The 144,179-nt window shown below is 37.8% G+C and overlaps 6 protein-coding genes and 1 long non-coding RNA gene across 23 annotated transcripts; 1 reads left to right on the top strand and 6 right to left on the bottom strand.

Moving 5' to 3' along the window:
• Positions 1-15,866: 15,866 nt before the first annotated feature.
• On the bottom strand, positions 15,867-18,776 carry LOC141351603 (uncharacterized). Its single transcript, XR_012359902.1, has 2 exons — positions 17,174-18,776; positions 15,867-17,009 (listed from the first exon to the last, which is right to left on the bottom strand). It is a non-coding gene; the product is annotated as an uncharacterized lncRNA (long non-coding RNA).
• Positions 18,777-54,935: 36,159 nt separating this feature from the next.
• Positions 54,936-99,854, bottom strand: LOC129455073 (poly(rC)-binding protein 3-like). Of its 15 annotated transcripts, XR_012359891.1 has the most exons (14): positions 95,461-95,503; positions 92,766-92,847; positions 84,960-85,057; positions 84,688-84,826; positions 82,538-82,859; positions 82,244-82,280; positions 79,413-79,456; positions 74,318-74,350; positions 74,108-74,221; positions 68,106-68,180; positions 55,745-55,778; positions 55,420-55,479; positions 55,117-55,260; positions 54,936-54,991 (listed from the first exon to the last, which is right to left on the bottom strand). XR_012359891.1 is itself a non-coding variant. In XM_073858701.1 (12 exons), the coding sequence occupies exons 3-12, from the start codon at positions 85,026-85,028 to the stop codon at positions 55,187-55,189; spliced, it is 573 nt and encodes a 190-aa protein (XP_073714802.1). In that variant the 5' UTR covers positions 85,029-85,057; positions 92,766-92,847; positions 95,461-95,515; the 3' UTR covers positions 54,936-55,186. The 15 variants fall into 15 exon arrangements, 1 of the variants encoding a protein (XP_073714802.1); XR_012359892.1 differs by lacking the exons at positions 92,766-92,847; positions 95,461-95,503 and adding an exon at positions 99,392-99,854; XR_012359888.1 differs by lacking the exon at positions 82,538-82,859 and having other exon boundaries at positions 84,688-84,720; positions 95,461-95,515.
• A 58-nt stretch (positions 99,855-99,912) lies between these two features.
• On the top strand, positions 99,913-102,851 carry mycbp (MYC binding protein). 2 transcript variants are annotated; one of them, XM_055219729.2, is made up of 5 exons: positions 99,913-100,059; positions 100,504-100,576; positions 100,667-100,715; positions 101,061-101,190; positions 102,669-102,851. In XM_055219729.2, the coding sequence occupies exons 1-5, from the start codon at positions 99,988-99,990 to the stop codon at positions 102,708-102,710; spliced, it is 366 nt and encodes a 121-aa protein (XP_055075704.2). In that variant the 5' UTR covers positions 99,913-99,987; the 3' UTR covers positions 102,711-102,851. The 2 variants fall into 2 exon arrangements, with proteins under 2 accessions (XP_055075704.2, XP_055075705.1); XM_055219730.2 differs by lacking the exon at positions 99,913-100,059 and adding an exon at positions 100,349-100,375.
• An 838-nt stretch (positions 102,852-103,689) lies between these two features.
• gja9b (gap junction protein alpha 9b) lies at positions 103,690-106,961 on the bottom strand. The gene is made up of 2 exons (XM_055219708.2): positions 106,395-106,961; positions 103,690-105,918 (listed from the first exon to the last, which is right to left on the bottom strand). The coding sequence occupies exon 2, from the start codon at positions 105,897-105,899 to the stop codon at positions 104,445-104,447; it is 1,455 nt and encodes a 484-aa protein (XP_055075683.2). The 5' UTR covers positions 105,900-105,918; positions 106,395-106,961; the 3' UTR covers positions 103,690-104,444.
• A 137-nt stretch (positions 106,962-107,098) lies between these two features.
• Positions 107,099-118,951, bottom strand: srsf10b (serine and arginine rich splicing factor 10b). The gene is made up of 6 exons (XM_055219709.2): positions 118,736-118,951; positions 116,008-116,112; positions 115,296-115,399; positions 115,042-115,213; positions 114,828-114,878; positions 107,099-107,794 (listed from the first exon to the last, which is right to left on the bottom strand). Exons 1-6 carry the CDS (start codon positions 118,798-118,800, stop codon positions 107,569-107,571), a joined length of 723 nt encoding a protein of 240 aa, XP_055075684.1. The 5' UTR covers positions 118,801-118,951; the 3' UTR covers positions 107,099-107,568.
• Positions 118,952-127,358: 8,407 nt separating this feature from the next.
• Positions 127,359-128,624, bottom strand: fabp10b (fatty acid binding protein 10b, liver basic). Its single transcript, XM_055220784.2, has 4 exons — positions 128,483-128,624; positions 128,221-128,393; positions 127,675-127,764; positions 127,359-127,574 (listed from the first exon to the last, which is right to left on the bottom strand). The coding sequence occupies exons 1-4, from the start codon at positions 128,553-128,555 to the stop codon at positions 127,524-127,526; spliced, it is 387 nt and encodes a 128-aa protein (XP_055076759.2). The 5' UTR covers positions 128,556-128,624; the 3' UTR covers positions 127,359-127,523.
• A 316-nt stretch (positions 128,625-128,940) lies between these two features.
• slc9a1b (solute carrier family 9 member A1b) lies at positions 128,941-142,683 on the bottom strand. 2 transcript variants are annotated; one of them, XM_055220782.2, is made up of 12 exons: positions 142,279-142,681; positions 140,207-140,667; positions 139,403-139,653; positions 139,042-139,259; positions 138,566-138,768; positions 134,386-134,475; positions 134,179-134,249; positions 133,697-133,870; positions 130,344-130,440; positions 129,731-129,829; positions 129,356-129,407; positions 128,941-129,278 (listed from the first exon to the last, which is right to left on the bottom strand). In XM_055220782.2, exons 1-12 carry the CDS (start codon positions 142,478-142,480, stop codon positions 128,992-128,994), a joined length of 2,205 nt encoding a protein of 734 aa, XP_055076757.2. In that variant the 5' UTR covers positions 142,481-142,681; the 3' UTR covers positions 128,941-128,991. The 2 variants fall into 2 exon arrangements, with proteins under 2 accessions (XP_055076757.2, XP_055076758.1); XM_055220783.2 differs by having other exon boundaries at positions 129,190-129,278; positions 129,731-129,786; positions 142,279-142,683.
• Positions 142,684-144,179: the final 1,496 nt, after the last annotated feature.

Raw genomic sequence — 144,179 nt, 5'->3', positions numbered from 1 at the left:
CGAGTCAAACGGTCCAACCCCCGTGTCTCTACGATGTTCTGATGCGGAGATATAAGGCTTTGTTTACTCTGTTGCTAGGGTACTGTATTTGGTTGCTAGGGAAAAAATTGGCATCCCATAATGATTACAATCTGAGTCACTAGTCAAACGGTCCAACCCCCGTGTCTCTACGATGTTCTGATGCGGAGATATAAGGCTTTGTTTATTCTGTTGCTAGGGTACTGTATTTGGTTGCTAGGGAAAAAATTGGCATCCCATAATGATTACACTCCGAGTCACGAGTCAAACGGTCCAACCCCCGTGTCTCTACGATGTTCTGATGCGGAGATATAAGGCTTTGTTTACTCTGTTGCTAGGGTACTGTATTTGGTTGCTAGGGAAAAAATTGGCATCCCATAATGATTACACTCCGAGTCACGAGTCAAACGGTCCAACCCCCGTGTCTCTACGATGTTCTGATGCGGAGATATAAGGCTTTGTTTACTCTGTTGCTAGGGTACTGTATTTGGTTGCTAGGGAAAAAATTTGCATCCCATAATGATTACACTCTGAGTCACTAGTCAAACGGTCCAACCCCCGTGTCTCTATGATGTTCTGATGCAGAGATATAACTGTTTGAATTTTATGTTGCTAGGGTGCTCAAAAGTGGTTGCTAGGGGCGTGGCTTAAAAGCTTTGGGAATATCCTGATAGACTGATTGGATGTCTGAGTAAAATGAGCCCACCCCCTTGTCTTTACGACATTGTAAAGCAAAGATATCCCATCTGGAACTTTTTTATTCCCTTATATGGGCATGTTTCCTGCCCCATTATAAGTCAATGGGAAAATTCGGGTGCCTCTTACACCCCAGGGGTACAACTTACACCCCATTGTGATCCATGTTCTTACAGAGTCTACCACCCTCTTCAAATAATGTAACCCACATGTTTTTACAAAATCCTCACCTGTACCTATGACCCGTCAAAGTTTTTGCAATGTTAAGTCTATGGGATTTTCCCCCATTGACTTTTCATTGGGGCACTTTTGGGCGCCTCTTACACCCCAGGGGTACAACTTACACCCCAATGTGATGTATGTTCTTACAGAGTCTACCACCCTCTTCAAATGTTGTAACTCACATGTTTCTACAAAATCCTCGAGCGGAGCTATGAGTCGTCAAAGTTGGGCGCAATGTTAAGTCAATGGGATTTTTCGGGTGGTTTTTCGCCCCCCTTTCGGAAATCCTGCACCCGATCGCTTATAAAAGTCATAGCACACCTCTCCTCAATAAGCCGGTCGATTTGAGCCCTCTTTCATGGGTCTACGACAAACCGTGCGGGACGAGTTAGGTGCCGAAAAAACGTGCAGATGTAAGAATAAAATATAACTAGATAGAAAAGTTTGTTGACAAACTTTATGTTGGCTTGACAAAGCCTGGCCTGAACGTTTAAAACGGTTTGACAGAAGTTTAGTTTAGTAGGCTATCTGGCTGTTAGTATGTTTAAGTATGAAGCTAGCCTGATTTAGAATGAAGCTAGCATGATTAGCCTGAAGCTAGCAGGAAGCTAACATGATTAGCATGAAGCTAGCATCAAGTTAGCATGATTAGCATGAAGCTAGCATGATGCTAACATGAATTAGCATGAAGCTAGCATGATGCTAGCATAATTTAACATGAAGCTAGCATGATGCTAACATGAATTAGCATGAAGCTAGCATGATACTAACATGAATTAGCATGAAACTAGCATGATGCTAACATGAGTTAGCATTAAGCTAACATGATGCTAACATGAATTAGCATGAAGCTAACATGATGCTAACATGAATTAGAATGAAGTTAGCATGACGCTAGCATGATGCTAACATGAATTAGCATGAAGCTAGCATGATGCTAATATGAATTAGCATGAAGTTAGCATGATGCTAACATGAATTAGCATTAAGTTAGCATGAAGTTAGCATGATGCTAACATGAATTAGCATGAAGCTAGCATGATGCAAACATGAATTAGCATGAAACTAGCATGATGCTAACATGAATTAGCATGAAGCTAGCATGATGCTAACATGAATTAGCATGAAGTTAGCATGATGCTAACATGAATTAGCATGAAGCTAACATGAATAAGCATGAAGCTAGCATGATGCTAACATGAATTAGCATGAAGCTAGCATGATGCTAACATGAATTAACATGATGCTAACATCAATTAACATGAAGCTAGCATGATGCTAACATGAATTAGCATGAAGCTAGCATGATGCTAACATGAATTAGCATGAAGCTAGCATGATGCTAACATGAATTAGCATGAAGCTAGCATGATGCTAACATGAATTAGCATGAAGCTAGCATGATGCTAACATGAATTAGCATGAAGATATCATGATGCTAACATGAATTAGCATGAAGCTAGCATGATGCTAACATGAATTAGCATGAAGCTAGCATGATGCTAACATGAATTAGCATGAAGCTAACATGATGCTAACATGAATAAGCATGAAGTTAGCAAGATTTATTATGAAATTAGCATAAAGCTAGCATGAAACTAGCATGAAGCTAGTATGACTTAGCATGAAGCTAGCATGAAGCTAACATGACCAAAAGACCCAACCCCCATGTCTCTATGATGTTCGGATCCAGAGATATAAGGCTTTGTTTATTATGTTGCTAGGGTGCTCATATTTGGTTGCTAGGGGCGTGGCTTAATACCTCAATAAAATCCTTAGAGACTAATTGGATGCCTGAGTAAAATGAGCCCACCCCCATGTCTCTGTGACACTGTGCTGCAAAGATATCCATCTGGGCATTTTATAATGGCAGTCTATGGGAGATGTTGCTAGGGTGCACACAAATGGTTGCTAGGGGCGTGGCTTAATAGCTATGGGATGATCCAGAGAGACTGATTGGATGCCTGAGTAAAATGAGCCCACCCACATATCTCTACGACACTCTAAAGTAAAGATATTCCATCTGGGACGCTTTTATTCCCTTATATGGGCATGTTTCCTGCCCCATTATAAGTCAATGGGGAAATTTGGGTGCCTCTTACACCCCAGGGGTGAAACTTACACCCCAATGTGATGTATGTTCTTACAGAGCCTGCCAGCCTCTTCAACTGTGATAACCCACAAGTTTCTACAAATTTCTCGCTTGCAGCTATGAACCGTCAAAGTTTGTCGCAATGTTAAGTCAATGGAAAATTTGGGGTGTTTGAGCGCCCCGTTTAGGAATTCGGTAGGTCCCATCAGTTAGAAAAGTCATAGCACCAATCTACGTACCAGTCTAAAAAGTTTTGTAAAGTTTTGTGGGTGTAGCTTGAAAGCTCTAGGAGGAGTTACTGTGAGAAAAAGTGTGGACCAGAATAATAATAATAATAATAATAATAATAAGCTTAGATCGAAGAACAGTATGTTGGCTTTGTCAAGCCAACATAATAATATCCCTGAGGAATAGTAATAGTGATGCTTTGCATAAATGCAAGCACCACTAACTAGATAGGTACATTTCCTGAAGAAAATGTGAAGTGGTACTTGCCGTGGCAAATTTCGGGGGACAGTATATGTTTATACTCCATACCACAAGTAAAACAATCCAACCCCCGTGTCTCTACGATGTTCTGATGCGGAGTTATAAGGCTTTGTTTACTCTGTTGCTAGGGAAAAAAATGTCATCCACTAGTGATTACCCTCCGAGTCACTAGTCAAACGGTCCAACCCCGTGTCTTTACGATGTTCTGATGAAGAGATATAAGGCTTTGTTTACTCTGTTGCTAGGGTACTGTATTTGGTTGCTAGGGAAAAATTGGCATCCACTTGTGATTACACTTCAAGGCACAAGTCAAACGGTCCAACCCCTGTGTCTCTACGATGTTCTGATGCGGAGATATAAGGGTTTGTTTACTCTGTTGCTAGGGTACTGTATTTGGTTGCTAGGGAAAAAATTGGCATCCACTAGTGATTACATGCCGAGTCACGAGTAAAACGGTCCAACCCCCGTGTCTCTACGATGTTCTGATGCGGAGATATAAGGCTTTGTTTACACTGTTGCTAGGGTACTGTATTTGGTTGCTAGGGAAAAAAATGGCATCCACTAGTGATTACACGCCGAGTCACGAGTAAAACTGTCCAACCCCTGTGTCTCTACGATGTTCTGATGCGGAGATATAAGGCTTTGTTTACACTGTTGCTAGGGTACTGTATTTGGTTGCTAGGGAAAAAATTGGCATCCACTAGTGATTACATGCCGAGTCACGAGTAAAACGGTCCAACCCCCGTGTTTCTACGATGTTCTGATGCGGAGATATAAGGCTTTGTTTACACTGTTGCTAGGGTACTGTATTTGGTTGCTAGGGAAAAAATTGGCATCCACTAGTGATTACATGCCGAGTCACGAGTAAAGCGGTCCAACCCCTGTGTCTCTACGATGTTCTGATGCGGAGATATAAGGCTTTGTTTACACTGTTGCTAGGGTACTGTATTTGGTTGCTAGGGGCGTGGCTTGGGAGTGGCCATTGATGTGCCCAGTGATTACACTCCGAGTCGCAAGTAAAACTGTCCAACCCCTGTGTCTCTACGATGTTCTAATGCGGAGATATAAGGCTTTGTTTACACTGTTGCTAGGGTACTGTATTTGGTTGCTAGGGAAAAAATTGGCATCCACTAGTGATTACATGCCGAGTCACGAGTAAAACGGTCCAACCCCCGTGTCTCTACAATGTTCTGATGCGGAGATATAAGGCTTTGTTTACTCTGTTGCTAGGGTACTGTATTTGGTTGCTAGGGAAAAAATTGGCATCCCATAGTGATTACACTCTGAGTCACGAGTCAAACGGTCCAACTCCCGTGTCTCTACGATGTTCTGATGCGGAGATATAAGGCTTTGTTTACTCTGTTGCTAGGGTACTGTATTTGGTTGCTAGGGAAAAAATTGGCATCCCATAGTGATTACACTCTGAGTCACAAGTCAAACGGTCCAACCCCCGTGTCTCTACGATGTTCTGATGCGGAGATATAAGGGTTTGTTTACTCTGTTGCTAGGGTACTGTATTTGGTTGCTAGGGAAAAAATTGGCATCCACTAGTGATTACATGCCGAGTCACGAGTAAAACGGTCCAACCCCCGTGTCTCTACGATGTTCTGATGCGGAGATATAAGGCTTTGTTTACACTGTTGCTAGGGTACTGTATTTGGTTGCTAGGGAAAAAAATGGCATCCACTAGTGATTACACACCGAGTCACGAGTAAAACTGTCCAACGCCTATGTGTCTCTACGATGTTCTGATGCGGAGATATAAGGCTTTGTTTACACTGTTGTTAGGGTACTGTATTTGGTTGCTAGGGAAAAAATTGGCATCCACTAGTGATTACATGCCGAGTCACGAGTAAAACGGTCCAACCCCCGTGTCTCTACGATGTTCTGATGCGGAGATATAAGGCTTTGTTTACACTGTTGCTAGGGTACTGTATTTGGTTGCTAGGGAAAAAATTGGCATCCACTAGTGATTACATGCCGAGTCACGAGTAAAGCGGTCCAACCCCCTTGTCTCTACGATGTTCTGATGCGGAGATATAAGGCTTTGTTTATTCGGTTGCTAGGGTACTGTATTTGGTTGCTAGGGACAAATTTGACATCCAATAGTGATTACACTCCGGGTCACGAGTCAAACGGTCCAACCCCCATGTCTCTACAATGTTCTGATGCGGAGATATAAGGCTTTGTTTATTCTGTTGCTAGGGTACTGTATGTGGTTGCTAGGGAAAAAATTGGCATCCCATAGTGATTACACTCTGAGTCACGAGTCAAACGGTCCAACCCCCGTGTCTCTACGATGTTCTGATGCAGAGATTTAAGGCTTTGTTTACTCTGTTGCTAGGGTACTGTATTTGGTTGCTAGGGAAAAAAATGGCATCCCATAATGATTACACTCCGAGTCACGAGTCAAACGGTCCAACCCCCGTATCTCTACGATGTTCTGATGCGGAGATATAAGGCTTTGTTTACTCTGTTGCTAGGGTACTGTATTTGGTTGCTAGGGAAAAAATTGGCATCCCATAATGATCATACTCCAAGCCACAAGTAAAACGGTCCAACCCCCGTGTCTCTACAATGTTCTGATGCGGAGATATAAGGCTTTGTTTACTCTGTTGCTAGGGTACTGTATTTGGTTGCTAGGGAAAAAATTGGCATCCCAAAATGATTACACTCTGAGTCACGAGTCAAACGGTCCAACCCCCGTGTCTTTATGATGTTCTGATGCCGAGATATAACCGTTTGAATTTTATGTTGCTAGCGTGCTCAAAAGTGGTTGCTAGGGGCGTGGCTTAAAACCTATGTAAGGATCCTGAGAGACTGATTGGATGTCTGAGTAAAATGAGCCCACCCACTTATCTCTACGACACTGTAAAGCAAAGATATCCCATCTGGAACTGTTTTTTTTCCCTTATATGGGCATGTTTCCTGCCCCATTATAAGTCAATGGGAATTTTCGGGTGCCTCTTACACCCCAGGGGTACAACTTACACCCCATTGTGATCTATGTTCTTACTGAGCCTACCACCCTCTTCAAATGTTATAACCCACATGTTTCTACAAAATCCTCGAGCCGAGCTATGACCCGTCAAAGTTGGGCGCAATGTTAAGTCAATGGGATTTTTCGGGTGGTTTTTCGCCCCCCTTTCGGAAATCCTGCACCCGATCGCTTATAAAAGTCATAGCAGACGTGTCCTCAATAAGCCGGACGTTTTGAGCCCTGTTTCATTAGTCTACGACAAACCGTGCGGGACGAGTTACGCGCCGAAAAAGTGTCCAGATATAAGAATAAATAATAAGTATGAGCAATAATAATAGTGATGCCTTGCATAAATGCAAGCACCACTAATAAGCTTAAATACAATAACAGTATGTTGGCTTTTTCAAAGCCAACATAATAAGTATGAGCAATAGTAATAGTGATGCCTTGCATAAATGCAAGCACCACTAATAAACAAAAATTTGCGCTGCAATGCCTTAATGCCAGTGTGCTTAATTGCTCATATCAAATTTTCTATTGTAATGATATTAATATTTTTAATAGTAAATGGTAAACAATTATTGCTTTTATTGTTTTACTGTGTGCTTATTTTACTGTAAAGCACTTTGGTAGGACACTGACTATTTTTTAAATTTGCTATATAAATAAAGCTGACATTGACATATGGGCTCGCATGAAAACCAGGTAGTTGACTATATAGGGATGCAACTGAAGGAAGAATCGCCGGGTAGTCAGGGATCCAAGAAGAGGGAGCTAACTGGTAGGGATCTGCACCGCCTATAAATTGTAATTTCTCGAATTTTTTTCTTTTCTTATGGTCCAAGTCCTTCCCTATATGTCTTTGCATCTTTGATGCGTTTTGTGTTGTTTAGACATGTCTACATTCACTTAAAGTATCCAAAGCGCACAAAACTACATTGTACTCCGTTCAGATTTTTACACAGAGTGCCTCCACAACGGCCGTGCATCCGGGTTACCGCCCAGAACGTGACGTCGGTGAAAACCCTCTATTGCTAGTAGTCACGTTTTAGAAGATGTGAAGCCATTTCGCGGTTTCTTGTGCTTTTGCATATTTTGAACTTAATTACAGCTGTTAATGCTGGTTATTTAAACAAATGTATAAACAGCAAATTTTCTGGTGTTAAAACCGGAGTACATTTTTATCTGCATGTGTAAAACTGCATCTAGAAAAGGAGTTCCTTTTCAGTGTTAAACTTTTAACTCTATAAGCAGTGCAATTCACAGAACCCTTAATGGCTTTTTCAGTTTTGAAGCTACGAGGAGATGAGCGCGCTGTGCAACAGTGCGTGTTGTCTTTTAAAGGCAGAGTCCATGATGTTTGAAAGCCAATGTTGATATTTGAAATCACCTAAACAAACACGCCCCTACCCCAATAGAATCTGGACCTTCTGTTGATAGACCCGCCCCACACATACGCAACCCGGCATTTGATTTGATTTGATTGGCTATAAGTGTGTTTTAGTAGTCGGCCCGTCTCCTTTTCCAAACCGTTTTTCAAACATCGTGGACTCCGCCTTTAATGAGTTGTGTGGTTAAAAATTAAATAATTTTTAACATATAATTGTTTATATATGATTATATGCAAACAATCTGAATTTGTTTTACATATTTTAATAAAGTGGCTGCTGATTCAGAGTTCGCTTTAGGGTTGCCACCTGTCCCGGTTTTACCGGGATTGTCCTTCTTTTTAATAACCTGTCCCGGGAAATTTATCAACTCTCGAAAAGCTATGTTAATATGTAATTTTGCGCATGCACGGCAGAGAGTGAGAGCTTGCGTCTGACGTCTGTGTTTGTGTTTGGCTCATTTAGCGCATGTAAGACAGAGAGCATCCTGATTGGCCTGTTTCAGTACATCAACCAATCAATTGTCAGTGTGGGCGGGCTTATATCTCTTCTCCCGAACCGAATTAATCAGTGTATCTAGAAACAGGAGCCCCATGGCAGAGGGAGAGTGCCCCAAAAGCGAAAATATAAGACACATTTTACACCAGACTTCACGACACACAGTTAACTAATAATAAACTGCACTTCTAGCCTAAAGCAATTTTTTATCTTTGTTAATGTTATATTATACATTTATTTAAATCTTGTTAACGTTAATTAATGCACTGTGAACTAACATAAATAAACCATGAACAGAATTGTAAAGTGTTGCCAATAATTGCATAGGCCTATAGACATATTATGCTCTGGGGTGGGGGGTGTTAGGGGGCTTGTGAGCAAACCAATTGGTCGGGTCATCGATATGTCCAGGTTTTTTATCAGACATGTGTGGCAACCCTAGTTGGCTTAAGCACCACGTGCATCTCAGGTAAGCCTAATTTGCACGTGAATTAGCTTCAAACATTACATTATACATATATAAGTCATTATCTTTTAAATGATGTTGTGGATGTATTAGCACTTATTTGTGATATGTTACACATTGGTTGCAAGCATTTGGGGAAGATCGTTTTTGTAAATCACTGTGTATTTGTTTAATCCAGCAGTATTTTACCTCGATAGTTTTAATTTGATAGTTTCAGTCTCTTGGTGGGAGTTTTGTAAATGTGTTTAAACGTATTTTCGTGGGTGACATGGCAGAGTTTTGCCCGAAAAGACGAGACTTCTCGAACAAACCGCATGTGCGAAGTGACGTTGTTCAAACAGAAAATCATTAACTTAACTTGTAAGTTAACTATGTTTAAAAGTCTGTCAAATGGCGTTATTGGCACAACAGACTTTGTTTGTATTTGCCGTGATGTTTATCCGCAGAAGTTACCTTTTCGTGCATATAACACACACTGTTAACCTCTTGAGTTTAGTGGTAGTGAACTCATATCATAATGCACACCACAACTGCGTAACATGTGCACTCCACAACTGCGTATCGTGTGCACGTAAAAGGAGAGCTCTTCATATCGGTTCTCCGCACTAATCCTGAGGAAAACGCGTATTATTAATGTATTTATATACATGAGCTTTTTTTTTAAGCCACAGTGGAATCCGCAGAAAGTTTAATAGACGACTATTACTACAGATTGATCAGCATGCCACAACCACAAAAGAAACAACCACGTCGGGAGTACTCCGCAGAATCGGAGGAGAACGCAACAACAACAACCATAGAGGTGGGTCTCCTGGAATCGATCAATAATAAACTGGCAATCCTTGAAATACTTCACCAGGACATTAAAAGACTTAAAATCCAGCCTTGAGTTTAGTCAATCTCAAATAGAATCGTTGCAAAAAGAAAATAACGTGATGCATACAAAGTTATCAGAACTCACAACAACAATCAATCGCCTTCAAAATGAAAATAAGCTACTGAAAGAATCCATACTGGACATTCAATGCCGTAGTATGCGGGATAATTTGGTCTTTTCAGGAATACCAGAACAAACCGAAGACAACCCGGAACACGCGATCAAAGACTTCATGCATTCTACACTCAAACTCCCCAAAGATATTCTCAGCAATATAACTTTACACCGCGTTCATCGCCTCGGATCCAACAATAAAAAAAACATTGACGCCAAACGTCCACGTCCCATCGTTGTGAAATTCGAACATTACAAACAGAAAGAACTGGTCAAAAGCAAAGGTAAGGAACTGCGAGGAACTACATTCGGACATAACGATCAATTCCCGCGAGTCATTCAGGACAGACGGAGAATATTAATTCCAATTATGAAACAGTTTCGGCAGAACGGAAAGAAAGCGGTCATCACAGTTGACCGATTATATGTTGATGGCAAGCTTTACAGAAATGACACTATATCTTGGCTATAATCATACACTGTAGGGAACAGAAGGGGAAAAACGCCAATGAATGCAATAAGAAATATTAAGAAATAACCACCTGTTGTTTGTTGTCAAAATATGTTATTTGTATTCACATTCATAATTAAGTGCACAAAAGCAACAAACTATCCTTAACATAAAATGTCCAATTTAAAATTAGTAAGCTGGAATGTGCGGGGCATCAACTCACCAGCTAAAAGATCAAAAATTTTAAACCACCTTAAAAAACTCAAGACAGACATATGTTTATTACAAGAAACACACCTTTTGGAATCAGAGCATAAAAAACTAACAAACACACATTTAACGCAAATATACTCTGCTTCTTATAACTCAAAAAAAGAGGGGTAGCTATATTAATCAGTAAAAACATTACAGTTACTAACCATTCAGCTATATGTGACCCAGAAGGACGATACGTTATCATCAACATATGCTTTAACAACCAAATAATGACTATTGCTAATATATATGGACCAAACACAGACAATCCCCAATTTTTTCATGATTTCTTCTCATCAATATCGAACCTTGCTCAATCAGTTATCATAATTGGAGGCGACTTCAATACAAATATGCCACCACAATTTAAACCATGGCAGTCTACAGAAATTATTAAACAATATTTGACTGATTTGGGTCTTGGCGACAGTTGGAGACTGAGAAACCCGAAATCCAGAGAATACACTTACTTTTCAGCAGTTCATAAATCATATTCACGTATTGATTATTTCTTAACCAGCAACTCTCTCATTCCAGACATATTAAATATAACAATTAATCCTATTATCATATCAGACCACGCTCCAGTCACTTTAACTATTAATAGCAAAGATATCACAAAAAATCATTTAGATGGAGGATGAATACATCATTTTTTTAAAGACAAAGATTTTAATGAATACTTTAAAAAAGAATGGGCATTCTTCATGGAAACAAATAATATACCAGGCACCTCTGCAATAACCCTCTGGGAGACCGCTAAAGTTGTATTAAGAGGAAAAATTATATCATACTCTACACATAAACACAAAAAAGAACAAGAATTACAAAAAGAATTAGAAAATAAAATACATATATTACATAAGAGATACTCTCAATATCCGGATGAACAGACTTTGAAGGAGATTAATAAAACTAAAGATGAATATGAAGCAATACTAAATAAAAAGATAGAATTTCAAAAACAATGTCTAAAACACACATATTTTGAACATAATAACAAATCAGGTAAATACCTAGCTAATCAACTCAAACGTAATAGAGAAAAAACACTAATCCCTGTAATTAAGAACACAGAAGGGAAGACACTTCACACCACACACTGTAAAAAATAAAAAGTTGACTTAACTTACATTTTCGAGGCAACTTGCTGCACAGCTTTTTTGAGTTTACTCAACTCTTGGATGATGAAGTTCACCTAACTCAATTTACTGAGTAATGTCAACTTACACCAACAAGTTGAACCAACTTAAACTGATTAGGCTATTAGCAAATTTCTAAGCTTACTCAACTAGTGACTTAAGTCCTCTCAACTATTACAACTGTATAAACACCATTCCAGCATCTATCCCTAAACACCAGAGACAAGTTGGTTAACACACAATCTCTTGTGTTTCTATATAGCTCAGTGGTAGAACATTGTGTTTGCAACGCAAAAGGTCATGGGTTCAAACCTAACAAGTACTGATAAAATGTCTAGCTTTTAATGCAGTGTAAGTCGCTTTGGATAAAAGCATCTGCATGTTTTGGACCGTGGGAGTGAACCCACAATGTCACAGAGAAAACATTCAAACTCCACAAAGAAAGGTCTCCTAAACAAAGTCTTTGTCTGACTTAGCCCTTGCTTAAACCAGAGACCTTTTTGCTTTGAGGCAACAATGATGCGCGCTAACTCATTGTGCTGCCCTCTACACTGAACACACACTTCTCAATCATGGTAACTATGTACAAACATAATTCTTTAAAAAATACTCTAAATACAACATATAACTAACATTAACAACATAACAACATAAATAAAGCCATTTATGTAGCTTAAATAAATTGATTGCAACCACTTACCTTAAAAAATTGATTAAATTCAATGAATCATTTTTTTCAGTGCATAACAATGTACATACAAACTAAAAACATACGGTCATCCATTGGGATCATAACCAGACTAGGGGAACCTGATCTGGAGATACCGGGTGTGATGTCCCAGTACCCTTTTTTGGCTTATATATATATATATATATATATATACACATATATACACTGCAACCACTTACCTTAAAAAAATGATTAAATTCAATGAATAATTTTTTTCAATCAATTTATTTAAGCTACATTTAAACAAAAAAGATTAGTAACGTAAAATGAAATATAAAACTTTTGTTTAAATGTAGCTTAAATAAATTGATTGCAACCACTTACCTTAAAAAATTGATTAAATTCAATGAATCATTTTTTTCAATATATATATATATATATATATCTAATTGCACAGGAGTCAGGACAAGGCAGACCAGGGGTGTGATGGGATGTGTGCCGGCGGGGATGAGTGGCTGTAGTACCTTGAGGGACAAGACTACTTCAGTTAGTATTATTATATTATTATCTTCATTATTACTTTAAATAACTACTGTTTATTTTCATTATAACCACCACTGTTCCCACTACTCCCACCACTACAGCAACTATTGTTATTATACTTACTACTATACAATATTATACACTAAGTTCCTATCGATTTTATGTATCGATTTATATATACTACAAAGATGATCATACAGAAATACTCTATATAATAATAATTTATACTATGACCCCTCTCAGAAATTGTATGTTGATGTACTCTAACTGATGTAGCGATAACTTATTTTTCTTCACCAAAAAACACAAAAATTGGATGAACAATAATCATTATTCAAACTCATGAAATTATGGACTTAAGAATCCTCTGTACCAATAGTATAAGTATTGTCACGTTTTTTATCTCTGTCAACTTATCACATTTGTCTATATGTGTGTTTGTATCTGTATGTGTATCTGTTACCGCAAAAAAATAAAAATAAAAATAAAATAAAAATAAAAAAATAAAGGGTTACACATATATTCAAAAAGACCGCATAAGCATTATTAACATCCTCTACAAAAACTTTACTCCAATCTTGATTAATCAAGTATTTCCTAAATGAGCCTATTTCCTTCTTCGTCCGACTTCCAGTATATATAACTTTATCCACATCTCCAGTTTTTTTTACCAGTTTTTAAATAATTTGCCAGTTTTCATCATTTGTGATCACTGATATCACATAATAGCAGACCACTATAAAAAGTTGCGTCAATGTTGTTAATAAAAATATTTTTAATCAGTGTTGAAGTTGTCCGTGTCACTCTACTAGGTTTTGATATTACTGAAAACATTCCTTTACTGTACATTTCATTTAAAAAAATCATAAGTTGCTGTTTGGCCTTGTGGATTCATTAAATCAACATTAACATCACCACATAACCACATGGTCTTATTGGACATTGAGTAATCCACAAGTGCAGTAAGTTTTTCTTTAAATACCTCTACATTTGAGCCTTGTGCTCTATACACACAAACTATAATTATTTTTTGCTTTGTTTCTAACTCAATCTCCACCACCACACATTCAAGAAGACCTTCTATAACCACAGACATTCTTTCAACAATCTTACTTATATATTTCCTTGACAAACAATGGCAGACCTCCTCCTCATTTTCCCGGTCTATCAACATGATACAAACTATATCCAGCAATCCCCAATTCATAACCTTTAGCTGCATTTAACCATGTTTCTGATAAAGCAATTATACAAACCTTAATAAAATTATGGATTATTTAAATACATTGAAAAGCCAGTTTCCTATAAAGAATTCTGCAATTAAAATGGATAAAATAGTCAATAGTTTTCACTTAACATTTAAGTTGAATTCATCCTCACTATAGTTCTTGCACGGGATTAAATTATGGGTATGCCTTTCTGAATCCAATTCTACATCCAAATCATATATTTTATATTCCCCATTTTCTCTCATTTCTAATGGGTTAATTTGTTCAGCCATTCGGCTTTAATTAAATATTCTAACATAAACAACCAAGAACAAAACTCATTGCTCAACAGTTCCAATTTTTTTGATGAACCTGCACCTTTAAAATAAAACTTAAAGTCAGTACCTTGAGCACGCAGTCCCTTCTTAATATCATTATCCCATCCATAATCTTGGTCCGTTGAGGCACGCTTGTTGTTTTGATTATATTGTTAACTTCTTAATAAACCACAAACAAACATGTATATATTTATTTTGTCCTCACTTTCTTTACTGTAGTTCCCTCTCACAATTCTGCAAAAAGGCTCATTATGCAAGTCTTTTGTTTGCTGAGCTGTCAATCAATCCTTCTCACATACGGCCCATCTAAACAAAAAAGTGTTTTACAATTTCTAAATCAATGTTTTATGTGAATGAGTATGCAGAATGATTTTCACATCGTTTTAAAGAACTCAATACTTTTCTAAACACAATCTAGTAGTCTAGTTAAAACATGTTTAGTATGGGATTTGTGGACTTGTATTTACATGTTTGTATTTTTGAAAGAAAAATGTTTATGCATGGTTTTTAAAAAACAACATTTTTAACTCACTGATACATGTTGATCATATAATATTGTAGCCCAGTTTGTGCTGAACGCAGTGTTATGAGACACTTGCCATTAATACGTTTAAAGCATCTGAAAAAAAGACCAAATGTACGATCATGTCAGAACCTCTGCCAGTGTCCTAAAATGCTCCGACCCCAGAAGGTTAAAGGGATAGTTCACCAAAAACTGAAAATTCTGTCATCATTTACTTACTCTCATTTTGTTAGAAACATGTATAAATTTCTTTGTTCTGATTAACAGAAAGGAAGATATTTTGAGAAATGTTTGTAACCAAACCGTTCATGGACCCCACTGACTTCCATAGTAGGGAAAAAGAATACTATGGAAGTAAATGGGGTCTACGAATGGTTTGGTTACAAACATTTCTCAAAATATCTTGCTTTGTTCACCAGAAGAAAGAAATGTATACAGGTTTGTAACATGAGATTGAGTAAATGACAGAATTTTCATTTTTGGGTGAACTTACTCTTTAAGCAAAGAACATTGTATAGAAGAAGTGTAAGGTTTTCAAAAGTGTAGGGAAAAAATAGGTAGTAGACCTTTGTCTAGCAACGCCCCTGCTCAGTCCCTTAATTCTAACTTTATCTAAAATTTCCCTTTTTCAGTGACGGACCTGCAGTTCTTTAAAAGTTAAAATTCTCTGTTTTTTGTTTTATGTACAACAACAAAAAAGTTGCTGAAATTGTTAATATTATAAAAATGTATCTGAAATTTAAATACGTTTTTATTTGCTTTAAAAATGTGATGTGAATTATATAGTGAACCCAGCATCGAGATACAGATCAAACTGTGAGCTTAATGTATTGTTACACCCCTACAACACAATATTATAAATTCATGTTTTATAACAGAAAAAAAACTCGTTAACATGCATAAATGTTATGTTTATTTGTTGAACTGAAGGTTGGATTAAACATGAAACGCACGTGATCGTTGTCATCAGTGAGGCAACCAATCACGAAGAGCTGTGTCGTCATCAGAAGCTAGCCGGCTACTTTCAAAACGCTCTTGCATTACTTGAAAACCATATGACAGTGTCACGTGCCTTCAGCGCCAGCTCAAATCGGAGAAAATTACTAACCGGCATGCACTGCTTCAAAAGGAAAATCACTTTTATAAAAAGATCAATTATATTAATTTATATAATAAAAAACAGGTAGAGAAACAGTATCAAGTTAATATAAAACTAATCAATACTGCTACTTTGTTCTTTTCGATTTTATATGCTTGTAATTTCTTGATTTGTTCTTATTTTCCCACGTCACCTTTTTGCTTATCTGAAAATTATTCAACCCATGACTCAAAAACCATAATTTTACAATATAGTACTGGTTAAATTACACTAAGTCATTTTAAATTAGATGTAGGCCTTCAGGTCCACAACTTAAAATTGTATGGCCTTGCGACTGATGGTCTGATTATGGCAAAATAAAATTATTGCAGATGTAAAAAATTAAGGGAATGCTACTTATTACAGCTTTCCACATTTATCAACCCATTTAATTAAACATGGTTTTGGTTACTAGTCAAATGTTTACAGAGGCCACAACGCCCCTCGAGCACCCTTCTCACCTTTTTCACCCCTGACCCGTTTTCATGCCTGTTAAAAACATGTTACATTTCATATATAAATCACACCTGAATAAATGTCGCAGGGCCAGCCAAACAAATGAAAACAATGTGAGACTTATAGTCTAGGAAATATGGTTTATTTTTTTTTCATGTGGAGCCTCGGAGTTTCATCTGAAATCACAAAAGATTTCACAGTTAATATCTGCCATTCATATAAACACGCTTCAGAAATGTCAACGCATAACACAAAACTTAATTTGTTATGTACTTGACAAAGATGAGAGGAGGAGCATTACCTCTGTCTTTATAATGTGATTGGCCATACTGATGCTGGCAGGTGAACCATTTATGGTCACCCGCCGGGACTCAGTCGACCCCTTGACCTGGTCCGAAACGCCAATTTCTGCCCCCCGAGGCCTGCCGGATTTCTTTAATTTTTGCTATGAATTGGGGGGGGGGGACAAAACACTCAATATAGCCAATAAAGCAAAAAAGTCGTGCCTTCTATTAAGAGCAACCAATCAGCAATCACTAAAGAAGAATGACACTCTATGTGTAAGTCAAGTCTGATGTCATCTCAAAACAATTATATGCATTTACTTACCCAGGAGCCAGCCATCACGAACGGCACCTGCTCCAAGTCTATTTCCTACACTGCTGTGCACTAGAATTAAAAAGAGTCATGTGTAGAACCAGGCCATCGTGCCGCGACATTATATATATAATTTGCACATTTATTGAATGCACATGTTTGCGATTCACATAAATGAATTCATCTACATATGGAGCCCTTATAGCAATATGAGTGCAGTCAATTGCACCGATTACATTGAGGAAACCGGACATTGCTGCAAATTGCCTTTTTAATATTGGCCTGTTCTCCAACAGTGTAAGGAATTATGGCAGTAGAATTGGCTGTAAAATCCCAGACCTATGACAAATGAATAGGAATGTCAAAATCAATAAGGTTTGCCTTACAAAAAGTACAGTTAGTTACAGTGTTGTTTTCGTCAACGATGACGATAACGAAATGATTTCGTTGACGCACATATTTTTTATGACGCTAACGCGACGATGACTAGCTAAAAATGTCTCTAAAGTGACGAAAACATGACGAGACGCTTTCGAGTTTTCGTTGACGAAACGAGACGGAGCGAAAATGATTATAAGTCTGACGTTCATAATGCATGTCATTTCTGCCCATTTTGCGTGAAATCTGTCTGTTTTTAGCTCAAAAGTATAAGCAATGCTGCCGCTTTCTATCCTTGTTTTGGGTCAACACAGTCTCACTCCGGCTGCCACCATGCCACGCACAAGATTTCAAACAACAACAACAACACATCTGCGGCTGTGGCAAGTTCGAAGGACTGTAGCGGCAGGCGCACAGCTGGCCCGCCCAATCAGAAATGTAAAAAATAGTACTCTGTATAGTTAGACATGTATACTACTTTATGTGGTGTATTTTATCTATTGCATGTTGTGTTAAAAACAGTAAAATTATAAGTAAGCCTGATAACTAAAAACTATTATAAAGCAGTTGAAGTGGAAAACGTATTTTGAATAACAACACGTTATAAATATGTGCTGCGCGCTTTCCTCTCAATAACATAAACACACAACAAATATGACAGCGGGGTAAAAAATAGAAAGAAAACATCTGACCACAGTGATGTTGTTTGATAGCCTATACCGAGATATAGCCTATTGCTTTTAAGCAACAAATAGCCTATCATAACAACCTATAAGCCTACTGTGTAATTGAGACATTAATTTAAGAAATGCATTAAAGCAGAAAGACGTGTAGGCTGCAGAAATATAGTGGGTTCACTTCAATCCACACCACAGACGTTCTTGGTTTGCTTCTTATTTATTAAATCGAGGCAATTGTTTGATTAAACATTGATTAATATTAAGATACAATTTATACAAAACGAAATTCACTATAAAGAAAGTTTTTCAACAAAACAAACCTATGCAGGACTCGCAAAATTGCTAACCCGAAGTCCCGGGGCTATGGCGAATTCCTGTCGGGCTAAAAAAAATGTATGCGCCATGCCCGTCGGGCGGAGGAAAAAATATTGTAATGTGTTTGCATTCTCTCAGATTTAGTTAGGTAATTATATTGTATGTAATTCGGCGTCATCTTGTTAGCCATATCCTCACTAACAAGTGAAACTGTCAGGAAATTAAGTGAACGCATAATTAAACCCATTATTCCGTTCGTTCACGTCTGATATGCGCGCTCCTCGGCTCCGCTCTTCAAGAGTAGATTGCTCTTGTGCTCATCAAAAAGTATATTAAATGTTTATTTATTTGTCATTTCGTTTAACCTAAGAGTCTAACATTATTCTAGCAATTCCCTTTTTCTTTCTTTATTTAGTAAGTTAACTTAAATATGTGAGAACGAAAATATATTTTCAGTGATTTGCATGAAGAGAATATGATGTTAGAAGTTCATTTTAAGCATTTAGTAGCCGTATTTATTTAAACACTTTAATAGGCTATTTAAAAAAGTATAAGGTTTTTTGGGGTTCATTTATCTTTCTTGTCATTGCGTGCAGGTTCTTTTTTGTAGGCTTTTTACCAAAAAGGCTTAATTAATGTCACGTTGCATTACAATTTAAAATATCAATAATGTCAAAAATGATGCAAAAATGCCAATAAACAAAAACGATGAGATGATTTATGGACATACTTTCAGTATAATCCATCAGACAGAAAAACGGAATGCATATTGGGAGACGACAGTTAATGTGGCCACCAGGGCCGGAGTGGGACTCATTTTCAGCCCTGGAGTTTCATGCCTTAGACCGGCCCACTTTAGTTCACGACTGACTATTAAAATAATATCTTTAAACCCTCAGTAGTATAAGTCTGCAGTAGTGCACTGTTCTCTGCAGCCTTGCAATTCACTGTATTTTTCAAATATATAATTTCATATTCTGTGCAAATGCAGTAAACAATTATAATTTTTGCCATAATTATGCAGCCCTACCATAAGACCATAATATTATTAAAGTAAACTTATTCAAAAACTAAAGGAAACAAATGTGTTTGTATTTTCCTCTATATTTCTATTTCTAAAAAATGGTGAGTCTTGAGATTAACTGTTGGGTTGATAACGTTTGGAAACCCCTGATATACAATACACAAGCAAGATTTATCAAGTAGGCCTATGCATTGGAAACAAATGGAAATAATCTGTATCTTTGGCTAAATAACGTAGGCCTACATTGTGTTAAAAAAAAGAAAACATCATGGATATACTTTTGAAACTAATGAGTTTTGCATCAAATAGATTTTTGTTCCTCTTGCAATAAACGATGAATAATGACTATTCATAGGGAATTCATCTATGACTTGGATAAAAAAAATAAGTTTAGAGGCCAGCCCGTTTGTATTAAGACGCGCTCAAGTTTATTTAAAATATAATAGACGCGCGGCCGGCAAGCGCACTCAAAAGACGCGCTCAAGTTTATTTTAAATATAGACGCGCGGCCGGCAAGCGCAATCAATATAGACGCGTCTGAAACAAAACTCGTGTTCAAGTAAGCGCTTTGAAAACCAGAAGACAGCGGCACGTCCTGCGTTTCCCATGCGTTTTAGATGTCAATGAACCCTAATGCAAGAATTCTTCCAATAAGTGGTCGGGACTCGGGACACAATCAACTTGTGCATAAAGCGGCGGGGACATCTCTCACCCGCAAATACGCGTCATCCCGGTGGCATGACAACACCGGCCCTCGTGGCCAAAAAGAAACAGACCGGCCCACCGGGAATCCTCCCGGTTCTCCCTATGGCCAATCCGGGCCTGGTGGCCACAAACTAGGTGGGGAGAATACCACCTAGTCAAGCGGCACCTGAAGGCTCATCACGCTAATATTTTTTAAAGGTAACTAACAAGTCACGCTGTTAACATATCATATCCATTCAATTTTACTCGACAATCGGCTTGTGACACATTTCATGGTAAGCTTAAGGTTTTACGTACATGTATCTGCTTGTCAAACCTAAGCCCATTCCAATACTTTTTGTGGTGTATTTAAATAAGGCAAGGCACGCGTTTCTCAACTTTATAAGCGAGGTCTCAGCGTAACACACAAACTCAACATGATGGTATATTAGGCTAAACTTTTTTCTTCATAACTTTTTGTTATGACATGCGCAGAAGGCACACCGACTAAAACAACGGCAAGCCCTCAGGGACAACCTTAATGCACATTTTAATTGTATTAAATACATAACACTTTTTAACCTAAATTCATTGGTTAAAAAATACTTTTTTACTAAAATTGACTTAAACTTGACTAAAACCTCTTTGCGTTTTCGTCGACTAAAACTTGACTAAAACTATACATTTTACAAGTGACTAAAATGTGACTAAAACTAAAATCATTTTCGTCCAAAAGACTAAGACTGAAACGAAAACTAAAAGGGCTGCCAAAAACAACACTGGTTAGTTACTTGTCGCCTATTTACTGCTGGTATGTCCCGGTTGCAAAAAATCCTAAAACTGAAAGGACTTGGGTTGGTACCGGGATGGCACGGTTCCGTCTTGTTGGCCTTTAATTGATTTATTACTAGTAAAAATACACATTAAAGATATGTGTAATTGCAGAGCTCTGTAACTTAGAGAGCTCTGTAATTCAATTGTTACTAGTAAAAATTCAATTGTAGAGCTCTTTAATTTCATTCTTACTAGTAAAAATATAATTACGATGAGTAATGTGCTGGCTACATTAAAAGATAATTTGGCTTCCCATATCGTGTGTAAATCAGCACCCCCACAAGCGCAGGAGCAATGAAGACGAAGTCCATAGGCAACAAAAAACAAAAGTCAATTTCAAATCGTTCAACCGTTACTCTGAAGAGGGTTTTAGTCTCCATTTCTCTCAATATTGAGTAAAAGCTCAGCATTCAAGTAATTTATTCCCCAAATTTCTCTGTAATCCCTTATCTACATCTGCTCTCTTTCTGTCACACGTGCAGACTACCCGACTCTCACGTGTCTGAGAGGAACCCGGAAGTAAGCGATGAGTCTTGAATGCTGTTTGGCGCATCATTGGTCGAACGCAACTTTCTTCTCATTGGCTGATTCATTGACCATTAAATAACTATATAATTCTTTTTCATACTGAAGCCCTAAATAATTTAATAACTTTTGTAACTGGAGTTACAAAAGTCTGAAAAAAAACAAGAGACTTCCTAGAGAACTATCATGTTCCTCCATGACCACACAAATCTGTTGGAAACACGCGTGGATGGCCGGTGAAGTCCCAGCAATGGTTACGGCTCTCTCAGCCACCTCAATGTGAGCTCCAGATAACTACACACACAGACAGAAGAGCGCAATGAAACTTGAACTTTCACTTCTTACATTAAGTGTTGAGGCTAAGACTATATGCACGCTTACCTTCATGATCTCTTTAATTTTACAACCCCCCTTGCCGATTATATAGCCACACTGACTGGATGGCACCACAATCCGCAGTGTGGCCGGGTGTCTCCATTTTGCTGTACTTGATTCCATGACCCTGTAGATGTTCTGATGAAAAACAGATGTGTCATAAAACCGTGTATTCACACTAGACAAATCATGTCAAATCTTGAACCGTATCTGAGTGTGACTCTCAAGCGCCCTGAATCCTCTGCACTTAAGCTGAACGTTATACTCCAGACCTGAGCACAATTATCCAAAGTAAAAACTAGAAATGCTCCGATCGGTCGGCCGTCGATGTGACTGTAACGGTACCTTCTCAATCTGATCAATAATTATTCCCACAGCTTCAAAGACTGCGTCATTGCGGCCACTTATTGTCACGACGCGCTCCGGGCAGCCAACCGAAATATTAAAAGGAGCACCGCTCTGCAAGAAAGAAGTGCATTAAAATAAGCTGGACACATGAACTCATCACTAACACAACACTGCTGAATGCTTCATTCTGATTGGCTGAGAGACTTTGTGCAAGTGGACGAGAATGATTTTATAATTATGCAATTTTATACACAAAGTCATTAAATAGTGAGGCTGACACTGCAAAACATTCAAACTCAATGCTACGAGTGAGCGAGCTGCCTGTGGTAAGATGGCCACCAAATGCTGACATTTGACTCCGTTGGCCAGCAACACAGACGAGACATCTAACCATTCTATCTATATCTATATCAAATGTTCTACGAGGTGCCCAGTGGAAAATACCGGATGAGGGGGTGTTCATGTGCATTTTCCGCGTTGGCTTTTGGTCATAATTACCATAGCACGTGAAGGCTCCATGTGTGTCTAATAAACTGACTACACAGACAACATGTTGGGCACTACAGAGAAACCCTGTCTATAGGGCTTTAGGAACAGTGAGTGCGAGTCCTTCCATGTTCACGTGCAGTATCTAACATACACACACGTAAAAAACACACAGAACTACTGACATTGTTTAAATATTCAAACCCACCTTCCTAATGATGCTGCCCACTTCTTTCCCATGCATCAGTAATTTAAGAGAGTCCCTCCATGTAGCCTACAAACACATAAAACACACAGAACTACTGACAGTGTTTAAATATTCAAACCCACCCTCCCAATGATGCTGCCCACTTCTTTTCCATGCACGAGCAATTTAATAGTAATTGTGAGTCCTTCCATGTTCTCATGCAGTATCTAACATACAAACACTTGAAACACACAGAATTACTAACATTTATTTTTTGCATTGGCATTTATTACCAAAATTACAAATCTGCTTTACAAGACCCTGGTATTCCCCAGCTTTGTTACACACACACACACACCACATCTCATATTTAAATGGTAAAATAAGCTATTGACCATTCACACAAGTTTAACACTGTAAAGTCTCATCGTGTAAGGGGACATTTCATGAAAATCAGACTTTTTCCATGTTTAAGTGCTATAATCGGGTTCCCAGTGCTTCTACCAACCCAGAAAACATGAAAAATAGCAACCCTGTAACTTTGTTTCGGTAAGGCGCTCTCTGCAAGCATGTGAATAAATAGGTCATTCAGATTTCGCTCCCCTCATGACGTAGGTAAGGGATCTTATTACAAATATAGCTGCAAGCAGCAATACCGGGGTCAAGCCGAAAAGGGCACAAAAGGATGCAAAATTGAGATTGGATAAGCAGATTGAAGAACCTAGATAAACAGTTATATATTCAGATAATTCAGCACTCATACATATGCATATGAAATTAATCCACATCAATCCTTTCTATATTTTTAAACCGCAGGTAAGGCAATGGTGAATGAAGTCGTAACTTGTGTTATTTTTGGACCAAGATGTATTTTCTATGTTTCAACACGTTCTAACTGACCCACTGATGTCACATGGACTACTTTAATGATGTTTTCATGACCTTTTTGGACATGGACAGTAAACTGTACATACATTTTCAATGGAGGGTCAGAAAACTCTTGGACTAAATCTAAAACATCTTAAACTGTGTTACGAATATGAACAGAGGTCATGAACGACATGAGGGCTAGGCCTGGGGCGGTAACCGGATTACCGCCATACCGCGGTCACGTGACCCATGCCGCCGGTCTGAGCTCCTCACCGTCATAACCGCAAAAAAAAAAAAAACTTGAAACATTGGCCTGCACTTGTGTGTATATGTGGGGATGTTATACACGCAGCTTTCAAACAACCGCAGCTTATTATCAGTTAACATTTAATGTTCATATGATTTTAATATTAAATTGTCATTGAGTAGAAATACAGGTGACGTTGTCTGTGACTCGGTAAAAGCAATACAAACATTTTATTTAATTTGAACTTGCAAACAGCTGCAACAGATCAACAACAGAATCAGGTTTCATACATTATTAAATTGTCACGCAACATAAAGAGCACGCGATCAGTCCGAGGATTAATATCCAAAGAGGTTAGATTGTCTCTTTTTCATCTAGCCTACCACAGTGGCCATTTCTACAGCAGTACACATTTCAAAAAGTTTTGCTTTTGCCTCTTCTTTCTCCGTTTGTGGAAAAAGACAGATGTTTATGGTAAGTGTCTAGGACAGAAGCGGTCCCGAGCACGCGAGACAGACGCAGACCGCCCGGACGCACGCGAGACAGACCGTGTCATTTTGGGCACACACAGGCGTCTCCGTGCAGCTTCCCAGCTATACTCAAGCACAGACACATATGCAGTACAAGTGATTTCTCATACAAATAGTTATTTTACCAGACCATCAGGGCAGCAATAATTTGCGTCATTTACAGGCCATTCATAAATTAAGGATAGAAAAGTGGAGAAATGTCTGTAGGCACGTACGTGTGGACACGCACAATGCGTTAACATTTTTTTTTACGGATAATATTATTTGTTCAAGTTGTTGAATGTTGAAATTGAAGAAATGTGAAAGGAAATAATATTCACTTTACATGTTCCTAAAGTAATTTGCACATGTTGTTTATTGAACATAAGTAAGTCATGCATGTTATTTAACTCGTTGCATTGCCAATAAAGCACAAAACCGCGGGAATTTGTTGATTACCGACCGCAGTAAGAAAAAATCCAAACCGGCCCAGCCCTAATGAGGGCGAGTCATTAAAGGGACACTTTCTCCATTTGCATTAAGCTTTGTATAGTTAGAACCCCAGTCATGTTTTTGAATGGTCGTGCATCATTTCCTCAGTTTCTGCTGAGACAGGAGAAATACAGATTTCAGTGTTGCACCTCCTTCTTTCAATGATGTAAAAATCATCATCTTGCATCATTGAAAGGAGGAAGTCCATTCTTTGTTGAGGGGGTGAGACTACAAACACCCCTTTTCTCGGTCAAATAGGTACCAAAATCTAAATGTTACATGTTTCATTTCGACTACAAATATGACACACTTTCAATAAAGATTAATGTTTCAATGGGTGAAATGCTCCTTTAATGACTTTTTTCATTTTTGGGTAAACTAACCCTTTAATACTGCGTTAGCGTAATACAGTGATAATAGTAACAGCAGACCCCACTTTAAACTAATGGATGTTTGGTTCTTGAACGAATTGTTCTTTTGAGCCGGTTCTCAGGAAGTAATTGGTCGAGCCTGTTCACAAATCAAACTGAATCGAACTTTAGTTCCGGGTTGATGACGCAGTGTCAAAATAGCACGTCGGACTCAAAAAGAACAGGATAAACCTAATTTTAGAATGACTAGTGAAACTGGCAGGGGCAGAGCTACATGGCGGCCTGCCGGCCCCCCAACCTCATGGCCCACCCCAGTCTGAGGAGGGGGACAAAGTTGGTAGCCTACACCGCTCTCACGCAATAAATTAATCGCAGCGCAGAGAGGAGACTGACAACACGCCGACAGACAGGACAGATCAGCATGGGCGGAGCGTGTCTAAGGCTGGGGAAGCGATAGCCTTCCTCTGGCCACAGACTAAGTGATTAAGATTTGAATTTTTTCCACTTACATCACTATCTGAAAGCAGGGCTCTACAGTGCAAGTATTTCACTCGCCTAAAAATAGTTATGTGCAAACTTGTAAAATAATTTAGGAGCACAGTGCACGAGTGACGGATTGTTCTCAATACACTGAACAGCAGCATGATGAAGCGAACATAACATCCATTTCACATGAAAAGCATGCAAAAGGACGGGGTCGCAATGTTTCATATGGAAAGCAAGGAAAAGGGTCACGATGTGAACATAACAAAGTTACTTCATTTAAATGAGAGCGACGATATGCAATTAATGAGCCAATCACTGAAATAGTGTGGGAATGTGCGGGAGCTGCTGCTGGATTTTAAGTAAGAGAGTAGGCCTGCACGATTAATCGTTTTAAACCGAAATCACGATTTGATTGGATGCGACTTTTGAATCGCAAGAGCTGCGATTATTTCGATGCAGAACTATCAAATATGACAATCATCTAGTATGCAGTTTTTGACAGCTCACTTCATCCGCATTTTACGTTTGATGCAGTTTAAACCAATAGAGGGCATTAACACTGAGGTGCTGACTGAACATCAAATAACGCCATTTGGAAAACATGAGCGCGAGCAGCAGTTCAACTCCCCAACAAAGTGTACGGCCATATGATTTCCGCGATGCGGAAAACACGGACGGAATCACGAAATCCAAGCATATAAATGGAATTAACTGCACAGCGCGGAATGTCATTAAAACACAGCAGACGAAAGAGGTACAGTATACTTGCATGCGCACATCCACACCGGCACCGCTTTAAAAGTATATTTGCAGGCAGGAGGGTTCATGAAGCGCGCACACAGCGAGTAGTCAGCACACGCGTGATCACTAAACTAAGTTTCTTTCTTATCTAAGTGAACATAAGCAGCTGGATGTTTATCATTATATTGAAGCAGAGCAGTTTTAAAGCTCTCGTGGGTCTTAAACTGGCAGTAACCTGGTGCTTTCTCTGTTAGAAATGTTCATTACACACCAAAAATTAAAATCACTCCTTACTCTTAACTGAACAAACTTCTGCAGCTCCACATTTAAAATCGTACAGTGAGGAATGTGCAGTGTTTTATTTGTATTTTTGCTCATGTTAAATCATAGATTCTAATAACTAATATATTTATATTTATTACAGATGCCTGAAAAGTAAAACAAGGTGAGTATAGTCTTGTGATTAAAAGAAAAAAACTAAACATTTGCTTGTCAGAAGCATTGTTGTAGTGACAGCCAAAATACATTGGCCTATAGCCTTATATGTTATTTTAAATAAAACCTTCAATAAATTGTTGTTAAATTGGATTCTTTTAATGTTCTTTGATTAAAAAAGTGTGTCTGCAGAAGAGCAAAGTCCATCAGACACCTTGGTACAATGTTTAAGAGGTTTTAAATAAACAGTAGAACAGCATCTTTCTTTGGTGCTGTTAAAACCACCACAACAAACCTGGATTTAGCTCTTTTATTATATACTAATAAATCACACTTTAAATCATGAATCGCAATTTGGATCAGAAAAATCACAATTAGATTTTTTTCTCCAAATTGTGCAGCCCTAGTGACAGTGCTAAAAATGTTATAGCCAGATATGATGACGCTACTCCAACACGCCTCAAGACAGATGAGTGATCTATTTATCAAGCCAACGCGCAAAACTGGCGCATATGAAAGTGAAAGTAATAGTGCTGTGACAGATTGCAGTTGATCCGTGATCGGTACGCATCATGACCCACAGTTCGGTTCGCATGCGATTCGCGAATTAATATGCTAATTTAACTCATTCACCGCCATTGACGAGTTATCTCGTCAATTATGAGTTAATATTTAACTAATAAATATGCCTTTCTGGACGAATTTCAAAGTGAAAGTGTAATACCGCTTTTATCCACTAGACTATTTTTGAAGAGAAATATCCATATTTCAGTGGTTAAATTAAGTGGAAAAAGTAAATATATAATATATAAAGTTTTTCCCCATTTTGTTTGTTTGTTTATTTGTTTATTGTTTGTTTGAAAGCAAAGGGTGTGTTCTTTAATTTGAAATAATTTGTATGTTTATATATTTATAGAAGATAATTTTTCCTGCAAGGAATTTTGTGAAACTTTTGTTAAAATCACAAAAATGCAGGTGGGCAACTTTTCTCAAAAAGGCTGGCGGTGAATGAGTTAAATAGGGAAAGTTGATCTTTTGCACGCATTTCAAAGGCTTGAAAATGTTAACATTCAAGTGATTTTAAACAATATAACTGCAAAAAAGGGTTACAGTGAGCAGCTTTCTGTACACACAGACACGCATTCTGCTGAATATGTCCGGTCAAGCTTCAGTCAGACGTGATGTGATCAACCCTAACTGCCCTTCAAAGATCAGAACTCCTAATGTGTAAACTATAGCGAGAGTTGCGCTACTGTGTCTCATACTGTAGTCGATTAAGATACATTTGGCGAATAGAACACTGAAAAACAACATAGAGTTGATGATTTTTCCCACAATCGAGCAGCCCTAATGCAAACAGAGAAAGTGAAAATTTTTTTACCTCAATAAGGTCATTCCTATTGTATTTGTGTACATTTTAATCATTAACGGCACACTCTTTATGACTAAAATAACAGTAAAGGGTAAAAAAGTAATTGCCAAAACTGAAAACAGAATTTGGGAAAAAATCTAAATGGATTTTATAGGGCTCTACTTATTTTTAATCAGAAATTTGATTGATTGTGTAGGGCTATGTACTCTTTTATTGTTCATGGGCAACACATATACCTTCTCAATTAAATCTTTGTACAATGAAAGGTATGAAATGAAAAGTATGAAAACAATTTAAACCAGTAAAATTTCACAAAAATAAGATGATACTTTGAAACATTTCGTACAGCTTTAAACACATTAACTAAACATTAGGTTGTTTCAACCCAACCAAAAAGTTATTTCTACCTAATAGATGGGTTAAAAAAAATCTACCCAAAGAGTTAAAAACCCAGCGTTGGGCTGGTCCATATTTAACCCAACGTTGGGTTAATTTTAACCCAACGTTTTTTAGCGTGTCATCGCTTACCTATAACCCATTTTTGTACAATATATTTCATAGAATAACAACCTGAAAAACTGTAAAAAGAATATGCAGAGTTTAACATTAGCCTCTTTCACACAGTAATTCTGTTTAATTACCATGAATTTACCAGAATGAATTTACCAGTAAATACAAAAATGTGCTGTTCACACATGCAGTGACGTTCCGTCTTTTTACCAGTAAGACATCATTCACACATCAGTATCAAAATACCGGTAAACTCGGAGAGAAAGCGGAAGTTACCTGTGGCGCGTGGCCGGCGAGCTCTGTGTCGTATTTGTAAACAACTGCGGGTTATGACTTAATATCCACGGTACGCATTTTGTTGTTTTCACATCTGTGGCAAACGGTCGTGAAGTTGCTCATGACCAAACAAATTGCGTGAGGTGGCGTCAACCTGCGTTTGCACATTAGGCTTCACAGATGGTGTGCTAAGGACGTCGGTAATATGGCATATAGACGGTAAGCTGTTTTAAACAACTTTGGTGAAGAAATTTGGATGTTAACTTCAGTTGTGCTCGACTTTTAAGCAGCATCTGTGTGGAATAGTGATGAGGAGTCACTCGAAACTCGGATCATTTAACCCGATCCCTAAAATGACTCGAGAACCATGAGTCCTTAGTGACCATTAACCCGAGTCAGTTGAGTCCTCTCAGATTTTGCTTTAAAAATGAGAAATTGGATCAAACACAAAACTCTTCAAATGTTTACAACAGAATTACAACACATAACTCTACATAAGCTGCCATATGTTCTATAACTTGCAACAACGAGTTAATTTACATCACAAATGTCGACTGGGGGTACCGAGTGAGCCAAAAGCACACTCGTAATTTTCTGCAGCTCTGAGTCCGAGTACAAAGGGATGCGTGCGCGCGACAATGAGTTGGTCGGCGGCTCGGGGACTCACACAGAGAGTGACTCAACTCAAAGAGCTTGAATCCAACGAGCCTTGTTCGTGTTATTAACCCACTGACTCATGTAGGCTAATCTGTTGCAATATTTGACTGGCACAATGTTTTGGGTAGAAGCTGCAAATGTTTAAACATTTTAAATACGAGGACTGTTGCAGCAGTGCTGCTGTAAAGATCCGCCACCGACGGACGTACACGGCTCCTCTTGTTGACTGAGTCACTCAGAGTGACGTGAGTGGTTCACTCACAGGACCCGTGCAGGAGCGGGCGAGCGGCTCTGTCTGGGACTTACTCACAAGATCATGTTCTTGCGCGGATGAGTGACTGTGTGGCTGCATTAACGGAAGCCTATCGTGGATCTTGAAAGTCAATCTGAAACAGGACATGTTCCTCTCATGTCCCAATTCAACAAAGCCTCACATCTTTTAACGTGGTGTTGATATATTTGTCATTATGAAATGAAACTAAACACACACACCGAACTTTTACAATTATGTTATTGATAATGTTACCACGGACATGGATGTTTTTTTACAAGTTTCTCAGGTCACATGAGCCCTTTTTTGTAAGCAGAGGAGTCGTAGACTTGTGGCTGCATGCGTGATCTGAGTTGCTTGGTTGCATTAGTATTAGCGATTTTGACCAAGTGATTCAAGTGACTCAAGTGACTCGCACAACCCGGATCATATTAGTGAGTGACTCAGATTAACCCGAATCCTTAAAAAGATCCGGGTTGACCATCACTAGTGTGGAAACGTCAGTAAACAGTTCGGGGGTAAACGCATCACCTGTATAAAAAAAACTTTGTGATTGGCCCGATTTGACGTCGTCCGTTCTAAATGCCGGTAATCCTATATTTTTCGTTCACACATAGCGCTTACCGGTAAATTACTGGTAATCTTACAACCTGTCTGGTAAATTGGGAGCACTGATTTACCGGAAAGGTTCTGTTCACACATGACATGTTAACTGCAATTTACCAGTAAATGACCAGTAAAGACTATGTGTGAAAGGGACTTGTCTAAAGAAATAGGAAGGTTTTGCACAACTCACCAGAAACATTGTTTTCCGTGGATAGAAATGCACTTCTCCAAATGCAACTTGTTGAAACGTTGAATAATTTATTGTTACTACAGAACACATGCACGGGCATATTGCATCATAGGTAGGGAGAGAGCTCGGACACAGACTCGCACCAGAACGGGTATGTGTGGTTATGCTAACCTTTTGTTAAGTCACTCATGATGCACTCGACCAGCCGCCTTCTGTCAGTAACATCCGTGACTGTTGACATTTACGCGAAAAACAAAGTACATGGAGGACCGCAGAGTTAAAATACTTTTCACTGTTATGTGAGAGAGGCGCGCAGCATGCAACATGAGAGAGAGGGGAGGCAACGCACGTTGCTGAGGCGCTGCAGATAGAAACACTGCACTTGCTGGTGGCAAGCTTCTCATTTCTCCGATGAGTCAGCGACAACCGGAAGTGAACTTCACCTAGTTATATTACACAGAAATCTTGTCAAAGAACAGAATATATAACGTTATTAACCGGTTACCATTATCTTCAATAAACGTTTCTGTTCGGGAACATATTTTTTGAAAGTTTCTGGTTTCGTTTCTGTTCCTTGCAAAACATCAAAAGTTTCTGTTTATCGTTTTCGTTCCGTGAACCGGTTCAAAGCTCGATTGGCAAAGGCGGATTATCGGCAGTGGGGCTGGAGTGTTTATTATTCAAGCTCTCAGCGGAAGAATGTACGAGTGTGAGGCGTTTGAAAAAATAGGTCCAAACTTTACAACGAATGCTAAAACACCTGTTGGAAAGCATCTTTGCAGTGATTTTTGTGTGAGCATATCAGTGAACAGCCCTGACCACTCGGTTTCACGTCTTTGTAAACGAAAGTTTAATACATTTTAGGAAGGATTGTTCCAGTGCACCTATACACCCATTAAGAGGTGTGAGGTGATACAAGAAACAACCAAAAATTCTCGGGACAGCATCATGTCCAAATTTCAGTCAAAACCGTTCTATTTCATCATAAACAATCTGAAAACAGGGCTTTAAGTGTAAAATATTGAACTTGTCCTTTAATAAAATGCCTCTTTATCACATTTGCCTTTTAATTTTAATATTGTCAGTCTTACCTCAAGATTGTATTGAAAATTAAATGTCAAATCATCAATTGCATTTTATTTTTCAATTTGGCATGAATGATGCTTCATCACACTGAAAATAAAAATGAAAAAAATTATATTAGCATTTAATTTTCAAAGAAAAAAAAAGCCAAAAATACCTTTCAGAGGGTACTACTTACAGGCAGGCAGCTTTTTAAGCATTTACAAATACGCACATATTTCAAGACCAAAGGGCTGTTCTTAAAACAAGATTACGAAATAAGCCAGGCTTATTTGTGAAGTCAGACTTATTGTCAGTCGATTTGGTTCCATTAAACAAACTTGAAAAAGTTGGAAATCAGGAACTATGGCAACATATACTTGGAAACTAGCCTGGTCCAGGGCAGGCTAACTGCCAGGCTAAGCCTCAGATTTTGCTTAACTAGACTTTCAATAAAACTGAACTGTAAATGCCATGATATTACCGCTGACTCTCATTTTATTTGACTTTATAAATCACTATCAGTGTAAAAATAAACGTATAAACTAAATTTAACATAATTTGTTACAATAATAATGAATACAATATAGACAGTGTTTAATTATATGGTATGTGATTGGTCTAAACATTTCAGAGGCCTATGAACTATACACATTATTATAAATTAGTTTTCGTACATTGCATTTTATTTTCTCCTTAGGGCTATTGGAAAGGTGCTATATAAATAAACTGACCTTGACCTATGATAAAACAAATTACAATCTTAAAAACCCCTTTTTAAATCTGCCTCAGATTAAAAAACAACTGTTAAATGTAAATTCATTCCTCAGCTAAATATTTATTATATTAGGTTACACAGTATATTTTAAACATATACAGGGCTGTACTGGCTTGTTTTTATTATTTATAATGTATACATGGTATTCTAATAACTTACAGATTGTCTTTTTAACATTTGTGTTATATTAGTACAGTATATAAAGAATAAAAGAAATTCGAAGCAAAATGGAAGAAAACCATGAGACGGGTATCGAACTCGGGTCGCTGAATGCGCTGTTGAGTTATTTGAAAGCACTGACTACTAGGCTATCATTTCCGACGAGGTCCCAACAGTTTCATATTTGATCGTAAATCGTAGATGTGAATTTAACTGCTGCATGAAAGCATTTAATCCATTTAAAGGACTTTCCAGGCTTTTATTAATATGGTTTTGTTTATCGCAGCAGTAGTATTATCACTTTTATATTTTATATTTATTTTTTAATGTAGATTTGAATGTAGATTTGAATGTAATTCTGAATGTTCAGTCAGCTCTAATCTTCTTAATGACATAACTCCTCTTGAACCACCTTTTCTGATAGAAGAAAAAGAGGTCAGATCTTTTTTGAGGAAACAAAACTGTAGGAAGCAGCAGGCCCCTACCAGGTCTCTGCTGCCACTATTAAATGGTGTGCCAATGAGCTGTCGCATGTTTTTATTGATATTTTTAATTGGTCTCTTAGATTATGTAAAGTCCCAGCATGTTTTAAATCAGCTATTATCATTCCTGTACCTAAAAAGTCGAATGCGAGTTGTCTGAATGATTACAGACCGGTGGCCCTAACCTCTGTTATTATGGAGGTTTTTGAGCGACTAGTGGCTAATCATCTTTCAGCTATGCCACTTGATTCTTACCAGTTTGCATATAGGGAGAACAGATCTATTGAAGATGCTGTTTCTCTCTGCACCCATAACACTCTTCAACATTTGGAGGGGACAGCCACATATGCACGGGTTTTATTTATTGATTTTAGTTCTGCTTTTAACAATATTATACCAAAGAGATTGTGTGACAAACTCCTGGGGTTGGGGGTTAAGGAGTCCATATGTAAGTGGATACTTGACTTCTCAACTGACAGATCTCAAGTGGGTCAGGGTTAATAACATCTTGTCAAAATCAATGTCGATCAGCATTGGCGCCCCCCAAGGGTGGGTTTTGTCTCCCCTTTTATACTCTCTTTATAACAATGACTGTTTGTCTCATCATGATTCAGTAAAGATATTTAAATTTGCAGACGATACCACTGTGGTAGGCCTCATCACTAATGATGATGAATCAGCTTACAGAATGTCCTTGCTGGCTGAGTGGTGCTTAACTAACAATTTGTCTCTCAACATCTCCAAAACAAAAGAGATGGTTGTTGATTTTAGGAGCAAAAATATTAGGTCGCTCCAGCCTCTGGCCATCAATGACAAAATTATAGAGTGGGTGGATAGTTTTAAGTTCCTTGGGACCATTATATCCTCAAATCTCAAATGGAGCCTCAATGTCAGCCAGATTGTTAAAAAAGCACCTCAGCAACTTTACTTTTTGAGACAGCTTAGGAAATTTAAAGTGTCCAAGGCTGGTATGCTACACTTCTATAGGGCTGTAATAGAGAGCACTCTCACCTTCTCCATTACTGTATGGTGGGGTAGTTGTTCGGCTGACGATAAGTCTGCACTGAATAGGGTAGTTAGTGTTGCATCAAGAATAATTGGGCTGGAGCTCCCTAAGATCTGTGACATTTATAACACCCGTTTGATTAAAACTGGTATGAAAATACTTAAAGATTCATCACATCCTGCTAACTCCCTTTTTATTCCTTTACCATCAGGTAGGTGGTTAAAAAGTATAAGAACTAGAACCACTCGTTTTGCCAACAGTACTTACCCACAGGCTGTGAGGGCCCTCAACTCACAACAGCACTAACTTTATTTATTCAGACATAGTAATAAAACAAATTTAAGAACAAAGCTATTTATTGGTAAGAATTTAAGTATTCGTTTTCTTTTTAAATTGTATGTTTTTTACTGTATACGTTATGTTGTATTGTCTTGTGTGAGCCAATTCACCAAAATGAACTCCAGGCGATGTAGGTCGCTCTGGCAAAAATAAAGAAACTTGAACTTGAAACTTGAACTTGAATCCTGGATGACACTTGCATTACATGTGAACGTCCCCTACGCTAATAGGATTCTGTATCTCTCTCCCTGTCTCGTCCTCGACTCTGAGGACAATGAGACAAACAGACCCAGTTCCTGCTGTGTGAAGGTCATCACACAACTGATCTTCTGACTGTCCTTCACAGTGATGCCCAGCCGATACGCGACCAACAACCAACGGCTGAACCAGTATAATCCGCTTACCTGCTTCCTATCCCTACCGTGTTTATATATTTAAATATATATGTATCTCTCTCAGGGTTTTTTCTCCTCCTAAAAAGTAATACCTAGATCTAACTTATAAAAAGTGAGGCAAGTGACTGCATGGGAAGTTTTAGGTTGAGTCAACTTTCAACCTTTTTTAAGTATATTGAACACACTAACATTACTTAATATGAATGCAATAAAATTGAGTTGAGTTAACTAATTGTGCTAGTATTACTCAGTTAGATAAACCTTCTTTTCTTGATACAGGTAGCGAAGCGTATTTATGGTTAGTTGTTGTTTTTTATGCCGTCAGATGAGAGCTAGAAACGTTTATTCAAACAACACACCCACTCAGTTTTGTTTTGGGCAGCTGTAAAGCGCGACATACTTCAGTATGCAGTCTATGCACAAGCACCAGTCTTCTGAACAATGGTAACTACAAAACTCAAAGAAGAAACAGAAACTCTTCCAAATATCGAAGATAAATGAACATTAAACACTAACAAGTCTTTCTTTTTAGTTAAAAACAAAACAAAAAAAGTTTCAATTCAAATTTCACTCTCCAAATGCAGTCCCATGCAAAGCATGCTGGGAACTGCAAGTCCACTGCCTAGTTAGTTGTGTTTACTCAAATAATTCATGTAGTTTTAACACAAAATTAATAAGTTAATTTCTTTCTTACAAATTTAAATCGATTATAGATAATAAAATTAAGTTGAATTTACTCAATAATGTGCTCATTTAGAATTAATCAATTTATTCCAATTTTTATTTTATTTTAACTCATATTTTGATTAAAAAAACAAGAATTAAATTTTTTTAATACAGTTTACTCAATTTATTTTTTTAAAATCTACTAAGGCACAGAAACACTTTTTACAGTGTAGGAGTTTTCCCCCTGGACTAGCCAGGAGGGTTTTTCTCCTAGGTGTTTTTTTCAACCCCTGGAGAGTCCGCCACCAATGGCTTAACTTAACACCCTGGGGTCGACGGCGGCGTGGGCGCCGCAAATTCTTTATTTTTCAATCACTCCGCAAAGAGAGTTAGATAACTCTGCTGATTTTGGACATACAGATATGATTTATACATCATTTAAAACGTTAAAGTGTCTAGTTTTTTTCTTTCCACTCCCAATAAAAACAGAATGTTGTGCTTTTCGCAAAATTAAGAAAATAAACATGATGCGTGTTTTGTCCCTCAGTGAAGTCCTTTCAGAAACACGTCAGAAAAATTAACTGTAACTTAATGAATACTTGTCATATAAACAAAAGATACATGTCTACATAATGCTTGGAATGTCTGCTTTTGGAAGATGTAAGTGAAATCGAAAACAAATATTGTAATTCGTTGTTAACTCTGTTAGAAGAGGGAGATGTACCGTCTTTCTCGTGTTACTGCATTATCTATAATGAGCCACGCCCCGCTCCATTGAAGAGAAGAGCAAAGATCATCCATATTCATTAGTCAACCCCAGTCAATGGAGACTCCGTCTCTGTAGCCATTCAGTGATGTGTTGAGTTTTAATCCGAGTGTTGGAAACATGACATCTACTTGTTTACTGACTCAGACTGTCAAGGTCAAGGTATTCTTTATTATCCCCGAGGGGCAACTTTTTATGCAGCCAGCAGATAGAGTAAAAAAACAATACATAGACATAACAAACACCATAAAAGCACACCAAACAATAATAGTAAGTCAATCAAACATTCAAGTAGAAGTGTTTAAAAAACTGGTCACAACAGGTATAAAAGAGCTCTTGTATCTATTTGTCTTACATCTTATGGACACAAATCTACGGCCAGATGGAAGCAGTGCAAACTCTGAATACAAGGGATAACTAGAATCATCTAGGATCGTCTGGGCTTTTTTAATTGCTCTATTCCTGTGCAGGGAAGGAATGTTAGCTAGAGTAGCCCCAGCAATCTTACTGCATTCATTAACTAGGGCCATTCTACCGAATTCGTGCAAATTGCTGTCCCGGAACCAAAAAACTAATTTAAAAAGCATTAATGTAGGAAAATGTTTGATAATAAAAAAATATAAGCAAATACCAATCAAAACCCAAAGTAATATTTGAGGTAGCGGCAGGCTTTATATATAAAATATCATCATTTATATGGTGCTCTCAATTGAGAGGTGGTTTTCCCAAACCCCAAGGTCTGAATTTCACCATAGGAAAAAAAAATGAAATCATTTTTGTAATTTTTTTATCATTGTTTTAAGAAGTATCACTTTGAATACTTTTGTTAATTAAAACCAAAAATATATTTATTGAATATTTTCAGTAAAAAATCATGTAAAAAAACACTGTCCCGCATTTTCACGTCACTACCGAAACATTGCATAGTTTGGTCAATAATATAATAATGCTTTAAGCCACTCCCTTCCATTTTGAACCAGAAACTTTGTCTGTGTCTCTCTCCCTTGTGGTGACATGGTGATTAGATCAGTCCCATGGTTTTGAAGTAAATGTGATCAAAAGTTTGGAAATCAGTGTGTGACATTTATGAATGTCACTACCGATCACACGTTTTCAATGATTAATTAAGTTTTTTTTATTTTTTCTACTGGTCATTTAGGTTTTACTCACGTTTCAATGTTGAGAACTGTGCTAGTTAACTACGTACTGATTAGCATCTTAGCAGTAGGATCAAAGTTAGCTTAAATCGTCACTACCGAAACAGTCACAACCGAAACAGTCACAACCGAAACATTTGTTGACATTTCGGTTGTGACGTGATTGTTTCGGTAGTGACAAAATGACATTTATTTCTTTATTTTAATAAATAAATAGAAACTTTCAAGTGCACATATATTATTTTTCAGTACAAATAATTTGTTAGTCATATTTCTGTAATGTTGTACGTGATTTGACTAGGACTACAAACTAAGATAAAATGAACTAGGCCAGATTAATTTAATTAATTCATACAGTAGTAGCTTGACTCATTATTGATATAAATGAAGGCTATATGATTCTACCTCTGGTCTCTAGGAAAACTTTCTGCGCTAATTTAGCGGGACTTTGACTGATTGCTTTATATAAATGACATAACAGATAGCACTTATCAGTATCATTGTAAATTGACATGTTATTGTTAAGTGTAGACAGGGCAGGCTCACACTAATAATGTAAATGTAAATATCTTTGGTTAATTTGTAGAGATAGCTACAGAGAGAGAGGAATCACCAACATGCATAGACGGAAAGTAAAGCGGACAGACTGAGAGAGCAGATTTACTTGAGCCGATACTTATTTTGCTCACTTAGTTTACTTGTAACATTTGGCATGATCGTGTCATTTTTATAAGTCTCAATTTAAAAAAAGTAACATTTATTGAACTTAAAAAACTATATTTCTGTGTGAAAATAATGCCGAAAAAACTCTGTGAACACAGCAGCCACAAATCGGCCAATGCCAATACACATAAAACTCGCAAAAACCGGCCGATATATCGGTCTATCACTAGTTTTTTTATATGAAAATGTATTCAACCTACCTCAAATCAAATAAATAATTAAGTTTACTTCAAACTCAAAAAAGTCAAACTCAGCAACAAGAGAATCAGTTAAGGAGGTTTAGAGAAGTTAGAATGTGTAATGGAAAATCAGGCACACATGTGTACACCAACATTACAGATGGAGATGGGTGCACACACACCAAATTCTGTAGTTTATACTGTGGGCTTGAAGTTTTATATGGACATACATTGTCATCTTTTTCTCAAGAGATGTGAAAATCAACACAGCATCTTGCATCCCTTCAAGGTCTGAACTATCCGCCATCTCTTCAGCGTAATTTCAGTGCAAAGTGCTTTTATGTGGTGTTGCGTTAGATATTCTTTGTGCTGTATGTTTTGACTGCATAATGCCAACCATTTTTGACTAACTAATTACTTTTTTTTTTACACAAAATATGGACAATCCAATATGGTCGTCACTACCGAACATTTGATGTCACGACCGAAACAAATAATGTTCTGGAAAAATAAAATAGGTTTTGTTATCAGAAAAGATGACATAATTTTATTTAGTTAGATAAAAATTTAAACTAATGAATCCTTGAATTTGAAAACTGTATCAGTGCATGTATGGCAATTACAGAGAAATATTGCTTTCAAAATGCATTTAATTTGATGAACCACTCTTATAGTTTTGTTAAAATAATATTTCTAACCAATATACCCATGACACTGTCTTTAAAAAAATGTAAAAAATATATTTAGAAGGTTAATGTAAAGAAAATCAGAATAGGCTATTAAAAACCTAATTTTTATATCAAATGTTGTTGTGTTTCGGTAGTGACAAATTCTGGGAGAGAGAAAACATTTCGAAACTGTATAAAAACATGCTAGGAAACTAAAGTGTCCAATCAGTAGATTAATGTTCCTTAGATGTTCTACTATGTTTATGACTACAAAGCTTGCAGGAAAAAACACACTTTTTTCAAGAAGTTTTGAAGTGTCAATTTGCACCAATTCGGTAGAATGGCCCAACTATGCGTTGTTCTTCAGAGATAAAGACCCATACCAGCAAATAAAAGAAAAAGTAACAACAGATTCAATAAAACAACTATAAAACATCTTCATAAAAGTGCTGTCCACATTAAAATGTCTAAGTTTACGAAAAAAAAATACATACATTGGTGGGCTTTCTTACACACATTATCAACCTGAAGCTCAAATGTAAGTTTGTTGTCAATCACATTCCCAAGATATTTGTAATTCTGAACAGTCTCCACAGCCTGACCATTTATAAAAACAGGGGAAATAACATCATGTCCCTTCCTAAAATCAATAATCATCTCTTTGGTCTTACCAACATTGATATCTAAAAAAGATGAATTGCACCAGCTAATAAAATCTGACACCACAGGGCCATGGTCCTGATCATCTGAATAGACACAATGACGGAGTCGTCAGCAAACTTTACCACATGTCGTCTTGGATGTTTACTTTGGCACATATTTGTATATAAAACAAATGAAAGAGGTGAAAGGACACAGCCCTGTGGTGAGTCAGTGGAAGAGATAAGAGCATCAGATAAAACATCATTGACCTTTACACGTTGGGATCTGACAGTTAAAAAGTCCATCAACCAACATAAAATTCCTGGGTCAATGTTATGTGTTTCTTTTAACCTTTCCGCTAAGATGTGTGGCTGGATACAATTAAAAGCAGAAGAGAAGTCAATAAAAACAAGACGTACAAACGTCTTAGCTCCCTCTAAATGGGCATATACCATATTTAATAAAGTGCAAAGTGCATCATCAACCCCTCTGCCTGACGTATACGCAAACTGGAGTGGGTCCAGATCTGCTTTTACAGTATTTAACAGAGCGTTTTTCATAATCCTTTCAAAAGACTTCATAACTAGCGAAGTAAGTGCAACAGGGAGCATTTACCTTTGGTACTGGTACAATTATGGATTCTTTCCATAGGCACGGGACCTTGTGGAGATTAAGTGAACAATTAAAAATTGTAACTGAAGTTATCTCCAGATGCGAGTGTGTGTGCTTCATCAAACAGACGGTTAGGGTTAGGGTTAGGGTGGTCGACGTCCAAACGCACACACAAACACACGATACCTCATATTTGACGCGATTTGGGTTATCATTATAAAATATGCGATTGTAAACATCACGTCTACTTGTTTACTCGCGCCTAAAGTTATCTCCAAACAGACGCGAGTGTGTGCTTCGTCAGTGTGACGGGATCGATGTCCAAACGCACACAAAAACACACGATGCCTCATATTTGACGCACTTTGTGGTAAAATTATAAAAGATGCTCTCTTGCCTGTAAATACAAGTTATCTCCAGGCGCTTATGTTTTCTTTGTGCTTCCGTCAGACGCGGTCGACGGCCAAACGCGCACACAAACACACAATGTCTCATATTTGACGCACTTTTGTATTAAAACGCATCTAAACACATCTAAAACCCTGTTTGTTCGCGTTGTATTATGGTACGAAAATTTGTACCTTTTGCCTATTCTTTCTATTCAGGGTAGGCAAGGACAGTCAAAACTAATAATTACTTCCCTAGTATACCAATCATACATTACCTTAAATAAGATAGAAACTGAAAATTGGATTATACTCACATAATTATTAGAAGACTTCCCCGTGGTTGATTATTTGAGCTAAGTTCACGCAAGCACACTTCTTCTTGTCTTTTAAAAAATGTATTAATACAATTTAGCTAGTTGCGATTACAAGTTTTGCCGAATTAAAAAGAAAAAGAAATAAAAAATTCCAAGTTAACTAAAAGTAATAAGACATTAATACAAAGTCTAAAAAGTACTAAGTCTAGAGCACACAAGCTTTCAGGCTGTCAGACAACGGAGATGCTGGATGCTGCGCGGTCTCCAGATCTGCCTTAGTTCTGCACCACCATCAATTTATAGGCACGGCCTCAGGTCCGAATTCCAGGAATCATATTCAGGGCCTCATGGCACGCCTTTGATCCTTACGTCTACTGGGAAAGTCCCCTAATATCTTAAATATACGACGACATCTCTTTGTCGTTCTTCTCCGAACTCCTCTGCGCTTTCTCCCACGAAGACAGGTCTTTAAATCATGCTTTAAACTGTAATGTATCCCTTATGCTTTGTTCTATCTAATGCATGCATCAATCTCTCTGCTCTTAATAAACTAGTAAATACATAACCATATATGTGTCACTTTGTTAAACATGCAATTTAAGAGCAGTCATGCATATACTCCCAACTCAATGATTATAATACTTTACATCAAAGCAACCCTAGGCGTATTAAATAACTTAAAGAGTTTAACATAGTAAAATGAGTATAAAATAACAAACCACAGGTTTATATTGCTCAAAAGAAATACATATAAAATTAGGTGTATTATTTGGTTTATAAAGGTTGGATAATTTGCATCTTACACAACAGCGTATATCTCTGCACAGTAAGTTTATTTAATGCATGATCACGCATGGGAAGGCATTTCTTTTGTGTTGCTTTCACAAACAAACACGTAACAAGGCGTCGTCTTACTGCCTAAAGGCTCATTATGCAGCTCATTATGCAAGTGTTTTGTTCTTCACCTGTCAATCACAGATTATTCAAGAGCTTCCAGCCTCCTTGCATATTGCCTTCCTATCCAAAAAGTGACTTTGAAATTGTAAATCAATATATTGTCTTATGTTAATGAGTAAGCAGAATGATTTTCACATCTTTTTTAAAGAAAAAACTCTAGACTACTAGGTCCTGTTTTGAAAAGTCTTGGGAAAACATATTTAGTATGTTTTTTTTTTTGGACATATATCAGTCACTTAAAAATGTAGCTTTTTCAAAAACCATGCATAAAAAATTTTCTCTCAAAAATACAAACATGTACATACATGTAGATCATATAATATGGTAGCCCAGTTTGTGCTGAACACAGAGTTATAAGGCTTTTGCCATTATTATGTTTTTAAGCAACTGAAACACGCACAAATGTCAGTGCATCTCCAAACTTCTCCAGGGCCCTAAAAACCCCTTAGACCCCAGAGGTTAAAGGAAAAGTCTACCCTTTTGCCATATTAAACTATGTTATTACCTCAACTTAGACGAATGATTACATTTCTATCTTTTTTCAATGCGTGCACTGTACAGCGCGTTGTGAATTTGTTAGCATTTAGCCTAGCAAGTTTTATTTTGTGGCACCATACTTAATGGTATAACTCCTCATGTAACAGTCTTTAAATAGGGAAAACACAGAAGTGTTTGGTGGCTTCCCTGTTTGGTAACATAGGAATGAATGGGTCTAGGCTAAATGCTAACACATTCACGACGCGCTGTACAGTGCACGCATTGAAAAAAGATAGAAATGTAATCATTCGTCTAAGTTGAGGTAATAACATAGTTTAATATGGCAAAAGGGTAGACTATTCCTTTAATACTTTACTGCATAAATTGCATTATTACTACGCTCGCTTTTCTTTGCTTTTCCTACATCTATTAATGTAAAGCTGCTTTGAAACAATTCACAATTGTGTAGTCATTTATTCCCATACATGGGAAGACCATCTTAAAAGCCTAGAGCAGTTTTTTAGCAAGTTGGCTGAAGCCTCTTTAACTCTTAACCTTTAGAAATGTGAATTTGCTAAGGCTGTTGTTATATACCTAGGTAAAAAGGTGGTCAGAGTCACATGAGACCTGTTGAAGCTAAAGTGACCGCCTTTCTAGATTTCCCGACTCCCTGCAATAAGAGAGAGTTACGGAGATTTCTAGGTATGGTTGGCAATTATAGAGGATTTTGCAGAAATTTTGCTACCATAGCAAAATTACCATAGGTGTAAAACATCCAGTATGTTACTTTTCCAAGAAATGTACTCTTCCACAACAGAAGTACAGTACCATAGAAAAAGAAGCACTAGCTCTGCTGCTGGCACTACAGCATTTTGAAGTTTATATAGGAGGTAGCAATGTCCCTGTAACGTCCTCGACCCCGAGGACAATGAGACAAACAGACCCAGTTCCGGTAGATGTGAAAGACTGCACACCTCTGATCTACTGGCCGTCCTTCATCGTGATGCCCAGCTGATGCCTGACCAACGATCACCAGCAGAACCCGTTTAATCTTCGCTTAATATCTGCTTAATCTCCTCATTTGTTTATATGTTAGGGTTAGGTTATATATTTAATATATATATTATATCTCCCAAAGGTTTTTCCCTCCTAGGACTTTTTTATTTCCTCGGCTAAAGCCAGGTTTTTTTTTCTCCTAGCGTTTTTTTTTTTACCCCGGGGAGGCAGCCTTCTCGGGCTTAAAGGAACAGTATGTAGGATTGTGGCCAAAACTGGTATTGCAATCACACTGCTTGTGGCCAATACAAAACATGACAACATAAACATCAGTTGAGGGCTGCAACTCCACTTTTTAAATAAGAATATCCTGGCCAGACCGCTGTTGTGAGTGAAATAAGTATTTGAAATGAAAATGATTTCTTAATGCCTAGTGACATATCAGGGCCATTTTATGAATAGTTTAGATACATTTCTTACATACTGTTCCTTTAACTTAGCTTCCTCTTCTAGACGTTACATTAGTAATACGCTCGCTTATTTATTTATTTATTTATTTGACATTTATTAGAGGATCAACCCCATGAGATGCAACATCTCGTTTTCATGGGGGTCCTCAGGATCATGAACAAACAACAAGTACAAGCGAAGTATACTTGACAGTAAATACAATTATAATAGATTCAAAGTAAAAAAAAAAAAAAATAGAATACAAAACACACACACACACACATACACACACACACACGCGCTCTCAATATCCCCACCCCCATCCCCATCACATGGAATATGTCTCCAAACAGCCAAAGAAAAATTTTACATAACACAATAATCCCAGATATTTCTAAGAAGTTCCCATCGCTATAAATGTGCATACATACACAGATACATAACATGACACATATCAATGCTAAATCTAAGAAACTAGAAACATTGACAGGAATTCTGGAAGTATGTTAACAAAGCAGTGCGGAACCGAGAAAGAGACGTAAGCGAGCGAATGAATTCAGGAAGTGTGTTCCAATCATGAGGAGCTCTAACACAGAATGCATATTTACCAATTTCTCTCTTAATTCTAGGGACAATAAAAAAGAGCTGTTCATTATGACGAAGGTCATATTGTGAACTGTAAGGCACTAAATATTGCGATAAATAATATGGATATTGAAAGTAGATACATTTTCACATTATAATGTTGAGTCATAGCCTCAGCAAATTTAACTGCTTGTGCTATCGTGTATTTTGTTGTGCTATCTGTCGTTTTTCTGTGCTTTTCACTGCTTCTATTAATGTAAAGCTGCTTTGAAACAATTATCTATTGTGAAAAGCACTATATAAATAAAATTGAATTGAATTGAATTAATTTTATACACAGACCATAATCCTCTAGTTTTCTTGAAAAGAATGCGTAAAACTCAAATCAGCGGCTGATGAGGTGGTTGTTAATCATAAAGGAGTACAATCTGATTGTTCACTACTGTAAAGGCTCCAATAACACTGTGGCTGATGCCCTCTCTAGAGTGTATTATGTTGAAGAATAAAGGGTATGTAATGTTCTTTTTATTCATTTTTCTTTCAATACATCAATGATGTTGGTGGGGGTGTTATGTTCCCATGAATCTTTTAGTGTAATCGTGTTTATTGATTTTATCGATGTTTTGTGCATTGTGTTGTACCTTTTTGTTATTTGCCTGTCCTTATTTCCTATGACTCCCTTTAGGAGGGAGAAAAGAAAGAGAGGGCAAGAGAGAATGCATGCTCCTACGGCCTGATTGCTCACACCACCTGCAGCTAATTACAACACTACAAGCTGCCTTTAAAAGACTGTGCTTGTGACCAGAGGCGAGTTTGAGTTTGTTGGAGAGAGACCTGTGTTGCTACTAGTTGTTATACACTGTTGATTTTTAATATACTTGTTGATGAGTTTTAAGCAACTAACATTGTTTAGAGTTGCTGAGAGTCTAGTTGAAGCTTATTGAAACTTTATTTTGGGTGCCTGCTTTTTACTTTTCTATTATATTTTCTCCTGTTTTTAACTAGTTAGGGAGGCAGTGTATTTTGTTTCCTTTTTGAAAAGGACAATGCACATCAATCAAAATGTTTTTGTTTACACTCAATGTAAATGCGGCAGAGTTAGCTAAAGAGCTATTTTTATCTGAAGTCCCTTGGCAGGTCAACACTGTATCATAGTAAAAAAATAAAATGCATGAAAAGCACAAGACAAATTAAAAAACTAGATTGATGACGATGATGATGACTTATAAGAATAATAATAATTACAATACAAAGATGGGCTGTACCTAAGATAAATTAACTATTGATGATTGCAGTTTTGGGTGTTTTTAATCCATTTTTTTTAGTTTAAATTTAAATAATGAATAGCTGGTACTCTAAGTTCAGTAGGGAGACAATTCCAATAATTTGAGGCCCGCACTGAGAAGACTGTTTGACCAAACTTACTTCGCTTGTCCTGTATAAGACGGTCTCCCCTGGTAGCTGCCCTATTTGCCCTACCGTTGTTTTTCTTTCGGTTTTTATAAATTCACCAAGTGGTGGAGGTGCAAGTCCATGTAAAATTGTTAAAATGGGGCAGGCATCTAGATAATATAAGAAAAATTGAATGAGTTATATTTAGTAATAATTACTGTGATGGCTGATAGGTTTTTGATCTAATATTTTTAAGTTTGCTAATGAAGGGTTTCTTATGGTTTGAGAGTTGTCTCATTTGCTTGGGACCAGCTTGTGAAAACTGTATGATATGAGAAAAAAATCAATGCATGCATAAAGATTTTGGCTGCCTTTGTTGTTAAATATTAGCCTGGCTCCGCCCTCCTATGTGCTTCCGCTTAATTTTCATTTCACTTCAGTACTACGTCTGGGACTGCTGTGTAGAGTTTCGTTTTCTCCTGCAAAAATCTGCAGGTCCAATCAGCGAACAGAGAGGGGTGGCTAAAAACGATGACGTTGAGATTGTGTGTCAGTTTGAGTTGTAGTTCAGTAATGGCAGCGGAGAAAGGCGTGAGAAAAGCTATTCGGTCCGTTGTTGCAAAACTGCCGAATATACAGAAGTTAAAGCTGGAGCAAGAACAATGTTTGCAAAGTTTTGTTGGTCTGATCATTCGGACTTGTTGTTTCCGGACGGTTTCGGCTCATGATATACGTCACAACCACACGCTAGTTATGGCAGATCCTGAGTGACTCTGGGGCAGATCCAATAGTTTTAAACTTCAATAGAGGACCCTCCTTAACGGAAGTAACGCTTTGCAATGGAGAGTGGCCAGACTCTCTGTACAAATGAAATGAATGTACGAGAGTCTGGTTGGACCAGGCTAGTTAAATATGGCCTAATGTGTCTGAAGTTTGCCATATTATATCTGATTGTTTTAGCCACTTTTTTTAACATGCTTTTAAAAGTAGTCTAAAATAATATCAAGGTATTTAAAATGTGACACTTCCGTGATTTTTTTTTTCTTCCATAAAACATCAGCCTTTTGAAGACCGTTTAGCAGATTTAATATTCCTAGGTAGAGGGCTTTATGTTTATTATTATTATTTTGGGCTAAACCCATCCTGATGCCTTTTTGTTTGCTTCCACTGTTTTCATTACCTCTTTTTGACATGAAATGAGTGGAGTCTGAACTCGTAATAAAACGCTCCTTTTGTTTTCCAAATGGTTGTTCGTCTTAATTATTTTACTTTAGCTTTTTAATTTTCTAAACTCAACTGTTACATAAAATATCCCCTGGATAAGGCAAATACCATCTAAGAACGTAACACACGTGACCATGATTTTCACACACACCTGATTCTTGATTTTTCCAAACCCAAATGTGACTATGATTTTAACACACACGTGACCTTTGATTTTTCTGCATACAATTGTGACCATGATTTGTCCGCACACAAATTTTATTCATATTTTTCTCTCAATTGTGACCGTGATTTTTCCGCACACAAATGTGACCGTGATTTTTCCGCACACAAATGTGACCGTGATTTTTCCGCACACAAATGTGACCGTGATTTTTCCGCACACAAATGTGACCGTGATTTTTCCGCACACACACGTGACCATGATTTTCTCTCAATTGTGACCACGATTTTCCACACATAAATGTGACCACGATTCCCCCCCCACACACAAATGTGACCACGATTTCCCCCCCCACACAAATGTGGCCACGATTTTCTCTCAATTGTGACCACGCTTTTCACACACGTGACCACGGATTTCCGCACACGAATGTGACCATTTGGCACTGCCAGAGCCGGCCCAAGGCATAAGCGACTTAGCAATTGCTTATGGCCCCCAAGCCACCAGGGTGCCCCCGACAGCACACAAAATGACAGTTTAATATTTAATTATTAGTTTTTATATGTATTATGTCAGCTGTGAACAACTATGGTAATTATCCAAAAACAATATTAAACACAAAAAACACAAATATTATGTTAACTGGCTGGCTATAGGATGCTGGATGCAGGTGGGCAGGAATTCGAGTCAAGTGGTTTGGCAGAAGAAATAGCGCTGCTTAGTTGAGATGCACCCAGTCCCAGAACTGTTATTTACAACATTTAGCCTAATAAATGTCACAAAAAAGATATATCCCTTCGGTGCAGAAAAAAGAAATCTAAATCAGGGGTTTTCAAACTTTTTGGGTGTGTGGACCACTATTTGTAATCAAGAATTTTCGCGGACCACCTCATAATACTTATTATAAAATATGTCTACACAAAGTCCTGAATTAATCTGCACATCTAAATTTTCTTACTAGCACTAAAACTATAACTGGTCATCACATCAGTACAACAGGTTTCTTAAAACAAAGTTTACCTCACAAAACGGCTGCCACATATTCATACACCAATCCATTTTGTACGGCACTCAACTTGAATGTCACCGGCCGAGCGCCACTGGCTTATTTCAGTAATTACACAATAACTTGACAATTTAGATTTAAAATTTATATCGATATTTTTATGTCAATATTATTTATGTACATATTCTCAGTGTTGGGAAAGTTCACTTTCTACATGAACTAGTAGTTCACAAATCACAAATTTTAAAAATATAGCTGCAAGCAGCGATGGCGGGCCCTCGCACGTATTTTTACCGCTACACGGTGCCTCCGAGAAAACGATGCACGGTGGGCAAGTGCATCAAGTGGGTAAATATCGGTGGAGTATTTATGTTGTTACTGACCCAATTGGGGACTGTAGGTAAAAGAAACCTCACATTTTGGACAAATGGGGGCGCTAGTGAGCGACTTAAGAGGCACACCTATGTCTGACCTGTTTGTCAACACTTAACAGTTGACAACTCTGATGTGTGTGCCAAATTTGAAGTTAATCTAAGCATGCCAAGAGGCTTAAATATTCCTGAAATAATAGTAAACTTTGATGCGTTGCCATGGCAACAGCGTTCGAGATGTCAAAAATCCCTTCGCATTTTATCATCTCCAATGTCTCAGCATCATGTTGACCACGTTTGGTGTCAATCGCATGAATATCCTAGAAGGAGTATTTAAAAGTCCACTGCATGCAACTGAAGGGCTTAAATATGCTTTTAAAATGAAAGTAAAGTTTGAAGCGTTGTCATGGGAACAACGTTCGAGATATCAAAAATCCATTCGCAATTTATCATCTACTATGTCTTGGCATCATGTTGACCACTTTTGGTGTCAATCGCATAAACATTCTAGGACGAGTATTTAAAAGAACATCACATGGAACTGTCAAAAAAATCAACCTTTGTGACTGCAACACTTCCTGGCGCCTGGTGGTGGCGCTATACCCGAGACTCACAATAGGCACATCGATGCGATCGGAATCTTCAGACGAACAAACACTCCGCGTGTCATCACAATAAGATATTTTTTGCCTTAGATATTAGACACTTTCTGTTTCTCTGATTTCGCCATGACTTTGCCGCTTCGCCATTGCAACACCGTTCGAGATATCAAAAATCCCTTCGCAATTTAGCAAGTCCAATGTCTTGACATCATGATCACCACGTTTGGTGTCATTTGCTTGAATCCCCTAGGAGGAGTATTCAAAAGTTCACCGCATGCATTTTTTAAACAATCCAAAATGGCCGACTTCCTGTGGGGCGGAGCTAATAGGTTTGATTGTGAAAGTTGTTCGGGTCGATGAGATCTATATACGTACCAACTTTCGTACATGTGCGTACATGTTTGCCCGATTTGTGCACCAATATTTTTTTTGCATTACAGGGGGCGCTACAGAGCCCTACTGCCACACCCGTGTTCCAGCGTTTGCCCGGTCCTAATGGCCGATGACTTTGAGGTCTGTGCCAAATTCACGGTGTTTTCGAGCATGTTAAGGCACCCAAAGTGCATGCCAAGTGCTTAAATATCCCTGAAAATGAAAGTAAAGTTTGACGTGTTGCCATGGGAGCAGCATTCGAGATATCAAAAATCCCTTCGCAATTTATCATCTACAATGTCTCAGCATCATGTTGACCACTTTTGGTGTCAATCGCATGAAAATCCTAGGAGGAGTATTTAAAAGTACACCGCATGCAACTGTCAAAAAATCCACCTTTTGTGACTGCCACACTTCCTGGTGCCTGTTGGTGGCGCTATATCCGAGACTCACAATAGGCACATCGATGCGATCGGAATCCTTGGCCGAACATACACACTTGCGTTTTTATCCCAATAAGAAATTTTTTGCTTTAGATATTAGACACTTCCTGTTTCTCTGAATTCGCCATGAATTTGTCACCTCGCCATGGCAACACCATTCGAGATATCAAAAATCCCTTCGCAATTTAGCAAGTCCAATGTCTCAGCATCATGTTCACCACGTTTGGTGTCAATCGCATGAATCCCCTAAAAGAAGTATTTAAAAGTTCATGATTAACACACTTCCTGCTGCCTGGTGGTGGCGCTATACCTGAGACTCACAATAAGCACATCGATGCGATCGGAATCTTCAGACGAACAAATGCCTCGCTTGGCATCACAATAAGACATTTTTTGCCTTAGATATTAGACACTTCCTGTTTCTCTAATTTCGCCACAAATTTGTCGCCTCGCCATGGCAGGACCGTTCAAGATATCAAAAATCCCTTCGCAATTTAGCAAGTACAATGTCTCGACATCATGATCACCACGTTTGGTGTCATTCGCATGAATCCCCTAGAAGGAGTATTTAAAAGTTCACCGCATGCATTTTTGAAACAATCCATAATGGCTGACTTCCTGTTGGGCGGAGCTAATAGGTTTGAGTGCGATAGTTGTTTGGGTCGATGAGATCTATATGGGTACCAAATTTCGTACATGTGCGTACATGTTTGCCCGATCTGTGCACCAATGTTTTATTTTGCATTACAGGGGGCGCTACAGAGCTCCTTTGCCACGCCCGTGTTCCAGCCTTTGCCCGTTCGCAATGACGGACGACTTTGACGTCTGTGCCAAATTTCAAGAGTTTTCGAGTATGTTTAGGCACCCAAAATGCCCAAAAGTGTTAAAAAAAAAAATAATAAAAAAAAAAATAATAATAAATATAACTGCAAGCAGCAATGGCGGGCCCTCGCACGTTTATTTACCGCTACACGGTGCCTCCGAGAAAACGATGCACGGTGGGCAAGTGCATCAAGTGGGTAAATATCAGTGGACTATTTTATGTTGTTACTGACCCATTTGGGGACTGTAGGTAAAAGAAACCCCATATTTAAACAAACGGGGGCGCTAGTGAGCCACTAAATAGACACGTCTTTATCTGACCTTTTTGTCAACACTTAACAACCGACAGCTCTCATGTGTGTGCCAAATTTAAAGTTAATCTAAGCATGCCACGAGCCTTAAATATGCCTGAAATTAAAGTAAAGTTTGAAGCGTTGCCATGGCAACAGCGTTCGAGATGTCAAAAATTTCTTCGCAATTTATCATCTACTATGTCTTGGCATCATGTTGACCACTTTTGGTGTCAATCGCATTAACATTCTAGGAGGAGTATTTAAAAGAACATCACATGGAACTGTCAAAAAAATCAACCTTTGTGACTGCAATACTTCCTGGCGCCTGGTGGTGGCGCTATACCCGAGACTCACAATAGGCACATCGATGCATTCAGAATCTTTAGACGAACAAACACCCTGTGTGTCATCACAATAAGACATTTTTTACCTTAGATATTAGACACTTCCTGTTTCTCTGATTTCGCCATGAATTTGTCGCCTCGCCATGGCAGAACCGTTCGAGATATCAAAAATCCCTTCGCAATTTAGCAAGTACAATGTCTCGGCATCATGATCACCACGTTTGGTGTCAATCCCATGAATTCCCTAGAAGAAGTATTCAAAAGTTCACCGTATGCATTTTTGAAACCATCCAAAATGGCCGACTTCCTGTTGGGTTGAGCTAATAGGTTTGATTGTGAAAGTTGTTCGTGTCGATGGGATCTATATACGTACCAACTCTCGTACATGTGTGTACATGTTTGCCTGATTTGTGCACCAATAAAAATTTTTGCATTACAGGGGGCGCTACAGAGCCCTACTGCCACGCCCGTGTTCCAGCATTTGCCTGGTCCTAATGGCCGACGATTTTGAGGTCTGTGCCAAATTCCCGGTGTTTTCGAGCATGTTAAGGCACCCAAAATGCATGCCAAGTGCTTAAATATGCCTGAAAATGAAAGTAAAGTTTTACGTGTTACCATGGGAGCAGCATTTGAGATATCAAAAATCCCTTCGCAATTTATCATCTACAATGCCTCAACATCATGTTGACCACTTTTGGTGTCAATCGCATGAAAATCCTAGGAGGAGTATTTAAAAGAACTTCGCATGGAACTGTCAAAAAAATCCACCTTTGTGACTGACACACTTCCTGGCGCCTGCTGGTGGCACTATACCCGAGACTCACAATAGGCACATCGATGCGTTAGGAATCTTCAGACGAACAAACGTCCTGCGTATCATTACAATAAGACATTTTTTGCCTTAGATATTAGACACTTCCTGTTTCTCTGATTTCGCCATGACTTTGTCGCTTCGCCATGGCAGAACCATTCGAGATATCAAAAATCCCTTCGCAATTTAGCAAGTCCAATGTCTCGACATCATGTTCACCACTTTTGGTGTCAATCGCATGCATCCTCTAGGAGGAGTATTCAAAAGTTCAACGCATGCATTTTTAAACAATCCAAAATAGCTGACTTCCTGTTGGGCGGAGCTTAAATGTTAGAGGGCGAAAGTTGTTCGGGCCGATGAGATCTATATGCGTACCAACTCTCATACATGTGCGTACATGTTTGCACGATCTGTGCATCAATGTTTTTTTTTGCATTACAGGGGGCGCTACAGAGCCCCCGTGCCACGCCCGTGTTCCAGCCTTTCCCCATTCGCAATGACGGACGACTCTGACGTCTGTGCCAAATTTGAAGAGTTTTCGAGTATGTTAAGGCACCCAAAATGCCCAAAAGTGTTAAAAAAAAAATAATAAAAAAAAAATAAAAAAAATAAAAAAAAAAAAAATAATAAATTTGAGCAAAACCAATAGGGCTTCGCACCTTTCGGTGCAGGCCATTCTGGCCTGCTCCTCGGTGCTCGGGCCCTAATAATAATAAATCCGAGCAAAAACAATAGGGCTTCGCACCTTTCGGTGCAGGCCATTCTGGCCTGCTCCTCGGTGCTCGGGCCCTAATAAACTAGCTCAGTTCATAGTTCATATTTCAAAATTTTGAACTAGTTCACAGTTTCAAAAATGAAATAATTTATAGTTCTTTTTTCCCATATTATTATTTTTTAAATGATTGCCATTATAGCCCATATAGAACCATAGACAGCTTTAATACTGAAGTGCGTCAGATTTCATCTTCATATCCAACTTTAAATCCTTATCCAACCAGGGTTTACATAAGCATTGACTGTCTTTTAATTTTTGTATTTGCTTGCACATACCTTGAAAGGCTAGCCGGGTAGGGGTCGCACATCGGGCGAGAAGCATTTCGTGTATGACAACTCGCAGGTATTGCACACCACACAATCTATGCTGATCTTTTAGTGAATGGTTTGATATTTTTAATTGATTGATTTGAATAACCAAATGATTGATTTAAGTGTAACCTGCCTGGCAAAATTGTTAATTTTATTGATTTCAAAACTTGTCAAATCTTTTATATTTTCAGGGTTTAGATAAATAAACTGGAGGCGGCATAGATTAGGAAAATTGCCTCTACTGAAAATATTACTATAGTAATTGCCTCCCCGTTTTAAGTTGGATGGAGAATTGCTTCAACCTAAAACATAGATGGATCCTCTTATTTTCAATATGTTTTGGAGAAACCGCTAACTTTAACTTAAGTTATAAGGAGATTGCCTCTATCCCCAGCTGTATGGAATTGCCTAAGCACCTTCAAAATTACACCTTATTCTCTGTGAATATAATTTATTCTAAATAAATATAATAATAATTATATTAAGTATGATCAGCATCAGAATAATATTGATAACATATAAATTGGAGTCAGATTATAATTTAACCACAGAGATCAGAGAAATAAATTAAACCCTAATAAATGGAATTATTCTTCTAGAATCGCTACGGACGGAAAGAACACGTGAATCCTTCACCACGCCATCGGATTCCGTTGTTGGGCCAGTGGGTGGCACCTTACACTACTTTGTTCTTTTCAATTTTATATGCTTGTAATTTCTTGATTCGTTCTTATTTTATTTTTCCACATCATTTTTTTGCTTATCTGAAAATTATTCAACCCATACCTCAAAAACCATAATTTTACAATATAGTACTGGTTAAATTACATTAAGTCATTTTAAATTAGATGTAGGCCTTCAGGTCCACAACTTAAAATTGTATGGCCTTGCGACGGATGGTCTGATTATGGCAAAATAAAATTATTGCAGATGTAAAAAATTAAGGGAATGCTACTTATTACAGCTTTCCACATTTATCAACCCATTTAATTAAACATGGTTTTGGTTACTAGTCAAATGTTTACAGAGGCCACAACGCCCCTCGAGCACCCTTCTCACCTTTTTCACCCCTGACCCGTTTTCATGCCTGTTAAAAACATGTTACATTTCATATATAAATCACACCTGAATAAATGTCGCAGGGCCAGCCAAACAAATGAAAACAATGTGAGACTTATAGTCTAGGAAATATGGTTTATTTTTTTTTCATGTGGAGCCTCGGAGTTTCATCTGAAATCACAAAAGATTTCACAGTTAATATCTGCCATTCATATAAACACGCTTCAGAAATGTCAACGCATAACACAAAACTTAATTTGTTATGTACTTGACAAAGATGAGAGGAGGAGCATTACCTCTGTCTTTATAATGTGATTGGCCATACTAATGCGGACGGGTGAATCATTTATGGTCACCCGCCGGGACTCAGTCGACCCCTTGACCTGGTCCGAAATGCCAATTTCTGCCCCCCGAGGCCTGCCGGATTTCTTTAATTTTTGCTATGAATTGGGGGGGGACAAAACACTCAATATAGCCAATAAAGCAAAAAAGTCGTGCCTTCTATTAAGAGCAACCAATCAGCAATCACTAAAGAAAAATGACACTCTGTGTAAGTCAAGTCTGATGTCATCTCAAAACAATTATATGCATTTACTTACCCAGGAGCCAGCCATCACGAACGGCACCTGCTCCAAGTCTATTTCCTACACTGCTGTGCACTAGAATAAAAGAGTCATGTGTAGAACCAGGCCACCGTGCCGCGACATTATAGATGATTTGCACATTTATTGAATGCACATGTTTGCGATTCACATAAATGAATTCATCTACATATGGAGCCCTTATAGCAATATGAGTGCAGTCAATTGCACCGATTACATTGAGGAAACCGGACATTGCTGCAAATTGCCTTTTAATATTGGCCTGTTCTCCGACAGTGTAAGGAATTATGGCAGTAGAATTGGCTGGCTACCAGTGACTTACTGGGATTCAAAGGATCTTGAAGAAATCTTGTTAGCTGTGGAGAAAAAAAGATACCATTAACATTCAGATTCAGATTTAATCAAAGATATAAAATGTACAAATATGAAGCACTAGCATTGCTATGAATTGGGGGGGGTCAAAACGCTCAATATAGCCACTCAAGCAAAAAAAGTCGCGCCCTCCAGTAAGAGCAGCCACTTGGCAATCACTAAAGAAGAATGACACAAGAAGTGTGGTCAAGATCATCCGGCGCTGTGCAGGCCGATCAGCGAGGTTTGCCGCTTGCAGTCGAGGGGGAAAGCTAAAGACGGAGCCATCAAGCCGGACACCTGCTGCTTGCCATAGTGACGTGTGCGCCGCGTTCCCTTTTTTTATCGAGAATGAAGTGAATTAGATGGTGAATTTCATAAAAACAAATCTTTCAATAAAAAGCTGCAACCAGAAACTTATTATATCGAATATTTGAATTGCTGCTTATACTGTATGCCCAAAAATAATGGGAAACCAGACTACATTATTAAAATACCAATATAGTTTGGTATTTTGCTTCTTTTTATTTTATTACACCAATAAGGATGTAACGATACATCTCAGTACGATACTTCACGGTACAAAAATGATGGGGATATTCATACGATGCTGTTCTTTTTATTTTATTCAGTATATGACCTACTCTGTGACAGCGTCACTTGTGCTTCACCGCAGTCACACAGACATCGCTTGAATCACCAGCAGCTTAAACTGAAGGTCAGCAACATGGCTTAGGAAGAAACAGAAATTGATATAGATGACACCCCGTCATCTTTTAAGTCCGACGTCTGGCAGCATTTTGTTTTCATTTCACTCGACGACAATTTTAATCAGTCGCATGGACTTGTGCCCAAAAATTTGTCCGGACGCGCGCTTCTGTCCGTTCGGCCGCTGACAGCTGCATACAAAAGTCCAGGTGATGCCACACAATTGAAATATCTTATGAAAACATAACAAAAAGTAAGTTTCTAAATAATAATGATAATCTTATTTTGACTCGATCACTATTGGCTCCTCTAGATGGACATCAGAAATGTTTAGTGCAAAGCAGGGAAAGGGAAGCAGAAATGAGAAATGATGAGTTTAAGGGAGTTTAAAAAAACGGCGCTGCATTTTGTTGTGTTTTCTCCTTATAGCAGAATCAGCTTAAAATACACCATCATAAATAATACGTGTTTGATATCTTTTAAAACTGTGAAGGGTCTTCTTTATTTTGTATACATTTACACTAACAACAGATCTTTGTGTTTTGTCAAATAAGGAAAATAAACAGGGTGCACATTCAGACATTTCTGTCTCCGCCAGCTGTCTCTCTAAACACGTTACAAAAATCAATTGAAACTCTGCGAATTCATCGTCACACAAACATGATACACATATCCAAAGAAAGCCTGAAGTGTGTACTTTTAAACAAGCTAATTTTAATCGAAAACAAATATTGCCTGTTTATATAATCTGCATTGAAATAAAGAGAGTACTGTTTTTTCCTGACTGACTTCATTATCTTTAATGCGGTCACACCCACAGGCTGTACCCGCTGTTCACATGGTAATGAACAGACAAACATTTCAAACAATCACAAACAAAGTGTGGAGTTTTATCAGATTTGAAGACTTTACCACATGCTGATGATAAACTTTATACACACACGTGAGGAATATCTTCATTTATGTCTGGACATTGAGAAAGAGAAGCGTTTATCTTTAACATTAACGTTACCCAAGAAGAACAATGGAATACGCATTGGAGGAGGATATATTTCTGAAGTAAGTAACTTAGCAAATATTAATGATGATAAATATCATGTAATATTCTAATGGCTTGTGCAGATCAGCCTACATAAGCAAGCTCAGCAGGCTGCACGCTTCGGAATAAAAAACGTTCGCATTGTTTACAAACAAGGATACATGAACTCGCGTAATGGCGGATAACTGTTACATGTCGTACAGTGTTAAATACAGTCATTCACATTTGTATCCTTCATGGAAACTTTCAGTAAGGCTGCACTGTAGGATCTTTTAACTCATTCACCGCCATTGACGAGTTATCTCGTCATTTATGAGTTCATATTTAACATATGCCTTTCTGGACGAATTTCAAAGTGAATACCGCTTTTATCCACCAGATGGCGCCAAAACGAATTTATCAAAAACGGAAGTTAAAAAGATTTTATGATTCATTTTAACTGCCTTTATGTTTGATAGTCATTCTGAGTCTGATTTCTAACATAAATTGCGTTTTTTAAAAGGAATTTTTTAAGCTTTTTGCTCAATGTTGTATTTTTGAAGAGAAATATCCATATTTCAGTGGTTAAATTAAGTAGAAAAAGTAAATATATAATGAAACGTTTTTTCCCCATTTTGTTTGTTTGTTTATTGTTTGTTTGAAAGCAGAGGAAGTTTTCTTTCATTTGATATAATTTGTATGTTTATATATTTATAGAAAATAATTTTTCCTGCAAGGAATTTTGTGAAAATTGTTAAAATCACAAAAATGCAGGTGAGCAACTTTTCTCAAAGGCTGGCAGTGAATGAGTTAAGTGTGTGCTGTAATATGATTCCATATATTGTTTACATGCAACGCAATTCCACACAGTGCGCTTTACACGGAAACTCGAGTCCTCGCGCACATGGACGCTATATGCGATGTGTTTTTAAAGTTCACAAGGTTTTTAAATATCACAAGGGCCATGGTCAACACTGATAATTGCTGGGCAGACCATCACCTTATCCACTCTAAAATGTTAATTAGACTCAAGAGGAAGAGGAGAATGCAAAAAAAGCATGACTGAACCTTGACAGCCTTGATGAAACTGCCACCCAGCAGCAACTTCAGGCTGCTCTTGGGGAAAGTTTTCAACAGAAAAACCCTGATGACATTGATGGGCACTGGAGTCTGCTAAAGTCTACCATCCTTGCCACTTGCAAAACCATTCTTGGGTACAAGCCCAGAAAACACCACGACTGGTTTGATGAGAATGACACAGAGATAGAACAACTCATCTCCAAGAAAAGGAAAGCCTTCTGTGCCTGGCAAAATGATGTAACCTGCAAAGCCAAAAGGTTGACTCACTCCAGAGCCAAGGCAGATGTCCAGAGATGGGTAAGGGAGCTAAAAAACTCTTGGTGGACGGAAAGGGCTCTTGAAATACAGAGAATGGCAGACTCTGGTGACACCAGAGGTTTTTTAAGTGCTACCAAGGCTATCTATGGTCCACACTGCCATGGCCTAAACCCCCTGCGTACAAAGGAAGGTCAGAAGTTACTGAAGGAGAACGAGTCCATTAATGCCCGATGGAAGGAGCATTTCCAAGAACTCCTAAACAGGGTCAGCTCAACTGAATTGGACATTATCAAACACATCCCCAAAAGACCTATTAGAGAAGACATGGGGGAACCTCCAACTATAACAAAGGTTCGAAATGCCATCAGGAGCCTTAAGAACAACAAGGCTCCTGGTCCAGATGGTATCCCAGCTGAAATCTTAAAGGAGGGTGGACTGGAACTCTTGTATCACATTCATGCCCTACTCCTCAAAGTCTGGGAAAAAAGAAGAACTTTCCTCAGAGCTCAGGAATGCTCTAATAGTGACTATTCAAGAAGGGTGACAAGACTGAATGTAGAAATTACAGGGGTATCTCACTCCTGTCAACGACAGGTAAAGTCCTTGCTCGTGTTCTTGCAAATCGACTACTACCACTGTCTGAGGAAATACTCCCAGAATCACAATCTGGCTTCCGTCCATCCAGAGGTACAGCAGACATGATTTTCACAGCACGGCAACTACAGGAAAAATGCCGTGAACAAAGGCAGCCTCTGTGCATGGCCTTTATAGATTTGACAAAGGCTTTTGATATGGTAGACTGCCACGCCCTGTGGAGTATACTATCAAGGCATGGTTGTCATGACAAGTACATCAGAATACTGAGACTCCTACATGATGGCAGTCACTCACAGTGCTCAGCAATGATGGCTCTGAGTCTGAGCCTTTCACAGTGGAAACAGGAGTTAAACAGGGATGTGTTATTGCACCCACCCTGATTGCCATCTTTATTGCAGCCATACTCCACTCATGGGTGAGGAGCTGCCACAAGGCATTCCAATCGTGTACATAAATGGCAGACTCTTTAACCTTTATAGGTTCAAGGCCAAGAGTAAAATCATCCACACCACCGTTACAGAGCTTCAGTACGCGGATGATAACGTCATTGCTGCACACTCCGCAGAAGACCTTCAGGGCATTCTGAATGCTTTTGCCAAGGCGTACAGAGCCCTGGGCCTAAAGCTAAACATCAAGAAGACCCAGGTCTTATATCAACCTCCACCCAACCGGTCAGCAACCCAGCCAACCATAAAGGCCACTTCACACTGGTCAGACAGACTCCAACAGACTGTGTGAAACCCCTGTTGGCAGTTGTTGGATCAAAGTCAATGAGACTTTAGAATGTGGTTGTCTGTTGGTGTCTGATGGAGTTGGTAGTTGTCTGACCAGTGTGAACTGGCCTTAAGAGTGAATAACACCACACTTGAAAACGTGGACCACTTCCTTTACCTCGGCAGCTTTCTTTCCACAAAAGCTGACATAGACTCTGAGGTTAACCACCGGCTGAGTTGTGCCAGCAGAGCCTATGCCAGGCTCAGGAAGAGAGTCGAAGACAGAGACCTATCTGTCCAAACAAAACTCCTGGGGCCTCATTTATCAACATTGCGTAGAACATGTTCTATATTTGTACCTACGAATGAAATTTAGAATTTGCCCTAGTACAAAAAAATCGAGATTTATCAAACATGCGCACGTGGTTTGTACGCACATCAGTAAGTAATCCTTGATGATAAATCCCACTTGATCTTAAGCACCATGCTCGTGCACGTTCATAATCATTTGCATTCCGAAACGCCTCCAATGAACCATATATGGTGACAACACCTCCCGTTATATGTCACGTGGTTGTGCTTTTTCCCTAATCGCAATAATGACAAAGAGCGTAAAAGAGAAATTTTACAGACACAGAAATTGTGTTACTGGTGGATGAGGTTAAATCCTAATAACACATCCTGTTTGGTTTACTTAGTGCGAGAGGAATGACTAACAAAAGAAAACAAATCTGCATGGGAACATGTTACCAGTGAGTTTAATTCCATTGAATATGAGGAGAGAACACTTCCAGAAATAAAAAAGTGGTTTGACATTAAATTATCAGCAAAAAAAAACGCATCACAGCACACTGACGTGAAACGAGTGCAACTGGAGGAGGACAGACAACTTTCCACCTTGGACAGCAGCATATAACCAGCATCATTGGCGCGATCTTTGAAAACGCGCTACCGGTGGAATGGATTATTTGCCAAGTCTTCCAATAACGCAAGATCAGTGGTGGACGAATTACACAAATCGTGTACTTGAGTAAAAGTAAGGATACCCAGGGTAAAATATTACTCAAGTAAAAGTAGAAGTACTTGCTTAAAATTTTTACTTGAGAAAAAGTACAAAAGTATCTGCCTCAAAATGTACTTAAAGTGACACCATGTAATTTTTCAACCTTCATAATACATTTTCAAGACCCTTGTGATAGTACATCGACTTTAAATAGGTTGAATGACATGTCTACCATAGCCTGACGGGGTCTGTATCACTTTTACTCGTATTTTAAAACTTAGGGTTTGTGGTAGTAACCAGAGCACAAAAAAAACTACAAAATTCGACTGCTTTACGGCATACGTCACTTCCTCCACACAATTAGTTTTTAACGTGAATTTTGCTGGAGGCTACTTAAGGAGTGTGGAGAGCAGTTTCTATTATGTGACTCTGTGGCACAGTCTTTAGTGTCACGGACCTATGACACGGGCGACCCGGGTTCGATTCCCCTTTAAGGCAATTTTTTATATAAACTGTTGATTCATACATAAATGCGATGTTCTTTATAAATTACGGCGATTATATTGCATATAGTTCCCTGTATTCAGATGCTGTGTTCACGTATTTACCTTCTTTTTACTGTGTCTATGATATTTACATTACAATCCAGGATGCTATAGCACTCAAACTTGCTCACAGTGTAAAACCAAACCCTATTCATTCACCAATCAGATCCGAGCGTTTCTCTCTTCTCTCTTCCTCATTTGCTGCGTTCCGCTGTCACTCGCGTGACGTATTACAAAGCGGCAGACCTAAACGCATCGGTTTACTTGGATTTGGAGCGATTTTCACACAAAAAAGAGGAATAACGAGCGCCATTGCGGAAAATCCTGGTGGCGAGGGAGAGAGAGAGGATGCAACAATATTTGTTTGGAAAAAGGCAAGGAAATACGTCTGGTCGTTTCTGAATTGGAAGGCTGCAGCCTCCGGAGGTCAAATATGCAGGCTGCACACGTCATCAAGCCTGGGTTATTAAGGTAAACTGAGCATTACATTCGCAAGTCATAAGCATACTGCAACAATTTACGATTAACTAAGTATAATAGTCAACTTTGTAATTGTTAATATTGTGAAATAAGACAGTCTTGATGACGTATTAGAAATACGACATCCGGAGGCTGCAACCTTCAGATTGAGAAATGGCTTCTGCCACGACGAGTTCCTCATCAGAAAGTTGTAACATGACTGCGTTTCTCACTGTTGTCTCAAAATGTTGATCGTTTAGCATTTTAAATGTTTAGTTTTTAGTTTAGTTTTAAGGTTGGCCAGTTCCTTTCCTTTGCAACAGTGCTGCGGCGCTTGTGGTCTCTAGGGGCGCTAGAAGTGAAAAATACGTGTCTAGCACCCCCTAGTGGCCAAAAGTTTCATGGTGTCCCTTTAAGTACAAAAGTACTGCGATTTATTATGGCCGTATCATTTTTGTCACAAAACTCAAATTATGTGAAATAACTCTCTTGGCTAACCAATCAATAAATAGAAGGACATTAATAAACCAGACACTGATGTCCATTAAAATTATCCTAAAACCTTAAAAACAAAAAATTTCCTTTAGCATCAAATGAAATAACAGGATTTGAGAGCAGTAAGTCTCATTTCAAGATTTATTTGTTAAATAATTTATCAGTTTAAGTGTAATAAAAACTTGACTTAAGCACAGGTTCACAATAGTTTTCAAAACATTATACATAACGTTATCTAGAAATCACACTCCCTTTCTTTGACAAATAAAACAAGCCTTACAGAATATAATTTCAGAAACGTTTCATGTGCTTTAGCATGTCATATGTATATTGTAATACATAATTAAATGTATTTATATATTTTGGAAGCAAAACTTTTGAAAATATTAATAACAATCTCAGTTAATAGGGAGCACTCCAATCCACCTGCCTGTTTAAGCATCATACACTGCATGGCTAGTCAAAATGTCATTTATATTTTGCTACAGTGTTGATAGTGATTAATTGTCATTTCAAAATAACAGAGCACTGAGCTTCAAATACAATGAACTTAAGTGAAACAGCTAACTATACGGCTAAAAATAGCTTCAGCCTGCATAGCTTAGTTCATTCATGATAACGTCGTATATATTTTAGCAACACAATTAACAGTTTTCTGCAAGCTACTGTTAAGATTGCTCATTTAAAACGAAGTTTAATAATAACTAGAAAATGCATTTCGGGACGAACTGCAAAAGTGTGCTTGCTCTGGTGCCGCCGATTTAGTTTGTGCATCCTCACATTGGAGTCCCAAGTTCATGTACAAAGTTTGGTTTCAATACGTGAAAGCGTTCCTGAGATAAACTACTTCCTGTTTTGGCGGCGTCGACGCACATTTAGTTTTTGCGGTTAACTTATTTACTCACTTAAGTACACATAACCAAAAGTTTATAATATGGAATATAACATTGTTTTATGCAGTTTTTTGTCAATGCTAATTATTTCACGACCTCTATTTAAACTATAACCGCCATTTTAATAGCTGGCAAACATTAGGCTAGCTTCTAATAAGAGAAATTATACTTTTAGATTTCGTCAGGGCAGTAAAATCAGGTGTATGTTTGTCAGCGCGATACGCATGCAGTGATGCAGGTGCTGGGCTGTGAGCGATGGGCGATTAACTTACTATCTGTCTGATTATTTAGGCTTCAACGTGGCAAACTCAGCCTAGATTCATGAAGATTTTAACAGAGGTGGAAAGAGTAGCCAAAAACTTTACTGAAGTTAAAGTAACTAAATAAATAATTACTCAAGTAGAAGTAAAAAGTATGCAATGAAAATAATACTCAAGTAGCGAGTTACTAGTTACTCATGAAAAAATAAATCTAGATATATGCACACACACGCGCACACACACACACACACACACACACACACACACACACACACACACACACACACACACACACACACGCACACACACACACACACACACGCACACACACACACACACGCAGTGCCCTCCATAAGTATCAGAACAATAAAGACAAGATTTTTCTGTTTGATGTGGAGACCAGAAATTGGTAAGATAAATATCAGTATACCAGAAGTTTAGAATGTCACATTTTATTAACCTTTGTTTATGTTTCAACACATACATGCTTTAACAACAAAGAACAACAGCATTAAATGCTGACTTATGTGTATTGTACACAAATGCACATAAGTGAATCAAACTGATCCTACATATTTTATGCTTTTCATGTGTAAACAATCAGGACACAGCTCAGTGCCCATTAAAAAAAATAATGCGACAGATTCTGTACTTTTGTCTCATGTTCATCTTTTAATGTTTAGACATTTCTTGACTCCACAGCAAACAGAAGAATACTTATGAAGGGCATTTCTACAGTATGTGTAAAACTGCAACATACACCAACAGTATACAGAAAAATGTAGCTTGTAGCTGAAATATCAGACAAGTAAACTGACAACAGTTTTGTATATGTATAAAGTTGGAATCTCCTAAGATGGTCTGAGGACATTGACAGTTTACACTTAGACAAAACTCATGTTTTCTTACGTTGTCATGTCACGTGTGTTTTGTGAGAATCACTTACATCATACAGTACATTAAACAGCGAATCAGACGTCAATCATCGATGGATTTCTTCAATCTGTGCTACAGTGTTTCTGGAGGTTGCACGCGTTTAACTGTGTCTGACGACGAACAGGTCGGCGGTCGCGCGTATGTAATGGCGGGTACATGTGTGAAGTTTTGCTTTTAGTTAAAAGATTGGTAAATTCATTTCCACGTCACCCAACACTGGTTATATTCTGCGTGTTTCTACATAGGTTACGAGTAAAACAGCTTCGGACGATTCCGTGTTTGAAGCGATCTGAACAATTCATTCAAACTGATTCGCGAACCACTTTAAAACATTTGGCCCATTCGCTTTGTAAAGAGTCGACTCAAAAGACTCATTTATTTGCAACACTTTGTAATGAAAACGACTCAAATGAGTCATTAATCCTCGAATGCGCCAGAAACACAAGATAGCAATTTAAAAATAAAATACAAATTTCGTAATTAATTAAAATACCGATGCCAAACGATCACTGCTACCCGAGGACGCGAAACTGACGTCTTTACAAACTAATACGTTTACAATGTATTACATTGATGAAAAAGGGAATTAAACTTGTCGTGCCATATATCACTGAAATAAAAGAAAGGGATTAAAATATGTCTGAATCATATAATTCCTACCTGTATGTGAAAATGCACGTTCTCCAGAGAGCTCGCGTTGATTCAAGCATTCAGAATATAAAATCCATTTGCAGTTTTGCGTCCGAAACCGCATACTGTATAGTGAATAAGATGAAGTTTACGATTCTAAAAATATGTATCCAGGAATCTGTCCATATACGATACGAAGCTTGAGTGGCAGCCGAGGTTACTGAGTCCTCCACGGGCTCGCAGCAGAGTCTGAGGCTGTCGCCTCTTCTCCGGGCTTCTCTGCTTTCTCTTCCTCAGCTCTTCGCTGTATTGTGGCTCTTAAAGGAACACATGATTCTCTCAACAGCTCTTTTAAATTCCATTTTGCCATTTTAACATTAAAACTACATCCCGCCATTGTTATTCAAACTTTTCCACGGAGCAAAAGCCTGTTAGCTTAGCTTCTAAAGATGGCTGCCGCTATCTTTACATTCTGTCTAAAAAACACGTTTGAACGTAAAGGCTGCCCTCTACTGGTAAAGGCTAATGACATTTTTTAATTTTACACAGGTTTTAATTGGACATTTTAAAGTGAAAATAACATAATATAGACATGTTTCTGCAATGTTTTTTTTATCTTGGGCATCTTCACATTGGAGTAAAGAGTTCATATAAACATTTTGGTTAATAAATGTTACAGACATATTGAGATTTGAACTACTTCCTGTTTTGGCGGCGTTGACGCACATTTAGTTTGGGCTGTGGCGCGCAAACGCTTCCGAAAATCAAAAATCCTTCTAGTAACTTTTGTGAGGCTCGGTCCAAGGATCGCGTACGTGGAATTTCATGAAGTTTGGACAAAATTTGTGACCTGTGAAACTTTAAGGTTTTGTGTTCTATCCAATATGGTGGCCGAACGACATGGATCTGTGACTTCATCTTCTCAAGCAACTTACACCGGTACTGCCCGAACATTTTAAAGTTTGAACGGTGTCGCTGCGTCAAACGGTCTGGTCGCTAGAGCTGGCCAAAAAAATCTACCCGGGAAAAATAATAATAATAATAAAACTTAAGAAGAACAATAAGTGTGCTTTTGCAAGCACACTTAATAATCGAGTGCTCGTATCACGTTAAGAATAAATGAGAAAGCAATAGTAACGTTATACGAGTAGTTTTATTAACTTTTACCTCGCGCCAAAACAATAACAACACAAAAGACACTAAATATGAATAAAAAAACAAGTACTAGTTTGATCATGACACCAAATACTGCTGATTTGATCTCATTTTGACGATCAAAAACAAACAAGGCCAACATGAGAGCCGGGGTATCTCTGTCAGAAATGTAGCCCAGAGAGGGCGGTGGTCAGCGGGGCGAGTGAACACTGATGTTCGCTCATGCTTTGGTTCTCATTCGTACCGAATCTCACTAAGCAAACGTTCAAACAGGTGCTATCTTTACTAATCGACTGCAGATTTAAATATAATACAGCTACATTCTCGACTGAACTAATCTTAAAACTACACTTTGTGACCAAGAAACAGTAATATAAAGAAACGGCTTTTCCGTCCATTGAGTTGTTATGAGCTTCAAAGCAGCCGAAAGTTTTACCTGTCATTCTGGCCGCCCTCAAATCCGTGGCGGAAGAAGTAGTTCTCAAACAAAGAGGCTTTTAAAATAACTCCGTTGTTGTTTTCCAGTTTTCGTTTTTCAAACGTGTGCCGTCGAACTGTTGTATAAAAGCAATATCGCTCTCAGAGTCGTGTGATATAGCTCTATATCATCACGGCTGTGATTGCTTAAATATATATATGTGTGTGTGTGTGTGTGTGTGTGTATATGTGTGTGTGTATATGTGTGTATATGTGTGTATGTGTATAGTATATAGTTTCTTGTTAACACATACGCCACTCTGTATTTACTGTAAAACTGCTTCCCTATAATGTTAAAAAAGATGATATAGAAACCAATCTGAACTGAATATAAAGATGGAATATACCAGATTTTCAATAATTTTGGACTCAAAAAATAATCTCTTACTTGTTTGTGATCCACTAGGCATGTGTGTGATGGAGTTTGCTCATGATTTTTCTTCTTATAACTAACACTTCTCTTAAATAGCAGTAAGAGTTTCCTCCTGAAACTTATTCACAAAGCTGCTGAGAGCAACTTTAGTTTGTGTCCATTAGTGTGTGCAACAGATCACTTTAGTAGCTTTATCGCTATTAACATTTGCAAGGCTTATAAACACATGCAAATGATAAACTTTCTACATAAATAGTTATTTCTGATAGTTATTTCTGATTAATTGACTGATTATTATTGATGCGATTAGTTTCACGTATGCATGATTTTCCCGCTTTCCCATAAAAAAAAGAGTGTCTTTTCTGACTGCGTGGACCAGCCTTCCATCTGTCAAGCATTAAGAATTTGTATCAACAGTATTTCATGCAATATTTGGCCATTTTAACACGTTTAGTGTCTCAGCCAATCAGATTCGAGAAGCAGACAGAAGTGTTGTATAATAAGATTTATCATCTGTTGGTGTTTAACATGCTTTTAATGCATAAGTGCTCCCAAATGTACTGCACATAACATGACATGCATACCAGTATATAGCATGAATTTCACTTTCACTGTTTGATGACAAAACAAAACATTTGGTTTGACCTTAACCCTGGGATAACAGCATGTATCATGTTTGTGAACTGTTGCTCACATCAGATGCATCACATGAGCACAGTGACACACGCTTACCGGTCCTCCCGCGAAAACTACATGCGATCCTGTGGGTCTTGGGCGATATTGGATATTAACACCCTTTGTAGGACACTAAAATAAGAAGAAAACAAGAAGAATGATGTGCAAACAATTCTGCAGTTTTAAGTCATTTCAACAAAAAAGTTCTAGTTTATATGTGCCTGACACACACTGACATGTTAACTTAGCTGTTGGAGTTAGTTGTCAAAATGTCTGGTTGTTGCATTTGGTTGCACTAATATAATATAAGTATATATGTATCTGGCCATCCGCTAACATCTTCTATACACTCCATTATAGTACACAGATTTAGTAGCGGTGTTAAAAAGGTGATAAAGTCGTTTTTTTAATCACTTTCTCAGTCTGTGTTAAAATCACTTTCACTGCTGATTCTTGCCATACTTCTGTTGCCAAGATTACAATTAAAAACTTTAGAATTAAAGAAGAAATAATGTGGTGATGTATTAACTCTTTCCCCACAACTGACGAGTTAACTCGTCAATTAACTCATTCACCGCCAGCCTTTTTGAGAAAAGTTGCCCACCTGCATTTTTGTGATTTTAACAAAATTTTCACAAAATTCCTTGCAGGAAAAATTATTTTCTATAAATATATAAACATACAAATTATATCACATTAAAGAACACACCCTCTGCTTTCAAACAAGCAATAAACAAACAAACAAAATGGGGAAAAAACGTTTCATTATATATTTATTTTTTCTACTTAATTTAACCACTGAAATATGGATATTTCTCTTCAAAAATACAACATTTTGAGCAAAAAGCTTAAAAAAATGCGTTTTTGTAAAGAAATTTATGTTAGAGATCAGACTCAGAATGACTATCAAACATAAAGGCAGTTAAAATAAATCATTAACTCTTTTTAACTTCCGTTTTTGATAAATTCGATAAAGCTGTAATACACTTTCACTTTGAAATTCGTCCAGAAAGGCATATTTATTAGTTAAATATGAACTCATAAATGACGAGATAACTCGTCAATGGCGGTGAATGAGTTAAGAGAAAACGCTTCGCTGCCAATTGCCAGTTTTTCCGGCAATCCGTAATAGTGTTATTATCCACCAGGTGGTGCTTATAAAACCTGGAAAGTATAGACCTTTTGCGAGTCGACGTCACAGTTACGTCACGCACGCAATGTGGTGGCAGAAAAGCAGTGGAAATGAATGAGACACGAGTGAAACTAACAATATAACTCACTAGAAAATGTCTTGTTGTACTGTTGAGTGTCAGAATAGGAATGCCAAAATAGATGCCCTTCATTTTTATAGTATACCGTCGTCAAAGACACCGTTTGAAGATAAATGTAGGCGTTTATGGTTGCAATAAGCCCTCAACTGGACAGACAGGAGTGATGAAATCATCTGAAAATCTTGTAATAATTTGAGTAGAAAATAATTAGAGAAGATATCCGGTGTTCTGTCTGATCCCTCTATGTGTGTCTCATAGCGTTTTCATCACGTTACGTTTATAATTTATTTAGAAAGATTAAAGATTTGAATGAGTTCATAATATCAATAATATTACCATTTATTAAAGTTTTGATATTTTTTCGTTTTCTATTACTTCTTTTTACCTTCTATCTCAGCCCATGTCTTCCTGTTTGTTCTAAATTATGGTGTTTACTAATAAAAATATATATAGCATACACACGATGTAAAGTGTTAATAATATATAAACAGGCCTATACAAATTAATTCGTATGTAAACATAATAGTTTTAGAACAAACACGTAGGCTAAAAATATAAGGAAGAAATTGAAAACAGGAAATGATAAAATATTTATTATAAAACGGGCAGTTCTGGTTCTTCATTTTGTTTGGTTGAAACGCGTTCTAAGCCGTGATAAAATACACCGGTAACCTCACGGTTCAGACCACATTACATAAGTATCACTGCGCCACTGTTGCTGCGTATTGATTTATGAAAATAAACACCACAGTCTTAAATCATATTTTTAATTTGTCTACAATTGCACAATTAATGGCGATATCCAGATGAATGTCAATAAATATTGTTGAGTCATCTCGTCGATAAAGAGAAAACGTTGTCTGAGGATTTTATAACTCAAGTTCATATGTACGCTATTATCCACTGGGTGGCGATCTTACCCAACTTAAACACTGACGCATTCACTGAAAACACAGTGTAGTAGCTGTTCATGGCTCTGAATTTGATCTCTTACTAAAGTTCTTCACAAAAATGGAATTATCTCCGCTTTTAATAAAAAAATTTAAGAGGTGATAAGAGATCAAATGAAGGTAGGATGAAATGTTTTTTGGTTTGTTTTTGTTTCAAAGCGGATGGTCTGTTCTTTCATTTGATATTTTATGTTTATATAAATAAGATAATTTTCTGTAAGGCATTAAACTAAAACTGGGTGGCAACTTAAAAAAAAAAACGCTGACGGGAAAGAGTTCAGCATGCTTCCAAGCATATTTGATCATCACTTCAACAGTTGCACGATATAAATGTTAATGTATAAATTAGATGAATGGTGATTTATAAAATAAACACCACAGTTTTAATCATATTTTCATTGTGTCTTTGCTGCGTCTGTGTTGGTTGGGAACTGCGCTCTGTTTCAGCCACACTTGATTCTGAGGAACTACTTTGTTTGGCGGAAGACTAATATTTGTACTAATATAATTACAACTTTTTTGGGTTTTATTTTATAAAATCCCGCTAACGTTGTGCATATGAAGTAACCATTTTATAAACGCAATAAACCCCTCGAAGCGTTGGGTTACCAGTGCATTTTATAACAGCTAAGGGGCTTCGCGTCGTGCCTAACAACGCCCCTTAGCTGTTATAAAATGCACTGGTAACCCACTGCTTCTCGGGGTTTATTGCTTTAATAAATGATATTATACAGAATACATGATAGTATAAGTACTTCAGCGATTCATAATGTAAAAATAATTGATTTACCAATAAAGAACAATACATATACATTACATAAATGCACACATACAGTATCAGTAGCCAAGCCATTAAACTTTCTGCCACCAGTTGGGCTCCGCCTACAAAAAACGTCATCTCTGTCAGTTCAAACTCCAGATTCAGAGCGATCCTCAAAACTGACGCGATCTCAAAAGCCCTTCACAAAAATTGAATTATTTCAGATTTTTGCTTAAATTTTGTTTGGTGTTTTTGAAGAAACCTACCCATATTTGAGAGGTGATAACAAGAGAACAAATTAAGATAGGAGGAAACAGTTTTTTGTTTAAAAGCAGAGGTATTGTTTCATATGTTGTATGTAAAAGATTAACATTTTCTATAAGACATTAAACTTCTGTGAAAATCATAAAAAAAGCTGGCAGTGGCTGGCAACTTTTTTAAAAACGCTGGCGAGGAAAGAGTGTGAGGTGCAGGGTTGCTACATGGTAGTGGTGTGATAGAAAGAAGAGGATGCTTCATGTGTGTTAGTAAAATAAAGCCAAAAATGTTCACCAAGTTTTCTGCTCTGTTGCATGACAGAATTTTTGATTACCTATTGCTGCATTTATTTTGTCTGTGTGATAGGCTGTTTAAATCAAATTCTTTAAATAAAGCACAACAAGTAGAAGCATACTTGTTTTATACTTTATGTACTTCAATCATATTTCTAATACAATACTACTCTTTTTCCTGAGCTTTGCCAACCACAAGTTCCTCCTCTGATATTTTCTTGCATTCCTTTCCCTGGTTTTTAATAACTTTTGAAAGTCGATAATATTCCAAATGTTTTTCTAGATCTGTCCTATTGGTACATCCTCAAACACGGCAATGATTAACAATTTTCCTTGACGACGTTCAGGATATACATCAGTGCCTGTGCTCTGTTGTGATGCGGAGTGCCTCCAATATGGCAACTTCCGCTCTGATGACGCGTCGTGAAAACCCTCTATAAAACACATATCTATCGCGGACAACTGCATACTCATGCCGAAAGTGCTGAAAATTATTTGCATGCGTTTTAAAGTTTTGAGCGTTTAAGCAAACTTTATTCAACCAGGAGAAATCATATTGAGACTATAGTCTCTTTTTCAAATTTAAACTTTCTGCTCTTGACTAAGGAACTGTTATACTCCATATGAATGCGTGTATTTTTCATTTTATACAATAAAGACTGTGAAGTGTTTAATTTTCATTACTTTTAAGAGACCTTTTTAAAAGTGAGATTAAATATCTCTTTGCAGAAGAAATATTTGTTGTGCTTATTTATTTGATTCTCTATTAACACAATAATATACTTAAATACTGCAAGTAATATAACAAAGACAATATCTGTGGTATTAATTTATCTAGAATTTTTTTAAAAAGTTACAGTCATCAAAGAGCTTGCATATTAGCTAAAAAAAAGAAAATCGGAATCGGTATCGGTTGATCACGAAGATAACAAAACGGCAGCAAAAATCCTGATCGGAGCATCTCTCGGGAAAACCTAACTTCAGCATGACACAATAAGAATCAGAATTCTCATCTAAAGTATTCATTTTGTTTGTTTGTTGATCAAAGTAGATGAGGAAAACTAGGAATCTGCGTACTTAACGTGCCGCCATTGTTTGTTTACAGATATCTCGCAATACCCTTCCGCAACTTTTTAAAACCGGAAGTATTGCCCTATGGCAAGCTGCTGCATGTCCGTGTCTGTTTTAAAGATCGCTCTGAATGGGATCTCTATGAAAAGACCGTCACAAAAATGGAATTATCTCAGCTTTTTGCTCAAAATATGGTGTTTTTGCAAAAACCTACCCATATTCAAAAGCTGATTGCAAAAGAACCACTAAAGGTAGGATGAAACGTTTTTTTTTGTTTGAAAGCAGAGGGTCTGTTCTTTCATTTGGTATATTGTGTGTTTATATATTTAAATAAGAACATTTTCTGGAAGGCATTAAACTTTGGTGAAAATCATGAAAAACGCTGGCGCTGGCTGGCAACTTTTTTTAAAAACGCTGGCGGTGAAAGAGTTAAATACTGACCTGATATAATACTGATTCTGGCAGTAACTCATTTTTTCAAAAATGGCGTTTATCGCCTTTTGGAACCAAACTCTTCAAATACACAAACTGATTGAAATACAAAAGAATTTAGCAATTGTTCAAAAATTTGTTCATGCGATTTTATAAATTTATGTTGTAAAATAAATGAATCCATAATAATCGTAATAACCATACAGCCGTGATTATTTAGCACAGGGGTTTTCAAACTGGGGGGCGGGGCCCCCAGGGGGGCCGCGAGATGGTGCCAGGGGGGCCCCAGTTTTATGACATTTTATAAAATACATTAATTTATCATGAATTCTTCGTAATTAAACATAAAAAATAAGGCTACTAACCAAAAGCACTACTTTTTTGTATAATTTAATATGTGTTTTAGTAAAATGTTGAGTTTAGAACAGCTTTTTGTCACAAATTTTCTTTGGGGGGCCGCGAAAGAATGCACCATACACAAGGGGGGCCGCACGCTGAAAAAGTTTGGGAACCACTGATTTAGCAGACTATAACCGAACCATCAAAATCTATAATCGTTGCATCCCTAGTCAGGAGTTTTGAACATTTAAATGGATATTCCACCATTTGGGGAATTAAGCTCATTTTCCACCTTCCCTTGAGTAAAGCAATTTTTAACGTTTTGGAATCCATTCAGCTGATCTCCGGGTCTAGCGGTACCACTTTTTGCATAGCTAAGCGTAATTCATTGAATCTGATTATACCATAAGCATCTTGCCAGCATCACGTTGAATGCTACACTGTGTAGGATCTACTTCCATCTAGCGGTGAAATTCTATGACAACCAACTGAATATTACTTTCTAGACTTTGAGCACATATTTTTGAAAGAACACTTAGATTTAACAAAAAATAAATAAAAAATAAAAAACACTACACAGCGGAGCTTTAAAAGTGACTAAGATTTCCAGAATTTTTCCCATTTAAAACTTGTCTCTTTTAAATTAAAAAAAGTGTCCCTTAAATGAATGTGACTGTAATGGTACCTTCTCAATCATATTTAAAATAATTTTTAATGCATGAAAAACGGAGTCGCTTCTCCCGGCAATTGCGACAATCCTCTCCAGCGACCCAATGGAGACATTAATATGAGCACCGCTCTGCAAAGACAATCGAAATCACAGATAAACAGTTTTACACAGACCAAGAGTTTCAATCATCGCTAAAAAGCAAAAAGGATTGATGAGGGATCTCACCTCTTCACGTAGCTTTTTTATGGTTTCTCCTTTCTGCAAGATAGAAGTGCATTTAAATAAGCTGGACACATGAAGACACATGAACATATCACTAACACAACACTGCTGAATGCTTCATTCTGATTGGCTGACAGACATTGTGCAAGTGGAGGGGATTGATTTTTTATGTGTATAAAATTGCATAATTATAAAGTCATTAAATAGTGAGGCTGACACCGCACAGATGTGCGTTTCAGGTCCGACAGGGACGTTGTTGATGTTGTGCAATGGGCTGTGCGATGTTCACGCTTCATCTGCAAGTACCTCTGGACTCACGGCTTGGTCAAAGAGGTTCGTTTATGCAGCACATTATGTCTCTTGCTGTGGTGGAATATGTGCGCAAGCTGCCAAGTTACGAGGTACACATGCTCACACTCACTTTTATTGTAAATATATAGCCACAACTTTGGACGTTATGGAAGTTCTTCAGCCAAGACTATGTTCACATTAAAGTAAATCGGCCCAAGGTATACTGAAAAAAATTATTCTTTGCATTTAATAAATTTTTTTAAAGGACAAGTTCGGAATTTTACACTTAAAGCCCTGTTTTCATATTGTTTATGACGAAATAGAACGGTTTTGACAGAAATTTCGACATATGCGGCTGCCCCGAGAATTTTCGGGTGTTTGTTGTTTTACCTCCCACCTCTATAATGGCTGTATAGGTGCACTGAAACAATTCTTCCTAAAATGCATTAAACTTTCGTTTACAAAGACATGAAACTCACCTGAGTGGTCAGGGGTGTTCACTGATAATAGACACTCCAGCCCAGGTGGTGGCGATAACCCACCTCTACCAATTGCAAGAATACAAACAACGTTCCCGGGGCGGAGTACCTGTAATACCGTACCTCATAGCACATCTAATACAAGTCAATGGAGCTGGACAAAAACTACGATAAAACCTTTTGGAAAGCATCTTTTGCAGCGATTTTTGTGTGAGCATATTAGTGAACACCCCTGACCACTCGGTGAGTTTCACGTGTTTGCAAATGAAAGTTTAATGCATTTTAGGAAGGATTATTCCAGTGCACCTATAAACCCATTATAGAGGTGGGAGGTGATACAAGAAACACCCGGAAAAAAAACAGGGCTTTAAGTGTAAAATACCGAACTTGTCCTTTGAGGTAAGTGGTTGCAATCAATTATTTTACTTTACTAATTTTTTTTTTTAAATGTAGCTTAAATAAATTGATTGCAACCACTTACCTTAAAAATTTTTTTTTTTCAGTGTAAGATGAGCTTAGAGAGAGGGGGGGCTATAGCCCTGACTGTAGTATCAGCCATAGACACCCACTAATATGATGTAGGTGATATATGTGCACTGCACAAGATTTTTACAAACTGGATATTCCATATTCTTCACAGGTTTCACTTTTATTTTTATACAGGAGAGTACATGTACAGTCAGCATATATGGAGAGATAGAGAGGATTGTTGCAGCCTTCATGTGCTATACTGTAACACTGTTTAACACTGTAAACCCACACAGCAGGAGACTCCTATGCGGATCTGCGTTCAAGTCGTCAAACCCGCGTGACTGTCACATTCGTTTTGGAGCCGCGCAGAGGATCAGCTCCGCCTCCGTCAGCGCCATAAATTCTACTGTCAAACAGCGGATCCTGAACGGACCCATGTCGGATCCTCGGACGCACCTTTACTGAACGGTTAAACGATGCACACCTGTCAATCGAGACTTTCTTGCTGGGACACGGTTGAGCTGAACCCTCTTTTGAGTAAGTATTGATTTATTGATATAATTGTAGCAGTAAACATTGTTTTTTAATCATCCTGTATATACTAATGATTGGAATGACATTGATATTAGGAAAACTTGAGCATGTTCACTAGTGGATAATGGTTAAGCCCTAGCTGTGCATTATTAAGTTTACATGTTGGCAATTTTGGTGTAGTGTATCTGCCATCTTCTTTATAATGAAAATTAATCTTTGGCAATTTACTCATTGTTTGACTGGGTTCAGACTCACGGTCACACTGCAAGATGCCATGTGACCTAATCAGTGACTAAATGAATGCAGGTGTCAGTCAGTGCAGGCACGTGCACACATAGGCTGCGTCCGAAACCGCATACTGTATAGTAGGTACTGAATTAGATGAAGTACCTACTTACTTGGCGTTAAAACAGTAGGTACTGTATAGTATGAATCCTGGTAGTATAAATGAGATTCGGACGTACTACATCCGCCATGTTGCTACATCACGTGACATACGTCGTCATCACGTCGTGTCATTTCAGCGCGAAAACAGCCGCGTGCCTCTTCTTCTTCGTTGGATAACTCCTCGTCCGGGGCATCATGGGATAGTGTAGCGTCCATCGTATGCACACTGCAAAATCTAACCGGAAGTAGTAGGTCATCCGGGTACTTTTCGCATACTGTTTTTCGAATACTATGTATTCGGACATACTACTCGCTTCGCCTACTGCTTTTCGCGTACTATATAGTATGTAGTAGGCGGTTTCGGACGCAGCAATAGACATCAAAGGGGGCTTGAGCACCTGCCGTTTTTATTCCTGGAGAGAAAGTGCCCTTTTTTCTGGGGTGCTTTTAAAAAAAAAAAAAATATATGATCTTTATTCATATAACAACTGATGTCTGTCTGTTTCTTGTGTTTTTTACTTGTTGCTTATTTAATTTAACGTGAATTTATTCAGGAATCATTTAAATGAGATTCTTATATAAAGAAAAATAGCGCTATTTGTGGCACACAAACGGTTAACAGATGAGTCCCGCCTCCAAAATTCACATCGCTAATATGATTGACTTTACCTTTCCTTAGTCCCGCCTCTCCAACTTATTTCGCTTTATGATTGGTTTGTCTACACTCATGCTGCATCATTCGCGCTTCAAGCGCCAAAGCTCAGCCTGAATACGAGACGCGATCATGTGCATGATTATGCAGGCAGGCTATCGGTAAGTGTTTGAGGAAGAAAGCATTCTTATATTAACAGTTTTATGCACAAAATATATAAGTTGTTACACATAACGATTCAGGGACATTGTTTTCCATGGCAATCCCATATTAACCTGAAGAGTTGCAAACTTGTATCCGTATAGTGTATGTAGTTTAAACGGACTGCTCAGAAAATAATAAAGCACAAACAACAAAATAATTGCTAACTGCAGTAGTAAGCTTTTTTTTGTTTGCGTTTTTTGTAATGGCTGTTAAATAAGTATAATGTGTTATATAGTGGTGTGCTGGAGTAGATTGGGAAGAAATCTGACGGTTCAGTATTTTACTTGCCCAGTCTGAATTTTCACTGACATCACAAAAAAGTAAAATATAAATACAAATAAAATAGACCTTATCTATGTTTCTGACATGTGTAACCCTAATAAATATGAAACCTAAGATTAAAGGTGCCATAGGATGTGTTGTCATAATATGTTAAAGTGTTCTTTGACAATTACATAGAAGGTATGTTACTTTATTAAGTGCAAAAAATTATCCAGAAACGTTTTTACATGTCTATTTACAACCCTAGAATTTGTCATTTTAATTAAATGGTCTATTTTTGCCCTATTTGAAAGGGTCATGAATAATAATGTTGAGCTCTGCTCTGATTGCTCTGCTCTGAGGCTCATGCCAGCTCACATTAGTAAACAGACCTTATATTTTGAGCCCTTATTAGAAAAACAAAAAAATACATTGACAAAAATACATTTTGAGTAACAACTAATCAGCTAAACGATAGCATATGAGCATTTATTGGAATGTAGCGCTGACTCAGCAGTCACAACTTTGTTTTTAGCATTTTAACAAATTTGTAATTAATGTGTAATTTTGTTTTAAGCATTTTAACAAATGTGTAATTAATGTGTAATTTAATGTTTTCAAAACATGCACATTGGCTTCCTTTGCTGCTCTATAAACAGAGACTACTAAGGAGACCATATTTTGAAAATTAAACAATTGCGTGAGTGTGAGGAAGATAAAATTAATTAACTTTTTTAATTTTTTTTTTAAAAAGGAAGTCAGAATTGCGTTAATATATACTTTTTGTTTAAAGTGCCCATCTTATGACTGCTTTTCCACAAGTTATATAGGTGTATGAGTTCCATAAAGCATGTTTCAAAAGTTGTTTGCTCGAAATAGCTTGTAGGAAAAGATTGTTACCCATCTCTAGTAGCCTCTGTTTCAGGGCAGTTCAGATTGTGCCGTTTTGAGCTGGTCTTACATATTTATGAGCTGCTGCTCCTTTGATCACGCCCCACTACTAACGTCATGTGCCCGTGCGCGTGCTCAGTGGTATCGTGAGCAGTACAGACCATACTGTGTTATTATTTTATATATTATTATTATTAACGGTTTATGTTGCCAACAGACAAATCATGCAGAAAAGTATCACTAATAAGTACACTACAGGAGAAGAAACTCATGACACACAATGATTCCAGAGTAAATTGTGATGTTACGTTAGCAATCACAACAATAAACTCGTTTTCCCTGGACAATGCTAACATATTCCCATTATAAAACATTTTCAAACGCATTATTTTCGCAAATTACATAAATTAAGACCCGGCGGGGGATGTATACTGCTTGTGGACCGCGTGCTAATTGCTAGAAGCTAGCGGGAGGGTAACGCTCCTCCTCTCATCTTTGTCAAGTACATGAGGTACTGGGCCGCACTTATGCTGGCGGGTGAACCAGTTATGGTCACCTGCCGGGCCTCAGACCCCTCCACCTGCTCTGCGATTTTTATCTCTGCCCCTGAGACCTGCCGGATATCTTTAATTTTGGCTCCCCTCCTTCCGATGTTGCAGCAAATCAACTGTTATCAAAATGATTATTTTAACAATTATTCATATCATCAAAGTTCTACAATACCTAAAGCAACAATTCATCACACATGAAAACAAAACAAACCAGTGCTACGTCTTTAAACTACAGCTGTAGGTGCTATTAACAGGATTGCTAGCCTAGCAAAGGACAACTGTCTGCCCATCATTTAGCAGCCAAGATTGACAGCCAACGTATGAGCGATGAAGACGAAAGCTTAGAATTGATGTAAACTGAAGTAAAGTAAACTCACATCATTTGGTTGATGAGAGCTAGCCGTAGCATCCACATCAGGTTCTAGAGAGAAAGACATTGAATTAGTCAGTTTATAATGAATGAAGTGTGTCAGTATCAGGGTTATTATCGTAAACGAAAACTATCACGAAAACTGAAACTATTAGTGAAAAAACATTTTAGCAGGGCCAGCGTCATGGGGGGCATTCGCGGGCAGTGCCCCCCCAAACAGGTTGTTGTGCCCCCCTACAAAGTTTTTTATTAATTTAATATATATCAAGAATAATTAAAATAAATTAAACATTGAATGTTTCATGACTTGTAATGTAATCAAATGAGGAAAATATAGTTGATATAGGTTTTCTTTAATTAAAATAGACCAGTTTCTCTGATTGGATGTATTGCCGCATCTCACCCGTCTTACGTATTTAGCATATTTGTGACTTGCCGCGAAAAAACATGTTGCTAGTATCATTTTATGGATCGTTTAAAATATGGATATTAGAACAAATCTGCACCGCCTGCTTCATCTTCATGCAAACACAGACTGGCTCAAATTCAGAGATTAGAGGTCGAGGTGGAATTTACAAATCTACAGGACACAGTTTTAAGGAAGTTTAAAGGGATACTTCACCGATTTAGCATTCAGCTTTGTATCTGTAGAAACCCGGCAGTATTACTGAATGACCATGTTTCCCTCCATCATTTCCCCCTGAGAGGAGAGATATTTGCATTTTGGTTCTGCAAAAAAGTCCTCCGATGATGCAAAAATCGTCATATTACATCATCGGAGGACTTTTTTGCAGAACCAAAATGCAGATATCTCTCCTCTCAGGGGGAAATGAGGGAGGGAAACATGGTCATTCAGTAATACTGCCAGGTTTCTACAGATACAAAGCTGAATGCTAAATCGGTGAAGTATCCCTTTAATGTTTGTACACGCCGTCTTCAGCTATTTTAAAGGTAAGTTAGCATTGTTTTAAATTACGTAAGCTTAAATGTGAAGTGTGGCTATAGACCGTTAACAGGATTACGACGTGATTATGGTAAAGCGGCGTTTTTAAAGCTAGGACGCGGTGTGCGCTGCGCTATGAAACCTATTCATTTCAATGGCTTGCGCCGCGCGAGGGCGGTTTGTTGTTGCGTCGAGCAAAGCGCGAGCGCAGCGGAGCAGCTTGCGCTCACGCCGCGGTCGAAGTTCAATAGTTTTGCACATAGTTTGTGGTCTTTTGCCCTTAATACGGGAAATGAGCTGACAGTCTGTACCAGTTGTATGAATGTGTGCTTGCTGTGTTTTAATGTCTTGTTTTTGCAAGTTATTGTTGCTATTGCGTGCCCCTCCGTTGGAAGCCAAGTGCCCCCCTGTTAGTTATGGTCTGGCGCCAGCTCTGCATTTTAGTTAACTGAAATAAAATAAAAACTAAAACTAAACTATAACTATAATGTGTCCCTGTAAAACTAACTTTAACTAAAATTTTGGAAAACAAAAATTGCGTTTTCATTTTTTAATGTTATTGGATCAGCAGTTGAACACTGAGTCACTCATATTACCGGATCATAAGCAAATGAGCAGATGTTGCTGAATCATTAATGACCAATAGGTGGCAGTCTATTTGAACTCCTGACCTGCACAGCAGCATCACGTGATGTGTATGACGCTGTCAGTGCACTGGATCCCTGCCACCCGAGCCAACAGTTCGGTTCAGAAAACATCATCTTGTTGCTAACAGCTAGTTTAGTAAGACAATTTGTTTCTGCTGGCAAACCATTACAATAACTGAAGAAGGCTTAATTATCTCAGTGTACTGTACACGGAAGCATTAAAACGTTAAATATGGGTGAAAACGCTGACGCCAACCGGGTGCTTGGCAGTGTTAGCTGACGCTTTTTGGTTGCTATGATACAGAATGCCCGCTTAACTAATCTGAAACTATTATATGCCTTTGCGGATAACCAACAAATAATATAATATATTAATATTTAATCAACAAATAAGAAAATTATGTTAGTACAGCGATCTCTTCTGGTACAGAAGTGGACACTCATAGACAGAACATTAAACTTTGCATTGATTTTCAGTTGTTGTGCACAGTTTGTACAAGTAGGATGTGCTGATTTACTCTAAATTATCTGGGTTATTTTTAACCCAATGCTGGGAAAATATTGGACAGAACACATAATGTTGGTTTACAAATAAACATATGCTGGGTTGTTTCAATGCAATGCTGGGTTGTTTTAACTCATATGTTGGGTTGTTGTTAACCCAAACATGATTATTTATAACCAAACATGTATATTTATATATATATATATATATATATATATATATATATATATATATATATATATATATATATATATATATATATATATATATATATATATATATATATATATATATATATATATATATATATATATATATATATATATATATTATATTTACCCAAATAACACAACAGAATTTAGAGTGTTGGTTGGTGTGGTATTTGTCCCGGCCTTTGATTGACAAGACTAAATAAACAAAACTTATTTTTTTAAATCGTCTTATTCTCATCGTATTTTCAACATTTCCAGATTTGGCAAGGTGTATGTACACAACCATGATATCATGCTAAAGACTAAAACTATATACTAAAACTAAATAAAAACTACAAGTAAAGATTTTTGAAAAATAGAAATGAAATCAAAACTATTTATGCACCACTAAAAATAACTCAAACTAAACTGAAATAAAATAACACATTACAAAACAAAATAAAAATAAAACCTAATTTTTTTTTTTAAACTATAATAACCCTGGTCAGTATTAAGATTGATTCATGGTCACGCTGGCTACCAGTGACTTACTGATATAAAAAGGATCCTGCTGTGGTAATCTGTTGAGCTGTGGAGAAAAAAAAGACACCATTAACATGGTGATAGAGATTCAGATTTAACCAAAGATATTAGATATACCAAGATGAAGCACTAGCATTGCTATGAATTGAGGGGGGGGGGGGGTTCAAAACACTCAATATAGCCACTAAAGCAAAAAAAGTCGTGCCTTCTATTAAGAGCAACCAATCAGCAATCACTAAAGAAGAATGACACACTGTGTGTAAGTCTGATGTCATCTCAAAACAACTATATGCGTTTACTTACCCAGGAGCCAGCCATCACGAACGGCACCTGCTCCAAGTCCATTTCCTACACTGCTGTGCACTAGAATAAGAGAGTCATGTGTAGAACCAGGCCATCGTGCCGCGACATTATATATAATTTGCACATTTATTGAATGCACATGTTTGCGATTCACATAAATGAATTAATCTACATATGGAGCCCTTGTAGCAATATGAGTGCAATCAATTGTACCGATTACATTGAGGAAACCGGACATTGCTGCAAATTGCCTTTTAATATTGGCCTGTTCTCCGACAGTGTAAGGAATTATGGCAGTAGGGATGGCTGTAAAATCCCAGACCTATGACAAATGAATTGGAGTGTCAAAATCAATAAGGTTTGCCTTACAAAAAGTACAGTTAGTTACTTGTCGCCTATTTACTGCTGGTATATCCCTGTTGCAAAAAATCCTAAAACTGAAAGGACTTGGGTTGGTACGGGGATGGCGCGGTTCCGTCTTGTTGGCCTTTAATTGATTTATTACTAGTAAAAATACACATTAAAGATGTGTAATTGCAGAGCTCTGTAATTCAATTGTTACTAAAAATTCAATTGTAGAGCTCTTTAATTTCATTCTTATTAGTAAAAATATAATTACGACGAGTAATGCGCTGGCTACATTAAAAGATAATTTGGCTTCCCATATCGTGTGTAAACCAACACCCCCACAGGCACAGGAGGAATGAAGACCAAGTCCATAGGCAACAAAAACAAAAGTCAATTTCAAATCGTTCAACCGTTACTCTGAAGAGGGTTTTAGTCTCCATTTCTCTCAATATTGAGTAAAAGCTCAGTATTCAAGTAACTTATTCCTCAAATTTCTCTGGAATCCCTCATCTACATCTGCTCTCTTTCTGTCGCACGTGCAGACTACCCGACTCTCACGTGTGTGAGAGGAACCCGGAAGCAAGCGATGCGCCAAACAGAATTCAGACACATCATTGGTCGAACGCAACTCTCTTCTCATTAGCTGATTCATTGACCATTAAATAACTATATTTAGGGCTTCAGTATGAAAAAGAATTATAATTTAATAACTTTTGTAACTGGAGTTACAAAAGTCTGAAAACACCAAGAAACTTCCTAGAGAACTATCATGTACCTCCAACATGACCACACAAATCTTATGGACACACATGTTGATGGCCTCAGGAGTCCCAGCGATATTAACGGCTCTCTCTTTAGAGTTGGGCAGCATATCAACATCCACCTTTATGTGAGCCCAGATGACTACACACACAGACAGAAGAGCGTAATGAAACTTGAACTTTCACTTCTAACATGAAGTGTTGAGGCTAAGATTATATCCACGCTTACCTTCATGATCTCTTTGAGCTTACAACCGCCCTTGCCAATAATGAAGCCACACTGGGTGGATGGCACCACTAGCCGCAACGTGACAGGGGGCGTCCCTTTTGACGCACTCATTTGCATGACCCTGGAGATGTTCTGATGAAAAAATATGTGCCATAAAACTGGATAATTGTGCTCAGATCTGGAGTATAACGTTCAGCTTAAGTGCAGGGGATTCAGGACGCTTGAGTCACGCTCGGATACGGTTCAAGATTTGACATGATTTGTCTAGTGTGAATACAAAGTAAAAACTAGGAATGCTCCAATCGGTCGGCCGTCGATTGGTATTGGACGAAAAATGGCATTAAATGACTCGATCGGTACTTGCTAAATTTGCAGAGCTCATAAACCGATCTTTATGTTTACTTTTGTCATCATAGGGATCCTGAATGCTGCTGCAATTGGAGACAATATTTTACGTAGTGCGAGCATTTTTTTCAACCTGTTGCTCATGTGCGACATACAGATTTGGATTTCTCTCTCTGCCTTTACAGAGATGCGTGTCTATTTTCTATGAGGACGCGCTAGGGTCAACAGCGCAACGAGTTTAATTAATGTGACTGTAATTGTACGTTCTCAATCTGATCAATAATTATTGCCACAGCTTCAAAGACCGAGTCGTTTCGACCACTAATCACGATGCGCTCCGGGCAGCCTAAAGAAATATTAATAAGAGCACCGCTCTGCAAAGACAATGAAAATCACAGATAAACAGTTTTACACAGACCAAGAGTTTCAATCACTGAAAAGCAAAAAGGATTGATGGGGGATCTCACCTCCTTACGGAGCTTCTGCATGGTTTCACCATTCTGCAAGATAGAAGTGCATTAAAATAAGCTGGACACATGAAGATACATGAACTCATCACTTACACAACACTGCTGAATGCTTCATTCTGATTGGCTGAGAGACATTCTGCAAGTGGAGGAGATTGATTTTATAATTATGCAATTTTATACACAAAGTCATTAAATAGGGAGGCTGACACTGCAAAACATTAAAACTCAATGCTACGAGTGAGCGAGCTGCCTGTTATATTCAAACCCACCTTCCCAATGATGCAGCCCACTTCTTTTCCATGCACGAGCAATTTAATAGTAATTGTGAGTCCTTCCATGTTCTCATGCAGTATCTAACATACAAACACTTGAAACACACAGAATTACTGACATTTATTTTTTGCATTGGCATTTATTACCAAAATTACAAATCTACTTTACAAGACCCTGGTATTCACCAGCTTTGTTAGAGACACACACCACATCTCATATTTAAATGGTAAAATAAGCTAATGACCGTTCAAAAGTTTAACACTGTAAAGTCTCATCGTGTAATGCAAGGGTTTAAAGGGGACATTCCATGAAAATCAGACTTTTTCCTTTTTTATAAGTGCTATAATCGGGTCCCCAGTGCATTTACCAACCCAGAAATAAGAAAAATAGCAACCCTGTAACTTTGTTTTGGTAAGGCTCTCTCTGCAAGCATGTGAATAAATAGGTCATGCGATTTCGCTCCCCGCATGACGTAGCTAAGGGATCTTATTATAAAGATACCGCCCCTTCAACTGCGCTATCCAACCATGAAGCGAGTGCGAGAGACGGAGAGAAAGAATGACTGACAGCACGACGCGTTTGTATTCCCTCAAACACAAACAGGAGCCTACAATCTTATAACTTTTAATCTTGTAACAGGAAGCCAGTTTAAGGACCCGATTACATATAGAATAGATTTTAAAGTATTGTTACTCGTTTATAAATCACTTCATGGCTTAGGACCCAAATACATGACATATATGCTAACTGAATATAAACCTAAAACATTACTCAGATCATTAGGATCAGGTCAGTAAGAAATACCAAGGGTTAACTCAAAACAAGGTGCGTCTGCATTTAAGATAAGAAAAAATAAGATAAGGGTTAGGGGGTTATCTAGATTAAAAACGCATCTGTTTAACTCTGCATTTACTGAATGAGCACTGTGCTGCTTCACACTGACTGCACTTTTAACTCAAGTCACTTTTACTTCTGTTTTATTCTTTTTAAAATTTTAAACTGTTTTTATTAAAACGACTTTTTTTCTCTTTAATTGTTATTCTAAATTCTCATGTATCTTTGTTTTTATTGTGATTTTATTGTGTATCTATTATTTTTACATTTTCTTTTTTTCCTTTTCATATATTGTTTTCTCATTTCTATGTAAAGCACTTTGAATGACCTCTGTGTATGAAATGTGCTATACAAATAAACTTGTCTTGCCTAACTAGTACTTTTAATAATCTTTCTAAAGATTGAATTAACGTTCTAAAGAATAAATGTTATCTTAGTGCAAGAGAGAGAGCGAGTGAGCGAACCAACGAGAGAGCGAGCAACGCAACGGTTCACTTTCATCAAGTATATTGTTTAATATGTTTCTCTGAGGTTTATATGAATTTATATGAGGATTAATGTACTGCACGAGACAGAGTGAGTGAACAACGCGTATTCACTATCATACACAATAAGCATAAATCTAAATGTGTTGTTTAATGTTTCTCTCAAGTTTCAAATGAATACGAGGAGTTACAAGATAGATAGAGAGTGAGAGACTGACAGAAACACGAATGTGTTCAATCACAATAAACTTAAACATGTCATTTGATCTGTTTCTCTAAAGTTTAAGCATTAAACGTATTGTTTTATTACAGATCATTCAAATGTGCTTGTGTGGTTTGGTTAGAAAGTAAACTTCTGAGTGTTTGTGGTAACATGCTGAAAATCATTGTGCCGGTTTAAAACACTGGCAGGACGATGAGACCTAAAAGTCTTTATTTTTATTCCACAATGTTCCCCATCTGCTGATAAACATGTATTTAGTATGCATAAAACAGATGATTGACTTTTTAAACTTGTTCAAATATATAATGCTTAACATCCCTCACTAACTTCTTTCGTGAGAAAATCTCCCTGATAGAGACAGAGCACAGCGCGTCATAACCTGAAAACCAAGCCCACCAGGGGGGGGGGGGAAGCAATCCAACCGTCTCCATTGACTTTGTATTGCGAGAAGCCGCCTCCTTGTCATTTCTGGCTTATAAATAAAAACTGAATAATGCCTAAAAGCTGCTGTGTGACAATATCTACAGCTAACAAGCCAAAGGACCCAGAAATAAGTTTTTATAAGCTGTCGAGCCGTAAAACCCCATTCTTTAAAGAGAATAAAGTGGATCGCCGACTACGTTTCCCCCTAGTGGACGCAGTTCTGCTAATAGTAGTACTATGAAAAGTTGCCTGTATCCATTTCTGTGTCTTTAAACGCTAGTTTTTTAAAGTCGACAGCTTATAAAAACGTATTTGGTTTTTTTTGACTTGTTAGCTGTACACCTTGTCAAACACCAGCTTTTAGCTATTATTCTGTTTTTAAGTTTAATCTGTAAATACGTTTTTATAAGCTGTCGACCTCAAAAAAACGAGCGTTTAAAGACACAAAAATGGATACAGGCAACTTTTCATAGTACTTCTATTAGCAGAACTGCGTCCACTAGGGGGAAACGTAGTCGGCGATCCACTTTATTCTCCTTAAAGACTGGGTTTTAAAGCTCTACAGCTTATAAAAACTTATTTCTGGGTTCTTTGGCTTGTTAGCTGTACATATTGTCACACAGCAGCTCTTAGGCATTATTCAGTTTTTGTTATAAGCCAGAAATGACAAGGAGGCGGCTTCTCGCAATACAAAGTCAATGGAGACGGTTGGATTGCTTTCCCCCCCGGTGGGCGTGGTTTTCAAATTTGCATAACTGCGCTCTGTCTCTATGCTCTGTCATGTCTACAGCGCGAGCGCTTGAGACTCCGCCCACCTGAGCAGCTCGTTTGGATTTAAAGGGATACACACAAAAACGGTGCATTTTTGCTCAGCCCCATAAAGTGCCCATTTTAACATGCCACAATAAATTACCTATAGGGTATTTTGATCTAAAACTTCACATATGTACTCTGGGGACATCAAAGATTTATTTAATATCTTAAAAACATCTGGAATGTCCCCTTTAAACAAGCTGGTTACCCATAGAAGTCAGCGGGTCATTGAACGAAATATTCAGATAATTCAGCACTTATACATATGCATATGAAATTAATCCACATCAATCATTTGTATAGTTTTAAATCCGCAGGTAAGGCAGTGGTGAATGAAGTCGTAACTTGTTATTTTTGGACCAAGATGTATTTTCTATGTTTCAACACGTTCTAACTGACCCACTGATGTCACATGGACTACTTTAATGATGTTTTCATGACCTTTTTGGACATGGACAGTAAACTGTACATACATTTTCAATGGAGGGTCAGAAAGCTCTTGGACTAAATCTAAAACATCTTAAACTGTGTTTACGAAGATGAACGGAGGTCAGGAACGACATGAGGGCGAGTCATTAAGGGACACTTCATCCATTTGCATTAAGCTTTGTATAGCTAGAACCCCAGGCATGTTTTTGAATGGTCGTGCATCATTTCCTCAGTTTCTGCTGAGACAGGAGAAATACAGATTTCAGTGTTGCACCTCCTTCTTTCAGTGCCAATGCACACCCCTAGAGAGTAGGCCTGCACGATTAATCGTTTTTAAACCGAAATCGCGATTTGATTGGATGCGATTTTTGCATCGCAAGAGCTGCGGTTATTTCGATTCAGAACTATCAAATATGACAATCATCTAGTACGCAGTAGTGCTGTGTTCAAAATATCGATACGACGATACATCGTCATAGACGCCTGACGATGCGCGCATCGATACAGCACCTTCTTTATCGATTCGGATGTACTTTTGAAAGTAACGTGACGAATTGCTGTTGATCCGTGATCCATATGGAAAGGACGCATGTGTCCCGCGGAGTACGTAGAGTTAAAGGTGGCGGGGTATACTTTCACTTTGCGTGTCTGTCTCGCTAGCGCACGTGTCTGCATAGTGAGCCGCGTACTCGCGCTCTCTCGCTCTCGCGCGCATTAGTCAATGAGTTCAGTATGAAAGCGCAGATATCTTAGCCTATACTACTGCAAAGGGCTTTATTAGCCACGCTCTTATAAAACAGTACTAACGCATTTGAGAAGAAACACGACAAAGATTTGCATGTGAAAAGTGTATGTCTAGAGAAGAGATACAGGGCTACTTCAAACTATAACTGTCACATTAACAATCTGATTTCTATTAAATAGTATTAAGTCTGACTGCATGTTTATAGATATATTCATAGATGTAGAATAATGAGAGACAAGAGTAAGGCACTTTATAAATATGCTTTTAAAAAAACATAAGTTAAGTACTAACTCTGGGATTTTAAATATTTCTAATAGCTAATAAATGAATGGCAAAAACACAACTGTTACAACACTGCTTATTCAATCTACAATAAACAAATAATAAAAATAATAATAATAATAATGTTACTAAATTCTGAACAAAAATTTAATTCAAAATAGTATTGTATCGTGATTCGCATCGTATCGGGACCCTTGTATCGGGATACGTATCGTATCTGGGAATTGTTGGCGATACACAGCCCTAGTACGCAGTTTTTGACAGTTCGCTTCATGCGCATTGTACGTTTGATGCAGTTTAAACCAATAGAGGGCATTAACACTGAGGTGCTGACTGAACGTCAAATAACGCTATTTGGAAAACATGAGCACGAGCAGCAGTTCAACTCCCCAACAAAGTGTACGGCCATATGATTTCCGCGATGCGGAAAACACGAACGGAATCACGAAATCCAAGCATATAAAATGGAATTAACTGCACAGCGCGGAATGTCATTAAAACCCATTATAACTAATTTATTGGCAAATGAAAGGACAGAAATGCGTGAAAACATTTTCCTTTTGTGTAATGTTGGACTTAAAGAAAGGTATATACGTCCGTTTCTCGTCATGCATCGCAAACAATGACAAGTGCCTCATCAGAGCGTAAGCAGGTTTCATTAAAGCCTGGTACACAGCAGACGAAAGAGGTACAGTATACTTACTTGCACGCGCACATCCGCACCGCTTTAAAAGTATATTTGCAGGCACGAGGGTTCATGAAGCGCGCACACAGCGAGTAGTCAGCACACGCGTGATCACTAAACTAAGTTTCTTTGTCTAAGTGAACATAAGCAGCTGGATGTTTATCATTATATTGAAGCAGTCTTGTGTCTTAAAGTGACAGACAGTAACCTGGTGCTTTCTGTGTCAGAAATGTTCATTACACACCAGAAATTAAAATCACTCCTTACTCTTAACTGAACAAACTTCTGCAGCTCCACATTTAAAATCGTACAGTGAGGAATGTGCAGTGTTTTATTTGTATTTTTGCTAATGTTAAATCATAGATTCTAATAACTAACATAAATGTATATATTACAGATGCCTGAAAAGTAAAAGAAGATGAGTATAGTCTTATGATTAATAGAAAAAACTAAACATTTGCTTGTCAGAAGCATTGTTGTAGTGACAGTCAAAATACATTGGCCTATAGCCCTATATGTTATTTTAAATAAAACTAATTAAATTGTTAAATTGTATTCTTTTAATGTTCTTTGATTAAAAAAAGTGTGTCTGCAGAAGAGCAAAGTCCATCAGACACCTTGGTACAATGTTTAAGAGGTTTTAAATAAACAGTAGAACAGCATCTTTCTTTGGTGCTGTTAAAACCACCACAACAAACCTGGATTTAGCTTGTTTATTATATACTAATAAATCAATTCAATTCAATTTTATTTATAAAGCACTTTTCACAAGTGTTAATTGTTGCAAAGCAGCTTTACATGAGAAGATGTAGAGGAGAACACAGAAAATCAATAGAAAATATAAGCAGTAAAATAGCGGCTAAGGTTAAACCGTACAAGTGAGCACATTAATAATGTAGCTTATACAGTAAAGTGCTAAGTTAAGCCAAAGTTGGCTGACTCTCCCTGGGACGAAAAAAACCTCTAGGAAAAAACCAAAATCACACTTTAAACCGCGAATCGCAATTTGGATCAGAAGAATCACAATTCAAATTTTTTCTCCAAATCGTGCAGCCCTAAAAATGTTATAGCCAGATATGATGACTCTACTCCAACACGCCTCAAGACAGATGAGTGATCTATTCATCAAGCCAACACGCAAACTGGCGCATATGAAACTGAAAGTAATAGTGCTGTGACAGATCGCAGTTGATCCGTGATCGGTACGTATCATGACCCACAGTTCAGCTCGCATGCGATTCGCGGATTAATACGCAAACTTAAATAGGGAAAGTTGATCTTTTGCACGCATTTCAAAAGAGTTTCATAAACAATATAACTGAAAAAGGGGCTACAGTGAGCAGCTTTCTGTACACACAGACATGCATTCTGCTGAATATGTCCGGTCAAGCTTCAGTCAAACATGACGTGATCAACCCTATATGCCCTTCAAAGATCAGAACTCCTAATGTGTAAACTATAGCGAGAGTTGCGCTACTGTGTCTCATACTGTAGTCGATTAAGATACATTTGGCGAATAGAGCACTGAAAAACAACATGAAGTTGATTGTTTTTCCTACAATCGAGCAGCCCTAATGCAAACAGGGAATGTGAAAAAATTTTACCTCAATAAGGTCATTCCTATTGTATTCGTGTACATTTTAATCATTAACGGCACACTCTTTTTATGACTAGAATAACAGTAAAGGGTAAAAAAGTAATTGCCAAAACTTAAAACAGAATTTGGGAAAAAATCAAAACAGATTTTATAGAGCTCTACTTATTTTTAATCAGAAATTTGATTGTTTGTGTAGGGCTATGTACTCTTTTATTGTTCATGGACAACACATATACCTTCTCGATTAAATCTTTGAAAGGTACAATAAAAGGTATGAAAACAATTTAAACCACTAAAATTTCACAAAAATAAGATGATACTTTGAAACATTTCGTACAGCTTTAAAAACATTAACTAAACATTAGGTTGTTTCAACCCAACCAAAAAGTTATTTCTACCTAACAGATGGGTTAAAAAAAAATTCAACCCAAAGAGTTAAAAACCCAGAATTGGGTTGGTCCATACTTAACCCATTAATCTTAACCCAACGTTTTTTAGTGCGTCATCGCTTACCTATAACCCATTTTTGTACAATATCTTTCATAGAATAACAACCTGAAAAACTGTAAAAAGAATATGCAGAGTTTAACATTAGCCTCTTTCACACAGTAATTCTGTAAAATTACCATGAATTTACCAGAATGAATTTACCAGTAAATACAAAAATGTGCTGTTAACACATGCAGTGACGTTCCGTCTTTTTACCAGTAAGACATCATTCACACATCAGTATCAAAATTTTCTGGTTTTGTTTCGGTTCCTTGCAAAACATCAAACGTTTCTGTTTTTCGTTTTTGTTCCGTGAACCGGTTCAAAGCTCGATTGGCAAAGGCGGATTATCGCCAGTGGGGCTGGAGTGTTTATTATTCAAGCTCTCAGCGGAAGAATGTACGAGTGTGAGGCGTTTGAAAAAATAGGTCCACAAGTTTACAACAAATGCTAAAACACCTGTTGGAAAGAATCTTTTGCAGTGATTTTTGTGTGAACATATCAGTGAACAGCCCTGACCACTCGGTGAGTTTCACGTCTTTGTAAACGAAAGTTTAATGCATTTTAGGAAGGATTGTTCCAGTGCACCTATACACCCATTAAGAGGTGTGAGATGATACAAGAAACACCCCAAAATTTTCGGGACAGCATCATATGTCCAAATTTCAGTCAAAACCGTTCTATTTCATCATAAACAATCTGAAAACAGGGCTTTAAGTGTAAAATATCAAACTTGTCCTTTAATAAAATGCCTCTTTTTCACATTTGCCTTTTAATTTTAATATTGTCAGTCTTACCTCGAGATTGTATTGAAAATGAAATGTCAAATCATCAATTGCATTTTATTTTTCAATTTGGCATGAATGATGCTTCATCACACTGAAAATAAAAATGAAATAATTTATATTAGCATTTAATTTTCAAATTAAAAAAAGCCAAAAATACCTTTCAGAGGGTACTACTTGCAGGCAGCCAACTTTTTAAGCATTTACAAATACGCACATATTTCAAGACCAAAGGGCTGTTCCTAAAACAAGATTACGAAATAAGCCAGGCTTATTTTGTGAAGTCAGACTTAGTCAGTCGATTTGGTTTCATTAAACAAACTTGAAAATGTTGGAACTCAGGAACTATGGCAACGTATACTTAGAAACTAGCCTGGTCCACGGCAGGCTAACTGCCAGGCTAAGCCTCAGATTTTGGTTAACTAGACTTTTACTAACACTGAACTGTAAATGCCATGATATTACAGCTGACTCTCTGACATCAGTGTAAAAATAAACTTATATACTAAATTTAACATAATTTGTTACAATAATAATTAATACAATATAGACAGTGTTTAATTATATGGTATGTGATAAGCCTCTGAAATGTTTAGACCAATGAATTACACACATTATTATGAATTAGTTTTCGTACATTGCATTTTATTTTCTCCTTTACGTGAAGCACTTTGGCTAGCCTTAGGGCTATTGGAAAGGTGCTATATAAATAAACTGACCTTGATCTATGATAAAACAAATTACAATCTTAAAAACCCCTTTTTAAATGTGCCCCAGATTCAAAAAAACAACTGTTAAATTTAAAGTTTTTTTTTAATCATTCCTCAGCTAAATATGTATCATATAAGTTACATAGTATATTTTAAACATATACTAGGTATGTGACAAAATGACGTAATACGCACGAGCGGTTTGTTCCCACGGCTGTGTTCCCAGCAGGTATTCAGCGCCAGACGCATTGGTGACTTAGGAAATCTGTCATATCTTAGCTTTGTGAATACCTCTAAAGCCCATATACTCGTGACATAAATTACTTCCTCACGTTGATTCTCGCGTTCGAATTTCCAAGATAGCTGTCGTAAGAAGAAAGTTATAAGCGAAGCAAAATTTCTCTCGTGTTTGGAGTTGAAATCCTCTATGAAGGCGAGTATTTTTTTGTTTCAAACCAAATACTTTTGATAGAATATACATTTAACTTGAATTAGGTAAAGTTTGGGATTGATTGTAACATTCGCATGTGCTTTTTTAAGATCCGCGAGTGACGTTGTTGTCAAAAGCAGAGTCGCCCATTCAATCATTGGCTTCCAAAACTTCTCCGTTTTCATCAATCCGTGCATTATTTTTAAAGGAAATCATACAGAACGAAGGATTAGAATCTCTAGATTACATTATTGGCATAATTCTGTCAAACATATAAATAAATACATGCATGCAACATGCATGCATTTATTGATTTATTAATGATAAATAACATAATCATCAATTAATGTATTAATAATATCTGACCATTTAAATTGCTCGCCAGCATTATTAGTCAATTAAGAAATATTAAAGAAACAATGAAATGTTTCTTCAATATATAAAAATATAGCTTTTACTTGAGAGGGCTTTGATTTCATATGGAAAGATATGCGTGGATTGATGCTCTCGGTTTCATTAATTAGTGGTTAATCAAAAATAATAACATTTATTTATATGTCTTTTAAAAAGATGTCATCTTAATCTTGTTGGGCTTTTAATTACCTACAACGTGGTGTTTGAATTATGCAAATAGACCAAGAAAGGAGAAAGTTATGATATTTTAAAGTGTTTGGTCAAGCGGAAGAGGTCACAGTTTTTCATAGTTTTATCGTTTTAATTGGGTACAAAAATGCCCCCTAATTTTCGAGTTAAAAAATTCCATAACTTTCTTAATAATTATCTGATTTTAATAATTTAAAAACCATGTTAAAGTTCTTTTTATTATCTATCATATGGTTATAATTATATATGAATTTTCTAGTATTCATATTTTTTTGTCACATACCTACATATACAGGGCCGTACTGGCTTGTTTTTATTATTTATAATGTATACATGGTATTCTAATAGCTTACAGGTTGTCTTTTTAAAATGTGTTATATTAGTACAGTATATAAAGAATAAAAGAAATTCGAAGCAAAATGGAAGAAAACTATGAGACGGGTATTGAACTCGGGTGGCTGAATGCGCTGTTGAGTTATTTGAAAGCAAAACTGACTACTAGGCTATCATTTCCGACGAGGTCCCAACAGTTTCATATTTGATCGTAAATCGTAGATTTGAATTTAACTGCTGCATGAAAGCATTTAATCCATTTAAAATGACTTTCCAGCCTTTTATATGGTTTTGTTTATTGCAGCAGTAGTACTATCACTTTTAGTCAGTAGTACGTTTTTCATACATTATCACAAATCACCGCTCTCTCTTGAATTTTGATCGTTTTAATCCACGCTCGACCTCTAGGGCTGCTCAAGAATAGCGTGCACGCGATATTATCTTGACTTCTTGAGCCTCGTTCAAATTAATAGGACTGCGTAAACATCAAATAACCGCTTAACGCGCGTTTACTAGGTTTTTTTTGCCAAATTTAACCGACACGTTTACATAATAAATGTTTAACGAGTCTGAAATTTCATCTGAGATGAGACGGGGCCGATTAGAGCTCGTGAAAGCGCTCAAATCTTACCTGATGCGTGCTCCGAGAAGGGCTGGAGATTCGCGAGGACGTTTATACAGGTCGTACTTATAGCAAAACGATCGGTTCCGCGCATGTGCGAAATGACGTCACTTCCTGTCATCGCCGATATATTTATATATATATATATATGTATATATATATATATATATATGTATATATATATATATATATATATATATGTGTATATATATATATATATATATATATGTATATGTATATGTATATATTTATCATTTTATATATATATATAAAAGCAACATAACTCAGTTTGATGATTTTTTTCCTTAAATGACACTTCAATAAAAGTGGACATGGATAGGATAATGAATGGACATAAGGCCACCGAAAGCTTTTAAAGGTATTGACCCCATTGGGCTGATCAATGATCCAGCTTTGGACATACAGTAGTGACAGTGTTTCTTTAAATATGGTATAATAATAACAGAAGCTATAAAATGTCTTAATTGGATAGTTCACCCAAAAATGTTGTTACAATCCTGTATAAATGTATATATATATTTTTTTACCATTTTAAGACAACAATGAACAGATAACAGTGGGTAGACGGACATCACAATTTACAAAACAATTTACAATACAATCAAATATACTTTACAACAGAAACGACAATAAATATTATGTATATAATTATTAAATGTGTTGTAAGTGCTATTGTACCGACTATGGGCCTTTGAGGTGCAGGACACTAGAGTAAGTGTTTATAAGTTTTATTACATTTTTAAACTAATACCACTTAAGTAGCATAACAAAGTACCCAAAAGAACAAAAGATGTAACTTGAAGAAAATATACTCTTATTTATTACAATTATATATTTAAAACAATATACAAATAAACATAGTAACCATATTGTGCTCTTCTTTCAAAAAATGCTTAATTCACTTCTTTCAGCTATCTATACAGATAAATGGCATTTCAAAGCTTTGTCAGCTGGTGCTATCTAAGACGACACTATAGGGTTATCATCCCGTCGTGTGTTGTTCTCAGATACGCTTGGAGCTTCCTGATCAGACTGGTCAATATGTTGGCTTCAGACGACCCCTGCACTGAAGATGGCATGCAATCACGTCCTCCTTTGAAGGTCTCTCAAACTGTGATGCCAGGTCCATAGGAATCGGGATTTCCTTCAGCTTATCTTCAAATACCTCATCAAACACAAGCCTGATCACATCCTCCACATAACTGTAGAAATATTGCAGTCAATAAATCTTTTGTTTCGATCATTTATTTCCCTGCTTCATACATTAAGTTTTATTTGTAAATATATTTGAAATAAAAACATTACTGCCTACAGTAGACTTTGGGAACATAACCTTGTACTTTCCCTCTCCTGCTTTTGTTACGGCTTGGTGACATTGTAATGGATGGCTGCAAGGTACAACCTGTAAAAATATAAACAAGCAATACATTTATTGTCAAAGTAAAAACTTATTTATTTAACACAGTTACTAAAATGCTTGCACAGCATTCCAATAAATGGGAAAATCACATTTTTGCTGCAAATCTGAGAATCAGGTGATGGAAACAGTGAAACGACGCTACTGCCTGGGTTCCTATGATTATGCAGAGGAAAAAAACTTTGTCATCATCAGTTATACATTTAAGACTGGTAGTGGTATCACTAGATAAATGCATCACATGTGTTACACACATTTGCTCATCATATGCCAGTCTGACTCCTCGTACTGTGTGCCCACTGATGTTGCATGTTTGGCATTATACATCATCACATCTACTGCTGCCTCCGGTGTAGAAGGATGTGTCCAGCTGCGATTCTAGGAAATAGACAAATAAAACAAACACGTATTCACTCAAAAAGACATATTATAAAAATAGGGTACAGCGACTATAAATGGTTAGACACTTCATTAAAACGTTCATGTATTACATATTACATGCCCCAACATTAGTAACACACATTACGTGTTTACTTCGTTTCAAAATATAAGAAAGCTTCAAGTAAATACAACAGTAATATACATATAAACAAATCATCTGCACTTAGAGTTACTTGACTTTGATCATGAGACAAACTTTACCTGTAACAGTTTAGCTGGTAACTTAGCAAGTTTGTAAACACGTCTAAATCAACATCTAAAAATTGGTTAAAACCATAAATACAACCGATAGTCTGCATAATTCAACATACACGTGGGTAAATATGGTACGTTGTTTATGAAATACAGTATTACAACACAAAAACATTAGCTTGCAATCTCGCTCTACACGCACATAACGTTAAGCTCCGGTAACCGGTAACGTAAAAGGTAAATAATAAACATGGATACTTACAGCCTGTGATCCAGAAGTGCACGGTAATCCAACTTTCAGGAGGAGACGTCACGCAAATCCAGCTTTGGTTCATGAAGCAGTCATTGTGAAAACATATAAACTAGGGATGCACCGATAGGATTTCTTTGGGCCGATACGATATCGATTTAAACAGACACCTTCTGGCCGATACCGATGCCGATATTAAACACTTGTATATAATACTATACAGTTGGTCTATTTGCTAGTTTATTTCTGCATCAAATAATTTTTACTGAACATGGATTTGATCTAATTAACATTCAACTGACCAACATAATAAGAGAGGCACAAATTAAGCTAAAACAAATATAATAAGACAACATGACAACCTTCAAAGGTGGTTTTTGCTATCGAGCATTTATTTTATTAACAACATTAAGTAGTTTTTTACATATAATGGATTTCTTTATGCAGTTAATTAATAAACAATAAGTATCAGCCTTTCTCGTGCTATAGCCGATATGCCGATGGTTTCAAATTCATCAAAAATCGGCCGATAAATATCGGCGGCCGATACATCGGTGCATCACTAATATAAACAACTTCTGACTGGATTTTGCTGGAGCCGTCTTAAACATGATGTCCTGTGTGTAAGTCCATAAAGTGCTATTTTGCCCTTGCATCTAAAGAGACAGCGTCTACTCGACATATCTAATTGCTTAAATGATTAAACAAGAGTTTACAAGCACACTCAATCAGGAACTCCCAACCTCCGCCATTTTCCTTCTCTTCCGTGCTCTCCACCCCCGTCTTTGAGGGCGTACCCAAGGAAAGCAGAGAGGGCTGAACGATCATAATGTCGGTCTTCTCTACGTCACTAATCCCAGGAAGTAAACTGTTGCTTACAATCCGAGTGTTTTTTGTAGTCCTAGAACGTTAGAGACGATAACTCGCGTCATCGTTTCCTTTGAGGTACTTTTTGAATATCGTTAGCATGTACTAATACACACATACACACAAAAGGATGTTTTAAAACGTTGATCTCATAATAGGTGCTCTTTAATATTTTTTTTTTTTGCAGTTTAAACTGCACGGAAACAACAGCGCCTTCTAGGGTCAAAGAATATGATGGTCACAGTTTTTGGTGTAACACCAAATTCATTCATTGAGAAAACGCGCATTTGCACAATTAATCGTAACAGCCCTACTTATCAGTATTAAAGGTGCTCTCCGTAAGTTGAGAAATTTGTACGAGCACGACCACAACAACCAGAGTTGCCATAGCAACCACAGACAGCTCATTGAGATTCACCAGCATGTTTACAAATGTAAGAAAAGTTACAGTACTGTAAGGTTATTGTTTGACAAACCATATTTTAGCAAAATGTTGCAGTGCTACTTTATATTTTCAACAGAAGTCTACTTCTAAAAGTTTTGTAACACGACACTATAAAACACACTCCCGACACTCACAATCTTAATGCACTCGTGCTCTGAATAAAGATAATTCATATAAGAAAGTAACTTTTGAAAAGGTCCTGTGCTACATGCTATCGACAGCATACCACAAACTAATGCTGTCGTTAGCATTACACCACAAAAACAATAACATAATATATTACAGATGTCCTGTAACTATGCCTTACCTTTGCAGTAAAAAGGAAACCTGCTCAAGCCTTTTCATACCCAGCGCTGACCGGAGCTCCCTCCAAGAATAAAATGCCAATCCGATGTTTACTCTTGTCTTTTCCCCGACGCCGGTCACGCACTATTTTGGCCGCACTAGATAAGGATTTTTTTTAACTTACGAGGAGTTTCCGTAAGTGTCTGGATTGTGCTGGAAGTTGGTAGCTTCTTTCCGTCTACAGAGTCCATTTGAAACATGCTAGCGATTGCCGCTGTTTACTAATGACGGCCGTACCCGTCTATATGGAACGCCCAGGTAGACGAGCACGCGCATGACGTCACATTTTGAATTTCGCGCCAATTCGGACCCGACTTCTCCACACAGAAAAGAGCCTACAGGCTGATAGAGACAACCGTGGAGGACACTCAAGGTGTCATTCTTTCTATTACATTATGGTTGCCTCATAAATATACAAATGAAAACTCTATCTTAAAGATTTTTTTAAGTAATAACTTACATTCAGCCCCTTTAAATAGTTTCTTTAAGAATTCAAGACGTTCCCTTTAAGCGTTGCCAGGGCGACAGCGTGTTGTCTTCCGCCTGTGTTCAGAGCGCATGCGCACAGAAGAGCAGAGCCGTTGTGACTCAAACATTTTGACACTTTCGTTCGTGATGGCGCATTACAGAGTAAGCAAAAGAAACAAATGACGTTAATATGTGTAACCTAAGACATTTGTGTGATAACGGGTTTTGTTTGAAGTGTTCGCTGTTTTTACATACATTAGTAACACCGCAGCAACGCATTTTAACTTACTTCAACCAAACTCTGTCTGAAGTTAATGCGACGAACAATACACGATATCAGACAAATAAGTTAATGCTTGTTTCGTTTTGAAGACTTTTAATGATTTGGTAAAAGTTTTTTCGGGATGTATTTACTCGGTTCACACACACAGGTGTCTTTCATCACGTCCAAACTTTGAGGAACATTATGAATGAAATGGTTAATGAAGTATTTCTCTCTTATCCTGATTGGATAAAGGGATAAAATTTGATATAAAAAATCCAGCAGTTTACCTTCGTAGCTCAGATAACACTTTTGCTTTTTATTCTCTGACTCTGTACACGTAGGCATCCGAGTCGAAGCGAGAGCAGTTTAGGAGATATCTGGAGAAGGCCGGAGTCCTGGATAGCCTCACCAATGGTAAAACCTACAAGACATGTATCTAATGTGTTTGTTTATTTATCATCAGTATTTTCCTGTATTAAGCTGATTTAATGTTTCACATTTCAGTCTTGGTGGCTTTATACGAGGAAACAGAGAAACCCAACAATGCCCTGGAGTATCCTTTTCTGCCTTTTGATGTTGACACATTTATTCTCATCCTGACACGGCAGCAGTACACCGAGACCTTTTCATGTGATTTCACTGAAGCAAATGTGATCATTTCTAAGCCACAAAAACGTACTGCACACCAGCACTTGCTGGTCCTTACTGAAACAATTCACCTTAAGAAATCTCAACAAAGCACAGGGAATAGATTACTTCTCGATCGGTTGTGGGTAGATTGGGTCGTACAAGTGGATCCACAGGTCGCTTCTGAAGCGGGTCTGCAAAGTCCCGGCTGAGCTGAAGCATCGTATTTTTTGTACTTTGGAGGGTGAGGCCTTAACTGTGAACCCTTTAGTTTTATAAAGCATCACTTGGGTGTTGCTGGTCCTGAGTCAGACGATGCCGAAAGCTTGCGTCTGGAGCTAAATGATTTGCAGCAGAAATGTCAACAGCTCGTGGAGGAGAACAAAGAGCTGAAAACAAGGGTGAGATTTTTACCATAAAAATCATTCAGAGCCTTTACCACTAAACAAGAATCCAATTGGTGGAGCCGTAGCTTATTTTTATAATAACTAGATTTCCTTTAATATTTACAAGAAATATCTATATGAAGTTCGCCAACTGCTTTGTAGAGGCAGCCTTGTTACAGCAGATAAATCTGTGGCAGGGATCTCTAATGCTGGGTACACACCAAAAGATTTTTTACATCTTATAAGATTTTCAAAATGTGATAGACCACAAACATGAGGATAAAAAATTCTACATTTAATCGTTTTGGAAGACAGCACACCACACACAAACAGATTTTCAACGAGACTCTCAACTGTGAACACAGAAAATCATGCGAGATTTCAGAATAAGCATGGTTGATAGACAACTTCACTTTGTGCTGCACCATGACTGCTTCCGTCCTCCATCATCTCACTTTCTGATTGGATATTATTTGGTTTCACGTTATAATCTCGAGCGTGCACGTGTTTGTCCTTAGGGTTCCCCCACACATTAGGATTTCAGAACATGTTTAATATTTACAATTCGCAATTGGGGCGTCTCTGACGTTCTTCTGATCAGGTTGGGACACTCTTAACACACTTCACACCAAGGGAAAATCTGATAAGATAATCTGTAAAACCATCAAGACAATCGGGACAAAGCTAGGACTGTCGGAAGCCGGATTATCTTTTGGTGTGTACCCAGCATAACCCTGCTCCTGGAGATCTACTGTCCTGAAGAGGATTGCTCCAATCTAGGGCTGCACGATTTGGGTAATTTTTCCCATTGCGGTTATTCATGCTAATATTGCGATGTGCGATTGCGATTATAATAAATGGTATCATGAGTCAACTTGATGGGTTTTAAGGAAAATCCACACACAGTTTAGTGATAATGCTAAAATGTGTATTTGTAAAACTAGAAATGCTTTCGTATTGCCACGTGATGTAGCAACTGCTCAGTGTCAGTAATCCTAAATCCAAAATACTGTCATACAAAAGACGTAGTTTTTTTTTTTAGCTACCAGATCACTGTCAACCTCCTCTGCATCCATCTTTGCTCTGGTATTTCCGCGCTGCGCACACACAAGTGACGACGCACACCACACAGGTGCATGTCACACATGCACTACCTTTTTTGTTCGTTTTTCTTTCTTTTTTTTAAACAGCAAGGAAAATCATCAAACTGTTATCAGAAAGTTGGTGTTAACAAGTCCACAGATGGATTTATTTAATATAATTGCAACATTTTGCTGTCATATAATTGCACAGGCTGACATTGCGATTGCGATGCGATTAATTGTGCAGCACTACTCCAATCCCAATCAAGCACAGCTTGTAGCTCTCCAGGAACAGGATTAGAGATGGTAATACACAAGTGTGCCATTAGTTACCTTAACAGTAGCACTTTGATGAGATTTGTTATGGTGAGTAGTAAATTTCTCAGATTGACTCGTGACTTTAATTTTCAGCTTATGCAGTATGAGCCTGCGCAAGAAGATGGGACAGAATAAACATCTTGAGTTTTGATATTTGATCACATTAGTTAAAATCTTTTGTTTGTTACCTTATGTTTTGTAATAACACATCTAAAAAGCAAAGATTTAAGTTTATATGTGCCTGATATTTAATAAAAAAAAATGTGATTTCCTGTTCATTGCATTTATTTTGTGAATGTTTTAAGAAATGTGTATCAATGAAGACCAATTGTTTAATTGTCATTTAGTGCTTTAACAAACTACTGTATAGTTATATCTAAACAGTGTTGTATGAACACTGGAGTGTTTTAAGGCTTCTAATTGTTTTAAAACAATAATGACAAGACATAATAGCAAAGCTGCAAATGCAAATCTCTTTCACATTGCCTGTATAGATTGTACCTGCTATTTTAAATTTATTTGGGTTTGATGAGACGGATCTAAAATTAAACAAATTTGCAGGTTAGTACAGTACTGTAATGCTGGTCTTTGCTCGTTTTTCGATGTTGAGCACACAAAAATTATTTTAAAGAACAGGGCCCGTATTCATAATTAATGCAAAAAGTAGCTCCTAGTGACACAATTCTAAGAAAATTCTTACAAATGTGGGCGTTCACTCTAGAAATAGAAAAAATCCTAGTAAAAAAAAGTAATTCAGAAAGCACCCTTAAAAGAGGTCTTAAGGCCAAAATTGTTAGGAGCACAGACGAGGACTTTTAAGAGGCTTAAGAGTTTTTTTAGCAACCGGGAATGTGGACAAATAATAATGCACACAATGCATGACAGTAAGTTAATAACATGCAACACATTAGATCGTGCAGGAATCATGTTTGTGACCGATCTTATTAAGAGACATAATAATATAATGTAACGCCAGAAATAAAAGTAATCACTATATTAACTACAGTAACAGATTTGGTTACTAGAAATAATGCAACTATGCAGCAAAGAGGATTTAGGTCTGTTAAAGACGTCTATAAGCAAAGTAATCACACAAACTTACGGAACCTTTTGTCGCTGTTTATTTCATTTCAAATAAGTATGACATTAACAGCATGCTACATAAAAAATATATAATTAATAATATAATAGGTAAAAGTATAACTGTAATTTTAAATTGATAGCTAATAGATCCTATACTTAAAAGCACTCTTTTTCTTCCTTCTTGGACAACCAACCAATCACAGTCTTCAAAAGATTGTGTCACACGTAGCAGCAGGGTCAACCCCACCTCCTCAGTAAGATAAAAGTTTTTGTCTTTTCCTTACTCAGAGTTGCTCTCAGATCAGTCCCGAATCGCTCTCAAGCTAAGACTCTTATGCTAAATTAGGAGTTTTTTGAGAGGCTTCTTAGAATCTTTATGAATATGGAAAAAGAAAACCAAGTTCAGTGAATTTATATATTTTAAAATCTTGTTTGTCGAATGCCAGATACACCTACACATGTCCAGCACAAGTAAGTTCAGTATGAGAGTGGGACAGCCTCAGGTGTGGGTATTCCAGGTCCTAAACAAAGAGCAGCAAGTGTACTAGAAAGTATAAAATCATACAGTTCAGCAGAGATCAAGAGACACATCACCGTATGGTATACTTAGATATGTCTGTTAGTAATGTCAGCCGTCATTCCTCATTATAAAATGACTGCAAAGATGCAAGCCTAGTATTAAAAACCCAGTTACACAAACTGTAGAAATTTGGATGTCTTGGAATTCTTTAAAAAGACTAAGCAGCATGCTCTTAAATGACTCTGATTGGACACAGAAACTGCAGGTCATATCTGCAGGTCATTCGCAGCTCGTCTGCTGCTGCTGCTGGTGCTTGCTAATGATGTTCGTCGGTTGGGTGAAAACGTGGGACTTTCTACAGAACTGTGGTGCGGTGAGCCGAGCTGCGCCACAGAGTCTGGCGTTTGTGTTCTGCTGGGTCTCCTCGGGTCGGTTTTGCCACAGCGAGGTCTCGTCACCTGGTTTGTCATCTCGCTGTTGGAGTCTCCGGTGTCTGAACCGTTGCCCTCCATAACTGTGCTGCAGTTCCAGGGTGGGCTTAATCTCCGGGTCTTGCGCACCACCACCGGGCAGGTAATCGTATCCGTTATGGAGAGGGTGGAGAAATCTGAGCTTCTGGATCCCAGGTGCTGCGAGACAGGTGTTGACCGCTCTGGATCAGCGGGTTTTTGCACAGGCGTAGAGCGAGTTTCGCTGCTAGTGTCATTGCGATTGCTGTTACTTTCCATAGGACTCGGCACAATCTTCCTGTTCTCCCGCTGAATATTTACTTCCGATGGTCCAGAGTGGCTCTGTATTGGAAGGAAAGCAGATAATGGGCTTATGAGGGGGGGATACGTGGGTCCGTTGCCCTGTTTCTCCAGGAGTGTAAATCCACTGGGAACTGTTGGTATAGTGGCTTTGCGTCCATGGCTCGGATGTTCCACCGAGTTCCTCTTGGACTTGTTACTGTAATAGTCAGCCAGGTCATCTGTCAAGTGGGAATAATAATCCAGAATTCCCTTTTTCAGTTTTTTGTACCCTAGATGGAGGATCTCCAGCAGGCTGAGGAACAAGGACACGGCAGCGATACCCTGCATGAACACCATAAACACGCTCTTCTCTGTGGGTCGAGAGACGAAACAGTCCACCACGTTGGGGCACGGTTCTCTGTTGCACTTGTATAAAGGCTCTAGGTGGTGACCGTAAAGCAGGTACTGGCCCATCATAAAGCAAACCTCTACCACCGAACGAGTCACGATGTGCGCCACGTATGTCTGCAGCAGTGAGCCCCTGAGAGGGGCTTTGTTGAGCTTCCCCTGCTCCAGCTGTCGCAGTTCTCTCTCAATGCGCCTGCGAGGTTCAACATGCTCTGCATCCACTGTCTCCAGCTCTCTCCTGAGAGCCACTCTCTTGCAGTGACGCTCCTTTTCCAGGGCACGCAGCTGGTAAATGGCATGGCCCATGTAAACCAGCGAGGGCGAGGAGACAAAAATGACCTGCAGAACCCAGTAGCGGATCAGCGAGATGGGGAAGGCACGGTCGTAGCAGACGTTGTGGCAGCCGGGCTGCTCCGTGTTACAGATGAAGTCCGACTGTTCGTCGTTCCAGACGTCCTCGGCCGCGACGCCCAGCACCAGCATGCGGAAGATGAAGAGGATGGTGAGCCAAATCTTTCCCACCATGGTGGAGTGGATGTGCACCTCTTCTAGAATTCCGCCCAGGAAGTTCCAGTCTCCCATCTTTACACGAGCATCACAACTGGGGAGATGGGAAGAGAGAGAGAGAGAAAGTTTAGCTGGATGTTCAAAACAGATGGACCACAAAAAATCAATACATGATGTAAACTGTGCCGGCACGTTACAGCCGGGGAAAATACAGTGCAAGCACGTGTCGGCACTTTCACTCCCTGCGTGTGCCACAACTTCAGTGACAACTACACTATATAAAAGACTTCCTATCAAGATCTAAAGTTTTAAAGAATCAATTACCATTGCAATAGTCACTATTGTTCAAAGAGATGATGCACAAATAAGAGAAATTGACTACAAATAATAGCGGTTTATCATTAAATCAGACACTGTCTGTTTGAAACATGTAGATATGCTGCTGAAAGGAATCGCCATTTATATTTCATAACTTTCAGGATTAGCTTTAGTGTGATGGGTTGTAGACGATACAAGTGCTGCTAGAAACATTCATTATCATTTAGAGCTGCTTCAGTCATATTTACTCACCCTCATGTCACTCCAAATAACTTTCTTAGGAGATTAGGTTGATTCAGTACCAATTCTTCACACTGTCATGCTTATGAACTGAAATAAAAAAACACTAAAGAGTGATGGTTAAAAGAAACGTGCAGCTTCCCAGACCACATAATAAAATGTCAAAACGCTCCCAGCAGCCACCATAATGCCTCACTGATCCATCAATACTTATTATCCTGATTAACGATCAGTCACTCACTTCAGATTTCATACATGAGCAGCTCTCTTCCCATTCAGTCCCCCAGCATGTTTTTCAAATCCATTTTAAGAAATTGATGGCCAGACAGAGCAGTGACATTTCTATGACTGCTGCTTATACGGCTCAAGACCGATTCGATTCTTGTGAGGCGGTGGATTATGGGATATCTGAAAATATGATAGGTTTGCAACATCTAAAACAGTGTTTTCAGTTTCTTTCAAACCTTGAGTGCATGAGATGTTATGTTCTTAGCTTGATCAAATGATCATTACTGACCACACATTTCAATTTGAATTCAACTCACCTGAATGTAATTCTTTGTGTAATATTTGATTTGGAAACAAAGGTGACTGATTGAAGAGACCAGGTTTAAGAGATATTACCCACATAATAATAATTGTTAATTCATCAAGAAACTTTGAGCATTACATAACATGCTCCACCTGGTAAAATTAAGATACATCAACATACAAAGCATGAGAAATGTATTTTATTTTAAGGTCACGTGTAAAAAGCCTGCAGATCTCACAATAAAAACACATTCAGGACACTCATGGAAGACATCATTACTGGTTAACCGAAAGAAAAATCCATACAAAAATATTTTAAGCAGTTGTTCAATGCCTCGTGAATGCTGCTGTGTCTGTAAACTAAATCCCACTAACATCTTTACACCTAAAGACTTTATTTTAGCATGAACATTCCTGACTTACATGCTCCGCAGCTCAAAGACTTTTTACTGTGTTTACTAAAACAGGCATCAGGATGAATCTCTCTTAATACTAAAATATTTCAAAAAAGAAAAATGAAAACCGTCATGTCTGCATACAGGCATACAACACCATTTAAACTGAACTCGAATAAAACAAAATAAAGAAGAAAAAAATCAACACAGATCTATGATGACATCATAAGCCTTTGCCAGGACTTGCGGCTCGCCGGAGATCACGAGCGAGACCTGGATCGCGAGCCGGACTGAGAATGGGAGCGTGACGGGGAACGTTCGTGCGTTTTGCCTGGGCCGTCCTGCCCCTCCTTGTGGAAATCTGTCTGTTCCCGTGGACTGAGGGATTTGGACCTGGAGCGCCTGCCTCTGCTTTTAGAATGGGAGCGGCTCCTGCTGCGCGAGTGGCCACGAGAGCGGTGCTGGTCACGGGCAGCTGGTCTGCGCCTGCAGAAATCACACGAACATTAATAGAGAGAGACACATGAAAATACTGTAACAAATCACTTATACAGCAGTTACATCAAACGTATGGTCATTTTTAAAGGGTATCACTCAGTGGCGGTTCTACACGGAGGCCAAGGGTGGCCCGTGCCTCTGTAGACATGTCACTGGCCACCCCTGTGGCCACCCCGTGCTGACCAAATAAAAAAGTATAAATTTATTTAGATTTTACACGCGAGCGCAAAAAGTGGAACTAATGCGACGCAACGTTCTACATTGGCAAATTAGAGCGACGCACCCAACACTGCACTGTTGCTGGATGCGGGTGCTGCTCGGCGAGTGTCTCAATTTGTTCTTCTTCTTCTTCTTCTTCTTCTACTCAAGTTTAATGGCAGTTGGCAAACCAAACTTAAATGGTGCATTCCCGCCACCTACTGGATTGGAGTGTGGATAACGTTATGGTAGTAGTGACCTAAATCCTGTTAATTAAAAAAGTATCTTTTAAGAAATTAAATATTCCTTCATTTACTTTAACCTGCTTTGGGCAATCACGTAATAATGCTTGCATAGACACAACGTTTATTTCCAACTCACTTAATGCTTGAAATAACTTAAATCTTTCTCTATCATAAGCCTCACATTTTAATAATACATGTTCAACTGTTTCCATATTTTCCGAGCCACATTTTTCACAATACCCAGTCTGGTGTTTCCCAATTCTGAACATACTTTGTTTTAATAAACAATGGCCAATGCGCATTCTTGAAATTAAAACATCCTTCTTCCTGTTTCCAATGCTTCTTCTTTCCAAACTTACTGTTCTTTGAATGTTGTATAAATGTCTACCCTTATTTCCACTGTCCCACTCCTTCTGCCATTTATTCCTAATTTCCTTACCAATTATACTTTTTATCTCAGTCTTACTTAATGCAATTTTAATATCAACTTCTGAAAATTGTATGGCCTGTTTAGCTAAACTATCCACCTCTTCATTTCCCGTCACCCCCATATGAGCTGGTATCCAAAGGAAAGAAATACTGATTCCCAATTGTCTGATTCTGAAAAGACTTTGTAGTATTTCATAAATTAAATCCTGTCTAGCTGTAGAAATACCACTTGCTATACTTTCAATTGCAGATAAAGAGTCTGTGCATATAACAGATCTGATTGGTTGAACTTCTTCAACCCACTGCAATGCTAATATAATTGCTATTAATTCTGCTGTAAATACTGAGATGTGATCTGATGTTCTTTTCAAAATGTTGACTTTAAATAGAGGTATAAATACTGCTGCAGATGTTGTACCAGAATCTGGATCTTTTGATCCATCAGTATATATCTGGATGGCACTATAATATACATGATCTATGTAATCTTGTACTGCTATGCTATCCAGGATTTTCTCCTCATTATGTTTGTCTTTGTGTAACTGCATATCAATAGAGGGCATGGGAAAAAACCAAGGAGGAATTGCTGGCAGCACCACACTAGAAGCAATATTAAAAACACTAATCCCTATGTCTCTAGCCTCCTCATTGATAAACCATCCAAAACGTGTTAGTTTTTTCTGGCTATATTCCCAACATTACCTTAAAACATTCTTAACTGGATGGTTCTCCAACTGACCTTTTATGTTTGCCCAATATCTCATTCTCAATTTTATCCTTCTCATTCCTAGTGGCATAACCCCCATCTCAACATTAAGTGCTGACACTGGTGATGATCTAATTGCTCCACAACATATCCTTAAGTCTCAATTTGTTCCCAATCTCCCGATGTTGTGAATGTGTATGCAGGTTCGGGCACTGGTAAGGACTCTAGCTCACTTGACATTTGGGACACTACTTATTCTCCTGTGACGTGGCTGCGCGTTGTGATCATTCACAGCTGTTACTCATCAACAACCGGAAAAACCAACATCTCGCTAATTTTTAAAAGTTTACACATTGTAAAAAGCGCTGTAATTATGTTCTTACATATACGTGCATTAAATTGGAGGAAATTATTAAATGTTACATATAAAAATCTTTACAATTTGAAATAAATATTATTTTAAATATTGAGTAGATTGTGGTCCCTAACTGTCTAGCAATGTGTGTTTATATTTAAACTAAAACAAACGTTTGTCTTTATAAAAGTTTGCATTTCATAAAGTTTATTGAGTAGGCTCGCGTGATTTTCGGTTGGAGGGCTTTAGAAAAGGTCACGTGATTTCCAGTAAGGGAACATAGGGACCATCGATGCTCACCGGTTTTTGCGTTGCATGGAATTTTTAGGTAACTAACGTTTGGCATAATGGCAGACTACCTAACCACAGTGCCCTGACTACTGAACAAGAGAGCTGATGAGACCCCAGCTCCTCTTTTGCACCTGAACTCACTCTTGTATTAAATAAATATGTATATGATTGTAAAGTAAAATAAAGTTTAAGGGGTGGTTTCCCGTACAGGGATTAGACTAGTCCTAGACTAAAATAAATGTAAGAGCTGTCCGACCTCAAAAAAACTGGCAATGCCATATCTTAAAATACATCAGTGTCCTTTGTTTTGCTTCAAAATGCACACAAGTAGTGTTTTTAGTAAGGCATGTTTGTTAACTAGTTATATTTCCTAATTAAACTAAGGCATAGTCCTGGCTTAAACTAATTCCTGTAACCACCCCTATAATCTTTAAATATCATTTCTTGCCATTTTTTTATGTGCCCCTCTGGTAAAACACTGGCCCCTCATTGGCCCCCCTAGTGAAATTTGTCTAGAACCGCCACTGGTATCACTGGGTTGGGCACTTGTTACCTGATCAGGGGTCTCATTTATAAAACCAATAAATAACAGTCGTGCATCGTCCTCCCCAAAACAACCAAATATGGAGCGACAATTACTAGTTTTACTATGCATAATGTCATCTGCATATCATTTCAAAATGCATTTTCCATCAATTGCTGTCCAATCTCCATAACCGCTTTTGTGAAATTACAAAAACAATGTTTTTTATTAAACACTGGGTTTGTCAAAGTTATGATATTATTAACATTTTTATCAACATCAAGCTTAGGGGACAATGACCTGTTTTTGGACCAGCAGATGGTGGAGATTTGTGTTATGTCTTTCATTAGATTGAGTGCATGTGATGCGGTAAGTTCATGGAATCATTATTGAACACTAAACGTTACTTAGTGCAGAGGTTTTTAAACTGTCACCCGTGACCCCCAGCGCTAGCAGATGAGCACAGAATATAAAGACAAGACGTTTTCCACGACTCTTTTCCCATAATAAAAAATCAATGTAAGGCATTTAAACAGTTATATTAAAATACAAAATTTAGTACCGCTCTTAAAAAAAAAAATACTACACACACTATTTGTAAAGGTAAGCAGATACAGAATATATGAAAGCAGTGTGCTAATAGAAATCTAATTATAAGAAAACGCATTTCAATAGTACATTATAATATTGTCCCTATTTTCCTTTTCATGATTTAAAGGAATAGTCTACTCATTTTCAATATTAAAATATGTTATTACCTTAAAGAGTAACTAAACCCTTAACCAACTTTTTTTAGTTAATGATCTGTAAGAATGATGCTTTATTAGTGCTCTTCATTGATTTTAGTAAGTTTTTTGACATTTGGATATAAAGTGTTTCAATACTACAATATATGATGTAAAAACGTCTGCGTGCTGCCCTCTTCAGGTTGAACGGTGGCTACTGGAGTTGAATTTTCCTATTGGATGTTGGGTACCAAAAATGACTCGTGACGTAAGCAGGTTCAAGCTCACCACGCCCTTGTTAGGATCTCACCACACACTTGGTACGAGCTTAGTTCGTCCCCTCTATCTCCGTTGGGATCTGCCCACTTTTCTTGCATTTTTCAAATATTGCCAGTGGGTGGAGTCAGGCTCTGACCAGGGGTTTAGTTACGCTTTAACTAAGAACTGTTGATACATCCCTCTATCATCTGTGTGTGTGTGCACGTAAGCGCTGGAGCGCGCTGCGACGCTTCGATAGCATTTAGCTTAGCCCCATTCATTCAATTGTACCATTTAGAGATAAAGTTAGAAGTGACCAAACACATCAACGTTTTTCCTATTTAAGACGAGTAGTTATACGAGCAAGTTTGGTGGTACAAAATAAAACGTAGCGCTTTTCTAAGCGGATTTAAAAGAGGAACTATATTTTATGGCGTAATAGCACTTTTGGGAGTACTTCGACTCAGCGCAGTAACACCCTCCCTCTCCCATTATGAGAGTGAGAAGGGGAGCGGACTTTTCAGGCGAGTCTGTGCAACTGTGCAAAATGTCTTAGACCGCCATGCTACGATTAGATTTGTTGTTTTTGCAAATGTATAGTGAGTGATCATATATTTCTCAGTCTCTTTATTAGTATACAACCAGAAAATACAGGAAATGTGTATATAGTATTAAAAACAGTACACAAATATAAGCTGAAGTGTGAAGTATTTAGGGTAAACTCCTCTTTTACTTAACTCAACACTTAACAGTTTTTTTCAACAGAGTTTTAAAGGACTATAAACAATCCCAAACGAGGCATAAGGGTCTTATCTAGCAAAACGATTGTCATTTTTGACAAGAAAAATAACAAATATACACTTTTAAAGCACAACTTCTCGTCTAGATTTTATATTATTTAATGTAAAACTTAATGTGAGTGTTGAAGAAAGGAAGATTGACAGCTGAGCGCGGTCAGCAGTGCGCTGCGTTTATAGCCTATATCATGACTAACTAATGGCCTGATAAGTTGATTATATGAGTACAGTGATTGCAAATGAATGTCCAAAAAACTCGTAATATGTTTAATCGAAAGTTTAATAATGTCTTTTCTCGCAGCCCTGCGCTGCGTCCGTGTATATGTGAACAGCATACGTGTGATGACCTTGCACCTTAAATTACCCTAAATTTATAAAGATAAAAGTAAAACAACAATCGAAACTTCAAATGATGTATTTTTATTTGTGTAAACTCACAATAAGGAGAAAACCTTGTGCGTGCTTATTTAAAATCATTAGGGCTGGGTAAAAATATTGATTCATCAATGCATTGCACTTATTTGTTTCTCAATTCAATATCGATTAATCAAATCCTATGAATCGATTCAGCCCCCCGGCCAGTGGCGGCGCTGTGGGCAACACTCTAGTGAGAGCGTTCAGCGTTGTACAAGACACGCTTTATCAAAACAGAAAGATCAAAGATGGCAAAAAACAAAGATGGCAGCATTTCTTTCAAGCCTGCACCATCAACGTGCTTCTGTTTTAGAGCGCGTCACAAAAAAAGAACAGAAACTCAAATACTTTTTATTCGTTTTGTCAATTTAATAATTATTTCAGTGTAACATATTTCGTGTAGGCTTATTTATTTTATTATTATTCCTCAAAACAGAGAGGCAGCCTAATTATCCTCTGTTGATTTAAATCTATTTGTGCATAAAACTAAACCCATGGGGGAAATTATGATATTTTAGGAGATTTATTTATAAATGAGTGAGCAACGCGAATCCAGAAAATAATTTATTTCTAAGACAGCCAGTCTGGCAGGGCGGACATTTCAGTAGCTTTATTTTGAAAGCTGCCGCCGTGGGTTTTGTCTAGAAGGGATACAGCAAATGCCAAAAAGTTAAGGATTAGATTTGGAGGTAGGATTGTTAGGATGAAAACAGCGGCTCTGGCTAAATGAGATACAAATACATCCTACAATCCTGTGAAATTTTGTGTTTAGAGTTGGGTTTGGTTGAAGGATTATGATAAAACAGTGCTCATCCGGCGAGATTTCGCTTGCTGTATTCCTTCTATCCACAACCGCAGGGATGGCGGGGATGCTTTAGGCGCGGCGGGGACGCTTTAGGCGCGGTGGGCCGCCACGGTAGAATGTATATAGCGGAAACACTGAATACCTTGTAAGTTATTTGAACAAACCAAAATAAACATATTAAACTACAATTTCATGTATTCAGTACTGTTTATAATAGTTCCTCTTAATGTGTTTGCGCAAACTTTTGTTATGTTTTAAATGAAAAAGCAAATCATTCCATAAGCTCATTTACTTATTATAAAATGATTTGCTTTTTCATTTAAAACATAACAAAAGTTTGCGCAAACACATTAAGAAGAACCATTATAAACATTAACTAAGCAGATTATGTCTCATGTATTCTGTACTGTAATCACATTTTTTTAATAATATAAAGTCGCAGAATAAATAAATCAGCTAAATCGGCATATTTTATCAGCATAAATTAGCTGTTTTTAAACAATTATTTGATTTATTGTTCACTGGCAGTTTTTATGAAAGGTTTTAGTGGATGCATGTGCGTGTATTATAGTTAAAACCGTCTTCCTGGATTTCATAATAAACATTAAAAAGCCAGTTTAAACAGCACACGTGTGTCCCTCATAACAGACTACCATTAGCTTAAGTGGCTCACAAGAAGTCTTACACAAAGGAGCTCAAAGATGGCAGCCCCCACATTTACCTAAAAAATGGGGTGGATACAAATACATTTTGACTGATAGCAAACTGCAATCCAGTGGTTCCCAAACAAAGGGGCAAAGTTTTCTGACAATTTATAAAATACATTAATTTTTCATAAAATCTGTGTAATCAAACCTCAATAAAATATAGCTACAAATAAACAGCCCTACATTGTATAATTAAATCCGTTTTGTTTTATTCAAATTCTAAGTTTGAGATTGTTTTGTGTCATGAATTTTCTTTGGGGGTGGACCACTGCTATAATCTATCCAAACTAAACAATTTAGCCCAAACAACAGATTGATAGTCCTAATAATCTGGGTTGGTAATAATATTTCTCAAAATGAATGTCTACACATTTCTGTTATAGTAAATGACAAAAAAAAGAAGAGGTTCAAATCATCTTTGACTAATTGTGCAGTGGGAGTCGACAAATCAATGGTATGTTTTGTTATTATGGCAGACTAAAAACATGTCTGACATCTATTTATAATCACCCAATATAAAGACATTCTGCGAAATCATTATGAACTTCAGAAGTTTCATCTCATTCACCTGTCATACTCTCGACTACGACTGCGTCTGCTGCGTGGTCTTCCTCTGGACCTGATGGGATAAAATACAAGGTCAGTCTCCTCCAGACATTATTGATATCTGATATTATTATTTAAGATCGTTTTCATCTGTACTCATGCTGGCAACCGAATGCACGGTACACCAGCCGAGCTAAAGGTATCAATCAAACGCAACATAGAGCATAGAGACTCACTCTCGGGGACTCTCAGATCTACGGTGGCGCCTCTCGTAGGACGGACTGCGTGATCTGCGTCTATCGTAGCTGCGGCTGCGCGAGCGTCTGCGTCGACCACCTCGATCGCCGTCGTCGTACCGAGAGGAACTGCGTGGGGAGTCTCGCTCTTTGGACTTCATCTGACCAGGGGCTGAGAAACGAATACAGTTTTAGCTTCACTCTTTATTTCAGCCGTTTAATTTGACCAATATTTGACCAATGACAAAACTCACTCTTTCGATCTCCCTGTGCAAACTGGATCTCGATCTGTCGTCCACACACCCACTTTCTGTCCAGATTGTGCAGCGCATCTTCGGCGTCACGGACATCTTCAAACATGCTGCGCTGTTAAGGGTTCTTGTCAACACAACGTGAAACTACAGGGAGCTCATTCACAAATCAAACAAGACTGCAATCCTTCAAAGATTCCTCACAACATCAGACGGCTAAATTAAAGATTAACAGTTACAGCTTGAGATTTCAGTAAACAATGAACTTGTTTCGTGTTGAACAAGATCCTGAATGTTGTAGGATACAAGATGGTACCTTGACCTTTATGATCTTTAAAATGCCCCCAAGACGACCTGGAACTGCTCGGTACTTTTATCTCTGACAGACAAATCCAAGTACTTGCAGCCCACTGGATCGCCACTTTTCCTCTTTGTCTCTTCAAGCGTTAATTTGCTTTTCACACTTTTGCCTTTCTGTAAGTAGCAATCTTTCTTTAATTCTTTCGTTCTTGGGCGCTGATGGCGGCTTGGCTTTAGTCCTACTCTACACCGGACTCTTAACTCTGTCTTTGTGCTGGGCTCCCCGACTGGACGCCTTTACACAGTCTGAGGCAACAACAGAGAAATAAGGGTTAGAAATAAGTGTAGTATAGTGCGCTTCACCCACAGACCACACGGGAGACGACTGCGGCTGCAGCTTAAATGAAAAGGATATTGAATGTACGCGAATCCTCTCGGCCGTCTTGAATAGAAGTCTAGAGGAATGTAGACATCAGCAATGGGGCCGTATCGGCCGAACTCTCGCCGCAGGTCCTCTGGTCTGGAAACCACACATGTGCATTTTTGTTTATGATTAGATTAATACATACTAGCGCATGACGGGTTGGATAGCCATCTTATTTTCACTGTGGATATAAAATGATTTTCAACCCAGCATTAGGTCAAAAAGGGATGAGCTCAACCGTTGGCTTAAATAAAACCAGAACATTTTTAGATTTGACATAACAATCAATTCAAACGACGCAGTATTTTGGGTTGAAACAACCCAGCAAAGGTTCAATTACAACCCAATGGGCTGGGTTCATCACGTTTAGATCCAACGCTGGCTTGAAAATAGTGAGGAGCTCCCTGATCTCTGCTTTAGTTCAGTGTGAATGTTGATCTGTATTTAAAACCCCAGTGTCAAAGAGATAAACCACTATAACTTTTTGTTGCAACAACACACACGTCCTCACTACGACACACACACACACACACAAACACACACGTGCATTTATCTCATTATTTCATTTTGATTAATCCATAGAGTCTGAAAAACGAGTACTCGATTAACTGGGGGCGGGGCAATCAAAGGGGCAGGGCGTACACGTCATGATGAAAATTAAAATAGTTTTATTATAAACACTCAAATAAAACTTAATTTTGAAGAAACTATGACAGAACAAAGAACATTAATGAATTTAATGTTTTTTAACAGAAACCTCTCAGAATAAACTGCGTGATGAAGTGAAACTGAAGCGCTTTCTATATGACGCACTGTACATAATATTAAGCCTCGATACAACAGTAATGTATTATACAACATGCATCTATCTGCAGAAAATGCAAGACTTTAACTAAGTTAGGTACATAAAGTTTAACTCCCTTTGTGGATGTGTATCACAAACAGCACGCTTTAAACACGTCCAGTCAAAGCACAAGCTTAATAACATTAACCAGCTTTAAGTCTTTTGCTATCATTATAGCGATTAGCTGTGTCGTGTCATCAACCCTTACCTGTTCTCAGTCAAGATGTAATGTTAATGCTTGTATGGTTCTCTGGTATCTCTTGACATTTGATGTTTAAATATGAGATGATAACACATTGAACTTGTGACGGCGCTGTACATTTTGCACCTGACTGACTATATTTCCAAAAATCACAGCATCGTTTTAAACCATAGTGCCTCAGTGATCGGCCGGTTGGCGCGGATCTGTTTGTTTTTGAATCACGCATGGTAACGTTACTCACTGATGTCATACGCCGGTCTGCATAGCTCAACACGACGTCAAACACGCATCTCCAGACGTAGTCTCTACCGCTATAGGCGCTTGTAACGCTAACCAGACATCCAAATGCCGCCATAACCATAATAAATAAACAAACCCACATGATCATCCTTTTCGTGATCGATCATCGATGCCACATTCTAGTACTCGAACAATCGAGTACTCGTGCCCCTCCCTAACACACACACAACATATAGCATTGTTTCTGCATTTTGTTCTCACAGGACGCAAATCTAAATGTTACAAATCTCAAAATCAATGACAGGTTGTGTTTGCGTTCACACAGAAGGCACGCTGGCAATTTTATGAGAATTTTTTGGGATACACATGGATTTATCTGAATATCTGAGGCAAAATGTTTGTGACAGAGTGTAATGGAGTTTCAATTCTGTTTCTTAATTCATGTGTTCCTGTACTTTTAGGCTATAGATGAAATCCATTTAATTTGATATTGTCACATGTGGCCACTTGAAATAACAACCCTAAAATAAGGCTGCTGTTGTTGTTGTTTATTATAACACTATGCATAATCTCCTCTAGACCCAAAGAAGAGCTTTAGGTGTTTACTGTAAGATGTGCATCTGATAATGTTTGTACGAAACATTACCGTCACTACCGAAAATGTACAGTCAAGAGGATGTTAACTGCTGAAAATGTGTACGCTCTTAAAGCGGTTGTGTTAAAAAGACATTTTGGGGTGGTTTCCCAGACAGGGATTAGCTTAGGCTAAGACTAGACCTTAGTTTAATCAGGAAATATAACTAGTTTTAACAAACATGCTTTACTAAAAACATTACATGTGTGCATTTTAAGGCAAGACAAAGGGCACTGGTGTATTATAAGATATGTCACTCCAAGTTGTTTTCCTTTTGGAGAGCTTTTACATTTATTTTAGTCAGGACTAGTCTAATCCCTGCCTGGGAAACCACCACTTTGTGTCTAGTTAAGGTTTTGTGTTGTCCCTTTTATTATTTGAACACAAAATCACACATAGTTTGTAAAGTAGCATAACACAAAACAATGTAGAAAAAATGAACACATCCTTAGAGTGTACCTTAGATATTATTACATATATACCTGCTAATATTGTGGGAAAACTGTATCTTGAAAACTATATCTTTGGACAAATTCTGTAGAATGGCGCCCACACAACACACACGCACACACACACACACACACACACACACAGTATATAGGCTATATGGTGTGTGCTGGATTAGGTAAACAGTACATTAGGCTATTTTAAACACTTAAGCTACCATTATACCGATATAAACACGTGTAACGTCGTCTTAAAACTATGAAACATTGTTATTATGTTATAAATTACATGAAAATATAATATTTATATAATCTTTTTAAACTGAAACTACCGAGTGTTGAGTTGCTCTTACCGGGATTCGTCGGAAATATTTCGGACGAACAGTGAGCTGTTCGGCGGTCTCATGTATCGAGACATGATGAATAAAGTTACAAATTAAAATCTTCTGAGATAATAAACGACAACCTGAGCGAAACTTTGTGATCTAAGTCCTTAAAGTCTCACAAGCTACACGCGCTACTCAGAAGCTGCTTCTTCTTCTTCTTCTTCTTTTGCAGCAACGAGACCTGAACCACGAATATCCGACAGCGCCCCTAGTGTCAGACCCCGCGCGGTGCCGCTGCAGAAGCACAGACAGTCTGTCTGTCTGTTTTATTTCATTATTCGATCTGAATCCATGCTTATTAAACAATAATATAAAATATTATAAAATAAAAAACAACACAACTTCATATATCTTTTCCAGTGTGAGACCGAGCTCATCCAAGCTCATGGGTTGCCAAAGTGGCAAAAAAAACTCATAGCTGACCAACACTGACAGCTTCTGATAGAGTCTGTCTGTCTGCCCTGTCTGTTATAGTTACAGCAGGTCCTGCTGAAAAAAACAGCATCAAACGAGCATGGGAATTGTGCTGGTCTATGCTGGTTTGATGCTGGTTTAGCTAGTGGTCACCAGCATACCAGGACCAAAACACAACTGGTCTTGCTGGTATGCTGTTTTTTCAGCAGGGGGATAATGAGACAGGACCTGTGTAAATCAATGAAAGACACACTTTTGCAGCATCCGAAGGTTTTTTTTTGTAGGCTGCATACATCATCAAGACTGTCTTATTTCAGAATATTAACCATTATAAAGTTGACTATTGTTCTTAGTTAATCGTAAATTGTTGTAATATGCTTTTGACTTGCAAATGTAAACCAGGCATGATGGTGACTTATGCAGCCTGCATATGCGACCTCTGTTCTGCTGAACAGAAGCAGCAGATAAAATCGTCAGTGATTGATGTTTGACTCTCAGGGAGCAGCAGAATTTATTTGACCAATCAGCTGTAAGCAAACTGATTTAAATCTGATGCATCAGGGGCACGGTTGAACAACATGTTTCCTGGAAACGGTCTGCACGGTGAACGTGATTTCACCAAGTAAGATGTGATCCTGAATCAACACCATTGTTGGTCCTGGATCAACATTTTCATCAACCCATCAGATTGCAGGATTAAGAGTAGAGTGCATGTTAGATTTAGGTTGGGGTATCTTTGATTAAAACGTTGATCCAGGATCACATCTTACTTGGTGAAATCACGGCGACCCGGTGGGCACCCATAGGCTGTTTCTCAATATGCATTCTTCAGCGATCTTGCGTCCTTGTGTCCTCGCTCTCATCATTAACAGTCAAAGTTCAATTCCAATTCTCAAGAAAGCAAGTACAGAGGACGCATGAAAATACCCAGATATCGAGGATGCATCGAGTGCAGACTTGAGCCGCCTCTCAATACCAAGTACGCCAAACTCAGACTTGTGTCCTTCATAGTTCGAACTTGCAAGTTCAGACTCTGAAGAACGAACTCCTGATGCGAAATGTATTCTGGGAAACTTCGCTGTCATAAGTCCACACAAGTCTCCTCTGATGCATCCTCGATAAAATGGGCGGATCAAGAACACATCCGGGGATTTTATGTGAACTTGGGCTTGATGCGAACTTTGAATTGGAACAGTACTTGGGTCGTGACTGATGACGTTTCACAAGTCCACAAGAACGCAAGTACAGACAAGAACGCATATTGAGAAACGGCTTTGCACTCGATGCATCCTCGATATCAAGAACACATCCGGGTATTTTCGTGCGTCCTCTGTATTTGCGTTCTTGAGAATTGGAATTGAACTTCGACTGTTAAAGGCGTTCTAAGCGAATCGGTGTGTTGATTTTTGAAATGTGTTTTCAAACAAACTGAGCTTGGTTAACTCCTCTCCCCCCCCTTCCGTGCTTTCATGAACGCACCCAAACCCAACCCCCAAATCCTTCTTGTCGTTTATTGGCTGGAACACTTTGTTTTGTCTCGTGGTGCTAGGTTTGGCCATTGTGTTTATATTGAAGTTTGTAGAGCCTGGGCTGTCTACAGAGATTGCGTTTTTTTACAGTTTGATCAGCGGACAGGCAGCAAGCAGATAGTGAGGAGATGTTTGCTGTATGTAACAAAGAATGTTTTATGGTCTAAAATGCGTGAATTTGCTTAGAGAGCCTTTAATGATGATGTAGAGCGAGGACACAAGGACGCAAGATCGCTGAAGAACGCATATTGAGAAACAGCTTAGATGTCTTGCCGCTGCTGGCCAATTGAGTGGAACGTCCGCATTTGGCGGCCATCTTACCACAGGCGCTCGCTCACTCTTGGCATTGTGTTTTAATGATGCATCATGCAGGTACTTTTAAATGACCATAAATTGCTTCATTTCCTACCGATTTTCAAGCGGGTTGGTTTGTTATTAACGACAAAGATGGACGTATGACAATGACAATTCATGAAACACTTTTAAAGAATCCAGAATTATAGCCATGTTAATAACGTTTGTAAGAAACCAAACTGTTTGAAAATTGGTAGAAAATTAGAGTGGTCACCTGCCAAAAAATCGTAGCAGGGTTGGCTCTTTTTAAGTGACTGCTGAATGTAATGATATTGGTGAAATGTACACTCCTGAACTCTGGCCAGAAGGAGCACCAATAAGGCGTTATTATGAGCCACGTAAGGCCAGTGTTGTTGGTTTATGTCGTGTGCAGTCCGACAGGGAGGCATATGGGCACTGTAAAAAATTTCTGTAAATTTACATGGAAATTCAACAGCAAAATGCTGTTTTCGTGCAATAACAGTAAGTTGCTGTTTTTTACAGTGCATTGTGGGTAGACTTGCTCACTTCAGGTCTGTTGTCGAGCAACAACAGAATGTTACTGTTATTTAACAGTATTATAGCATATTTTTCGTTGTGCACGCCATTTTGGATTGTCTGCATGAGGTAGGTCTGCAACTTTATCGATGCTTGTGCTTTTTAAAATTACATATTACTTTTATAGTGCATTTTATCCAGTGAAGCTTTTCTAAAATAAATCAGATTTAATTTCCTGTTTTAATCAGGCAAAGCAGGTATTCTACCATCACATCAGTTACACTTACATCAGATCACAGGTAAGAATTCATCAAAGTTTTATCCAACCTGTTTATGTTACTAAAATGTGTGTAAAAGATGAATGAGGAACGATCAAAATCAATTATGGGTTTTGTGTCTTTACATTTTTAATGTGTGCATTCTGTCTATGCAAGTGAAAGACACGCTTGTGTTATCTGCAAATTCGCCTGTTTTTTGTATTATCTTAAAATCCTTTTAAAATCCTTTGTTACCAAGTATCTACAAATAACACTAAAAAGATCTGATATTTGTAAATTCATTACATGCTGGTTAGCTGGTTGAAACATCCTGTTGTATGTGGCACGCTTTTATTGGTGGTAAGACACATTAAGTTTATAAAATGGACATGTATCCCAGCTTCATGTAAGTTAAGGTAGGTGGGGTATATGAATTCGTTACTATAGTCTGATTACACAAAATGGTTAGTTTATGGTTAGAAACTGATGTACATTTAAAAAGTGTTACAGTTTTGTCTGTTGCAAAACCAATTGAATCGCATCAAAAGATAACTAATTCTGAATTACTTTTATCCTCCATGTAGGGTTATTTTGGTGCTTTGGTGCTATTTTTGTCCTTATTTCCTTTTCGTGCATTGTATGGACAAACAAATATTACAGATATTATTAAGGTGAGTAAAAGATGAGAGAGTATTATTTTGTATAACCATTCATGTTTTGAGTAAAATGTATATTGCCTCTGTAAAATATTATCAAGTATTTTTGCAGATGTTAATTATCATAAATTGTTATCTTTGCTAATAGATGTGTACCACTCCTGCTGACTTTGAGAAGACTAGTAACTTGTGACACCTTGTTTGATCCTGTTTGGTAAATATATGAAATTTGACATTTTTCACTAAACAAGGCCCACACTCCAGGCTGACACAACCTATTTCTGTCTTTCTTTCTTTCTTATTCTTTATGCCATTCCAGCATCTTTTGGCTATATTCATGGCGAGAACTGGTTAATCCATACACAAGTTTTGTTCACACAAGTCAATCCAGACACTGATTGGGGTAGAGACAATTTGGCATCTGTGAGTCCCAGAGTAAACCCACGCTGACACATGGAACACATGCAAACTTTACACAGAAAGACCACCTGATCTAGCCGGGGCTCGAACCGGGGACCTTCTTACTGTGCCTTTTACTTTCAGGAGAACATCAAGCTTTATGTGCCTCATTCTGGAGGCCACTGTATTTGAAACACTTTTAATGTGTGACAAACTGCGAACATTTAATATCAGACTTTACACGGACACTAAATGAGTTTGTGATTTTCAGTTTCCTTATAGAAACATTAGTGGCCTCAATTACTATAAATGTATTTGTATCATGACAATGGCCTTTCAAACAGCATACTGTTAAGTTTCTATCTTGAAGGACATGGCACTTTGTGTCTTTGCCAGTGCTTGCATATTTTCTCACCGCCTTTTCTACACTTAGCTCTACAGATATTAAGGATTATACATTAATATGTACATTCATTTGGTCCAGGTGATACTCAGGGACAATGTATTAAACAATGGATGATCAGCCTGAAAGCCAAAAGAATCTGCAAGGGTGTTCAGCCAACGTGTCTCACTGGACTTGCTGCATTGTTTTCTTCGTATTACATATTCAATTTGCAAAAAGTGAAGACAGCATCCACACTGGAAGTCCTTTAAAGGTAACAAGTTATTTTTCAATTTTTTCATTAATATGGTACAATTAGTATGTTGACCTAAAAGGAATGGTTCCACATAAAATAATGATTTATCATTAACTTAACTAAATTTTAACTTGTGACTATCTTTAAAGGTTGAATTTGTAACTTTTGAGGAGACTTTGGTAAGGTAAAATTCTTTCCTCATTTACCTTCATGTGGTTCTAAACATGTGAGTTTATTTATTTTGTTGAACACAAACTGAGATATTTTAATAAATGATGGTAACCACACTGATGACAGTACCCAAGTCAACGGGCAGTGCCAACCTTGTGCTTACCATCATTTATTGAAATAGCGTCTTTTGTATTTAACAGAATAAAAAAACTCATACAGGTTTAGAACCACATGAGAGTAAATTATGAAATAATTTTCATTTTTGGGTGAACTATCACTTTAACATTGGTCAATGTATTAGCTAACATGAACTTACAATAAGCAGTACACAGAAGTATGTAGTAATTTTTGTTAATAATAGTAAATAAAAAGTAATTTGTTGTGTTCGTTAGTTCACAGTTAATTAATGTGAACAAATCCAACTTTTAATAATGTCTTAGTAAGTGTTAAATTAACTCAAAAGTGCTGAGTAAGTATTGTTTATTGTAAATTCATGTTCACTAAGATAGTTAACTTATGTTAACTAATGACACATTTTTGTAAAGTTTTACTGAAAGTTTGATAATCTAAGTCAGAGTTTTAAAAAATTCTCTATTCTCTTTTTATTTTCCAGACGCTTTATTAAAATCAAACCGGGAACCAAGGCTGCAAAGGGAAAAGTGACCTCTAAAACAGGAAAACTGCAAAAGAAGACCATCAACAGTCAGTCTCAAACTATCAAATCTTTTAAAAAAACTTATGGACTTTGAATGGTACTTCATTTAAAATGTAGCTGACACTTCCCACCAATACAGCTTTTTTTAAAATATGGTGGGCTGCAGTGATGGCAGGTGACTTCTCTGAGGAGCCACGAATGCAAATCTAGCCAAAACATTGTCATGTGTGTGGCTCGTCATTTCAAAATGTGCATTCGGCGCGTCATGTGAACCTGTGCATTGCATGTCATGTCAAAATACGTGCCTGCTCCAGACACTTTGAAGGGGATTATAATAAAAGAGATGCTCGCTTTTGCCATAGTAGCTTAATCTCATGTGTAATCAGAGTTTAGTGTTAAATGAGTGTCTTGCAAGTATCATGTAAATGTCTCTTTTATTCTTTATCATATTCAAAGCGTTTGGGGCAGGCACGTATTTTGACATGATGTGTGATCCATATAGGTTCACATTACACTCCATTCCACTGGTGGGGTGGTGTTTTTAATACTGGTTTGTATATTATAGACCATGTTTTCATATTTAAAATTGGACTGGTGTCTGTTAAAGAATTAGCAAATTAATGTTTTATTGAATTCTTTAAAAATGTGGTGTTTTTACAGGGGGAATTTTTGTGCTTTTTTAAAATCTAAATTTTAAACTACATTTGTATTTTAATTTAAGATAAGGCATCTCAATATTGTTCTTTGTTTGTTTGATTTTTTTGTGTCATTTTTGTATTTTAGTATGTTATTTGTGCCTTTTAATTGCACCACAGTTTATGCACTGAATATTAAAATATATCTGCTTGTATTTCTGCCTGTTTTATGGCATAACAAACATAGCATAACAGTCAATCTGGTGTTGAATAGAATAAAGAATAAAAAATTCATAACCTGGCCTTTTTTGTTTTATGTTATCCACTTTGACAAATATAAAATGCAGGGTATAATAGCATTTATATTTTAAAATAATGGAGGTGTGACTAATATGTACTGTAAATTAACAGGTATATGATGCTAAATAACAGTTTTATGCTGTAGATAACAAAAACAGTATCATGGTATTAAATAACAGCTGTATTCTGTAGATAACAAAAACAGTACCATGCTGTTAAAATAACAGTTGACTGCTGTAGGTAACAAAACAGTATCATGCTGTATTTTCTAATAACAGTATCCCGCTGTAAATTAACAGTGCAATGCTGGCAACCACAGCTTCCAGCATAATACCGTTTTTTTACAGGGAAATTTTTTACAGTGTGGGCACTGTGGTGTTAACCCGCCGTTGGCATGAAAGTCTTACAACTGCCGTGGCCTGCGCCTGGGGCAGAGCACAGGGGATAAAGCTTGACGTGCTGTGGTGGACAGTTTGCTCGCAGAATGTGACATTTATGTTTATAAGAGACTTATTGCTAAACAAGATTTAGAGAAACTGAACACTCTTAATGAAAACTTTCTTGGAGTGGGAGAGTCAACAACTGATCTTAGCAAGGTTATAGTCAGATGCAGAATCTCAGGCGGGGTGTCTGTGCTCTGGGATAAAAAGCTTGCTGTTATAAAGCCGATGAGGCTCGATGTTGACTGGTGTATTGGTATACAATATACTTATAAATGTATTTCATTTTGTTATTTTAAATGTGTGTAGGCTACTCCATGAGTCTAGTGAGAATGAGGTTGAATATCTAAACAGATTGACTTTTATAAATGCTTTTATTCAAGATAATAGCATCTGCAGTCAGTGTATATGTTGTTGGGGATATGAACGCTAATATCAATGACAGTAACTCATTATTTGCTAAGCATCTGATCTGCTTTAGTCAAGATAATCACTTCACTTTATCAAGTAGAGTACTGTTGCCTGCAGATAGTTATACATACATAAGTGAAGCCTGGCACACAACATCATGGCTTGATCATTGTTTTAGTACATCTGATGGGCATGCAGCCATAGAGAATATGGGTATTAAATATGGGGTCACAATAACAGACCATATACGTTTGGCCCTCACAATTAACATTGAAGAATTACCATCTATAATCAGCAACAACAATGCTATCAGTGGTAATGTGAGTACAAAATTAGACTGGTCAACTCTTTCTGAAGAGGATCTTTTGGCTTATTATACTAACACAGACAGGGGTAGTTTATCTGCCCCCTTTAGAGTGTCCAATGGTGTAAGGCAGGGGGGAATCTTGTTATTTATGGATGAATTGTCAAGGAGACTTAATGGTTGCAATACTGGTTGTATGATCGGTGGCATGCTGGTGAATCATCTTATGTATGCAGATGATCTTGTTATTTTTAGTCCGAGTAGTGCTGGGCTGCAGGAGCTTCTTAATATATGCTCTGATTATGGCGTGGAATTTGATATAAAATACAATTCCAGCAAAAGTGCTCTCTTAATATGCAGAATGAAACAGCATAAATGGCTTAATTTTCCTGTGTTCATGTTAGTCAATAATTGTCTTGAGGTCTGCAAAAAGATTAAATACCTTGGTCATTGTATTGCAGATGATATGAATGATGATGATGACATGTTATAAGTTATATGCACAGGCAAATATCATAGCACGTAAGTTTGGTTACTGTTCTACTCAAGTTAAAGTAAATCTTACTGTACATCACTCCATACTGTCCGTCTGTGGTCTTCTTATAAATAATCCAGCATGCATAAGGTACAAGTTGCCTACAATGATGCAATGAGAATTTAACTCAATGTTCCCAGAGGAGGGAGTGCTAGTCAGATGTTTGTAGGAGTAATTACACTGAAAGCACTTTTAAGAAAGTTGATGATTAAGTTTATGCAACGTCTGGATGAGTCTACTAACAGTATCATGGTGGCACTCTCTAATCCATTATTAGTTTGTTGATCCAGGTACACATCCAGACTGAGAATGCATTGGTTGAAATGTATGTATGAATTTTAATTATTGTTTGTATGTTTTGTTCGTTTTTATCTGTCCTGTCTTGCGTGGCTTTTGGACATGATGACAACCAATATTCAGGGTTATGTTCTTTATTTCTTTATAAGAACACAACAACTAATAGTGTCAGCAGTGCCATCTACAGGCGCTATGATGAATAACAGTGTGTTAGATACGCACACACATTCGGATCATTTGAATCAAAGTGTACAAATATTTGCATGCTCTTAACAATCGCAAATTAAACACGTCTGCTTCTCCGGATGAGTTGTGCGTTTCCAGAAGCGATTGTCTAAAAAACACCAACAACAAAAAGAAGAAAAACACGACGTCAACTAAACATATAACTTAACATGAAACATGTAAAGAAAAATAAATGATGTTTATTTGACCTCTATCATCTCCTCTCCCTGAATCTCTCTCACGTGTGTAAACTTCTCCGTTTCAATCACAATCTTGCCATCGATCAGTCGTGCGATTCCCTGAAACAGATTTAAGAGATCACAGTTATTCTTTCCTGAAGCTCGTGGGGATCGCAAGCAACCCTAAAATTGTGGGTTCAAATCCCACAAATGGGTTGAAAAAAGTGTAATAAACATTCTTATTGGTATGTAAAAACCTCAAATATCCAGTCATTAAAGGTCAGGGTGTAAATAATCATCGTATGCTTCGATGTTATTTTTGTAAAAAACAAAACAAACAAAAAAACTGGTAAAATAACCATGGTTTTGCTGATAGTAACCAATACACAAAAAAATCCAACATGGTTACTACTTTACACTTTTACCACACACAAAAAACATGATTCATTTTCGTAATGTTAAATTGTGGCCTAACACAGACACACACAATGTGGATTGTAGGTTACAAAATGTTATGAAACAAGTTTTTTAATTCAGATCAGCATGATTACAGAAACTGAATCCTTGATTGTCGACCTTGATTTGTTTGCCGTCTATGGTGTTGAATTGAGTCTCAGTGCCGATGGTGAAGGAGTTTGTGTGCTTTCTGATCGGCGATTTCACACAGATCGTGAATTCATCTCCGTGCTGATGTATCGTCGTTACAGGTTTCACTTCATTCATCATTTTAAGGTACATTACTGGAGCAGCTGAAACATTTATATACACAACTCACACAGACATAAAGCACCAGCAATAAATAGATATTGATATGATTATAAATGTCCTGATTACTCACAGATAGCTTTGAGAAACTCTTCAGCATTCTCCTGTTCATAAAGTTTCCAATCTCCATTGAAATCCATTGCCATGATTCACTAAAAGCAATTCAAGATGTGGGAAAAGCACTGAGCTCTGAATGAGATGAAGGCTGAATGTTGTCACGTGTGGGATTTGACTTTTGTTTGTGTGTTTATGAGGAATTGTCTTAATGAAGTCTCTAAAGTCTTAATGTTTGGGTCTCCACAGTGACGCTTTCAACTCGAATGAGTCTCGTGAGCTTTACTGGATACATAAAGCAAAAACCAATCAATCAAATATTTGAGCCGATTGTGTACATCACACATCCACATGATTTTTAACAGGAGTGATAAATCATTTAAAAACATTCACATAGTCTTAACAAACAAGATATGTAAATATTTTAAGCATAAAGTTTTAGATAACCCACATTCATCAGGAAAGAATAGTTTAATAGAGTTGCAAAATTGGTTTTATTAAATACACAAGAAATAAACTGCGAGGTGGTCACTCTTGGTCAATGCGATAAAACGCTTCCTCTTCTTCTTCTTCATCCAGTTGGTTTGGACCGGGATCACTCAGACAGCGAGTAAGTTTCTGTTCTTCCACATCTATAGCAAACGTGACACTTTGCTTCGCTCCTCTGATTCCTCGCTCACTTTCCTGTTTCTCAGCGCCTCCGTGTCGCCTCCGTCTGAACTCATCCGGCTTCTCGCTTTCATTGCTGACTGTAACAGAGTCTGAAACTGAAGGACCGCTGAGCAGGATAGTAGGCCTGGTGGTCACGTGGTTATCTGGAAGACATCATCATCCACACCAACATGAGAAGACTAACAACACACAAACACTGCATCAAAGTTTAGCAGCATACCTGATTCAAAGCCAGCCTGACCGTGAGCAGGTACAGTCACAAACTGACTCATCTGTAAAATTGATGAGCAAAAAAATTACTACTGTGACATCTTAACTCATGATGATATTTACATCTATTCTTCAGCAAAACATTTATTAATTAAATGCACATTCACACAACTGAATTATTTAGATGTAATATAAAAACAAGGCAAACATTAAATTAATCATTATTTATTTAAAGCTTTTTCCAATTTTGCAAATCACTTTCCACTAAATACATATTAATAAAAAAAACAAATGTTGTCTAGGAAAGCGGTCTGGATGTCTCAACATGACTGCGGTATGTTCCTCTGATGTCACCTGCTCTCATCTAACAGGAAGTGATGCTCACCCGTCTCTGCATTTCCACACGCTGTTTCCTGAGATGCGTCTCGCTCCAGTCATCTTCTGCAGGATCAGGCAAAAGTGTGTGTCTGTTGTATGAGCGTAACTAACACAAACACAAACACACCATCATCATCATCATCTTCATCATCATCATCATCATCATCACACATACAGGGCAAATAATATTAATAATATCATTGAAATTACATTTAAAGCGGTCATTGTTACAATGATTTCCTTACAAAAAACATCAATGATTTAGGTGAAAGACTGGACAAACAAGAGACATTTTTATTACAAGTAAATGAGATCAAAGCAAAATCTAAATCTTTTCCCGTACCCCCTGAAAACTCTTCACACTGCCCTGGTTGGGAATCACTGATCTATAATACATACCAATCACTGATTGGCTGTTTTAAAAGGCAATACATACGGTCGCATTGTCATTCATCACACTGCAAATGCAGTCATACTCAGCAGAGTGCATTGTGGGATGCGGTATTCCTGACACTCAGTGTGTTCTGGATGTATATATTGTACATTTATGTATTTAATACAGAACATTCATATACTGTGCACAGGGTTAGTAGTGTGCGATTCAAACACAAGAGTCTCACTCTTTGTCGAGTCTTCTGCAGGTTTGCTCGAAGAATCTTTCTGATCTCTTCTTCTCGTTCTTTAGAAATGTTTCGAGTTCTTCTGGTGTTCTGCTGTCTGCATGCAAACACACACACACACACATTTCAAAAACATCCTTCTTCCAACTAAGAAACAACTCACACATCAGCTGCACAACATACAGTATTGATGCTCTACACAGACCGCATGCTGTGATTGTTACACTAGAGAACCCCTCACGTCAGGTAAAAAAAGCACATTTTATGCAAATGTTCAAACCAGTATGACATCTAAATGCATGGGCGTGTTTGAATGAGACATTTTAGGTAGGAGTGGATGAGGCTTCACTTTTAAAAAGAAGATCTCTTTGGACTTAATTTTATGTCTGCAAGAAAAGTCGCTGTTTATTTACCTCCATCATTGCTGGTCTTCTCAAATCATACACAACAAACTGCTGCTGCTGCTTCTTTGGTTTTTGTCCTGCTACTGTGATATACACGTGTGGATACTGACTACCAGCGGTGTGTGTTTGCACGTCGACGTGGATGACGTCACAGAAGTATATATGAAAACCGACGTGTAGCCTATGCCCTAGGACGTACACGAAACTATAATAAGCACTTAACTCAGACACAGAGAAACTACTTTCTGCATTTATGACCTCTTGGATTACTGTAATGCACTGATGGTGGTTGTCCAACATACTCCATTAATATGCTTCAAAATATGATCATATAACCCCAATCAAACCTCAATATATTCTACACTAATGGTAAGAAAGTTGGGCTTGTAACCCAAAGGTCACGACTGAGATGCCCTTAAGCAAAGCACCTTAAAGGATTAGTCCATTTTCACAAAAAAAATCCAGACAATTTTCTCACCACCATGCCATCCAAAATGTTGATGTCTTTCTTTGTTCAGTTGAGAAGAAATTATGTTTTTTGAGAAAAACATTTCCGGACTTTTCTCATTTAAATGGACTTTAATGGAACCCAACACTTAACACTTAACAGTTTCTTTCAACAGCGTTTCAGGACTCCAAACAATCCCAAACGAGGCACAAGGGTCCCACCCAGCGAAACAATTGTCACTTTTGACCAGTGGTGGACGAATTACACAAAGCGTGTACTTGAGTAAAAGTAAAGATACCAAGGGTAAAATATTACTCAAGTAAAAGTAGAAGTACTTGCTTAAAATTTTTACTTGAGTAAAAGTACAAAAGTATCTGCCTCAAAATGTACTTAAGTACAAAAGTACTGTGATTTATTATGGCCGTATCATTTTTGTCACAAAACTCTAATTATGTGAAATAACTCTCTTGGCTAACCAATCATTTAATAGAAGGACATTAATAAATCAGACACTGATGTCTATTAAAATTATCATAAGCCTAAAACCTTAAAAACAAAAAATTTCCTTTAGCATCAAATGAAATAACAGGATTTGAGAGCAGTAAGTCTCATTTCAAGATTTATTTGTTAAATAATTTATCAGTTTAAGTGTAATAAAAACTTGAATTAAGCACAGGTTCACAATAGTTTTCAAAACATTAAATACATAACGTTATCTAGAAATCACACTCCCTTTCTTTGACAAATAAAACAAGCCTTACAGAATATAATTTCAGAAACGTTTCATGTGCTTTAGCATGTCATATGTATATTGTAATACATAATTAAATGTATTTATATATTTTGGAAGCAAAACTTTTGAAAATATTAATAACAATCTCAGTTAATAGGGAGCACTCCAATCCACCTGCCTGTTTAAGCATCATACACTGCATGGCTAGTCAAAATGTCATTTATATTTTACAACAGTGTTGATAGTGATTAATTGTCATTTCAAAATAACAGAGCACTGAGCTTCAAATACAATGAACTTAAGTGAAACAGCTAAACTATACGGCTAAAAATAGCTTCAGCCTGCATAGTCGTATATATTTTAGCAACACAATTAACAGTTTTCTGCAAGCTACTGTTAAGATTGCTAATTTAAAAATATAACCAGAATAAAAATGGCTTACCTCTAACTTACGCGTATCCTTAGATTTGAAAGAGTATTCTTTTAAAACGAAATAGCACAGTTTCAAGGCAGGCAGAGAAGACACGAAGGACTCGTTCTTTTATTCAAGGACTTAAAAAAACTCGCGTAAATAAGGCCACTTTTTTTGTGACAGGTCAGTTATCTCCTCCGTTGTTTGTGAATGCAGTTTCATTTTCCAAACGATGCATTGGCTGGCTGCAGCTGCACTCGCGTGACTCGCGTAGCTTACGTGAAACAGCGCGGCAACCAAAACAAGTTTAAAACTAAGCGCATGCTGTACCCTGATTGGTGGTTTGACGCATCACGTGTGCATCTTAGTTTTTTTGTGCAGCTTTAGTTTGCCCAGTTACATTTTTTATCCACTGATAAATAAAAAGGAACGACCGATTTTTTAAAATGTAGTGGAGTAAAAAGTAAGATATTTGACTTTAAAATGTAGTAAAGTAAAAGTAAAAGTCTCCCAAAATAAAAGTACTTGGGTAAAGTACAGATACGCGAAAAAACTACTTAAGTACAGTAACGAATTACATTTACTTCGTTACTGTCCACCACTGCTTTTGACAAAAAAATCACTTTTAAACCACAACTTTTCGTCTTCCTCCGGCTGTGTGACACGCCAGTGAGACCTCACGTAATTGTGTAGTGACGTAGAAAGGTCACATGTTACATAAATAGAACGCACATTTGCGGACCATTTTAAACAACAAACTGACACAAAGACATTAATGAGTATCATTCCACATACAACAACATCGGAACGCTCCTCTTTCTCCACACGTGTAAACACTGGGGCAGAGTTTCACATACATCATGTGTGAGGTCGCGCTGGCACACCACAGGACCGGAGGAAGACGAGAAGATGTGAAGCCGTGGTTTAAAAGTGCAAATTTTTATTTTTCTTGTCGAAAATGACAATCGTTTGGCTTGATAAGACCCTTATATGCCTTGTTTGGGATCCCCAAGAATCCTTTGAAACTACAATTTGAAACTGCATTAAAACTGTTACGTGTTGGTGTCCATTAATGTCCATCAAAATGAGAAAAATCCCGGAATATTATCCCCAAAAAAACAATTTCATCCCGGATGAACAAAGAAAGACATCAACATTTTGGATGACATGGTGGTGAGTAAATTATCTGGATTGTTTTAAGAAAATGGACTAATCCTTTAACCCCAGCTGCTCCCTGAGTGTTACAGTGATAGCTGCCCACAATGTTCCAAGTGTGTGTGTGTGTGTGTGTGTGTGTGTGTGTGTGTGTGTGTGTGTGTTTGTGTGTGTGTGTGTGTGTGTGTTGTGTACACTCACAATGTTGCTGCAGTTTGTCCATGTGTGTTCAGATTGGCTGAACTGTTGCTCTCCAGAAGCATTATGGCCTGTTTGAGCTCCATCTTATTATAAAATGAGATGAGTTGAGGTTCCTGCGAGCGTTCTCCACCGATCAACCAGCGCTTCAAGTAATGCTTATTAAAACGATTTATCCTGGGAAATAAACACATCTAGGATTAAATCTGATGAGACAATCTTAAGGGAAATAAGTCGTGAGAATTCTGTCATTATTCAATCCACCTCGTCTTGTTTCTTATATGCTGACATGCGTTTCAGCGCAAATGTAGAAACTCAATTTTCAAATAAAATACAGCAAAAACACAGCATTTGTTAAAGATTAATTGAATGATACTTTTTGCATCATTTTATTTATACATTTAGACGCTGTCTTTTCGATTTATAGAAAAATCTTTTATTTAGAACGGGCTATGAATGAGAGAATCACCGAAACTGAAACGCACTTATCCCTCCAATGATGATGTCCGTAATGTCCACACACGCTTTCTATTCCAGTGAGCAAATGCTCCAGAAACTACAGAAGACACAAAACCATCAACACATTTAAACCATCGATAAGTGTGACAGCTTGATTTAAAACCCTCTGCTCTTTACCAAAGAGGATTGTGGGTAAAGCTTACAAGAGACCACTTTGAGAACAAGTACATCACCTGCGTGTGAATCTCCTCATTTATTGAACTTTTGCTCTGTTTCTTCTTCTTCACAGCCAAAAGGTCAACGAGGGGTCTGATGGTCATACCCTGTGTGCAAAGGAAAATGACTTTAATGCATTATGTAAGGAATAATTGACGACGGGCCATTGAATTATAAGAAAATAATATACACCAAGGTGGTAATGCGGCACGAGGCGAAGCGGAGTGTCGTTACACCGCAGGTGTGCATTATTTTCAAATAATTCAAAGGACCGGAGTCAATTATTCCACTTATACCACGGTTACCACAAACATTGCTCTGGTGCCTATTTTTAAGACATTTGAAAAATTAGGTGTGCGGTTTACAGAAAAATAATCAACACCCATAGAACATTTCTCAGCCAATCAGAATGCAGCATTCAACAGACCTGTGGTATAAAATACAATAACCAATTTCTTTTACTTTATAATAGCACATAAATAACACTCATGGTATGATATTTTGTGCATAATTATCACAGCTAAAGATTTACTAAAATGATGTTTGACACAATTAAAAATGAGAATTTTTCAATGGTAGAAATGTGAAATATGTGAAGCTCAGGGCCCGGTTCGCCAATAACGCACACTCTTAGCGCTAGGAAGACTCAAAAAGATATATCTTACTAAAGTTGTTTATGTTCCTAAGTGTGTTCCCAAAAGTGTCTCTTAGGAAGCTTCTTAACATGCTGCAATGGCGCTGTCCCAAGTGAAGGTGCTGAATTATTTGGGATCGATTGCTCAGGGATCGATTTTCCACTTCACGCAAAGGTGCAATATGGCGTTAAAAAGACAACACGTTCTATACAAATGGAACATTACTCAAATTATTCCAGTAACATTTATTTTAAAGGTGACATAGAATGATTAAACGAAGTATTTATCCTTGTTCTGTGATGTGACATGTAGACAAAACATTTTTTGTTTAGGTCTGTTATGCCTTAGAAGCTTCCTAAAAACCTCTCTCAGATAGCTCTATTAGGGTGGGGGATTTTAAACAAGTGATTTTGCACCTATTTGTCTCCCCCTACTGGCTTAACTTGCAATCTCATTACTGATTGGCTGACTTTACTGCCACTCAAAAAATGTAGCCAATTATTTTAAAGTGGATGGGCACTTAGATGCCTGTGATGTCATAAGCATCAGTTTTTCAGATTGGGCTGTTTTCTGGCTGACATTTCTAAAAGAGGAATTTCTATGAGACTGAGATGTTTAGCATGTTAAGCACTTTTTGTATGTTTGTGAATGTGGGTAGACTACCATTATTCAACAAAGACAAGGTAAAAATTTTTCATTCTCTGTCCCCTTTAACATAGTTTAAGTTATCCGTAAAATATAGACTATTAATTAAATGATCAAATTGTCAGTAATACGGGTAGACAAACCGGGTTTCCCTCGCTAATCATCCACCCTCCTTATCCCGTTGTGCCACTTGTGCCACTTCTTAACATGAGTTAATTGACTTTTAATAATGATGTAATACACATTTATACTAATGGTAAGGTACTTTACAATCAGAATTGATTGGCAAGCAGCTGCAGTTACTTCTGTTTAATGCATTATTGATTGCCATTGGTTAATGTTTTCAATAAAAAGCAACTTATCTACAATGAACAGAGAGAGTTAGATAGAGAATATGGTCTGAGAAGATCCAGCAGCTCCATAATGAGCGAAAGTTTTCTAATATAGCCATGTCAGGCAAAATGTCAAAAGGGCTTAAGTTTTGCCGAATAAAAAAATTGACATTGGACTAAACAGCTCGGCGGTCGGTGTTGTGTGGAAGTCTGTTCCACCTATGTTTCCCTTAAGTGTAGTGTTTTATCACATACATTTATACTTTATAAACATAACATAAAAGTTTTAATGGCTACTGATATGTGTGCATTTATGTAATGTATCTCTATTGTTCTTAATGGTAAGTCAATCATTTTTACAGTATTAATCATATTATATGTATAATATATATTTATTATGTATGCAAACATAACTTTTGAAAACAAACATTAGAGGAAAAAAAGAAAAAAACAGGCTATATGTTAAAAGACATAAAACTGTCAAATGTATGAAATATTTAATAAATTGTATTATAGAATAGGGGAGAGCGGGGTATGTTGTCACACTTTTCACACTGTCTAACATTTACTGAGCACCATACATCAAAATGGTATAAATCTCATACCAAATGAAAGAAGGAAGTCTTGGGCACATATGTTGTATTCATAACATCTTTATATCTTATCTCATTACAGAGTTGTAGACTGTTGAATAGTGACTGTGCACTTGTGACAATTTGCCCCATCGTAGGGTAAGTTGTCACACTAGGGCGGGTAAGTTGTCACACTAGATTATCTAAAAATAAGAACACAACTACTTAATTGTGAATATTGATTTTAATTTTTAAACTCAAACCAAACTGGAAATATAAACATCCGTGCCTGGAGAATCTGGAAAAACAATTATTTCAATCCAAATAATGCACATTTCAATTAAGTGGCAAGACCACTTTACTTTGAACTTTGGTTCAAATGTTCTATGGCTTTCACATAAAACCAGATAACTGAATGGAACGCTGCAGATAACTTGCTTAACTTAACATGTTTAACCTCTGAACAAAACAGATGCCCTGTATGACTAATAGGACTCATCTCCAGAATCACAATTCTGACACACATAAATTGCCTGGCCTGAGGTGCAAGCATCATGGGCCCAATTGTTGCATTTTACACATTTTACCCAGGTCTCCTTTGGACGACTCTTTGAAAATGGCTCTACACAGACGAGGCAGAAGCACTCTTCATCATCTGATGATGACTCTTGCATGATTTTTCTTCTTTTAGCTGCCTTGTTTTTCATAGGTCCAGATTTCTGCTTCCCTTTCTTTTGAAACAGCTTTTTGCTAGATTGAGGCTTATTCTTTTCTATATCATGTTTTCTGAGCATGTTCGATGTGTTTGTTTGTACAGGGGCAAGTTGTCAGATGTGACGACTTGCCCCAAAGTCATTGAGACAACTTGCCCCATACTTACTTGTGTGCTAATGTTGTCTAAATCTCAAGTTTAGCTCATCATATCACTTCAGCTAAAGTATCAAAAGACACTTTACGGTCTCCTCTATTTTGTGCAAAATAATCATTTTAAACATTCACACCTAACAAAGTTGTATTGCATAAAATGTAAAGTGATTTTTTTTTACTTTTTAAGCAGAAAAATAAGAAAATTGTGCTAACCTCAGATTACAGTGATCTTGACCACATGTGAACAGGAAGTTGACTATAGAAGAAGAAGTCACATAAAGTGGCTATTTGATTTTTGAGATAGAGCCTCTAGTGTTGCAGTTATGAACAGTGTGACAACTTACCCGTGTGACAACTTACCCCGCTCTCCCCTACATGATATTACTGCTTTTAGTATAACCAATTCAAATCTTTAATCTTTCTAAATAAATTATAAACATAACGTGATGAAAACGCTATAAGAAACACAGAGGGAACAGACTTCGACGGGGAACAAACTTCGACACAACACTAGCGCCATCTTTGATTCATTAGTTTAGTTTATACCAAATAAAGTCAATTGCATAAATAGTCCTGTATCCAAACATATTTTATTATTAGTCTTAAAATGTCCATAACATAAAATCATTGTAAACATTCCATAGTTTGACTTGTACTGCGCTGCGCTGATTTCTAAAGACTGCGGCGATAGCGTTTTGCGCTCAAACAACGCTAAGAGAAAGCTTACGAATGGTCCAGACCAACCATATGAAAGTGTGACTTACAAAAGATATACTTAAAGTACAAACGTGTTGCGAATCGTACCATAGGGTTAAGAGAGAGGTTAAGGAATAGGTTAAGAACTACTATTAAAGCGATAAGACCATTTTGAAGAACTGGGCTCTGATCCATCGTGTCTGTGTCTGACTAGCATTTCTTCCTGTCTGAGTAACTGTCAAAGTAAAATCAAAATGGTATAATAAAAGAACCAAACTGAAAACTAATGAATTAAACTAACTCACATATGAAGTAATGCTTTACTTTACTGGTTACTTTAGAAAAGTAATGTGATTACCTAATAATGCATGTTGTGTTACTCGCAACAGATGTAAACATGAATAGAAACACAAAACATGAATTCAGCTGAAGAGACTCTGACTGTGTTACCTGCACAAAAACAGTGAAGAAGATGACGGTGATGATGGCTGTCAGAAACATGTTCTTCATGGCAAAGTCATCACTGGACAGCAAGAAGACCAAAGAAAAGGCTATAGCTCCTCTCAAACCTCCATATGCCACAATAAACTGATCTTTACCGCTCAGCTTCACCATACGGTACTTATTTATGATGTAGGTTAAACCCACCACACCTGCACAACAGATTTACACACACATTTAATTACATTTGATCGCTGGGTGTTTGCACGCTGCTCATCATTTAGTTTCAGCAGTAAATACACAAGTATGAATTTTTTTTTAAACTGTGACCGTGATATTATGACATGCTCTGAAGTTCACAAATTATACTAGGGTCACTCATTATAAACAAAGCTTTAATACGAAATGTTTACTTTACTCATAAATCTGAAGATCCACTGGAGCAATAACAAGATTTAATAAACGTGCATGGAGTCAAATCTCACCCAGGACTCTGGACACCAGACACAGAACGATTGTGATGGTGACAAAGGTCCAGTTCCAAACGTGCGGCCCGGCCACCGTTGACACCCCGAGGAAGATGAAGATCAGGGTCTCGCTCACACTGCTCCACATCTTCAGGAAGTATTTGATGGTGGTGTAAGACTTGTGGGAGATGTTGGCTTCCACGTACGGCCGCATCACAACGCCACACGCAATGAGTCTGAGACAGCACGCAAACACCACGTTAGGTACAATATGTAAGTACACAGACAGCATCTAGTCAGAGACCTTCACCTGTACATCATCATCATCTGCAAAGTTAAAGACACACGGCCGTGCTAAAAGATTTCCTGATCAACTCACGCCATGATACCGGACAGGTGGAAGACTTCGGCGGATAGATACGCCATGTAGCTGTACAGAAACACGAAGAGGGGCTCGATCACGCGCGTGTGCGCGGTAAACCGTGAGGTGAAAGCCGCCAGCACCCCGTACACCGCGCCCACCATCACGCCCCCAAGAAACACAATGAAGAAACACAGCACACCCAGGAAGACGTCAGCAGGGGTCACCTCGCCCACGTGAGCAAACTCTTCAAACAAGTGATACAGCACCTGCAGCAAACAACGTTACATACAAACAACTATTCTGCACTTTTGGTACTTAGGATTGTGCAAGTTCACTTTTCTCACATTATTCTAAAGCCCAGTTTAACCGAATCTTATCTGACTCACGTTTCACACTGTTCAAACTTAATCATGGGTTAATAACGGTTATTCATAATCTGACATTTAATTTCAGGGATAACCCCCTTTTAAATTACAAGTGTGAAACACTCCAGGGTTAAAAGGGGGGTTTTTAGAAGGAAGATAACCTGGAGTTAACCACAGCGATTTATATTTCTAAAAAAACTAATATATCAAATGAAAGAACAGCCCCTCTGCTTTCAAACAAATAAAAAACAAACAAAACGGGGGAAAAAAATCCATCCATCTATATTTTTCTCTGCTTATAAATTCTTAAACATGAGTGCTATAACTGCTTTTAGCAAAAAGCTGAAATAATTGCACTTTGTGAAGGAATTTTGTTAGAGATCAGAAACATATATAGAGTTTAAAATGAGTATTTTTTATAACGCCACACAGACTCTCAGACAGCATTTCTCACCACTGTGACAGCATCATTAAGCAGCGATTCCCCAAACACAAGGATATGCAGCAGCTCATTGATGTGAATCTCCTCAAAAACGGCAAGCACGGCGACCGGATCAACGGCTGACACTATCGAACCGAACAGCAGACAGGACAACAGGTCCACCCCGGCGAGGCGCCCGCCCTCCAGACGACACACGGCGTACAGCCCGGCCCCCGTGAAGAACGAGTTCCACAGCGTTCCCAAGACTGCGAAGGTCAGGATGGTGCCGGCGTTCTCCGTAAAAGGTCGGATCGGGAGGAAGTATCCGGCGTCCAGGATGATGGGAGGGAGAAGACACAGGAAGAACAGCTGAGAATCTAGCACAGGAGGATTTTCACCCACCAAGCGGATCAAACCGCCGACCAATAAACCCACCGCAATCAGCAGACAGCTCTCGGGAACGACACCGGACAGATGTGGGATCAGATGGAAACCTGACAGAGAAAAACATGCTCATGACTTTTCTGATCAAATCTGCTGCTTCTAGAAAACCAAAAGCTGATGCTTGATCAAATATTTCTATGTGTATGCATAACATGGACAAAAGTATTGGGATAAAATCAGGCACAGAGTCATGCAGTGACAAACATTTGTGGTTTTAAAGAGCTGAGTGACTCAGTGACGTGTTATTGTAACAGGACGACACCTTTGCAATATGACGGTCAGTTGTAAGTGGTATTATTGTTGGATACCAGGTGAACGTTATCTGCCTTGTGACCATAACTAGGCCTATGCAGTTTGGTGAAGGACGGACAGCTTTATTGAAAACAATTTCTTTCAATGTATTCAGCACCAGTTTTTTTTTATGAAATATTTTCACACAGCCCCCTGTTGGTCTATTTCCCAATAAGCCCGAGCTTTAATCCGTCCCTGAGAAAAGATAATGGCGTGGGGCTGTTTCTCGGGGTTTGGTGTAGGCCCCTTAATTCCAGTGAAGGGCAATCTTGATTCTTCAGGATATCAAACTATTTTGGACAACACTATGATTCCAACTTTGTGTGTATGGGGAAAGTATTTTCTATTTCAGCATGAATCTGCCCCAGTGTTCACAGCAAGGTCCATAAAGACTCATGATTAGGGGTGGCAGAGACCTGTCTGACCTAAACACCATCAAACACATTTGGGATGAACTGGAACGGTGATTGCCAGCCAGGCCTTCCAAACGTCTGTGCCCGACCTCAGAAATGTGCTACTGAATAAATAGGCAGAAATTCTCACACAAACAGAGAATGTGTATGTCTGTGTGTGTGTGTGTGTGTGTGTGTGTGTGTGTGTGTGTGTGTGTGTGTGTGTGTCTTTGTGTGCGTTTCATCTGGGCTTTATGCAGGCCAGTCACTTTCCTCCACACCAGACAGACTAAATATAAATGAACCTCAATTTGTGAGAAATCAAATAAATATGTATTATGTTCTGGTAAGGCTGTATGGAGATTATTGGCCATCACTTTGAATATTGTGCCTGTTTGGTTTATCATCAGCATTCACATTCACACAAGAAGAGCGTTTATCAGCATTAGATAACAACACACCCATGGCTACCCATAATCCTGTGCAGTTCTGTTGACTTTAATAACACACACGCACAAAGTCTTGTTAATACATCATGTAGATGAAAATAAAGGTATCTGACCGGTGTGTGTGTGTGTGTGTGTGTGTGTGTGTAATCAAAGAAAGGCACATTTAATTTAACTATTTCTCAACATCTGAAAACTTCTGTGTGTGTGTGTGTGTGTGTATGTGTGTGTGTTTATGTGTTGATGTGTGTGTGTGTGTGTGTGTGTGTGTGTGTGTGTGTTCTCACACTTATTAGTGCAGCTGCAAACTCAGATAAACTCTCAACATGAGGTCAGCGCAAAAAAACAAGAAATTAAAAACAATATAATGATGTTTAAAGTTCACATAATGATGTTTGGACAGAATCTAATCATGACTGAATTAAAATGCGAAGGGAATAGAATTGATGTTAAAGTGACAGTGATAGATTGTTAAATAATAAACACCAGATTAAAGTTGTAATGAAATGCTGAAGTGTTTTTAATTTCTCACCCAGTTTCATGAGTGACGCCAGCAGAATCCACAGCGCGACCTCAAACGGGGTCCGAACAGCATCATAGTGGATCGATATGACTGGAAAAACACTTTTGTGATGCTGCTGATCGGATCGATTCTGAAACTGATCACAGTACAGCACAGACCCACAGCAGCAGAGCAGCAGCAGCTGAAGAATTCGATCCATCGTCATCGTCATCACTTTCCCGCCGAAACAACGACATCTCCTGAGAAAAACTTCTTCATCGATGATTTATTTCATGACGACTACACGCCAGCCCAGCACAGATAACACGCACACAGTGTTTAGAGGTGCAATGCGCGTGCGTGTCGCAGAGGTATTCTGCGCAACCCACGCGCCTGCTCACGGATACATCGAGTCTGTGCACCCCATCAATGACCATCTACACTTGACCAGGGGCATTGCTGCCCCCCCCCCAAAAAAACTGTGAATATTTTATTAAATTAATTGTAATTTGAACAAAAAACTGAAAAAGCGAAAGATAAAAAGAGTTTACAGTGCTTTAGTGGTCCGTATTTTTGCTTACTGTGAGACTGCTCATATAGGGCTTTTTTTGGACATTACATTAATACTGCTTTCATTATTGTGGTCCACTTCCAATCTTAAAGATTTCACTAACTTACTTTACATGAGTATTACTCATTACATAGGAAATACATTTGAATTCCTCCACACACACTGAGAGAGGATTTGTTTTGTCTCTTTCTGCTAACACCTGTTTTTCTGGGTCGAATTGACTCAGGATTTGGGGGCTGTAGTCTAGTTTACTTTAAGTTGAGCCAACTAATCATTTTTTTTACAGTGCACGTACTTCATTTTAATCTATCTTAAAATTGCCATTCTTGATTTTTCATTTCATGTAAAGCTGCTTTGTACCAATAAACAAGCGCTGTGCAGAAAACAAAGACGCTCTATATGATGTTGATCAAAGTTTAAATCCTGTATGTTTTCAGATGTGCTTATAAAAATGCTTCCTCCTATAAGAAGATTACAGTGATATTAAATGTCACACTTGTTTCCATAGACATTATATACGTATATAATGTCTATGCTTGTTTCTGGAGGAGTCTGACCTGCAAGCTGTCGCCCTCTTGTGTTAAACATCAGACTAACTAGTTTATTAACCCGTGATGATCTGTGTGTGACTACAGTGTATTTGCTGTAGTGAGATTTACAGTCAGTAAACACAGATTGCGCTCTTATTTTATTAGTCATTATAGAAACTAAAGGCCCAGTTTACACCTGGTATTAAGATGCGTTTTGGTCGATCGGATCTCAAGTGGACGATGCTAAATACAGGTGTAAACGGGGTGTCAAATGTTTAGACTAATATTAACTCTTTCCCTGCCCGCATTTAAAACAATTTTTTTAAACATTTTTCATGATTTTCACAGAAGTTTAATGCCTTCCAGAAAATGTTCTTCTTTAAATATAAAAAAACAATATCTCAAATAAAAGAACAAACATTCTATTTTTGTGAAGGACTTTTGATAGAGATCAGATGCAGAGCGATCTTTAAGGGGCTGTCCACACGGAGACGCATATCACTGTATACGTATAAATTTGTTATCGTATTGGCATTTCATCCACACGGATCCGGCGTTTTGGGAGACTGAATCCGCTATTTTTTGAAACCGGGTCCTAAAGTGGATCAATCTGAAACCAACACCCTTGCTGTTTCGTCTGTACAGCCAATCCGTATATTTTGTGAAGCGAAAACGTCATCACATCACTTGTCGGAGGCGTCACACGTAACAGCAACAACAATAACGGCGGACTACGTGATTGTGTTTGTGCTACAGAAGCTACTAAAGCCTACTAGCTTTATTACAGCAAAATCTATTGCTTCTATGCAATTGTGGTGACCAACAAGCGA

This window comes from Misgurnus anguillicaudatus, chromosome 20 (genome assembly GCF_027580225.2).
Source record: "Misgurnus anguillicaudatus chromosome 20, ASM2758022v2, whole genome shotgun sequence".
NCBI classification, from domain to species: domain Eukaryota; kingdom Metazoa; phylum Chordata; class Actinopteri; order Cypriniformes; family Cobitidae; genus Misgurnus; species Misgurnus anguillicaudatus.
The sequence above is the reverse complement of the archived record's forward strand: the minus strand, read 5'-3'. Positions and strand labels throughout refer to the sequence as shown.

Bases quoted from the DNA above. Each gene is read 5' to 3' on its own strand.
- srsf10b (XM_055219709.2), bottom strand. From the start codon at position 118,800: ATGTCTCGATACATGAGACCGCCGAACAGCTCACTGTTCGTCCGAAAT. The intron at 116,113-118,735 runs GTAAGAGCAACT...TGTGGTTTCCAG, and splicing joins AATATTTCCGACGAATCCCG to ACCAGAGGACCTGCGGCGAG. The intron at 115,214-115,295 runs GTGAGTTTTGTC...TTCGTTTCTCAG, and splicing joins TGCACAGGGAGATCGAAAGA to CCCCTGGTCAGATGAAGTCC.
- mycbp (XM_055219729.2), top strand. From the start codon at position 99,988: ATGCGCACAGAAGAGCAGAGCCGTTGTGACTCAAACATTTTGACACTT. The intron at 100,060-100,503 runs GTAAGCAAAAGA...CTGTACACGTAG, and splicing joins TCGTGATGGCGCATTACAGA to GCATCCGAGTCGAAGCGAGA. The intron at 101,191-102,668 runs GTGAGATTTTTA...TTTAATTTTCAG, and splicing joins ACAAAGAGCTGAAAACAAGG to CTTATGCAGTATGAGCCTGC.
- gja9b (XM_055219708.2), bottom strand. From the start codon at position 105,899: ATGGGAGACTGGAACTTCCTGGGCGGAATTCTAGAAGAGGTGCACATC.
- fabp10b (XM_055220784.2), bottom strand. From the start codon at position 128,555: ATGGCAATGGATTTCAATGGAGATTGGAAACTTTATGAACAGGAGAAT. The intron at 128,394-128,482 runs GTGAGTAATCAG...TAAATGTTTCAG, and splicing joins AGAGTTTCTCAAAGCTATCT to CTGCTCCAGTAATGTACCTT. The intron at 127,575-127,674 runs GTCAAATAAACA...GGTGTTTTTTAG, and splicing joins AGGGAGAGGAGATGATAGAG to ACAATCGCTTCTGGAAACGC.
- LOC129455073 (XM_073858701.1), bottom strand. From the start codon at position 85,028: ATGGAAGGACTCACAATTACTATTAAATTGCTCGTGCATGGAAAAGAA. The intron at 74,351-79,412 runs GTGAGTTTACTT...TCTATCTTGCAG, and splicing joins GCTCTCATCAACCAAATGAT to AAAGGAGAAACCATAAAAAA. The intron at 55,779-68,105 runs GTAAGCGTGTGT...TTTTCTCCACAG, and splicing joins TAGTTTTCGCGGGAGGACCG to CTAACAAGATTTCTTCAAGA.
- slc9a1b (XM_055220782.2), bottom strand. From the start codon at position 142,480: ATGACGATGACGATGGATCGAATTCTTCAGCTGCTGCTGCTCTGCTGC. The intron at 139,260-139,402 runs GTGAGTTGATCA...GTGCTGTCTCAG, and splicing joins CACCTGTCCGGTATCATGGC to ACTCATTGCGTGTGGCGTTG. The intron at 130,441-133,696 runs GTGAGTGTACAC...GTTTGCATGCAG, and splicing joins GGACAAACTGCAGCAACATT to ACAGCAGAACACCAGAAGAA.